Below are 144,179 nucleotides of genomic sequence, written 5' to 3' on the forward strand. Positions count from 1 at the left end.
CACATTCGCAAACACTTCTCGCTCCACTGCTGAATTGCTCAACAGCGAGATCTCCAAGGACCAAGCCATCAAACAACACCTCATCACGTCATACGATCAGCGAACCACTTCTGCTATTACTGATCAAGAAATCACAGTGTTATCAAAGCTCGCTGATACTGACTCCCCATTCTTGAGGCATTGGTACACTATTAGGCTACAATGGGAAGTCGAAGGGTGTTGCATAATGACCAACGCTGAGCAGCGCCGCGCTATCAAAACAGCGGAATAAGACCCCACATATGTTGCGCCATCCTCATATAGAGTGTTAACCACTCTTCGGGGCCGACCCATGGAAGAACATATCAAAGGACACCCCCACCTCAACCGCTTGTTGATTGAGGAAGAGTTACACATTTCTAGCTGTGTCAACTCTAGTGACTTCCTAACAGATGTTCTCACATACATCACGTAAGTGGAGATTCAACTCTCTGATCTGGATCGCAAAGCTCACTTAGAATACAACCCCCAGTTCTATGATTGGCTCCTTCACAAGTAACTCCTACGCCACCATGCCAAATGCCCTTGCCCTTCTGACCCTAAATCCTAGGAAGGATTCTTCTCAAGCTAGAAGGGGAGGGGGTGAGGTGAATCAAATAAGGCCAATCAAATCAAAATTAGTGAAATACATAAACATATATTATGAAAAACGGATGGGGTAGGAAAAAGGGCATGGAAACTTTGAAGGAAAGGGCAAAAAGTCAAAGGCTAAAAACGAAAATCTACAGTGGTTCTTAATGAATTCATTCAAAAAGCATAGAGTTTCTCTTTTTCAGCAATCATGAAATTACTATGTGGAAAGCACTAATGAAAATTTTGGTTTATGACAGGAACGAAAAATGTCGCAACAAGACCGTGCCCACCGGCTTCCATTCACGGAAGAGGAGAGAGCACAGTACAGCATCACCCTGAAGAGCCGCGCCTACAACCAACTAAAATTCCAAACTATTCATAATATAGAAGGATTAGTGGCCAAGGAAGAGGTGGCGAGGAGAGTCATTGAAAACTACAACTTCACCAAGTACCTGGAAACATTCGCACAAGAACCCGACCACACAAGCTGCATGGAATTTCTCAGGTCTTACGACCCCAACAACGAATGCGGCATCGTCACAATAGGAAGGGGATAGAATGCCAAGCAACTGTTGGTTCGCTTAACCCCCACCTTGGTGGAAAAGGCGCTGGGACTAGAACCGAAAATGGAAAAGAAGCAGAAGAGAGATGTGTACACCATGCTGGGGATGAGAAAGGAGGATGTGCTGACAAATGACAGCATCAGCAATCAAGATATCCCCAATGTACAAACCAGATTGCAGGCAAAACTGATACACACGCTCTTTTTCAGCCAGCGCTACAACGCATTGATGCACCAAATCAGTGTGCCGGTACTAGAGAATGTGGTGGCTCATACCCTGCATGAAGTCGATTGGAACGGCTATGTGTGCAAAACCATCGACCAAGCGACTAAAGCGCTGGCTTTAGGAAGCATGCTCGCAGGAGGAGAATCCCCAGCGTCTAAGGCCACAAAAAGAAAGAAGGCCTCCTCCAAAGCCTCATTCATCGCCTATGGAAGCATCTTAACAGCGCTCATCCAGGAGGCCGTGAAAGAGATGCAGGATGCAGAAGAGGGGGAAGGGAAAACGCCTGACAGGTCACCCCCTCATAAGTACTAGGAGAGGTCCAGTGACAGGACTGAGACCGATAAGGAAGGATAGGGGCAAGAAGAGCAATCAAGCAAAAAGCAGGTTGAGGAAACCAAGAAGAAGGCAACGCAAAAGAAAAAGTAACCGGATGAAGGCCGCAGGAAGGAGAATAAAGATTTGGAAAAAGCAAAAAGACAATCCCTCAGGGAGGCCGAGGAGAGAGAGAGGAAGAGGAAGCAGGAAGAAGAAGAAATAACATAGCAAAGTCAAGCGGGCTAAAAAGGCATCAAAGCAAGAGGCTGAAGGGAGAAGAAGAGAGGAGCAAGAAGAAAAAGAGAAACTAGAGGAAAAATACAAAAAGGCCGAAAAAGAAAGGCAAAGAAGAGCTGCGGAGGAAGAAGAGGAATTAAGAAGAAAGGAAGAGGAGGACTTGGCCGAGGCCACACACCGATCCATTGAGCAACAATGCAGGGCCGATGATCCAGGAGCCTGGAACCAGCTGAGGGAAGAAGGGCCTAGCTCTAGTGCGCAGGCACCAGAAGCTGCGCTCTTTGCAGTCCTGGAAGGCAAAGGCAAAGTACCCCTCCATCCTATCCCCACCCTCAGGACACCCTCCACTGAACCCACTATGCTCACCCCTAGCATCCCCACCAGCATGGAAGTTTCCAACTTTGTGGTCTGGATGCAATACTTCATTAGTAAAGAAATGGCCCAAGGGAAGAGCACAGAAACCATGACCACGGGGCCAAAAAGGCCAGCCACGGATGGAGAATCGAGGCAGGACCAGAAGCGTCCGCGTGTGGAGGCCTCAACCACCCCTACCCACGCAACAATGATGCCACCAACGAGTTACGATGAATACGTCACCGAGCTGCTCTCCCAATTGGAGAGGGTAAAGGAGGAAAAGAGAATGGCAGTGGCTGAGTTGGTGGTAGACAAAGAGTCAGTGGTGGCCGCCTTCCAACTAGAGAAAGCCCGCATCATAGCCATGCAACAACGTCAAATATTTGACCTCAAGCAAGAATTGAAAGCAAAAGAAGACATGGAAGAAAGCTACAAACAACGGCTTGAGGACGAAAATCAAGAACTTGTGCAAATGCAGCGGGAATACAAGCTCCTTTTGATGCAACATGGGGAACTGGAGGCAAAAACCGCCACCATTGAGCAAATGATGGAGGAACTAAATGCCAAAGAAGAGAAGACAAGACAAGAGAGGGAGCAACAACGAAAAGAGATCGAGTCCATGACTGATCAACTACACCTCGGAAGGAAAGAGCACGAGAATATGAGCAAAGAACTCAGAACCCAGGAGCAGAAGCTTGTAACCCTAGTACAAAAGCAGGGGGAGAGCAAGGAAGGAATGAACAAAAGGGCTGAGGAATGGGCCACACAGAACGAGAAACGGGTGAAGGCACTGGCGCGGCGTCTCACTTTGGTGGAAAAAGAAAAAATCTTGGCAGAAAGCAAAGTGGACGCCGCCTAGTAGCCTTTGCTACCTAGCAATAGGCCTTCCTCAACACATTACTAGACAGGACTCGGTCGGAGGGAAAGGAGTCATTGGAGGTGGTGTAGAAGAAACTGAGCATCACACGCGAGCCCTGCATGCGGGGCTACAGATGCCATCCCAACTTGCGGAGGTTAGGCTGGGCTTAGAAGAACAATGAAAGCACCTGCTATTGGCCGGCCTAACCCCCCAGGAGGCGGATGCACTTAGCTCTGAGGAAGGAACGCAGCTAGACAACCTGCAGGGTAAGGACACTGATATTGAATTTGTCATAAGAAGAACCAGCGAAGAAATAATCCCACAACCCCCCTCGCCGCACGATCAGGAACAACAACAACTCGACAAACCACGCTCAAGGAGCGACGTAGAGAATTAGTGGAAGAAAATAGAAGGCAGTTGCAAGCCAAACTAGTCGTGCGGCCATCCGCATCCCTCCCACCATGCCCTGATGACCTCCCAACGCAATTCCACGCGGAGCTGGTAATTTGGGAACAACAGGAAAACGAAAAGGACCCTTTTACTTTCAGTTTCCTGATGCCTAACAGCCTGAGAAGGGTCCTGCCAATTATGGTAATGGAGGAGGTGATCGTGGTTGGCAGTCGGTTGGGCCAAAAATGGCTGGAAGATAGGGCAAAGATCCCGACTTTGTGGGGCATGGAGGAATCAGAGTTTTGGCAAGACAAGGTGTTCGAGGTACCACACACTGTAAGGGGCTACAACTACCAACCTCTCTGGAGAAGGCGAGTATGCAATATTAACATGCTCGCCTGGATGGCGTTTTGCAACACCCTACCCTACGAGAGGAACGACCCCACATTCATGGCATATCCTCGCAGGGTAGGCGTGGATTTTGTTGCTACCCTCCATGGTCGGCATGACTTCCCCATCATCTACAACTCCAACACCACCTCCTTCGAGCATGCCCTCCTTTTTTATTTAGGAAGCCTAAGTGACTCCATGATGCGCTTTCTCGTAGACTTCTCCTCTTGTTCAGATCCCACCTTTATAGCTACATGTAATTACCTTAGGCTTCTTAAGCTATTACTCAAGCAAGATCCGACACCACAAGAGAATGGTTTGCCCCCCCTCTTTTTTGACCCCAATGCTATTGATAGCTGTGCTATGGCACGCCTAATGATGAGAGCTAGCCTACTCCTCTCCTTTTGCCTAGCCCTCCTAGAAGACATGAATTACAGTCAGTTTACTAGGTGCAATTACCCTTTCCTCTCCACCACCTCTCTCACGTTCGCATGAATCTGAAAGGATCCATCTGACCCCCTTTCCCTTCTCATTCAGATGAAGAGAATTAGGCCCTGGCTGTCATTCCACTACTGTAACTTATTATAATTTTTTTTAAAAAGAGAGAGAAGTAAAAGCAAAGAAAAGAATAGCACGAAAAACACTCTCCACTGACTGGACAACATAGTCCACTTGCAAAAGCACTTACCACCACATAAAGCACGATCACTGCACCTAGGGGTTCTCAAGTTAGGCGTGCCCGGTGGCTTCAGTCGGCCAGCTCCACTCCCAACTCCCTAGCCCTTTTGCTTCCCCACTTCACGTTTAGAGCATATTAAGGGCAGGACATACCTAGGGAGGTAACACTTGCCTATGGTTAGACCTGTCACCCTAAGTCACTTGCACCGCACCTCCCTTGGCACAAATGGGGTCCTCAAGTGTGGGATATCACCTAGGCGCCTGCGGTTAGACCCACCTCCCCATTCCACTAGCACGAGCACGAGCACAATGCACTAACACAATGAGGTAAGCACTCCCCTTAGGAACATCACTGCACCTTCTCCTTTCAAACATCACAAAAAGCAACAAACCACTGACTTCAGAGGCACCGTCAACCACACAATACCCATTTGGCTCCTCTGACAAAAAAATTTTCACAGCTTCCACAAGCACCTAAGTCTCCAAGTGGCCCTCACCATTGCACCACTTGGCCAATTGCCTGCCAACCTACAAAAACACAGAAGTGCCATGGGACCGGCACCCGTCTAGGAGGGGGGTAATGTTAACCCCAAGTCGAGATGGCAGAAAAAGGAAGGAAAAAGCAAAAAAACCATGGAAAAAGAGCAAAGACACGCATGCGACCTCCAAAGCTAAGTCGGGGCAAAAAGCGCAATTTTAAATTAAGGGCGCCTAAAAAAACTTGGAAAACTCTTGTAAAAGAGCACCAGGCTTCCTCCTGTGCCAATTGTAAAATACTAGACGGGTGTAGGCTAGAGGAAAACTCTTCTCTTCTTCTCTTCTCTTCTCTTTTCTTGCGTGCACGGCTATGGAGGATGGAGCTTGGAGATGGAGGAGGCTTGAGGATGCTTGAGCTCGCATCTAGGATCATGGAGCTACTGGGGTGTGTGAGAGAGGAGGCAACTTGTATCGGCATCAAGGTAAGCTCACTACACTCATAGGATCGACAACGCGTCGGCTAGGTGAGAGATAGCCATTAGAGCTCGCTTGAAACACTTGAAGCAATAAGTGATCCGTGGGTCTTGGCGGTTGAGCGAAAGCTCCCATACATATCCTGGCACCAACACATCATCTAGCATAAGAAATTTAGTAAACAAGTATAAAAGAGGAATAAACATTCAAATGATTGTTACCCCAAATTGTGAAGAACAACTTTATCTACAAATGATAGTCAATGGTTGATCATGTCTACATCGAATAGGGCCCAAGATGAAGTCACAAGTGCTAGGAACAATGCCCAATAGCTGAGCAAGGAGTGAGCGGAGTGCTTGAAGTAAGAGGCTGATGCAAACAATGCATGAAAGCTTCGTAAAAATGTGCCATAATTTTTGGTATGTTGTCCTAAGGCTTGCCCTTGTACTCGTGACCCCTTGAGGTCACTCGGCAATGGCTAGAAGTCTTCCTAGGGTTGAGAAAGAAGCTAGAAAAGATAGGGAGATGATGCTTACCTCAAATAAATAAAGGTTTGGTTGCCATGGAAACTCGATTTGGAGCTCTCTTTTCTAGACTGAAGCAGAATGGTTGAAGAGCTCCTCGAATGCCCACTTTTTGATACTAGTTGAAAGGGTGAGCATGAGTGAGAGTAAGAGGAGCACAAGCAAAAGCAAGAGCAATAGCGATGGAGGTTTGAACTCAAGAGAGCAAGACCAACGTGTGGGAAACTCCAATAGTAGCAATGTATGATCTGCCTTCCCTTTTTTATTTTATCATAGTAAAGAGTAAAGAATAAAGACAACAATGATGGGTAGCAACCATTTGTAGTGTATAAGTGTGTAGGCACTGAGTAGAAGGTAAATATAGGTGCTAGGCATAGGCGGATTTTAACCCCAATAGTTTGTAGAAACAACAAATTGATCCACAAGCCAATCAATTTGGTCACTTATGATTAGTTATTTGGGAACAATGTTGGACAAGAGTAGATAAAATATTGTTTCGAATAATTAGATTGTTTACTATAATCTTCATACTAGTACAATACTTATGAATTAAACAATGCATGATGACTATCAAAGAAGATGTGCTAACTACAACGATAAAGTGATGCTCATTCACCTCGGCTACACTAGTCCCCCCAACTAGCCATGTCAATAACCTTCAATATGCAAACAATTGAGTATGCACCCTTGCTCCATAGAAGAAGGGCAACCAAAACAAAGGAACAATTGAAGTACAACTAATGAATCAATTGTTTGTAAGGGGATCCAATTACTATGGGATGATCGATTAAGAGATTATCATCTCGCAATTCAACAATGCCCTCTATTGTTTGTTAATCAAAGCAATAGATTGAAGGGTTCCCTTTTGCAAGGTAAGCTTTTTATTGAGATGATATTGAATATGACAAAAATTTCATTAAGTGCATACATAGAATTCTTACATCACACATACAAATGTAGAGAATGAATCATCCTCCCATGTAAACATTTGAAAGTCTCTTAATAGGATCTCAAGGAGGAAGGGTAAGAAGCGAGTCGTTTTAGTAGGCTTTAGAGCAAGCTATTTCTGGCAAACCCTCTATTATTCTTCCATATAGTTCACTTATTCCACCCTCAGATGTACCCCCCTCCACTTTCACTTCCACCACCACCACCACTCTAGCTCCATCACCATCACTACCTTCACCACCACCTTCACACACACACACATTCTCTCTCTCTCTCTCTCTCTCTCTCTCTCTCTCTCTCTCTCTCTCTCTCTCTCTCTCTCTCTCTCTCTCTCTCTCTCTCTCTCTCTCTCTCTCTCTCTCTCACATTTGCAATATGAAAACATTTGTGCAAGCACTCCAGATTGATAGAACTTATATTACATTGGATTGTGACATGTGTTGCAACAAACAATGTTCTCTTTATTGGTATTTAGCTCTCTCTCTCTCTCTCTCTATATATATATATAAACATTCGTGCGAGTACTCTAGGTTTGACAAAACTTATATAATACATTGGAATATGACATGTGTTGTAACAAATTGTTCGCTCTTAACTTGTAAATAGTTCTCTCTCTCTCTCTCTCTCTCTCTCTCTCTCTCTCTCTCTCTCTCTCTATGTATGACATTGACCTTTGGCAAGTGTACTATTGTTTCACAAACTAAGAGATAGTGATAGTAAAATATTATTATAAATTTAATCATAGTGAACCAAGTGAGGTATGTCAATATTTTCTCAACAAAATAAAATGCATTTGCTTTAAGAGTTAATATAGTTTTTGCTTTGTTGGTGATAGTATGGGAGCAATGTTGGGAAAAATTTTGAGAGCAGGATTTTTAGCCCAAAAAAGAGCAAAAAATGTGCCAACTTTTGTTGATTTGAGGTGGAAATGGATGCTTACTAGAAGCGGATGCGAATCTGACAATTTTAAGTGGTTGTGGAAGGTGGGATTTGTAAGCGCTTCTGAAGATGGACCTTGCAATAGTCCCGAATTTTAGTAATGTTTTAAGGTGTCAAAATGAAGTGGGATGAGTTCCAAGTAGTGCGGGCGGGACTCTTAGACAATCATGAAAAAATTTTGAGACTTTGATTTGGATGCCAGTAGTTGGAGTTGCCAAAGCTCGAGTATGGAGGGTCCAAGAAGAAGTGTAAAAGTGACTTTAATAAGAAGGGTTGTGACCCTTGGGAGCCTAAGGCCTCAAAATTTTTTGCATTGGAAGAGGGGAGGGGGATTTGATGAAATGGCGTGAAAAAAGCATCAATACATCATCTAGCATTAAAATTTTAGTAAACAAGTATCAAAGAAGCATAAACATTCAAATGATTGTTACCCCACTTTGTGAACGACAAGTCTATCTACAACAAATGATAGTCAATGGTTGATCATCTCTACATCAAATAGTACCCAAGATGAAGTCACAAGTGCTAGGAATAATACCCAATAGCCAAGCAAGGAGTGAGAGGAGTGCTTGAGGTAAGAGGCTGATATAAACAATGCAAAAAAGCTCCCTAAAAATGTGCCAGAATTTTGGGCATGTTGTCCTAGGGCTTGCCCTGCTACTCGTGACCGTTTGAGGTTACTTTGCAATGGCTAGAAGTCTTCCTAGGGTTGATGAAGAAGCTAGAGAAGATAGGGAGTTGATGCTTATCTTAAATGAATGAAGGTTTGGTTGCCATGGAAACTCGATTTGGAGCTCTCTTTTCCAAGCTCAAGCAGAATAGTTGAAGAGCTCCTTGAATGCCCGCTTTGATACTAGTTGAAAGGGTGAGGATGAGTAAAGTAAGAGGAGTACGAGCGAAAGTAGGAGCACAAGCTATGGAGGTTTAAACTCAAGAGAGCAAGACGAGAGTGCGGAAACTCTAGTGTAAGGTTTTCACCAAGGGAATCTAGAAGCTTGTTAGAGAACACCCATTTCAACATCCAACAATTGAGCTAGAATGATACTTAATGTTTGCAATAAATATGTTCATTTGCTTTGCACATAGTAGTTTACTAACTTACGAATGTATTTGTGGATTTAGTTTTTTTTTTTGGTAGTAAGTTCATACAATACAATGTGAAATATGTTAGTATATTAAAATATTTGATTGTTGAAGTTTGGAGTATAAAATGAAGAATTATTGGAAGGAATAACAACTACATGCAATGAAGCAATATGACTCTATATTTTATGAAGATTGTGAAGCATTTGCTTGCAAGGGTCTATTGTAAATGGATGCATAACTTCAATTCATATGTAAGTCTAAACAAATGAAGTAGAGGCGGAGCAAGAGAAAGAGAGAGAGAGGAATGTGTAAGCATAAGTGGATGTGTTTGTGGTTTACTCATGTGTGCATAATTGAAGTGCTAACACGTCAAGATATAATTATAAAATACGTGCAAAGAAGGAAGAGAGGGGGGATGCAAATGCATATGTAGTGTGATATTGCTTATGTATGCATAGTTAAACCACTAACATTGTGATAATGTTATCAAAGATAAACACATAAGCTTAATCTAGTAATGTAAATAAGTTAAGGAGAGAGCTACTAATACATTATTAGAGAGAGAGAGAGAGAGAGAGAGAGAGAGAGAGAGAGAGAGAGAGAGAGAGAGAGAGAGAGAGAGAGAGAGAGAGAGAGAGAGTTGGGGGGGTAGTGTTAACCCTAGTGATCCTACTACAAGACAGAGAAAAAGGAAGCAAAATAAAATTTAAGAAAATTCAAAAATATAGAGCAAAGCAAAAAAAGGCAAGCCAACAGAAGGATAAGAGAAGAAAAGGCCAAAAGTGCAAGGACAACCTTAAAAGTCGAGGCAAAGGCAAATGCACATTTTAAAATGTGAAGGCACCCCCAAATTTTTGTAAAAGAGCACTAAGCTCCCTCCCGTGCAAGTTGTAAAGAGTAGACATGCATAAGTGAATGCATAATGTAAATAGAAGAAAATAGTAAAATAGGACCTTGACAAGATGGCTGATTATGCAGAAAAGGGGATGGGTGCCCAAAGGGATAAGGGCATGTATAAAAGAGGACCTTGGCAAGATGGTCGGTCATACAAAAAAGGGGATGGGTGCCCAAAGGGATAAGGCCATGTATAAAAGCCAAAAAAGTGAATAGAGAAGCTCATTCTTGGTATGTGGCAAAAGTGGCTATCTTCTTCTCTTCTTCTTCTTGCTTGCTTGTGCTCATGCTTGAGAGAGGGAGTGTGAGAGTGTGAGAGAGTAAGTGTGTGAGGGTGAGGGACCGTGGTGGAGAAGCTCTCCATCTTCTCCTCTCCTTCTCTTCTCTTCTCTTCTCTTCTCTTCTCTTCTCTTGCGCATGTGGCTATGGAGCATGGAGCTTGAAGTTGGAGGATTGAGGTTGCTTGAGCTCGCATTTTAGATCATGGAGCTGCCAGTGTGCTTGAGAGTGGAGGGTACTCAATCGGGCATTGAGGTAAGCTCATTACACTCGTAGGCTTGAGAGTGCGTATTGCTATGTGAGAGGTAGCCATTGGCATTCGGCTTGAAACGATTGAGCAATAAGTAATCAATGGGTCTTGGCGGTCAAGCAAAAGCTCCCACACACACACACACACACTCTCTCTCTCTCTCTCTCTCTCTCTCATATGTGTTTTTCAGAGGAGTGATATGTTGATTGTTGGTCCTCAACATATGTGAGAGAGAGAGATAGAGAGAGAGAGAGAGAGGAATGTGTAAGTATAAGTGTATTTGGTTTTTCTTATGTGTGTATAATTGAAATACTAATATATCATGATGTAATTATAACATATATGCGAGTCATTGAGAGAGAAAATATGTGAATGTATTTGTGAGTGTGATATCACTTATGTATGTATTATTCAACCACCACTACCATTGTGATAATATTATAAAAAATAAATATATAAGCTTAATGTAGTGATGTAAATAAGTTCAGGAGAGAGAACTACTAATGTATTGTTAGAGAGAGAAAGAGAGAGAGTTGAGGGTGGAAAAAGAAAGAGAGGGTGTTATTGAGGGGGAGAAGGAGAGGGAGTTACTGGTGCGCAGATCGGATGCTGTATGCTCACGTAGTGAATGCTGGAAGGTCCCCAAGAACAAAAGAATACTTTTTGCACAAAACTCAAGGTAGAAAGCATACACGATATGAACAAGAGACCAATTGGGTGCAATCTTCCCCCATGCCTTGTGTGAGCGCTCCACAAAGTATGTATTTTATATATTAATCATCTTCAAGCTCAAATAATAGCCCAAATTACAAAATAGCATGCTTTTGGCTTTTGAGTTTGCTTTAGCACAAAATAGAAATAAAGCTAATGGGCAGGCGCCCAAAGAGTCAGGCATACCCAATACAATGTCCAAATACAAATATCATAATCGTGCGTCCATGCGCATACAAAATAATAAATAAATATCCAATGCCTCAATAAATAGGCACGACAAAATATAGGCGCCATGCCTAAGGTATGCGCCCATCAAAATATAAATGATAACTCGAATACACACTATCCTCCAATGCTTTCCTCCGCCAATGCTGCTACCTCTACACATCAACTGAAGCATTCACAATGGTTAGTAAAACAATACAATTAAACCGACAAAAGTGAATACCTAGCAGTCTTCAGCTACATAAATAAATCAACTGGTTAGAAATCAATCCTAACCTTAATTTATTATGAGTGCGCACTCTAAACTCATAAACGTTTATTAATTTAATATGTATTTTGTGGAATCACCCATGTACACACTAAATTAATGAAATGCTCGAAAAGGATAGGCGTCCCCATCAACTTCTTGCACAAAGAATCCACTTTGTGTATGAGCCCCAGTCAACAAAGTTTACGGAATCCATCGTAAAACCTCACGGAATCCACCGTGAAATATGCCTCCTGGCATCATCCCCCCGGGGTGGGATAGCAATTGTCCTTAATCGCTATTAGCTCAATGTGGAACTAACATAGTGGGGAAAGCATTTAAGTCTCTAGCGTGCATCCATTGGGCTTCCTCAACAGGATGGTTTTTAAACTTGACCAAATATCTAGAATATCTACGTCTAGTTCTAATGGTCATGAAATCAGTATCTATGATAGCTTCAGGTTCAAGTATTTTAGTCTCTTCTTTTAACAAAGGTGGGTTTTCATAAACAGGGTGTATAGGTAATTGGCCTCTAAAGGGTCGTAATAAACTAATGTGAAATGTGTTGTGAATTTTCTAGTGAGGTGGTAGTTCTAACTTGAATGCATTGTCATTAATTTTGTGAATGATCTTAAATGGTCCATAGAATCTAGGTGCTAGTTTCACAACTGGGTGTTTATCTACACTTTGTAATCTACGTTTTTCTATTCTCAACCAAACATAGTCATCAAGTTTGAAATTCATGGCCTATCTTTTCTTATTGGCTTGTTTTGTATACGATTGATGGGCTTTGGCAATCATGTCTTTGACCTCATAAAAAATAGTAGCATGCATATTAGCGATCTCATCAGCACTCTGAATTCTATTTGATAAAGATGCAACAGGTGTAGACAATCTATAACCATAAATCACTTCAAACGGTGCTTTCTTTGTAGATGTGTGTGGTGTATTGCTATATGCAAATTGTAGTAAATGTAAATGTGTGTCCCATATCTGTGGTTTAGAAATAGTGTAAGCACGTAACAGATCTAAAATAGTATTATTAGTGGCTTCTGTTTGTCCATTAGTTTCAGGATGAAATGCAGATGAGAAATCAATCTTTGTTCCTAGGTTAGCAAACAAAGCAATCCAAAAGTTGTTACAAAATCTCGAATCACGGTCAGAAAGAATAACTTTTGGTAATCCATGATTAGTGAAAACAGTTTTCAAAAACAATTGTGCTGCCTGAGATGTTGTTAAAGCTTTCTTACATGGAATGAAATATGCTTGTTTACTAAACCTGTCTACTACAGTCCAAATCATATCATGGTTAGCTTTAGCATTAGGTAAACCAGTAATAAAATCCATAGAAATCTGTTCCCATGGTCTTGATGGAATAGATAAAGGCATAAGTAATCCATACTGTTTACCATGATGTCTCTTAACTCTTTGACAAACCAAACATTCAAAAACAAAGTTAGATACATCAGTGTCCATATGTGGCCAATAAAAATCTTCAGTCAATATACGTAAAGTAGATATACTATCTCTATGACCTTGATATGGAGGACAATGAATCTCATTCAAAACAAAAGATCTAAATGGAACTGTAACACACAATCTCTTTTCATAAAACATGAATCCATCATTGTAAGACAGTGAATCAATAGGAATCCAGTTATTTCCAACTAATTTATTCCAATCAGCGTGAAAAGTAATGTCCTGATGATATGTATCTTTCATAGGGGTTAGAGAATCAAATGATATAACAAAGATATTATGAATAGTCGGTCTTCTACTTAATGCATCGGCCACTACATTTTCTTTACCTGGTTGATATTGGATAAGGGGATGAAAACTCTGAATAAAAGCTGCCCATTTGATATGTCGGTTAGATATTTGAGGTTGACTAAGTAAATGTCTAATACTTTGTTGATCAGTCTTAATCATAAACTCAAAATCCATTAAGTAATGTTTCCATTGTCTTAAAGCTTGTACAACAGCTAATAATTCTTTATCATATGTGGAATATTTAAGTTTGGAGGGTTTCAGTTTACAACTAGAATAGGCTATGGGATGATTATCTTGCATAAGTACGGCTCCTATTCCAGATCCGCTAGCATAAGTAACTACTAAAAATAATGGTGTATTAAAATTAGGTAATTATAATACAGGAGCATGGGTTAATGCATGTTTCAATAAATCAAAAGATTTCTGTTGATTATCAGACTAATGATAAACAATACTTTTCTTTAAAAGTTTAGTCAAAGGTAAAGCAAGTAATGAAAAATTTTGCACAAATTTCCTGTAAAAACTAGCAAGACCTAGAAAAGAACGTAACTTATACATATTTTTAGGTATTGGTCAGTTCAATATTGCTTCTATCTTCTTAGGGTCAACTTTAATACCTTCTGATGACACAATATGACCTAAATATTCAATTTTTGTTTGAAAGAACTCACTCTTTTCCGGATTAGCATACAATTGATTATCTTTCAACAACTTGAAAACCAAAGACAGATGTTCATAATGTTCTTTCTCATTTTTACTGAATACCAAGATATCATCAAAGAATACTATAACACAATGTTGATATTTCAAAAATATGCGATTCATCATTCTACTAAATGTAGCATGTGTGTTAGTTAATCCAAAAGGCATCACTAAAAATTCATAATGACCAAATTGTATTCTAAATGCAGTCTTGAATATGTCAGATTTATCTAATCTCACCTGATGATAACCAGATTTAAGATCTATTTTACTAAATATGGCAGAACCTTGTAGTTTATCCATAAGATCATCGACGCTAGGAATTGGATATCTATTCTTTACAGTAATCTTATTTAGGGCACGATAATCAATGCACATACGATAAGCATTATTGTTCTTCTTTACCAACAAAACAGGTGCACCAAATGGAGAACTACTAGGTCTAATTAATCCTCTATTTAATAATTCCTCAAGTTGAGTTTGAATTTATTTCTGCTCTATCTGGTTATGCCTATATGGTGCTTTACAAGGTGGTTGTGTACCAGGAATTAAATCTATTTTGTAGTCTTCAGGACGTAAAGGAGGTAATCCAGGTGGTAGATCTTCAGCAAAACAATCTTTAAATTGTGCAAGGAATTCTTTATGCCTAGGGTGCATATGTTTTTCTTTAGCTTGCAGTTCATTTACCCAAATTAGATAAGATTTACTACTTTTGCGTAATGCACGTTTAGCTTGAGTATGAGTAAGCTGTGGAAAAGTATTAGATGCATGCATACCATACAATGTAATATTTTTTCCTTGAAAATGAATTTTAATTGAATGCGTGGAATAATCTATATCAGGATTATGCTGATGACGCCAAGGCATACCTAAAATAATATCACTGGACTGTAATGGTACAACTAGAAAATTCATTCTTTCAGTATATTCACCAATTTGAATTTCTAAATCATGCACCTCTTGTGTTCCATTATACCTTGTGCCTAAGAATGCTGCTTTAATACAATAATACGTAGGAACAGTTTGTAATTTCAATTCTTTCACTAACTTTGTAGAAATAAAATCATGTGTACTACCATCATCATGCAAAATAATCTTTTCTTTTCTATGCACCAAACATTTCATTGTCAACAAAGAATGTGGAGTTGGCATACCTAGTAAAGTATCCGAAGGAGTAGTAATGTCGTCATTATCTTCCGTAAAGTCACGCATTTCCTCATGTTCTTCATCTTCCATTGCTCCAAGATAGTTGATATGGACAGGTGGCTTCTTCGATTGGCAATTGGCTGCTAGATGTCTAGGTTGATGGCATTTGTAACACACTATAGGTTTGGCTTTAGATACATTGTTTGCAATGGCAAGAAGTCTAGGAATATTAGGATTTGGCTGTGAAGATGGCTTAGGGTTTTGATTGGTATTTGATGGCAAAGCAGGTGGTTTTGTCCAAGACTTACGGAAAGATGATAAAGGAAATCGACTTTGATTGAATCTTCAAAAATTTGAATTGAATTGCTTAGAACCATAGTTACCATTTGCTTGAAATTGTTGTGGACGCTTGTCTCTTCCTTGAATCTTGTCTTCAATGTCATGAGCTAAAGAAATTGCATCTTCAAGAGTTGCAGGCTTGAACATATTGATTTCAGCGTAGTAATGCCCAAGTAATCCAGACATATACTTGCGCTTGTGAGTCGCTTCAGGTACGTCTTCAAGCATGCATAGTTGGAGTAAGGCATTGCAAAAGCATTCGGTGTATTGAGAAATAGGCTCATGATCTCTTTGCTGAAGAAGGTCCCATCACTTTATGGCTTTTTCATGGAATTATGGAGGAAGGTAATTCTGCATAAATTTCTTCTTGAAATTCTCCCACATAGTGGGACAATCTATGCTCTTACGAACCACGGTCCACCAAAGAGATGCTCTATCTACTAAATGATTAGTGACACACTTGATTTTATCTTTTTCAGCGTATGTTTCCTCATGAAAGTAATCATCAAACTGACTGACGAATGCAAGAACAGTCTTTCCATCTTGAGTGCCATTGAAAGTACGGAATTTGAAATTTCTTTTACTTATCTTTGTTTCTTTGCGGATGGATTGAGCTTCGAGAGTCGCATCGATGGTACGTCGGATAAGATCTTCAGATTGTGGTTTCTCTTTGTCAGTAGTCGATCTTTGTAAATTGGCCAATTGAACTTGCAATGCTTGCGAGGCTCTTCGTTCTTCGTCCAACTGCATCATAATTAAATCCAACTTTTGTTCCACCGTAGGTTTAGGAAGATCGCCTTCAGCCATTAAATCATCCATATTTTGTTCCGTCATCCTGCAAAACTTCAAAAGACCTCACACTCTCAAAATCCAATTAGCGGGATGAGCATAGCTTAAGATCGGGTGTACAAGGCTTATATATTTTCATTTGGCTTTCACGGTCTTCGTCTTTGGTAATTGCGGGATTTGAAATCTTTGTAAAATCTGTGTATGTCCTTCTGCGTGTGCTGAAACTGGTTCAGCAAGTCTGCGTATGCGAACAGAGTCTTCCAAGGAACAACTTTGCAATTCGGTGCTTCTGCGTAGGAACAGTCCTTATGGGAGTTTTGGGCACAAGTCAGTTCTGACTTCTGGTGACTTGACTGACTTGCAGAGTTGCAAACTTACGAAACTTGATCAACTTGGAGTATTTGTGTGACTGATGACTTGGGTAACTTAGCTTATGGCTAGTGTGGCAGTAAATGACGATTTTTGAGGAGGGGCCGTTTTATGACGCCGAAAATCACGGATAGATGCCGCCCTGCCACCCATCGAATTAAAAATTTGAAGCTTATAAGCTTCTTATTAAGCTTTAAACTCAAGCTTTTAAGCTTTATGAAAAATATGGGCTTACATGTTGACTGTGAGAAAACGTCTTGGAGAAGAAGATATTGGAGTGGTCCTCCGCCGTTACAGGCCGGTCCTTCGCGATCAGAGGCTGTAAACAAAGGTTCTTGACCGCCAGGAATCCACCTGTATCAACCGTTCACGATGAGACTGACCGTAGAGCTCGATCGTTCTAGGAGCTCCGCCTTCGCACAAGATGGGTAGCGATTGGAAGCTCTCGATCTCAACTTTGCTCTGATACCATTGGTGCGCAGATCAGATGCTATATGCTCGCGTAGTGAATGTCGGAAGGTCCCCAAGAACAAAAGAACTCTACTTTTTGCACAAAACTCAAGGTAGAAAGCATGCACGTTATGAACAAGAGACCAATTGGGTGCAATCTTCCCCCATGCCTTGTGTGAGCGCTCCACAAAGTATGTATTTTATATATTAATCATCTTCAAGCTCAAATAATAGCCCAAATTACAAAATAGCACGCTTTTGGCTTTTGAGTTTGCTTTAGCACAAAATAGAAATAAAGCTAATGGGCGGGAGCCCAAAGAGTCAGGCATACCCAATACAATGTCCAAATACAAATATCATAATCGTGCGCCCATGCGCATACAAAATAATAAATAAATATCCAACGCCTCAATAAATAGGCACGACAAAATATAGGCGCCATGTCTAAGGTATGCGCCCATCAAAATATAAATGATAACTCGAATACACGCTATCCTCCAATGCTTTCCTCCGCGACTGCTGCTATCTCTACACATCAACTGAAGCATTCACAATCGTTAGTAAAACAATACAATTAAACCGTCAAAAGTAAATACCTAGCAGTCTTCAGCTACACAAATAAATCAACTGGTTAGAAATCAATCCTAACCTTAATTTATTACGAGTGCGCACTCTAAACTCATAAACGTTTATTAATTTAATATGTATTTTGCAGAATTACCCATGCACACACTAAATTAATGAAACGGCTGAAAAGGATAGGCGTCCCCATCAACTTCTCGCACAAAGGATCCACTTTGTGTATGAGCCCCGGTCAACAAAGTTTACGGAATCCACTGTAAAACCTCACGGAATCCACCGTGAAATATGCCTCCTGGCATCAGTTACATGTTGTGGATCACACAAAGAGAGAGAGAGAGAGAGAGAGAGAGAGAGAGAGAGAGAGAGAGAGAGAGAGAGAGATTAGTTGTGGTTCTAATGAGGATGGACAGAGTAAGATATAGTGGTAGTGCTAGTGGTAGTAATGTCATCGAGGGGAGTGTGATATCAATGGGATTGGTCCCCAACATTCGAAGAGAGAGAGAGAGAGAGAGAGAGAGAGAGAGAGAGAGAGAGAGAGAGAGAGAGAGAGAGAGAGAGAATTGTTTGTAGTTCTAATGAGGAGGGAGAGAGTAAGATGTGGTCGTGATAGTGGCGATGCTAGTGGTGGTGGTGGCAATGGAGGACCAGCAATGGTGCTTCTTAAATACCTAGAAGCAAAAGAGGACTAAGTGGACTACGTGGAATAAAACTAGAGGTTGCCAAAAGAAGCTTGCTCCAAAAGCTCGCTTCTTACATGCACTCAATCATAAGGCCATCACTATGATGGACACTAAAAAACCCAAAACTTTTAGAAATTATCTAGAGGATTGTATAAAGTTCGAGAATATTATAAGAAGGTTCTACAAGATTCTTTAGAAGGTTCTAAAACAATAGTTCGATTGGTGCTTACACCAGTATCGCTTAAGTCAGCAATACCTATGTCATCAATGATGTCATCATCTAGAAGTTTCTCTTTAACCTCTTCAACTTTGGTATAAATAGGGCTCTTGGGATACAAGCTATTTAGTCTTGTCAACCACTTGTGAGGCTCATGTGAGGTAGGTCCTCTCTAGTCCCAATTCTAGCTATGTACATTTGGTTCATGTTTTGGATTCATTCTAACCTTGTATCAAAATCTTGTCTTGTACCCAATATCTAGTCTTATTATAACCATCATTATCTCAATCTTGTATCAGGAAGTAGATTGTTGTAATTCCTTATTTTGTAATAAAGATACTGTACATATCACTTCAATTGCTTTCTTTATAGATACTTTAAACAAGGCATGACCTTCCAACTAGGACATTGTGGGTTTAGTAAAACAATAGAGCTAATCTCTCTCGACTATTGGTGGAATTAAATGTGGAAACTAGTCAAGGAATTTGTAAGCACATGTGATATGTGTAGTAGGGCCAAAGTCCTTTGCCATCAACTTCATGGGTTGCTCCATCCCTTGCCTATTCCTAATCACCCTTGATCATTTGTGTCAATGGACTTCATCACTGATCTACCTTCCTCAAAATGATTAGATTCCATTCTTTTGATGGTTGATAGATTTACTAAGATGCACACTTCATGCTCACCTATAAGATTGGCGAAGGGATGGCTCCATTTTTCCTTAAACATATCTATCATTGTCACAGGTTACCAGATGACATTGTTTCAAATTGAGGACCACAATTTATGTCAAGTTTTTGGAGAAGTCTCCTCAAGATTCTAGGCATCCAAACCAATCTCTTTTTGGCCAACCAACCTCAGAGTAATGGACAAATAGAGAGAATAAGTATTGAAACAACTAATTAGATGTATAATCAATTATCATTTGAATAATTGTGTGGATTTACTTTCCTTGGTTGAATTCGCCTACAACAATGCTAGTCATTTCTCTATTAGACAAATATTATTCTTTGTCAACTATGGAAGATACCCTAAAATGGACATTTATATAAGTCACTTGGTAAAGAATCTAGCAGCTCCTATAAATCTAGCTAAGCACTTTTCAAAGATCCATAAGGAGTCAAAGTCACAAATTCAACAAGCCTAAGAAAGATATAAAGACGACTCACATCGACAACAAATGCAATATCCAACTTATGGCATTAGAGATCGAGTTTGGATTTTATTATAAGTTTTATGTTCTTCTCACCCTTCTTAGAAGCTAGATTATCAAAGACTTGGGCCATTCAAGATCATTGACCATGTAAACCCAATCACTCATTGTCTCTGGTTACCACAATCTATAAGAATTCACCCAACATTCCATGTCTCAGTCTTGGAGCCTTGCTATACATCCTCAATAAGGGAGAGGAACTCACAACCACCACATGTTGAAATTGAAGGTCACCCAAAGTACAAAGTTAAGACTATTCTTGATACCATAATCTCTTGTGAAATGCATAAATACATTGTTCATTGGAAGGGCTATGATGCTAACGAACGAATGTGGGAACTAGCCTCACACCATCATTGAGCCCCTACTAAAGTTAAGGAGTTTCATCAATGACATCCATTGAAAACAAGAGACTTATTAAGAAACCCAACCACTCCTCATGGAATTGGTTGTTAAAGGAGGGGCTAATGGCCATGGATACCAAGAGAGTAATAGTTTCTAGAAACTTCTAAGGAGGTTTTAGAAGGTCCTTTGGAAGGTTCTCGAACAAATTTTGATGAACATTTGCATTAGTATTCTTTATACCATCACTTATATGAGGGATGCTTATGTCATCAATGATGTCAGCATTTAGAAGCTTCTCCTTAACCTCCTCAACTCTAGTATAAATAGGGGTCTTGAGCTACAAGCCCTTCAATCTTGCCAATGGTAGTTGTGAGACTCATGTGAGGTAAGTCCTCTCTCTAGTCGCAATTCAAGCCATGTATCTCTAGTTCTTGTCTTGTCTTATATCCATTCTAATATTGTATTGAGGTCTTGTCTTGTATCTAGAATTTGGTCTTATTGTAACCCATCATTATATCAATCTTGTATCAAGAAGTATATTGTTGTAATTCCTTATCTTTCAATTAAGAATCAACTTCATCATCATCATCATCATCAAGTTAGCTCATTGTAAATTGTGAGGCAACAATCCTTATGCTTGCCAAGTTCTTGTCACCCTCATAACACTCACACCTAGTGATTTGAGATAAAGAAAGTTACACGTTGCATTTAGTGTTCATGAAACGTTAAGGTTTAATGTAAAACTAATTACAAAAGATTTAAAAAATCTTCAAAATTGAAGTACAAATTTTAAAACCTTCAGCTTAAAAAAATTAAGTATAAAAATCAAAAGTGCATATAATTTGATTCAAAAATCCCTCCAAAATATCAAGCTAAAGTTTTTGTATTTGGTACCAAAAATATATTTCACAAACATTGGTTAACCTTGTATTTTTTGATGCAAAAATGATTTGTATATTACATAAAATTATAAGTTGAGTTACAAAATGTTGGCATATACTAGCCTATGAATCTAAGAATTGTGACCACATTTGTATTGTCAATGTTACCTAACATGCAAGACATACTAAGATACCACCTAGTTGCAGAGATTACGTTTTCATGTTACTTTTATGCTTGCACCGTCCAAAATCCTCCATATTGTAGCACCACATATGGCTTGCTAAGGTAAATATGTGAATAATCTGTATCCAAAAAGCACCAAGCCACTCACATAATTGTGTAGACCAAATATGCTAAATAACATGTTTTTTGCTCAATCTTACATTCCTAGGATACTAAAGGATGCCTAGCCAAGCGGGAGTAATAGTGCAACCATCCCGAAAAACATGTCAAAATGATTCCTCTTCATTGTAGTGACACTTTCTGGTGAGATCCCTTGCTTTTTGAGTTTTCCAACCGGTAAAAACACCCTTAAGCTGTTATTGGGATAGGACTGGGAGGGCATGGGAATGGAGACAAGATGGCATTGGGACTGATAGCTAGGAAATGTCTATTCAATGTTATTATGGTGAGTCATTTGTTGCAAAGTTGATACAAGGCAAGTTACCTTATTTGATAATTATGTTATGGGTTAGCTGTAGATAGACTCTCTCATGAAAAAGGCCACTCCTCTCTTTGGATAACCAAAGTGTACTTGTGATTGAGATGGTAGCTATGGTGAACTAAGGAATACTGGTGTGACCAATTGAGACCAATGTAAGAGATGAGAGCTTGGAAGTGAGACTGTTGCATGTAATCTTGTCTTTTGAGACTATATGCCCCTTAAAAAGCCCTTGGAAGTTTGAAAATCCATAGTATTAACTTGCTAAGCCCTCTTCACCCTAGACTCTAGGAATTTCCAATTCCTTAGCAGCCTAAACCTTGTATTTTTCTTTGCTAATTTGCTAAGCCCTCTTGACCCTAGACTAGTAAAATTTTTTCTTCCTTAGAACCTCAACTTTGTATTTTTACTTTGTCCGTTTTGTACGCTAAGTCAAAACGTCGCCAAGGCAGGCAAAATATCACGTAAAACGATGATCGTGGATAGAAATAGGCAAAACATAGCACACGAAGGCTCGGGGGTGGTGAAGAGAGAGGGCGCTTAAAGGAGACAGGCAGGGATGGCGAAGAGAGAGCTTTCGTGGTTTCCTCTTCTTCTGTGACGCCTGGCATGAAGCAGAGGAAAAAGCTGCAGCTGCGCACCCCTGGCTATGGAGAGAAGGCACCAACAGCTGGAGATTCTGGAAGATGGTAATCCTCTGATGTTTATTTGCCTCAAAGTTCCGTTCTGTTGGATATCCCCCGAATTCAGAGAACCAGGAACATAAATATCAGTCACTTTGCTTTAAAAAACAGTAGGCACCAGTACATTTTTGTATTGAAAACATGAGGAAATCGCTGCTGCCCATATTTAATGAAAATGGGCCAATCTGATCAGAATTGAACTGATCCCAACGACTTTAAAACAGTAGGCATTAGCACATTTTTGCATTGAACACATGGGGAAATTTTTTGCTGTTTATACTTAATGATATTTTTGTATTGAAAACATGGAGACATTGTCGCTGTCCATACTTAATGAAAATGGGCCAATCTGATCAGAATTGAACCGATTCCAATATCTTTAAAGCAGCAGGCGTTATCACATTTTTGCATTGAAAACATGGGGAAATTGCTGCTTTCCATACTTGAAAATGAAAATGGGGCAATCTGATTGGAATTGAACTGATCCCAATAAGATTAGCAGCTGTGTTAGGCTTTAACAAGCACCACTGGTCTGTAACCTGAGATCATCAGCCAAGATCCAACCAGCAATACACAATTCATGTGATTCACTGATATATAACTCAAGCAAGGACCTGGGCTTTTTTTTTAGGGGGGAGGGGGGGGGGGGGGGTTTGGTAGTGTGGAGATATGCCACAGTTTGCAAAAGAAAACATTGAGTGTTTGACCATGACTGACATAGAGAGAACTCAACACACAAATGTAAAAATGCAAAACACAAAAATGCAAAATCCAAAACACAAACACAAACTGAGAAGAAAGATAATCTTGAAGTAAATGAATGAATGATGTAAAAGAAGGAAAGAGCGTACAAGATGCTCAAGGGGAGAGTGGTCCACCAATAGCCGGTGGCTCTTGTAGGACTAGGTTGAGGGAAGTGTCAATGTATGTCGTCCATTGGAGATGGATCCCGAGTGCTGCAACAACCAATCGGAGCTGAGATAAGGCTAAAAGTGAAAGGCCAACAGGTTGGAAACCAAAACATAGCAGTCTCTAGAGCTAGAATTGCTAAACACAACAATGTAACCGCTCGAAGATGATGGCAGTTGATTATGGAAGGCTATAAGAAGTTGAGCAACAACATAGGAAGGTGAAGATGATGCTAATTGGGCCTACATTGTAGTAAACACAAGTTGCAGCATGCACTAGAAGTGGTTGTGGACAGTAGGGTGGTCACAATGGACAGGGTGTTAGGGGCTAGTGATGATGTGGTAGTAGTTGCTATGGGCTGGATAGCCAATGGAGGGAGAGTTGATGGCGGAAACTTGCAAGACAAGGGATGAGGTTGAATTGTGGGCAGTTTATCTATTTATAGATGAGTGGATCCTCCCAAATTTAGGGTTTGTTTTATGGGACATGCACTCTAGGATTGCACGCTGTTTAATGAAACTTTGAGAGAGAGAGAGAGAGAGAGAGAGAGAGAGAAAGAGAGAGAGAATGATATATTAACCTCTACAAAAGGCCAAAATGACCTATGAGACTATGAGTTACAATCATGTGTATGATGGTACAACTATCTGGGCAAAATATGTAGCACAAAGCAAAATAAGAAAGGAAACTAACCATGGCTATGTGTAAAACATAGAGCTCTATCTGGTAACAATGAGCTCCAAATGGTACAACCTCATGTGGGTATAGAGGGCCTAGCTCTAGTCCGAGCAATAATCCCCTGTATCTGCCTATGAAGGTGTTGTTGGTGTTTGTGTCAAGGTCTAGGATGTCTGGATTGGCTAAGCTGAACGGCTCGATCAATCAGTACTCCTTGTTTGTGTGTGGACTGTGGCTGTGAGAGAGGCTCTCGTGTGGACTGTGGCTATAACTGTATTGAAGTCTTTTGAGTCTTCTTTGCAAAGAAGTCTGTGAGTTGCCTTTGTTAAGGGTCTCAATGTCTTGGAGTAGCTGTACTCTTGAGGCGCATGTCACAAAGCTGCCGTATCTCAAGAAGAAAGAGGCCAAGACATCGTTGATCGGTAAAATCCATGATTCTAGATAGTGGTCCAAATCCGTCTCTAAAGAGACAGTGGAAACGACCACAGACCTTATAATACACTGGGCAGCGGCAGATATAATGCTCCTCTGTCTTTGGCTCTAATTGGCATATCTGGCATATGCGCTTCTTTGATGGGATGGATCTATATCTGCCAGTCTCAATCTCTAGCTGATGTGAGGAGGTGCGCAACTGGCCAATAGTACATCTAATCCCATGGGAAAGGTGGGTGTCCATGTATCTCGGGCGAGCATTAAATCCATCATCTGTAGTATGAAGGAAATGCTTGCGATAGAAAGCTATCTTTGTCCCTAGCTCCTGCCCTGGCATCAACCATGTCCACCTTAAATGCCCTAAATTGGCCGACTTGTAGCAATAAATGCTATAAATACTGGTTAGCTAGAGGCTCATTTAGAGCTAGTCTTACTTAGGTGCACGAGGTTTTTTGGACCACTAGATAGATATACTTCGTGTGCAACATTTACTTTAACCATGCGATTAAAAAATAATCCACATGTTAAGTGAGGTTTCAAAGATACATGTCCTCATGACAGCCCTCCCCCTTAAAATCTTTGCAATTGTCCTTGATTGCATTACAAGATGCATCAAAAGCAAAATAGTGGACCAGAGTTTCCACAAGGCATTATAGTTAACACAACATTGCACACTATTGCTAAACCATTCCATATGCCTAACTCATGTTGAAAATTACCAGTTAATCATAACATAACATGAGACTCACAAAGAATCTCAAAAACATTGCTAGATTATCATGTGACATGTCTATTTCTCATTAGCTCAACTCATCTAGCAAAACCAAACCATAGCAGAGCATAATTAAGCATAAACCATGGCTAAATCATCAATGGCATTATAACATATGTTGTTGTCCATGGAACTAGATATAAACCATTAAAAACTGAGCATAATCTGATCACTTCCTGATTTGAGAACTGATCAGAGACTGCTGCAAATGTGACCCGAAACTAATCATAAACTCATTGCAAAAACGGACCAGCAATCAATGCAAAAATTGATGCAAAATTGATCCCAAAAGTGACCATAAACGGTCCTTAAGTTGATCAAAAATTGAGCTGAAGCTAATCATAATTTATGTCTTAAAATTGAGACAAAATTCATGCCAAATTGATCATAAGCTGATGCAAAAGTATAGTTTTAGTGCCTGGGTGAAACTCATGCTCATCTACATACATCTAATAGTGACTAGTACACTAAGTAGTGACCTCATGGCAAACATACTGTCAGCATAGTACCTTGGATGTATGTTGAATACATCCGAGATCCACTACATACGAGATTTATCCATAATTGGAGGAGTTGAAGTGTTACCTTCCCCTTGAGGATTAAGCAATACTCCGGACCCTTGCTCTGTTGAACCTGACGGTACGTGAACTAAAGTTGGCTCTGATTGAAAGGCATCTAGGTAAAGTTGCAACAACTGAGGATGGTCTGCCAAGTCATTCTCTTCCATTCATTTAGTATCCATTGGTGAATAATTTTGAATTTTCACCAAGTATCGCCTAGAAACTTCACCTTTGATCTTTCTTTCCTTATGTGCCAAATTCTACGCGGGTACCAAAATCTCATTTAGCTCCTCAACCTCAAGTTGAATTTCAGCAAACATATCCTTTGGCACATCACCATGGAAAGGCCTCAACAAGCTGACATGAAACGCATTGTGTATCCGCCAATGTGGAGGTAATTTCAGCCGATATGCCACATCATTGATCTTCTCCAACAGCTAGAAGGGTCCATGGTATCTCATACTTAACTTTGGATGCAATCTTTCTCTTTCTTTCATCTTCTTTAGCCTTACCTTTTCAAAATGCAACAATACATAATCACCCTCTGCAAATTGCAAAAAACGTTTGTGGCGATTAGTTGCCCTCTTTTGCTTTTCTTGCAATCTCTGAAGTGCATATTTTATCTTTGCATAGGCTACATGCAAGTTCTCCACATAACAATCAACCTCAAATATCTTATCCTTAGTTTGTAGAATAGGTGGTACCTTCTTGCCACCCTCAACCACCTCAAATGGAGCTTTGCCGGTGGAACTATGTATTGTGTTGTTGTAAGTAAACTCAACTAAGGGCAAATATTGCTTCCACTGTGTCTCGCGGTCTGAAACGTAGCACCTCAAAAGATCTAATGCTGTGGAATTTACTTCCTCAAATTGACCATTTTTTTGCGGATGGAAGGATGATGAGAATTTCAGTGTCGTACCCATATTCTCAAACAACCCCTTCCAAAATAAAGTGGTCATTCAAGGGTCTCGATCACTAATGATTGACTCTGGCATACCATGATACTTAAAGATGTGTTACAAAAACAATCGTGCCATATGATGAGTCTTTATTTTCTTCCTCACAGGAATAAAATGGGCTTGTTTGCTAAACCTGTAAATGATAGTCTATACCCTATCATTCCTTGTAGGTACCTTAGGAAGCTAAAAACTAAAGTCTATTGCAATGCTCTCCCAAGGCCTACATATCGTCGGCATAGTACCTTGGATGCATGCCGAATACATCCGGGATCCACTACATACGAGAGCTCTTTATAACTGGAGGAGTGGAAGTATTACCTTCCCCTTGAGCATCAAGCAATACTCTGGACCCCTGCTCTGCTAAACTTGGCGGAGCTTGAACCAAAGTGGGCTCTAACCGAAAGGTATCTAGGTAAAGATGCAACAATTGAGGATGGTCTGCCATGTCATCCTCTTCTATCCATTTGATATCCATTGGTGAGAAATTTTGAAATTTCATCAAGTATCTCCTGGAAACTTTACCTTATACTCTTTTTTCTTTCTTATGTGCCAAAATCAGCTCGGGTATCAAAATCTCATTGAGCTCCTCAACCTCAAGCTGAAATTTAGCAGACATATGCTCTGGCACATCACCATGATAAGGCCTCAACAAATTGACATAAAAGGCATTGTGTATTTGCCAATGTGGAGGTAATTTCAGCTGATATACCGCATCATTGATCTTCTCCAACAGCTCGAAGGGCCCATAGTATCTCATACTTAACTTCGGATACAATCTCTCTCTTCCTTTCATCTTTTTCAGCCTTGCCTTTTCAAAACGCAGCAATATATAATCACCCTCTGCAAACTGCAAAGCATGTCTCTGGCGATTAGCTATCCTCTTTTGCTTTTCTTGCAATCTCTGAAGTGTATATTTTATCTTTGCATAGGCTACATCCAAGTTTTTCACATAATAATCAGCCTCAAAGATCTTATCCTTAGTTTGTAGAATAGGTGGTACCTTCTTGCCACCCTCAACCACCTCAAATGGAGATTTGCCCGTAGAACTATGCATTGTGTTGGTGTAAGCAAACTCAACCAAGGGCAAATACTGCTCCATTGTGTCTTGTGGTCTGAAACATAGCACCTCGAAAGATCTAACATTGTGGAATTTGCTTTCTCAGACTGACCATTAGTCTGCGAATGGAAGGATGATGGGAATTTCAGCGTGGTACCCATATTCTCAAACAACCCCTTCCAAAATAAACTGGTTATTCAAGGGTCTCGATCACTAATGATCGACTTTGGCATACCATCATACTTAAATATGTGTTGCAAAAACAATCGTGCCATATGATAAGCCTCTATTTTCTTCATCGTGGGAATGAAATGGGCTTGTTTGCTAAACTTGCAAATGATAGTCTATACCCTATCATTCCTTGTAGGTACCTTAGGAAGCTAAAAAATAAAGTCCATTGCAATGCTCTCCCAAGGCTTATGTGGAATAGGCAAGGGCTGCAACAAACCCGACATCTTTTGCCTATCATGCTTTACCTTCTGACATACGATGCATGTCTTAATAAATTGTTCTACATCATGCCTTAAAGCTGGTCAATAAAAGAAATGTTGCACTGCCTTGACTATGGTATCAATACCTCTGTGTCCTACATACGGAGGAGCATGACTTTCAGTGATAACTCTAGGCCTTAACTGCTTTGTGACACATAGTCATCCATGTATCATCAGAAATTCATCTCTTAGTACAAAGTGTTCATGCCTTGGTCATTGCAAAGCTGATCATAAACATTAGCAAAGTCCGAATCAGCAACATATTGCTCTTTCATGGCATCCAACTCAGTGTGGTAAATCATGTTGATGGTTGAAATTTGTGGCTTACGTGATAGTGCATCAGCCACAACATTCTTTTTACCATCAATATGTACAATCTGAAAATGAAACATAGAGAGAAAATTTGCCCATCTCATATATAATGTTTCCATGTAGATAGTACATGAATTACAGCCAAGAGCTTTTTCTCATAGACCTACAAATTCTTTTCTGCACTGTGGAGATTTCGGCTCTCATAAGCCACGACTGGGCCGTCTTGCATAAGAACAATCCCAATGTTGTTACCACCACATGCATCACATTGAACTATGAATGATTTCCTTAGATTGGCCAATACAAGCACAGGATGTGAAGTCATTTTTTCCTTCAACTTTTCAAAAGCTGAAATTTCCACTGCTGTCCATTTAAATGGCACATCTTTCTTTTGCAAGGCATGCAGTGGAGATGCAATTTCAGCAAACTCGCGTACATACTTCTTGTAGTAAGGACATCAATCCAAGAAGCTGCGGATCTCATGCACATTCCTCAAAGGTGGCCATGATCATATTGCCTCAACCTTTGCAGGGTCCATATGAATAGCATAAGCCGATACAATTATTCCCAAAAAGTGGATTTCATGCAAGAAGAATTTACTTTTCTTGTCATTGATAACGAGTCTATGCTCACGTAGTTCATTGAACACAATGTCCAAGTGTTTTCTATGCTCTGCCTCGTTCTTTGAATAGACAATAATGTCATCAAAGAAAGTGTATACAAATCCTCTATATGGCTTGAAGATACGATCCATTATCCGATTAAAAGTGGCAGGAGCATTTGTAAGTCCAAAAGGTACAACAAGAAACTCATACAATCCTGAAGATGCCCTAAAAGCTGTCTTAGGCACATCTTTCGGTCTAATGCGTATTTGATGGTATCCACTTTTCAAATCTATATGGTTAAATATGGCTGCCCCTTGCAATCTATCCATAACATCATTGATCCGAGGAATCGAAAAGTGATTCTTTATTGTGATCTTGTTCAGAGCTTGATAATCAATGCACATATGCCATGAACCATCCTTTTTTTGCATCAAAAGGATTGGAGAACAAAAAGGAGATGAGCTAGGCTGAATAAGCCCTTGGATAAGATCTATGTCATGATCTTTTGGCCTTTTAGACGCTAGCTGCTCTGGAAGTGACTGAGAGAAGCAATCAACATACATTTTTAAAAATGACATGCGATCCTTCTCTAACTTAGACATGGTCCCCAACATTCTCACCATCATCTTTATCCTTAGTAAAAACCAAGTATGTTAAAAGATGATTTTTCATGACTTTAGAAATGGGAGCTGCGAATACAACAAGGACAGATTCACCTTTTAACTTTACATCAAGTGTGAGTATCTTTTCCTTATGTTGAATAGTGATCTTTTTTGCATGAGAATCAACTACTGCATGCATGCAGTGACACCATGGCATACCAAGCAGTACATCACAGCCCTCAAGTGGAGCAATAAAGAACTCTTCGGTATGTGTATATCCTTGTATTCCAATGAGTGGTGTGACGAGCTCTGTATGGCCTTTACATGCCATTCCAACTTCCTCCATGGGTCCTATCTCATCCTCTCTGATGCCTAGACGAGCTGCCATGTCAACAAAGATGAAGTTGGATTGTGCACCATTATCAAAGAAAATCAATGCATGTTGATCTCTAATTTTGCCCCATACTCTGGACAACTCAGTAGCATCATCATTGGGCAGATCACTAACAATATCGAACATCAATTCCATTGATGTTTTGGGCTTCTTTCCTTTAGAATCTCCCTGATTTTCTGATTTTCCAGCTTGTTGCCTATTGGGACAGTCCCTTGCAATGTGACCCTCTTATTCACAAATAAAACATTTATTTGCTGTTATCAATTCCCTACATTATGCCCATGTTTTCGAGCCCTTTCTTTGCTGTTTTGGCCTCTTTTCAGGCTGATTTTCAGATCTGCCCCTTTTCTTAGCCTTAATAACTTTTTATTCGGCTTCTCCCCACTTCTAGGAAGCCTGAATCCGTCCTTTGCAGCAAAGCATTGACTGTAGCAGCAGTCTCTATGAGGTGAGACATGCTAGACATGGTGGAAAAATCCCTGATTTCTTTGGGCAACCCACAAACATATTTTTCCACTTGCTCATGAAGGGGTACGGGGCGATAAGAAGTAATAGGCAGCAATGCATTCCAAAACTTCTTATTATATTGCTCCAGATTCTTACATTCCTTAGCATGTAGCTTATTCCAAGCTGTCATGATGTCCACCTCAAAGGTACTTGTCAACCAATTTGATGCAAACATTTGCTTGAATTGTATCCACATTGACAGTGCTCTATCTTGTATCAAAAGAGTGGATCACCATTGTAATGCATTTCCTTTCAAGAAAGTGGCCACCTTTCGAATCTTCGAGGACTCGGTGAAGTCCCCCCTTGAAAGGGTGCATCAAACTAGTGAATGAAAGTCAAAGCTTTCAACCTATCTTGTGACCACTGAAGGACTCAAACTGCATTGCTTTTCCACCCTCATCATAGTCTTTTGTTACCCTTTGGGTGTCAAGTTGTCATACATTGGTTACTTCAAAAAGGGTGCATTTGCTGAATTTACATCAAAATCAATGCCAAATAGAGTATTTGCATGACCATCATTCATTCCTTGAGCCCCATAAGAATTTGGGGGTGTAGATGTAGTACCAAACATGCTACTTTATGCCCCAGGCATCAAGCCAATGTTGTCATACATAGGGTTTTGCATATCTCCATCCATACCCGAATACATTGCGCCTTGCACACCATGCATTGGTTGCTGCAAACCATAGGGATTTGTGCCATACATTCCCGTATGTGGTCCTTGTCCAACCATAGCATGAAAAATCGGGCTTCCACCAAAATATTGTGGCTGCTCCATCATAGCATGCATGCTTGGTTGTCCAAAATCCATTGGATTGGCACTTCTGTGATGGCCTTGCATTTGCATTCCATGCCCTGTAGGTACCAACTGCTTTGTTTCATTAGCATCTTTGGGAGCTTCAAATGAAGGGTGCATCTTGCTATCTCGAATGTGTAGAATAGGTCTTCTTTTTCTTGCCTTTGCTATTCTTCTTCAGAGTATTCAAGAATCGGGTAAATTGAGGATCCTTTGTCAATTCAGCAAAGAGATTTGCTACTGTCCTCATCCGATTCTTGAAGTGGTCATTAAATTCCTCCACTTTGCTGGTCATCAGCCTCCTTATTCCGTGAAGGCCGTGCATCTTGCCCAACAACATTTTCAGCTTGCTGTCCATGGTCTAAGCGTTGTCCAAGGTCAGGCATCACATTTTCTTCATTCCCATGTGAATGTTCATACTGAGAGGCATCATCACTGCTTGAGTCCATCTCATTGTATGAATATATATTGATGTGATTTCTCAGCTGAGAGTAAAAATCAGCACTAGCACAATGGCTTGCAATCAGGTGTCTCAGGTTACCAAATCAAGGGATTGAGTGGTATTCCAGCAATGGAACCATAAACTCAGCCTTCCTTCCGTGGATGGGTGGTAATTCCTTGATTATAACTTAGTTACAGCAGTAATATTTATTACAAAACTAAGAAATGCAAAATAATATACAATCTTGGACAATGGACATCCTGTTGGCCCTAAAACTAGTGCCCCTTTCGGTATTTCTTTAACTTAATCGAAGAAGAGATTGATGTACAATGGGATTCTCCCAATCCCTTTCGGTATTCCAACTCCCCTTACGGTCCAAAATGACCAACAAGTCTCCAATTTGATTTGCCCCTTGATTTGGGCAGTCAATTGGCTTTTACTTGCTTTGATGGAGATAGAAAATGCCCCAAATTCATTGATTTGTTGGTCCCTCCACTTAAATTTGACTGAAAACAGCTTCAGCCATGTTGAATCCAAGTCTTGGAGCTTCCAATTTTTGGCACACTTCCCAAGGTTGTTGCTAAACCCTAATTTCTCTTGTAGGTTAGGATTTACAGCAGAGAAATCTGAAATTTCTCAGTCTCTGGTGATCTGAATGTTGTAATCTTCGGAGCAAGGCTGGGAGATGAGGAAGAATGCTGAGGAGAGAGAAAATTCAGACTTTCTTTGTGAAAAATTGAAGAAAATCAGTCATTTACTACTGCTGCCTTATCTCAACAGCGTGTAGATGTTGTCACTTACTGTTGATTGGTCTTCTCCTGCCCTTGGCTGTCTCATAAGGTCCTCCAATGGCTACAAATCTTGGCCAATAATTAAATTGGCTAGATAACTTCCACTCGTGAGTGTCTCTGCACTATCTTTGACCATTAGATTGGGGTAATGTACTATTAAATGCCACTTCTCTAGTGTGACCAAAACTGACACTTATGGCCAAATTAATGACCTAGGCCAATAACTAGCACTAGATACCACCAAGTACATGTGCGACATAACTTATAGCAATTTTTGCCTTTGACATCTCGTGATTTCCTTGGGTCATGGGCTTGTAAATTTACTCTAACCCCAGTTACACCTCACATATGCAACATTTACTTTAACCTTGTGATTAAAAATCAATCGACATGTTAAGTGAGGTTTCAAAGATTCATGTCCTCATGACAGCTACGTTGTCGTGTCCAACGTGAATGGCTGCCACCCTGTAGTCTGCTGCCTGTCTCCTACAGCTCTCTTGCATGCCTTGTTTGCGGGCTTCTCAAACTGTGTCACCCGCAGCTTGCCTTGTCGCCACCTTGTCTGCTAGCTTCTCTGGTTGTGCCGCTTGTAGCTCGCTCGCCAGTCTTGCAGGTCATTGCTAGCGGTCTTGCCCGCTCCGTTGAACAATAGTTGCTCGGCTAGTTGCCACGTCAATATATATTTGGTTTGGCTCGTCTTTTGTTGCCACAGGTATATTTTATTGTTTTATTTAGAATATTAGAGCCAAAGTAAAGGGCTTTTGTAGGAAAATGTCAATAGCAAGTGCTTCAGTGCACAAATTGCAGAAATTTATAGGCAATTGAGTTAGTAAATTTAGGACTTGTATTTTTGGCAAACATTGGCATATGTATTGAAGTTTCAGTCTGAAATTGACCGAAATCTATCTTGCACATTGGACGATAAAATTTTGGGGCTTTTGTGCTTTTAGTGCTAGTGAGCACTCTTATTGCATTGGACAGCATGTTGCTCACTGAAATCTGAAAAATTTCAGCACATTGAGACAGTAGTGGTCAAGTGTGATATGATTTAGTTGATTACAGCTTGGTATTTGCTGTACTTTCTCAAAATTTGCAGATTTTGAGGTGAAACCAACTTTTGTTATGGCTTTTGTGCATTTAGAAGAGTGACATTTATCATGGCAAATCAAGGACAGAGTGATGTCTTCACTTATGTATCAAAAGAGGGTAGATTGGATGGCAACAACTATTGTTTGTGGTCCTTCATGATGAAGAATGTGCTTGTTGTAAAGAATATTTGGGATTATGTTAGTGGGGAAGAAGTCCGTCCTAGTGATATGGCTCCTGCAACTTCTCCACAAGGAGGTTGTGGTCAAAGGCAAGCTCCCATTGAGCCACCACCCCAAGGAACAACTACTTGGGACACTAGGGATGCCCAAGCATTGTCACTTATTACATCGGCAGTTTAGGGGTCTATAATCCGGTATATCCGGTCTGCTGCTACTTCACGAGTAGCATGGCTTACACTTGAGTATATTTTTGCTGAAACAAATGATACTTGCATTTCTTTTTTGAAGAAGGATCTTGAAAATGTGAAGATGGAAGAAGATGATGCTATGCAAGATCACCTTAATAAAATTTAGGACTTGCTCGAGTAATTGATGAATTTAGATGAGTATTATTCTAACGCGCATATGATTTTTACAACTTTAAATTCTTTGCCACCTTCTTATTTGGCCTTTCATATAGTATTGAATCTTAAAATGTGGATTTTTATACAGCCATTTACTTTTCTTCAGTTGGTTAGTTGATTGCTGGAAGAAGAGCAAACAAGGAAGAATAGTGGGATGGATGTTATAGCTTCTGAACAAGCTTTTATGACAAGACAAAAGGGCAAGGGCAATCAGTCCAAGAATGCTCTGCAGAGTTCTGGAAGTTTAGGAACTTCATAGAACAACAAGAAGCAGGGGGGCACACAAGCCAAGCAGGGCAAGTGCCATTACTGTAAAAAGCTAGGTCATTACATCACAGAATGCAAGAAACACATTGCCAAGGAGAAAGAGGAGTTTGGGATGTCAGTTTCAGATGCACCTTCTACTGTTGCTGCTATAGAGTCTGTGTTATTCGTCATTGATCATGACTATTGTTTTTATACTTGCAATTATGATTCTTCTTGGGCAGATAGAGCATTCATCTCTACAGAGGATGCTAGCACTTGGTTCTTTGATAGTGGTGCTTCTAAGCACTTTACATCATGCAGGGATTTGTTTACCTCTATTGTTGCAACTTCTATTTGCAAATCATTGCAATGTGCCAACAATGCATCGTATCCTGATAGAGGTATTGGAGAGATTGTCTTGAAAGCCATTGATGACTCTACTCTTCGTTTGCAAGATGCTTAATGTTGTCCATTTTTTCTTTAGCAAAATGTGGAACGCAAGTCATGCTTGATAATGATAAATGCATGGTCAGGGATAAGGAATTCTTGACTTTGGTACTCATTGGTACATAATGTCATGGACTTTATGAGTTAGATGCTCACTCGGTTGATTAGTCAATTTACTTGGTATCTACTCTTACTCCTACTATGCCATGGGTAGAGTTATGGCATGCTCATATGGGGCATGTGAATTGATGCTTATCTAGTGTACTCAGATGCTGGAAGGCTTACCCCTCTTGGAGCGACCTCTTGAGCACATTTGTGAGGGATGCATTTTGGGAAAAATGTATCTGTTTTCCTTTCCTTGTGATGTTGCTTTTAAAGTTACAGCCAGGTTACAGAGTGTGCATTTAGATATATGGACCCATGCAGACAAAGTCATTGGGTGGATGTTATTACTTTGGCACCTTCATTGATGACTTTGTTATCGTGGGCCATGAGAATCGGGACAAGTGAGGTTGAGATATGTATAGTGAGAGGGGGAGTGAGTGTAGAGTAGAGAGAGTGAGGAAGAGAGTGAGCATGACTCGATGTGGGAGTGAGTGCAGAGGAGAGAGAGTGAGGAAGAGAGTGATCATGAAGTGTACCACTTTAGGTTTTTGATAATATATATAAAGTACATGTGTAAGGGTACGTGTACACCCGAACATCGTAAAAGACACGGTTATCCTTTATTCCCAACCACCTCTCACCTAAAGGCAATGTGCCTAAAGGTAGAGGAAAGAATCAGCTAAGTCTATGTATGTACAAAGCTGAAATACACATACTATCCAATCCCCATCATCTGGCGGCAATGAGCAAACTGCTGTGCTAGAAGACCCTTCGTGAGAAGGTCCGTAGGGTTATCATCTTACGTATCTTGACAAGCTCGATGCTCTTGCTGTCAACTACATCCTTGATAAAAAGATACTTCACCTGTATGTGCTTTGTCTTTGTATGAAAGATAGGTTTCTATGCTAGCATGATAGCACTTTGACTATCACAGTGGAGGATAGGAACCTTTGTAATGCCAAGCTCTCTCACCAAATGTGAAAGCCATAAAGCGTCCTTGCATACCTCAGTGGCAACCACATACTTTGCCTTTGTAGTAGACAGTGCAACACACTTTTGCAGCCTAGATATCCAAGAGACTACTCCCTTTGTGAACGTGAACACATATCCTAAAGTAGACTTCTTGTAGTCAGGATGACCAGCATAGTCTACATCCGTGAAGCCAACAACAGATGACTTCTGCTTCCCAAAGTAGATGCACAAGTCCTTTGTGCCCTTAAGGTATCTCATGATACCCTTCATTGCTTCTCAATGCTTTTTGCCAGGATGTGCCATGTACCTGCTAATCACTCCCACCGCAAATGCAATGTCAAGACGTGTAGCAACCATAGCATATGTCAAGCTATCAACAGTTGAAGCATAAGAAATCTTGGCCATCTCAACCTCTCCATCATTAGATGTAGGGTTGCCATTTGGACTAAGTTTCAGATATGGAGGCAACAGTACACCAATGGCTTCTTCCCCCTCCATATTGAAATGCTGCAAAAACCTTAGTAACATACTCCTGCTATGACAGATAGAGAAGACCTTGTGATCCGTCCCTGAGTACACGCATGCCAATATTGAGCTAAAACACGCTTTTCAATTGATTAGTATTCTTAAACAGCCCCAAAACATACTAGCTCCTGGGTCGACTATGATGGGCATTCTCGTTACTATCCCCAACTTCACATCTCACATGACCACTCAAACACAGGGGTTTCCATTCTCAGCTTATGGTGTGTCTTCACACTCTCCTTGGGTTACACCTACGCAAGGATTTCCATCTTCTACTCCCCGTGTTCCCATCCCACCTTCTTGGGTTACTCATGTGGCTACCATGCCCATGCCTAGTCCGTCCATCCCTACCTATGGATCCACCTTGCACACTATCTGTATGCTTGGTGGGCACTCTGGGGCCCATTCCCAAGTGTACTCCACTCCCGCATCCTATCCACACTACACTTTTTCACACTATCCATCTTCGAGCACTACCACTCCTGTTGCAACGGCCAAGAATGCCTTCATGGATAAGACACGTTTTAACGGGTCAAATTTCACCACTTGGTCGAACTTCATGTAACAAGTGCTTGAGTCCTGAGTCTTTGGGACCTCGTCAGTGGTCTAGAGCCTATGCCCTAACTCACCTTGATTACATTCGTCAATGGAGAGCCCGCAATGCCACAGTCAATGTTGAGCTAATGCAAGGATTGCTTCCTGAGTTTCACTCTTAGTTGTAGCACTTCCCGCTTGCGTTAGAGCATTGGAGTCACCTTCTCGACTGCTATGCAGCTCGAGATCGTACTCGACGTATCAATCTCGCCTTTGAGCTTCAAGAACTGGAAGGGGATGATCTGAAAGTCAAGTTGGCTGAATATAGGCGGTTACTTGCCAAGTTCGCCACTACTAGCTCTCCAAAGTTAGATGACGATCAGGTTACATTCTTCTTGAATAAGTTGTCCGAAAACTACTTTAATTTCATTCAACACATCATCTTCCAACCTCGATTGCCAACCTTCTATGAGTTTGAGGCTGGTTACACACTGCCATTGCTTGTCCAGTCTGTGCCTAGTTTGTGGGCATAGGAAAAGTTGACTTGGGCGGTCACTTGTCCGCCACCTGCTTACACACTGGGCAGTGGACACTTTTTGTTATCAATAAGTGTCCGTCCATCTTCCGTCCGCAATCGTTTACACACCGGCCACCACCTACGCACCGGACACTTCCTGAATCGCATGTGAATGAAGGGATGCTACGGATGTTGATCATCATTCTCATAATAATTATTTTTAGTATACTTGATTAAACACTTTAAACTGACTAATAAAACTTTAAAAAAAGTCACCAATAAAACTAAAAGCATGAATCTAAGGTTTTTTCTACCAAAGAACTCCAAGAATATGACCTTATTGCCTCATTGCTCTCTGCATCAATATATTTGTTTCTATGGTGACTGCTATGCATGTTTTTGGAAGCTCATTCACTTCCAAGAGAGCAGGGGAGTTGAACCCCTTCACCATGTTGTTGAGGCATGGCTCTATCGAGCTCTCTGCGGAAAGGTGGAAAGAGGGAAATTTTTTTAGCACACCACCCTTCTTTCCACCTTTCCACCTGCGCTGCAGATGCAAGGATGACTGAAAACTTAGAAAAATCATGCAAGGATGACTGAAAATTACCTACTTGGGCCTGAGTTTGAGGCATCAAATCTGCCAATGAAGCTGATGTCTGGTGCTGCTGTTGCAGTTGTGATTGAGGTTGCTGCTGTTGTGCCAACTTCGCATGCAAGAGATTGCAAGTCAGATTGTTGTTACTGTGGTAAAATCACCTGCTGTTGAAGACCTGAGAGTGGCTGTTGTTGAAGGATTGCTTGATGCTGAAGCAATGATGGAGTCTGTTGTTGCAAACAAAGTTGCTGTTGTTGCAAAGAGAGTTGCTGCTGCTGCAATTTCTGTTTGAAAATACCCAAGTGCAATTTCTGTTTCAAATTAGCCAAATGCTACAACATAGTGTTGCATTACAGCTGTTTGCTGCTGCAGCAATTTCTACTTGAAAATAGCCAAATGCTGCAACATAGTGTTGCATTAGAGCTGTTTGTTGGAGCTGCAAGGGCTGCTGTTGCTGCTGCTGCAATTTCTGTTTGAAAATAGCCAAATGCTGCAACATAGTGCTGCATTAGAGCTATTTGTTGGAGCTGCAAGGGCTGCTGTTGTTGCTGTTGAAGTTGATGTGGCTGAAACTGTGTCTGCAGTTGTTGTTGAAGTTGTCACACCTGCGGTTGTTGTTGTGGTTGTGGCCACTTTGCTAATGTGTTCAAGGTATTGCTAGGGTGTATATCTTAGAAGATATGAATATTTCATGTTAGAAGACATGTTCCGATAACACCTTGTGGTGAATTCAACTTTCCCTTTTGCTGCTGCTTAGCAGCCATATGGCATGAAACTTTCCAATGCCAATATGGCAAATGACTGTCGTGAACTCAGAGTTGGAGCTTGTTGGGGCAAACCACCTGCAGTGCTTGCACTAGGGAGGCTTGAAGGCACTACAACATAAGTCTGCGTGGCCCCTACAGTGAACATAAAACTTTGAGCAGATTGAGAAACACGCTATGCTTGAGGTTGAGCAAGGCCTGCATTTATAGGCTGTCCTTGTGTTCGTGGAGGTTGCTGCACTGGAAGGCTTGATAATAGCAGACTAGGCCTTTCCACCTACACTGCAGATGCTACAGAAGTTTACTCACTGTTGTCTTCGTCGTCCATCTCCTCCACAGAGTCAGAATCACCAAAGACTGTTCTCACATTTGCATTCTCCCTCTCTCGAAACATGGCTCGAGCAATGTTGTCTCTTCGAGATGCCCCCCCAAGATGGCTTGCCTCTTGTGTTGGCTCCGCTGCTTGAGCTCTTTGTATTGCTTGCGTGGTACCTGTGTTAGTTAGTGTAGCAACCTCTGCTAATCCATTTCTCAAACTATTTTGTTGGTCCATGTCTTGATGAGCCGCATTACTTTCTCTATCAAGTTTTGCTGTCGCTTCATGTATCCATGCATCATCAAAACTATCTCCATGCACAATGCATATATTATGTAGAACAAGGCATGCTGCCACCATCTTTGGGACATTTTGTAAAAGCATGTCACATCTCTTTAACAATATACAGAATCGCGCTTTAAGGATGCCAAATGCCCTTTCAACTGGCATACGAGTACTTGATTGTATGTAATTCCAATAATAATGTTCCGGAGATAGGCCATCCTTACTACCCTTGAAAGGAGGAAGCATCCAAAAGCGTGCAGGATAAGCACAATCGCCTAGTAGACAGTATTGTCCTAGAGCTTTATTTGTGCATCGTTTTCCTAGGTCTGAATGTTGAAAAACATTCCAATCATGCATAGAACCTGTCCAACCAACGTCATAGTCCCAAACAACACAATTGGTTGCCACGCTTATCTGCAGAATAATAGAGTGGAAGCCCTTCCTATTAAAATAATCTTCGTGGTTCTCCCTTGGGGCAATGATGGGTATATGACTACCATCTATTGCACCAATAACATACGGTATGCCTCGAAGGGCTTGAAATGCATTTGCATATTTTTGCATTTGTTGTGGCATTGGTCACTTTACATACATGCCATGCAATCCAGAAGCAGCCAGTGCATCGCAAAAGTCCAGAACAGCCAACTGTGTAAACGAAGTTGAGACTCTGTACAAATCAGCTATTAGTCCCAAACTTGAGCCGCTCGCCAAGCGATGCAGAGCCACATTGACCCGCTTCTCCACAAGTACTGCCCTTCTATAGTTAGTGTTCTTGCGTTGCATTTGTGGTGCTAACTTCGCGACGAGATATTCAAATGTACTCCTGCTAACTCGTAACCTGCTTTTAAATATTCAGTTTGTATAACTCCCCAGAAGCCCCTACTCCATAAAAGTTTATGGTCTTGGATAGGCCCAACATGACCATCGATCGTGCCTTCACTGACCTATCCTGGCTCGACGTGCAAGGTAACCTTGAGCCATGCACTTCATCAAAGTATGCAATTGTATGCTGTCATTGTCCCCGTCATCCAAATCACTTAACAATAGTTGAAACATTGCCATGGCAGCGACTACAACACCGATGACACACATTATCAAAAGACTTTCGTCGTCCATTCACCTGTCAAAAGATTTGACGAAACTTTATGAGACAATTGAAGAGAGATGTAAAGGTAGAATAAAAAACATTAAAAAAAAAGTTTCAAAATCATCTATAGTTGAAATCATCATTTTTTTAAAAGACTTTTGATTACATCTAACAGACCAGATATTGAGGAGGCAAGTGTATCCATGATAACGAGCTTGCGCTCTTTAAATGTTTTTTTTTCCTCTAGGTTTGATTTTTGGTTGGCTAACATTGATTGAGCGGTGCTAGCCATGTCACTGAGAGACTCCTCTATTTTTCTACCCTTCTTATTGCGTGCTCCTTGGTTGGTCGTTTGATCATGCACGATCTTCGAAGGCTCATTGGAGCTAATGTCTTCTTGGGTGTGGCCACCTGGATCATTGGAGACTGATGTATTGTTGTCTTCTGATGAAGACAACCCACCAATAGATGAGACATGTGCATTGCTAACAACATTGGCACGATTCCACATATATTCATCCACAAGATCATACCACTGACAAATGATCCTGCGATCATTGCCTGATATGGCATTGTGGGCCTTATCCTTTCTATATGACTCATAAGTGCGTCCCCAACGTTTTCTGCATGTCTCACCATCTTTGTTGAACTCTGGAAATAGCGATGCTAGCTGGGTGGCCACCTTGGACCATATATCCACTCCTTGCTTCGGTGGCTTTGAGAACTCCACACTCATGGATCCTCGGACGTGAATGAGCTGTACTGTCCATCCATGCATCCTTCCATTGCGCAAATGGTTTTTTTGTGGCTATTGAATGATCTTGTGTCTCAGGATCGTCATTCTGATTCTTTCCTTTTCGCGCCCTCTTTGGTTTAGGAGGTTTAGGAGCATCAGACTCCGATGATGTTCGTCGTGGACGTTGTTTATTGGCATTCTCGGAAGATGGCACCATTGGTTCTTGAGCCTGAACCAAGTCAACCTCTTCACATGTGTCCTGTTTGGCATCACAGGAACTTATTGCTTGTGGTTCTTGTTGTCATGGTGCCGAGGGGCCATGTTGAGGACTATGTGCAATTGGACGAAGAATTACATTATTGTGTACTGTTGTGGGTCTGTCTACATCTAATTGTCTTGGTCATTGGAACGGTACGAATTGAGGACGGGGATTGATCAAAGGAGGGCGGTTTGGAAACACATTTACAGGGATATTGCCAATGGCACTATGGCTTGGAATGTGGTTTGGAACACCCACACTTTGGCTCAAAAAGTACATGAAGTCATTATTGCATATTGCATCTTGGCTCATTTGAGACATGAACCGATGAAACTCCTCCATGGGAGTGCTCTCTTGAGAATCCATCGAGCCCCACCTTACGCATGAAAATTGATCCATCATTTACAATACGTGAATGGACAAACAGGTTTATTGTTCTTTTCATAATTGATCCATTATTATTATTTATGTAACAATAATTATGACAGCTCAAACAGACAAGTCCCTACAAATAGGCATCACAATGGATACTATTTTGTGCATATGCCTTCCATGATTTATAGCAACATTTGATGGCACATTCGCATTGGTATTATGGTAATCAAGAGAGCTCAAACATGCTAAAATTTGAAGCCATGCACGAACCATCTGTGAATTTCATGATGAGAAATTTTGCCTACAAATATGCAGCAGTATGGACAAAGGACAGTCCATTTTATGGACAATGGACAGTTTCAGACAGATTCAAACAATGGACAGTTTCAAAAAGATAGGCAGCACTATGGGCAGTCTTTTCCAACACTTTCAACATAACAAAATTGATATTATGTAAAATCGATATGATGAGAAATTTTGCCTGCAAATATGCAGCAGTATGGACAAAGGACAGTTCCATTTTATGGACAATGGACAGTTTCAGACAGTTTCAAACAATAGACAGTTTCAAAAAGATAGGCAGCACTATGGACAGTCTTTTCCAACACTCTCAACATAAAAAAATTGATATTATGTAAAATCGATATGATGAGAAATTTTGCCTACAAATATGCATCGGTATGGACAAAGGACGGTTTCATTTTATAGACAATGGACAGTTTCAGACATGTTTCAAGCAATGGACAGTTTCAAAAAGATATGCAGCACTATGGACAGTCTTTTCCAACACTTTCAGCATAACAAAATCGATATTATGTAAAATCGATATGATGAGAAATTTTTCCTACAAATATGCAGCAGTATGGACAAAGGATAGTTCCATTTTATGGACAATGGACAGTTTCAGACAATGTTTCAAAAAGATAGGCAGTACTATGGACAGTCTTTTCCAACACTTTCAACATAATAAAATCGATATTATGTAAAATCGATATGATGAGAAATTTTGCCTACAAATATGCGGCAGTATGGACAAAGAACAGTTCCATTTTATGGACAGTGGAGAGTTTCAGACGGTTTCAACCAATGGACAGTTACAAAAAGATAGGCAGCAGTATGGATAGTCTTTTCCAACACTTTCAACATAACAAAATCAATATTATGTAAAATTGATGTGATGAGAAAATTTTCCTACAATATGTAGCACTATGGACAAAGTACAGTTTCATTTTATGGACAATGGACAGTTTTATGTTTCAAACAATGGACAATTTCAAAAATATAGGCAGCACTATGGACAATCTTTTCCAACACTTTCAACATAACAAAATCGATATTATGTAAAATCGATATGATGAGAAATTTTGCATGCAAAATCGATATTATGTAAAATCGATATTATGTAACAGTTCCATTTTATGGACAATGGACAATTTCATCCTTCTTTATCACATTTCCTCCCCAAACATTTCTGTCCTACGTATAGGCATTTTTAATTCCAAAGCTCATCATAGAAAGAGCCTCTATCAATAGAATGAACAGAGCAGTTTTAAATAACAGTAGTGCATTTCTATTGTGTATCTTCTATTTCCTGAGAGCATATTTGTGATAAGACCACCTGTGAAGCCTACGATTCAGCTGTGATAAAGACCACCATTGAAGCCTGCAAATCACCTGTGATAAGACCACCTGTGAAGCCTACAAATCACCTGCAACCAATTGGCCATGATTAACATACAACTGGTTTCTGGAACAGAGAGAGACATGGCTGGATGCATAATCATCAAAGATGCCTTCCCACCTTCAGGATGTGTATAGATTTGTGCGAAGAGAGGGATGAATCTAGACGAATATAGAGAGACGAACACACATGCATGGCAATCCTTGGCACGACGTTTATACCTGTAGACAAAATGGTGGACATGCATGGCAATCCTTGGCACGACGTTTATACCTGTGGAGAACCCGCTTCTTCATCACAACGGCTCCCTGTGTAGCAATGGGCAACAGAGGGAAGCATCCTGCTTGGAGCCCACTCGCCTTGTGCCTGTGGACAACACCAGACGGGGGAGCTCCCCCACCCTGCAGAACGCCGAAAGGGGGTGGGGGGAGCATTGAAGACCCCCTTTCGGTGGAGATGCCGGGTGCCCCCAGTGTGTAAGAGGGGGGTGCCCGTTTTCGAATTTCCGGTCTTCTTATTGGCCGGTTCTTGCACACTTGGGCGGCCGCCTCTTCGTGTGTAACCACCTTGAGTGCTAGTTCTTGTGCTATGCGAGGTTGCATGATCAGGTCCACAAGAAATTCTCATCGCAGCCTTATTCAGAGCAGAGGGAGTTGGCTGCCTCTTCTTCGGGAGGGAAAACTACTAGTGACAAGAACTCACAAGATGCGAAGGCAAGCCAATTAAAGGGCGACTCCTCTTTCTAAAATGGAACTAAAGAAGCTAGACCTATTTGGTAGCAACTCCCTAAGAAAAACCGGTTTTGCACACATTGCCAGGGAGTAGGCCATATGGAAGAGGAGTGTCGCTCCAAGGCCCAAGGTCTTCCACCTAAAAAGCCTCAACAGACCACTGCGACTGTAGGGCTACACCTTCCACTTCTGCTTTATCTGCTCCTTCAGCACCCATTGTTGCTACTGGACATGTGGCTCAAGTACAGCCTCAGCAACCCATCTTTTTCACTACCCCTGAGGGACCGACTGGTTGGTTTGTAGGTTCCGACCCTATTGCACTTCATGCATCCATCTCACCTTTCTCTCGACCTTGTCAGGCATTCCCTTGGCAAAGCCTTGCTACTGGACGTACCTGATAGTGGCCACCTTCTTAGACTAGCATGTCTCTAGGTCCTTTCGGATACCCTAGGTCAGTCTAGTATTCATTTTTCGCACTCTTAGAGTTAGGCCCATAGGATTCATTGTCCTTAGCTTTTCCATTCTTTTGTCTTTTGCTGCATTTACTCACACACATACACATTCATTGCATTTATTTTGAGTTAGATTTTCTTTTTGTTATGTTTTGCTTTGGAGCATCTCACCATTGATCTTTGTGTTTGTAGATTCTCATCTCTTTTGTAGGCTTTTGTCTTTTAGTGTAGGGCTAACTTGCAAATTGCTTTGGTCCTACCTGGCCTAGAGACGTGAGGATGCGCACTGTTCCTTTCATGGTTTCATTATCCTAGGAGTGCTTGCTCTTCTTCCAGCATGGCAGTTTTTCCTTTTGAGGCGGATCGTGCAACATCTCTTGATGCTATCATGGCGATGCCTTCTACCTCGCTCTTTCAGTGGGATGCCTCATCTACTTCATCTTCTTTCGTTCCTTATGGTTCTCAGCACCATAAAAAGACCAACATCCGGCTCCTCTTCCTTCTTCGGCATCTACATCCAGATTAAGAGGGGGTTTCTACCCTTCTTGGTATTCTACAGGCTTCAGCACTTTGTCTTCGATATCAGTTTCTTCCCCTGTTGTACCTTACCCTTTGCATTGCATGATTTCATCATCCTTGTACTAGGGTGCTTGGGCAAGTGAACAATTTCCCCACGAGAGATACTATCCAAGTGACACTTGTTGCATGAACATTCTTCAGCATATAGCATACTTCGCATCTCATTGTGCAGAGCACCACTTGAGCGGATCTTAAGCTATTTCCACCAGCGGTGGTTATTACCACACCACCATCCTCCTTCATCACATGTATATCTCATCACCCGTTTTTTCTTGTCCTGGACACCTCTGAGTGGATGGGTAAGCTTGTATTGTTTTGTGATGTGTTGGGTGTATCCTCCCTACTCTCGTCTTTTGGGTCACTGTTACTCAATCAAGAGCCTTCCATAAAATTTAACTTATTCATTTAAAAAAAAAGTAGTTCGATCCATCTTTGTAGGGCTTGGTAGGCCAGTGGGCAGCCGACGTGTATCCTTTTGTTCAATGCCTTGTCCTCTCTGGGGTGACTACTTGGATTTCCTTGGTATCCACTTATACTCACCTTTAAGAGGTAATAATGTTTCTAGTCAATGACGTTAAAATGTGCCCTGGTCACAGGTTTGTTTTAGTTGTGTGTTCATCTGCCACTACATAAATGCAGGCCATAGATTGCAGCAGTGAGGCCATCGATCGAGCTGAGGATGGTGAGCATTTGACATCACGACTCACTAATAGAAGCAAGTGGCAGTAGAAACATGGCTGGTGACATAACAAAATGACTGCCCTGGTTATCTTGCTTGTTATGTAGGTGGTCAGTCTTAGCTTTGTGGCTCCCTGTGCTAATGGCTATCTGTAAACATTAAGTACGGTGACTGTTGTTTTTGTTGAAGCAGAAACTATTTATTATTTAGTGTTTATTTTTTTCCTAGTCATTATTCAGATGGAAGAGTTCCAAGATCTGCTAATGACAATCTGTCTTTAGATGGCAAATTGTTTAGCAAGCAGCTGCTGAGACCTTCCTAAGTCATATTTGACAGGAAGTTATAAAGTATGTTGCAGGGTTCATTTACAGAGAGATCAATGTAGCTTGTTTCTTGTTTGACAAATTCTACAAGGTTTCATGCTTATGTTTGGTTGCAGTGCATGAAACATTGACAGAAGCACTAAAGCAGGTGGCAAATGAGCCTTCTGTGGGTCTTTACTTTGTGCAGCAACATGTTCATAAAGCTGTCCCAGCTTTGCTCTCAGTGAAGGTGCACATGCCTATCTTCTTTTCTGCTTCAAACATGTAGTTATCTACATCTTCTTTTACTTTCTTTAATGTTATACATTTCACTTTTTTTGTTGAGATTAAGTATAACAGTTCCTTATGAAGATAGTCATGTTAGTGCTTTGTTGTGGGTGAGTCATGCACCAGTTATTCAACAATGTTTTTTTTGTTGTCCAGAGAGCTAATAATTCTGTTAATAATGCCTTGGAAAGAATCATTGAGGTAAAAAAGTAAAGGGGGAAAATACTTTGCAAGGAGCTACCAAGGACATCACCTTTTTCTGAGCAAAAACTAAAGCATCCGAGCAAGTGTAAATGCCTTCATGATATTCTGACTATTAGAATGATGTAGTTTCTCAAAGAAAAACTGAAAAATACTTATAATTTTATTAATTAAGATGTTACCTATTATGGAGTCCTTTTATAGTTACATTAGTATAGTCATCTTAGAAGCATGTTTTGACTAACTTGAAGACAGCCCCCAAAATATTCTCTCTAGAGGAACTAGCTTGAGGACAATTTGCCAGGGTTATTTCAGTGAGAGTGTGCAATGGGTGAGAATCACAACATGGAGAGAGAAAGGAAGAGAGAGACAAGATGAACACAAAGAATAAAGGAATGGGGCTGGATTGATCTGAAAATGAATGCTGAATACAAGGTTGGCCTGATCAGCCCCTATATCCAGCTGGTATGTGTCAGTGAGGGTGTTGGAATGGGCAGACTGGTGATAGAAAGCAAGCTGAAGATGGAAAGAATGAAGGTGACTGCTGATGTGAGTATGCAGGCTGAAAAGGTGCTGAGTACAAATAGCTGCACAGAACAAACTGTCCAACCAGTTGCCAGGTAAGGCAAAAATGTTAGCTGACCAGCTCTGAGATGACCAAACTGCTGACCAGCCTTCCCATGTGTCAAAAACGAAATGTACTCAGCCTGGGAGGTGTGAATATACCTACAAATTGACCAAGAGAAACTGAAATGTAAATGCATGGAAGGTTGTTAGAGGTCCTTTGCCTCCATCAGATGGGAGCTCACAACTAGGAGATGACCAGCATGAATACAAGAAATGGCAAGACACCCTTTCAGATCTTGGGAGTGGCTGAGCCAGGGATGTGGATATGATGAAGCATGGAAGCTTGAGAGAGCAGCTTCTTTGAAGATGTCCCTTGCATTCTCGGATGTAGGATAGTCGACCACCTCCAACTTGGACTCTAAAATCTGCTCTTGAACATAATGGTATTGAACCTCAATGTGCTTTGTGCGGGCATGAAACACTGGGTTTTAGATAAGAGCAAGAGCATGCTAGTTGTCAAATAAGGTAGATCCTGCCCCAAAGAAAACTAATCTTTGCAAGTATGCAGTAGAGCTACACCATCTCTTGAGCATAGAACACAATGCCTGATAGTCTGCTTCCGTTGACAAAAGAGCAACAGCAGGTTGCTTCATTCTACTCCAAGAAATTGCAGTGGGATCCAAGGGAGAAGGCAAATCCATTAGTTGAATGTCAAGAATTGATGTTACCAGCACAGCTAGAGTCACCTCATCCTTTAAGAGTGGCCATCCAGGGTTGTGTAGGATGATGTTACCAGCACAGTTAGAGTGAATCCAAGGTTGTGTAGGATGATGTCCCTTGTAGATACTACAAGACAGGATAGCGGCTTTCCAGTGAGCTTGAAGACACGTCTTCATAAAAGAAGACAACAAAGCTACCACATAGGAAATGTCGGGTCAAGTGTGGATAAGCTAGATGAGGGATCCAATGAGGCATTGATTACAGTTACCATTTGGAAGGGATCAGTTGCTGAAGTAAGTTTGGATTTGGGGTCAGTGGGGCAAGAGATAGGCTTACAAGTAGCCATGCCAAACTCCATCAAAAGCTTGGAGATACACCTAACACCTACATTGTGAAATGAAGATGCCCTTAGGAAGATGATAGACCTTAAGATTGAGGACGTAGTGAAGGGGAGCAAGGTTGGTTGTGTCAAACTCGTGACTGAGTATCTTTCATATGCTCCACCTTGTGTATTGTTGTGCAACAAAACAAGGTCATCCACATAAAGAATGATGAGAATACCCTCCTGACCCTCCAATTGAAAGTAGAGGCTAGGGTCATGATCAGAACAATGAAAGCCATGCTTGTGAAAGAAGTAGTCTACTACTAATACCAAGTTCTAGGTCATGATCAGAACAATGAAAGCCATCCTTGTGAAAGAAGTAGTCTACTACTAATACCAAGTTCTAGGAGCTTGGTTCAAGCCGTAAAGGGCCTTACAAAAGTGATACACATGATCCTCCTTACCAGGCATGCTAAAACTTGGAGGTTGATCCTCATAGATCTCCTCTTGAACAACGTCGTTAAGGAATGCGAACTTCATGTCCATTTGATATACATGCCAATGGTGGATTGCAAGTGTGCAAACAATCCAAATAGTAGACATTCAAGTAGCAGGAGAAAAGGTCTTTGAGGAATGCCAGTGAAACCCTAGGCAACAAGTCTTGTGTTATGCTTGTCTAACGTACCATCAAACAAGTATTTTGTCCTATAGACTCACCTCACACCAATATCTTTTTGCCTTGGTGATGTGAAACTAACTCCCATGTCTCATTTCATTCAATAGAATCGAGCTCATCTTGCATAGCACAATGCCATGTCTCATGTGCAAGTCTCTCTTGAAGAGTGGTAGGTTCTTGGTTCTCCAAGATCTAGGTCATAAGGGCATAGTTTACAGTGTACACAATGTGAATGCCCAATCCTTCACTATAATTTGGCTAAATAATGAGGGCCCTCCAGTCTCTTGAGAAAAAAGATAACATCAAAATCTTGCATTAGTAGATGAAACCATCAAGGGATCATATAGAACCAATAGCTTTTCATCGTATAAGGGAGGCTAAGGGGACTCCAATACCTATGATATACTATCCAAAAGTAAATTTCTCTCATCATGAAAAAAAGACTTCCCTTTGGCGGTCAAGATCCCTTGAAGAAGATTGAGGGGTCGAAGTAGTTGTAGGAGAAGGGGGAGATAAGGGATGGGAAAGTGGGGTTATCAAAGAAAAGGAAGGGGTGTGAGAAGGTGACTTGAAAAAAAGGTGCAGTGACGGGGTAGGGGTGCTAAAGGGTGACTTGAAAGGAAGGCGCGATGCCAAGGGTAGGGGAGGGAGGGGAGTTGAAGAAGATCCACTTGCTAAAGCACCATAGAGGGAAATGTCTGAGGAAGAAGTAAGGTCCTTGTCAAAGACAACAGCGTGGCTCACCACCACTTAATCAATATTAGGAACGTAGTGTTTGTAACCTTTGGCTATGTGACTATAACGAATAAATACATTTTGCTCATCTTTCCCTAAAATGTCCCCCTTGGATCTAACTTGCACACAAGACACAACACTAGCCATATCCATAAATTAAAAGAACTAGACGTCAAACTTACCTCCCAACTGTAGAGCCAAGTGGAGAGGAGCTAGCAGTACTCTGAGTCGCGACCACATCCCAAGGGTTGGCATCCCCTACCACCAATCCACACCATCCTAGTGTATGGATGTGTTAGCCAACGGGCCAGGAGTCCAAGAGTGGTGGTCACACAATGAATGTGCACAATAGGGTCTTGAGACCTATAAATAGGATTCAACTTCTCTAACCCCTAAGTGTACTTAGTGCATACGCACTAATCACTTCATGATCATTGTGACCAATGCTACTAGCACCTGTTGGGATGTTTAGGGACGTAATACTTTTCCCCTTATGAATGATTGTTGTTCTCAGCAATATCCTTAGGGACGAAGCGAGGAAAACAACTCTTCAATGAATGTATTAACTCCTAAGTAGCCTCCACCTCGGAGTGGTTTTTCCACTTGATTAAATACTCGGGATAAATGGTCTGGCAGGATCGTTTAGTCCTATGGTTAAGAACCAATTTGGGCTTGACTAGAATATAATGAGTAGCATCTTCAAGCTGCTGACTTCCTCAATCGGAACAATCAATTCACCGCGTCCTGATAATTCTTTCAAACAATTGATGTGCAACACAAGGTGAAGTTGGATTTCTAAAGGTAAATCCAATTCCTAGGGTAAGCTACTTTTCTTCTTGGTAATCTAGAAAGAACTACAATACCTCGAAGACAATTTATAGCACTTGTTGGTAGTCATTGAATCGGAGTTCTTTCGGGCTTTAAGGTAAATCGACATGCCCTCTTGGAGCTCTTGAGGAGTGTGTGTTGGTTAGCATATGCCATAAAATGTGACATGATCTTGGGTGGTTTTAATGCTTTTCCTAGCAATCGTTAACATCTGCTGGGTATCATGCAAAAAGTCAACTATAGACTACATTTTCGCCACTCTGAGCTTTGTGGCAAATGGTGGTTTTGGCACATAACTATACGTAAGCATAAACGGGCTATAACTAGTAGTCAAATGCTAAGTATTGTTATAAGCAAATTCAATTTAAAGAAGATGAATGCTCCCAATAAGATTGTCGAAGGGAGACATATGCATGTAGCATATCCTCCATGGTTTGATTTGTCCTTTTGGTTTGTCCATCGATTTCAAGATGTTTCGAGGATGACATGGAATATCGAGTTTCTAGTTTTTGGAAAACTTGTTGCCGGAAATGGCCAGCGAACTTAGTATCCTAATCACCGACTATTTCATTGGGCAAACCGTAAAGTCTATAAAGATGTTCAACAAAGTGACCAGCCAACTTGTGGCTTTTCACAATCGTTTTTGTAGATATGAAACTAGCCATTTTTGTCAATTGATCGACTACAACCCAAATTATAAACTTCTTCATACAAGTCAAGTTGTTCCTCAACTATAATGTTTGGGTTAGTAAAAATAAATATAAGAAAATTCACCAAGCATATGAAAGTGTACACATGCATATGAATGCAAGCTCAATGATGACTCTACGAGGATTGTGTTTTGCCATGCTTCCAATCAGGTTCTAACTTTGTCCCATGGTTGGCGCAAGTAATCGTTCATGGACAGCCGTCATAGCTCACATAGAAGATAGCACACATGTTAGTAGTTCTTTGCTGCTAGTAAGCTATCATGTGACATGTGAAACTGTTAGCCTGCTCTTATTTAGTCTCAGTCTGTCATCTCCTGGTTGTGAGCTCCTGTCAGAGTCTGACAGGAGACAGAGGAGCTCTGTCAGTGTGTTTTTAGGCTGCTTTAGTCAGCATGCAGCCTTGGGCATTTTACAGCCCAGATCTGGGCTGTTTTTGGGGTGACTGCCCATTATTTTGGGCAGTCGGACCAGATCTGGCCATAGTCGGCCAGATCTGGCCAGGTCGGCCAGTTTAGCTGGTCGGCCAGTTTTCTGGCTGGGGGGCTATTTATAGCTGCCCCCCCAGTCAGTCCAGTATTCATGCTCTGCAGGTACAGCACTGCTCCCTCCGTCTCCGTCTCCGGCATTGGTGCTGCCTCTGCTTCCAGTCTGTCCTGGTTCCCTCACTGACGCTCCGGGCTGCGTGCAGGGACTGTTCTGTCCATTCCAGTGTATTCAGCATTCATCTCAGTCAGTGCAGACTTTCTTCCTTCATTCTTTGCTTCCTCTCTCCACTCCTCTGTGTTCGTGTTCTTCTTTCGCTGCGCACTCTCACATGGTATCATCGCCTGATTGAGAGCACGGAGGACGAGAGAAATACCTTACTGCTGCTGCCCACAGTTCCACAACAGCCAGGCGATTCCTTCAGGCGGCTGCCAACAGGTCCATCCCAGCCAGGCGACTGCATCAGAAGGCTGTACAGCCTGCGTTTGCTGTACACAGGGGCTGCCACGTCATCCAGTGACGCAGCAACCCTGCGTTTGCTGCCAGGCGACCTCTTCTGCTGCAGGGCGACCCTCCTCCAGCTTGCGTTTTGCTGTTTTGCAGGTCGCTTCTACCCCGGCTGCTTCTATCCTGCAGGCGACCTCTGTCTGGGCAAGTTCCCGGTGCTGGTGGTCTCGATTCTGGTGTTCGACATCAGATCTATTTGCGTTTTGCAGATCCAGATTGGAAGATGTCTTACCAGTTTTCAGGCTTTGAAGACTCAGAGGATGAGCTTCTTTCTCATCATTCCTCTGAGCGGAGGCGGGACTATTGTGAAGTTCGTCATCGGGAAGACCCTCCTCGCACTCGTCCTTCTTCAAGTTATGCATCTCAGAGGGTTCCATCTACTGCGAAGGTTTCTTCAGTGAAGACTGCATCAACTGTGCGGATGCCTTCCTTGATTCCCTCTATCCAGGTGCCGATTCTCCCTTCCTTTCCGAAGGAAGACAAGTTGGATGGTTCCAACTATTCCCTATGGTTATGCAAGGTGGCTTGCATCCTTGATACCTTTGATCTGTGGGATCTTGTTTCTTCGCCCATCGACCGACCCCCCGTGGATTCGTCCGATGGCACCTCTATGGACCGTGCAGCCTTATGGGATAGGCTCAACTCTCGAGCCCGTTCCTTTCTTTTTATGAGTCTCCATGATTCTGTTCTTGTACATGTTCACAGGTTAAAGACCGCGGCGGAAGTATGGACAAAGCTTGCGTCTTTGTATCAGCACAAGACATTTGTCCACAAGATTTCCCTGGAGAAGAAGTTGCGGATGCTCAGTCTTGATGGTTCTTCTTCCATGAAGGAGCACATCACGAAGATGGAGGATATGCGAGGCGAGCTCGCCTCTCTTGGTCGTCTGATATCGTCTGAGGATATGGCGATGATTCTGTTGACTCAGCTGCCATCACCCCGTTATGATGTCTTCTACACCAGCCTCATCACTACGAGAACTCGTGAGACTCTCCTATGGGAGGAGCTTTCCCCGCTTGTCTTGGAGCATGACGAGCGACTCAAAGAGGTGGGAGCCAGTGGCTCCACCAAGGCATTTACGGCTGCCACAGGTGGTGGCAAGAAGAAGAAACAAAAGAAGGAGAATTCCAAGGACAAGAAGGAGGAAGATAAGAAGGATGCGAAGGAGAAGAAGCCCAAGTGTCCCCATTGTGGGAAGGGCACTCATCCCGAGGAGAAGTGTTGGCAGAAGTATCCCCATTTGAAGCCAAAGGAGAAGGACTCGAAGGCGGCCCCAGCCACAACAGAATCTACGTTTGTGCATCTCTTTGTTGAGGAAGACACTGCCCTAGCTTCTACCACACAGGAGAAGCCTTGGCTTGTCGACAGTGGAGCATCTTCACATATGACCTTCCGTTAGGATTGGCTTCAGGATCTTCGTTCCAGAGGGGGTACAGTCACCATCGGTGACAATTCTACAGTTCCTGTTCATGGAGTGGGGACTTTACCTATGTTTTCTGACAGGCGGTCTTCCTCTGCCAAAGTTCTCTATGTGCCTGATTTGGGTTTTAACCTATTATCTGTGCATGGTCTTACTCAGTTAGGTACCCGAGTCATTTTTACTCAGGATGCAGTCACAGTGGAGGATGCTTCTACAGGTGATGCTCTTTGGACAGGTACACAGGAGGGTGGGCTTTATACGCTCACGGCCTTGGCTGCGCGGACTTCCCATGAGCTTGGGCTGCTCTGGCATGCTCGGTATGGTCATTTGAACCTCGATTCTCTTCGCCGGGCTTCTCGGAGGAAGATGGTGGAGGGACTTCTTGATTTCCCTCCTCTTCACACTTTGTGCCCTAGCTGCTTGAGGGGCAAGCAGCACAGGCAGCCTCACCCGCAGGTTGCTTCTAGGAGGGCTACTTCTCCGCTTGAGTTGGTTCATACTGACCTTTGCGGACCTATGGGCACGGCCTCCCTTGGGAAGGCCAAGTATTTGATGCTGATTGTGGACGACTTTAGTCGTTATGTGTGGCCTTATTTCTTGGAGTACAAGAGCGAGGCGTACTCCCGTTTCTGTGAGTGGCAGGTGTTTGTGGAGACCCAAACAACTTCCAAAGTCCGTGGTGTTCGAGCTGATCACGGTGGAGAGTTCACTTCTCACCTTTTCTCTCAGTTTTGCAGGGATCATGGTATTCGGGTGGAGTATTTCCATCCAAACACACCATCAGAGAATGGTGTGGTGGAGCGTGCGAATCGGACCATGATTGAGATGGCCCGATCTATGCTGGAGCATAGGAGTCTTCCTCATTTCCTTTGGGGTGAGGCGGTGGCGACAGCGGTGCATATACGCAACCGCTCTCCGACTTCGGCATTGCAGGACATGACTCCATATGAGGCTTTCTTTGGAAAGAAGCCTTCCGTGTCCCATTTTCGCATCTTTGGGTGCGATGCTTTTGTCCATGTGGACAAGAAGAAGAGGAAGACGAAGTTCGACTCTAAGTTGAGAAAGCTTATCTTCGTTGGTTATAGTACGACCACGAAGGGATATCGGCTCTACGACCCGACGACGCGGCAGGTTGAGGTGAGCAGGGATGTGATCTTTGATGAGGCTTCGGCCTCTGAGGATCCGATTGATGGTTCTATTTCCGATGTTTCTTCATCATCGACGGACCCCCCCCCACCTTCTCTCCCTTCACTTCCATCCAGGATCACCCTTAGCACCCCCCCTATTCCTCCTCCTTCGGCTTCCCTTTCCCCTTTGGTGGATGTGCCTTCGTCTTCTACGAGCTCTTCTACCGCCACTTCGGGATCTTCACAGGATATACAGCCTTCTTCAGATGCGGAGGATTTACCTTCACTCGGTGAGGGGGAGTCCCTCTCCGATTCGGGTGCTTTACAGGTTCCGGAGACCCCCCGGTCTCCCTCACAGAAGGAGTCTCTCAGGATTCCTTTATGGTATCGCCGGCTCATGCAGGATTCGGGTGTTACTCACTTTCCTGCTTCTTCTACAGGTCCTCGTCGATCAGCCCGTTTACAGGCCCAGCGGGACAGTTCACTATGTGTGAACTATGCTCTTATGTCACAGATTCTTTAGGATTCCGAGCCTTCCACTGTGGAGGAGGCTCTTGCACAGGATATTTGGAGACAGGCTATGCAGGCCGAGCTCGACTCCATCGAGCGAAACCATACGTGGGAGCTTGTACCGCGTCCCGCGAAACGAAAGGTGATTGGTGTGAAATGGGTCTTTAAGACCAAATATCTTGCAGATGGCTCCTTGGACAAGCATAAAGCTAGGCTTGTTGCCAAGGGTTTTGCCCAGCGTGCAGGGTTGGATTACTTTGAGACTTTTGCTCCTACAGCTAGGATGTCCACCATCCGAGTGCTTTTGGCTCTTGCTGCTCACCACCGTTGGCCTGTCTATCAGATGGACGTCAAGTCTGCTTTTCTGAATGGCGTTCTTGAGGAGGAGATGTATGTTTCACAGCCTCCTGGTTTTCTTGTGCAGGGGAAGGAGGATCATGTCTACAGGCTGCGGAAGGCTCTTTATGGCCTAAAGCAGGCTCCTCGTGCTTGGTACCAACGGATTGACCGCTTCTTTCTACAGAGTGGCTTTGCGCGCTCCGCTTATGATTCCAACCTCTACTTACGGGTTGTGGATTCTCTTTCGGTGTTCCTCATCTTGTATGTGGATGATCTTATCATTACAGGAAGTGACACTCAGCAGGTGGAGCATACACGGTCCATTCTACAGCAGGAGTTTGACATGACGGATCTAGGGATCCTTCACTTCTTTCTAGGTCTGGAGATCTATCAGATGGCACAGGGCATTTTTATCTCGCAGCACAGGTACATCTCCGAGCTTCTTTCGGAGTTTGATATGGCTGAGTGTCGGCCTATCTCATGCCCTATGGACCCTGAGTCCAAGCTTTTGACAGCTGGAGTTCCTCTTACCGATCCCACCCGTTACAGGTGCCTTGTCGGCTCTCTTATCTGGCTGCTTCACACTCGGCCGGATATCTCCTTTGTGGTGGCTTTATTGTCTTCCTTTATGCAGACTCCTACCCAGGATCACTGGCAGGCGGCCTTGCGGGTTCTTCGCTATTTGCAGGGGACTCGATCCTTTGGGATCATGTATGGAGATGGGATTACCCTTTCTGGATGGAGTAATTCTGATTGGGCAGGTGATGTGGATTCGCGACGATCCACTACAGGTTATGCTTTCACCCTTGGATCTGGTGCTGTCTCTTGGAGCAGCAAGAAGCAGCCTACTGTGGCACTTTCTTCTACAGAGGCTGAGTATCGGGCCCTATGTTCGACCGCTATGGAGGCAGTTTGGCTCTGTCGCTTACTCGCGGAGATTGGCTTTTCCCAGACCGGACCTACGGAGCTGCGCGTGGATAACCAGAGTGCTCTTGCTCTGGCCAAGAACCCAGTGTTTCATGCTCGTACGAAGCACATTGAGGTTCAGTATCACTATGTTCGAGAGCGGATCGTGGATTCGGAGCTGGTGGTGGTCTATTGTCCTACGGCGGCCAATGCAACTGATCTCTTTACGAAGCCTTTGCCTCAGGCTTCTTTGCTTCATCACATGCGGTTCTTGGGTCTTTAGACTCTCCCAGGAGTTGAGAGGGGGTGTTAGCCTGCTCTTATTTAGTCTCAGTCTGTCATCTCCTGGTTGTGAGCTCCTGTCAGAGTCTGACAGGAGACAGAGGAGCTCTGTCAGTGTGTTTTTAGGCTGCTTTAGTCAGCATGCAGCCTTGGGCATTTTACAGCCCAGATCTGGGCTGTTTTTGGGGTGACTGCCCATTATTTTGGGCAGTCGGACCAGTTCTGGTCAGTCGGACCAGATCTGGCCATAGTCGGCCAGATCTGGCCAGGTCGGCCAGTTTTCTGGCTGGGGGGCTATTTATAGCTGCCCCCCTAGTCAGTCCAGTATTCATGCTCTGCAGGTACAGCACTGCTCCCTCCGTCTCCGTCTCCGGCATTGGTGCTGCCTCTGCTTCCAGTCTGTCCTGGTTCCCTCACTGACGCTCCGGGCTGCGTGCAGGGACTGTTCTGTCCATTCCAGTGTATTCAGCATTCATCTCAGTCAGTGCAGCTTTCTTCCTTCATTCTCTGCTTCCTCTCTCCACTCCTCTGTGTTCATGTTCTTCTTTCGCTGCGCACTCTCACAGAAACTATGTCGATTCACTTTCTGAGCATGTGTTATAAGATTTAGGTCAATCATACTCATGACATCTACAAAGAAACCTCTTGGTATGGCATGTCATATGTGACATCATTATGCATTTCATTTTATATCACATCATTCTTTGTATCACTACACAAATAGGGTTAGGGATTTCAAATTGATACCAAGGGTAGGGCTTTTGATTAATGTCCTAAACGCACGACAAGCCCTAGTCCATGCGTAGTAAACCCCAAAGCATCCATGGTGTTCACAAATTATCCTTTACACGTGTCACAAAATTAGGACATTGGAACATTGGCAGCCATACCATGCGGCACACACAATCATATTTAAGGCATCCACACATATGCAATGCTTGTCATTGTTGCATATGTCATCACCTTTGTGTGTCACCATCCATTGTCATTTACCTTTTGCTTTATTGTTGTTTGTCTATTGCTTGTTCCAACCGTCTTTCCTTGTTGCCCAACTAGATAGCGTCATAGTTTGATAGTCACTATGCGTCCATTTTTTAGTTTGTTTGTCTAGTCAATTTCTAGCACATGGATTGTTAGAAGCATAAGCATCAAGTTAGATTGCTTGAGCACTCCAATATCTTTAGGAAGTAGAGGTAGTCTCTCTGCGGTGCAACCTTTGTGCAAGAATATTTGAGCTATACACACATTATGCAAAGACTGTAGGACATTGGAGTACTAGAGGATATGCGATGGGGTATCTATGCATTATATGAGACAATGGCAGGTCATGTACGGGCAGTTGGGGGGCTATCTAAGAGGATTGATAGTACCATAGGAGTGAAACAAGGATATCCGCTTTCACCCACATTGTTTGGTTTATATATAGATAAAGTATTTAATTACATTGATCGAGGAGAAGCTGGAGCCGACCTAGGAGGGGTACTGATATCGATATTATTGTATGCAGATGATATTGTTTTCATTTCGGATTCATCGGAGGGATTGCATCACTATCTAGAGGCTTTGCACATCTTTTGTAGAGACAGAGACCTCACAATAAACCTTGGGAAGACCAAAACCATGGTCTTTAATACTTATAGTAGCATGAGTGACTAGATCTATGTACCAATTCACATTGGGGGGGACATTGTGGAGCATGTAAAGGAATATGTCTATTTGGGAGTCACCTTCTCTGGCCCATGATTTTCATTGAGAGGGGCATCAAAGGCACATTTGACATGAGGTTATGCAGCACTAGGGGCACTTGAGAGTCAATGTACTCACATACAGTTCCATGAGCTTTGTACCAAACTATGGTTGTTTGACATCCTAGTCACACCTACACTAGTGTATGGAGCAAAGGTATGGGCTGCAGCTTGTATCACAAGCGTCTTAGCCCACTCACTGATCAAAATGAAATAGAGAGAGAGTATTATGATGGTTGGGATAGCATGGAAAGGCCATTGATCATGATGATAGCATGAATAATTAGGAGTAAGCCCTCTACCCCCACATTCCATTGTCAGAGCAGAGTTGGGGGCAACACCTATAGTCATGGAGTCACTCTTCAAGGTAGTGACCTTTTGGCACAGATTATGGGAGCTTCCACGTCATAGATACTCTAGATCGGCACTAACTTCATATAGATAACTAGCAGCAAAGGGCAAGAAGAACCATTGGTTTTCATAGAAGACTATTTTGATGAGCCTACACGGTTTGGATATTGATTACCTTCCACCTTTGGAGTACAGCCTTGATTGCCCTACACTTTCTCTCAGCCAATTAGAGCTGAACCAGGTGATTAGAGTTGATATCTTTAGGATTGAGATAGCAAGGACATGGACCCATCCACCACTCCCCCTTGGACTGAGGATGGAGTTCTATCGAAGTCACTTCTTGTATCTCACTGATGATGGATTCACTATTTGGCCAGTATACATGGACATCCATTTCTCCTACAACATATGGGCTACTATTGGACAGATTTGCACCTCCTCTCATAGAGAACAGATGGAGACAGGTAGATGGATAGATACTCTGGTAGAGGATAGGACTTACCAGCTTTGTGGCCAAGAGCTTGAGATAGAGAAGCACTGCATATGTAGATGTACAGTGTACTATGACATATGAGAATGGAACCGTTGCCTCTTCCGTAATGGTTTTGGATCTCTTCATTGTGTCATGGAGTATGAGGACTAGAGATGACTAGGTCTTTTCCTCTTGGAGATCCAGCAGTGTTGTACAACACTAATGCAAGACAAGAGGCCATCTCACCTAGAGGAACCCACACACAGAGCAGATCAGATCCTATTGATACTACTAGCCTAGTAGAGATAGAGTGTAACCGGTCTATGACTCACATAAAGCGGTAGTCCTTTCAATTAATACCTGGTCTTTTCACATACACACACAAATAGATACTTCACTTCCTTGCTCAACACCCGATTGGCCCCAAAGACCGGCGTCTCTCTCGGTATTTCTTTATCAATTAAAAGATGGAAGGTTACAAAAAAAAAAGAAATGTTCCAAAGTACAAACCTGTGAATAGTTGGCTTTCATATTTTCTGAGTAAGTCTCAGCTGCATAAGGACAATACAATATATCCAGAAAAACATCCCTTTCGGAGTAAATTTCAGTTGCATAAGGACAGTACAACATATCTAGAATAACATCCCAAGTAGGAAAACACTTTCTGTGAGCATAACTCAATAATTCAAGTGCAGAATTGCAATCTGCAGAACTCTGTATTTATTGTTTTTCACCTGTTTCTTGACCTGTTTTTAGCCTTATTCCATTCCAATTCTGTTCCATACTAGTTGGACTACAAACCCTTTAACCCTGGCATCATTTCAGTAGTAAAACAGTCCCACAGACAGCACTAAATCAGAGCTGAAAACCGTGTTTTTGTGTGGCTCGGTCAACACTTTCTTTAGTTCCTGCATTGGAGGAGCAATCAGTTGCTCCTGAACCTGAACAGTGAGACTTTTGTCTCAACGGAAGAGCAAAGAAAACACAAAACTGTACATTCGATTGAATCAGCCCATCATGCAGAGCATTTCCTCTAAGAATCAAGAGAGGGTTGACTAGAGGGAGCAAGCTCTACCTCCGTACATGAGTCAGAGACGACGAAGTACTCTCCATAGCTGATGTACTTGAAGCAATCTGCCCTCAACCCTTGAAAACTTCATGCTTAGATCTGTCCCTCCTGCCTATTACATTTTTTTAAATGCTCTCTCTCTCTTTTGGGAATTTGTGCCCAAATTGTGACACATGGCATACATGTAACAATTTTCCCATTTAAACCTTCCGGTCTAAAATTCTCCATGATTGATGTAAAATTTGATCTCGGCACAGACCATAGTATTAATCCTCGTGCAAAAACGAAGATAATGACGCGAATAGACTTTGGGGTCCAAAAATAGTAACTTCATAAATTTTAGGGATGGTGACCCTTGTATTTCTCAAGTTGTTCTGAGCAACTTTTATCATTGCAACCACATCAAAAAGTGTAATGTGGCTCAGTTATGGTGACTTTTATTCCATGGGTATTCTCACATGTGCATCTTCTGTCTTGGCCAAGCTCATTATCGTGCACCATCTCCAGTCGCTAAGCACACAATCCCAACCCACTGGCATTCTATTCTTAAGTGCCCATTCAATCCGGTCCCAAGGCTCAGACAAACCATTAGTCCAATTTATCCCAATGGCTGCCTCTTCTGGCTATGCAAAGATCCTGGCTTAATCCAAGAGAACTCTGGGGGTAAAAAGCAACAGCAACTAAAGAAAAGAAAAATAAAATATCTATATAAGTAAATAAAGAAAGCAATTGCAAAAAGTATCACCACTTGGTGACACAGAGCCACCCCACTGGACACCCCCCATTCCACGCTGTGGAGTCACATTGGATAGAGCCATTTCACTTCGTCAAGAACGATGACTCCATCTACCAGGACCACATCCCAGGAGGCCACATCATAGCCGTGGATCAAAGCCATTATCACAAGTTATCGAAGACTCACTACTAGATATATTAGTGGAGCAGTTAGGGACCGCATCATGGCTGAGATCATGTGCAGATCTTGAGATCAGCTGTAACATATAGTCTCCACCACAATTTCTATGAATAGTTCCACTAGATTTAAGTTCTTTTTTTTTCCTTTTCTTTCTACCAACGAGACAACACTAGACACGGTTCTACTCTAGCATAGTCCCATTGTATAGTCATTCTTAGCAATATTTCATAGGCCACTTACTTATTTTAATGTTATCTTCACCTTACTGATGAGAGGACATTAGACATGGATGTACTCCTGACTTTGTCTCATAGGCCACATTGGCCTTATGTAGATGTTAATATATCTTTCTTTCTTTCTTTCTTTCTCTAATGCAGCATTTAGGCAAGCTTAGTTGCTCTCTTTTTAGCGAACTGTTATATAAGTTTGTACCTCTTGTAATGAAGATACCTAGGACTATCCTTGGGAGTCTTTGTCATTGATGGGGGCCCAAATGCAACGTTCCTATGCAGTTTCATCACTTCTATGTGCTAAAAAACTGTTTATCATCTTGGTGGTTTTACTTTTACTTATCATTAACACACTATCAACTTTGAGGTATGTTAATTTTTACCTATAAAATGCTGGAGTATAAAGGTAGCAGGTCTTTAGTGGGGTTCTTCAACTCATTGACTGTGGTTCAAGTCCCTTCCATTTATCACAAACAAGTTATATGTCTGCTCAAAGAGAGAGTAGTTTTTTGCAATATTTCATAGAAAGAAGTATTATATTTTTCTTGAATTAGTAGTTGTTAAGTTTGTGGAACATAATTCAGACACATTCAAGATGGAAATTGTCAGTTGACCTGGTGGAATTTGTTACAGGCATTTAATGTGCTATTGACATTGTTGTTTCAAATGGTTTTAGGATCAACTTGTTGATGCAACTGGTGATGCGGAACTGGCCATTGAGAATGCAAAGGATGCATTGAGCTGCATAAAGACCATGAAGGACTGTGGCCCTTCTATTATTGAGCATATGATTAAAACACTCAAGTCTGCGAGTCAAATGGTTCCTAGTCTCCGCCAGTCCAGGGGGTATAAAAATCCTATGATCCAAGCTACTCTCTTGTGGTAAGATTGCCAGCCCATATTAACAATACTTTGATTAACTGATGCAGGAGTGTCTCACAACTTCTCCCAAGGCCGGTACGTCCACCAGGATTAACTAAAGGTCCATTGAGGTCTTCATCATTTCTTGGGGATTGGCATAGTGATACATCCACTAAGAAGGTGTGGGCAGCTTCCAAAAACCGTCCAAGGGATTCCCTCCCTAAAACATCAAATAATAAAGTTGCGTCCTCAAATTCTTATTCCCATAGAGGGACAGAACCGCGGGAGAAACCTCTCTCTCCTGTTTCTGTTGATGTGACCAACACAGAGTCAGTGCAAGGAAAATCACCCAATTCAGCTCTACCAAATGAGTCTGTCTCTGCAAGCCAGGATAATTCAGGTAAGACCTCAGATAGCTAAACTGTTCATTAGAGTACTATTACGAACGAGTGTTGTAACTATTGAGGAAGGCTAGAATAAATAATAGAAATTAATTACCAGTATCACCTATTCAATACAACAAATCCCAGGAGTTGGCTTGACAACCTGGTTAAAAGTGGCTTGGTCTTTGGCCAGTCAGCCCTTTATCGTTTTACCCAGACTTACGGCCATTATATTTACTTTTGAAAGCTAGAACTGTAGCTATTTAACTCAATCAACAAGGCTAAGAATGCAGTTGGATTTAGCAATGTCAAAAGTTTGAATCTCTTAGTGTGAGGGGGTGAGACTTGTTAGAAGAGACTCAGAAAACCAATCAGACCTTGTCAAATTGGCAGAGCAGAAAAATTGGATCTCCAGAACAAGTCTGCTCGAATTCGGTAAAAGGGCCCTCAACATGCCTGACAAGTTGGAAAGAGATTCACAGCCTGTGAAAATTGACGTTGATCAAGTGGATCTTACTGAGGCAGAACAGAGCTTTAAACAGTTCCAATCAGAGCATGCAGCAAAGCTAGAGGCATGGTTAACTGAGCATAATTAATGCTCGCATCAGAATCTTCACAACTCTATGGATTGACTCCAATGGTGTAAAAAATTCTTTTCATTACTTGATATTTGTATAACTACAATTGAAAACACTCTCATGTACATGTTTAGGGCAAGGAAATTTGTGTATGTGTATGCCATTGTTGTACTAAATCTGAAGTATATGATGTGCATGTCTATACATGCAAGGTTTGCCATGTTAACTGAAGGAGCAACCACTTCAATTTGCTGCTTGCAGACATCAGCAAACAATATCCATACTAACTAGGCTATTTTAAGGTCGTAATTGCAGCTGTGTAAATGGCACCTATTAAGGAACTGCTACGACACCATTCATGGAAAGCTTTTTGGAAATCTATGCAGACCTTCAGGTGTTGAAAGTGTAGTAATTTTTTTTGTCTTAATCATGGTCGGGATCTACAGGGGATTTGAATGGTAAGTTTGAAAGTTGAAGGTGTTTATTCTAATTTTGACCGGACACATGTGACTAAACCTTCTAAGCATGGAGCAAAATGTATCGGAAAGCGAAGGAACGCTCGAAGTTTTGCATGTCAGTCTTGGCATTAAAATGGCAAGAATCTGTTGTAAACATCTATGCTTAGTAAATCTCTGTATCTACAGCATGTATATTATCTACCAGCATGCTTCACTATCCCTCTATTTGAAAGATTGCATACTGATGTCCTTTTGTATTGTGACAAAGGCATCCAAACAGACCCTAAGGCAAGCCTCCCAACAGCCTGATAATGCAGCAGCAGAAGGCAGACTGAAGCAGCAGCATTAAAATATCACTAGGAGCATACAAAACACTTTTAATGATGTTCAGGGTCAGAGCCTCTTTAGGATCTTGAAGGTGCCCACCATTAGTGTCGTATAGCAGCAAATCCCTGATGTTGTTGCCCCTTGATGGGACTCAAGGGTGTCAGGATGGAGCACAGCATCAAGGTCATTCCAAGATCAGAATCCCATTGCAATGTTGCAATAATATTGAAGAGCTTTAGGCGAATAAGAACAAGGACATTAGTTCATTTGTTAAATATGCGCCTTGTCTAGTTTGGTATACTTCATGTTAGCTCTTGACCCACCAGGGCTCTCATACTGTGTGTGAGGTGAGTGTATGTGTTTTGTGTGACATTATTAGCCCTTGAACAAGCTAACTGCTGAGAACACTGCACCTTTTCCTCGTTTTCTCCATACTTATCCAAGTGCTCAAAAGCTCAAGAACAGGGAAATGTCTTTGTTGTTATCTTCTAGGATGAATATTTGGTTTATAGTGCTCCTAACCAAAATTTGTTCTCTTAACTCTTCTAGTATTTACAATCTCTACATGAATGTGGAAAAGGTGAAGATTTTCATGACTTGTTTGACATTTTCCATAAAGGTTGCATCCTCTTTGTGGGTTTATTTACATGTGCCCCACGAAGGTAGAAGTAGTTGTGAAGTGGTCTCTTTCTTGAGCTATACTAATGAGATCCTTAGTCATATGTTGCTGTCTCTGTTCATGCAGGACTATGCCTAGGTGCCTTTCAATATTATAGTGTGCTATTAGCTATTGTGAACTTCTATTCAACAAAAAATTCCTAGATATCACCTTGAAAAATTGGATAGTAAGGGGTGTGCAAAATGTAGAAACATGCTATGAATATTGAACAACACACTAGTGATCATGTGGAAGCCAATTTTTAAACCAAGTTTTCCTTTTGTTTTTAGAGAAACATGATATTCTATTAATAAATCCCCTTGGGATTAGGCAAGTTGAAAGATTGGCCCTACAAGGGACTTCCAAGATAATCAAAGAGATCAAAAGGGGAAGTTTGTTACAAGGCTTGAATAAATAACCAATTGAAAGGTCTATGATGTTGGACCATGCACGACTCAAAGAAAATGCTAGAATTCAAAACCTTGAGAGAAAGATCTCTCCCTTCATATTGTGCATTGAGTCATCATGTATCCTCTCCCATCTCCCAAGGATAGGGTGAAATCTTTGTGCAAGTCTTGGAGAAAGTCTTTGTAGTGGATATATCTAGCAAGTCTATCGTGTAAAGAAATGGCATGACAAACATAGCAAGCTTAAAGTGGATGATAATATTATAACACTATCTACAGAATGCTTAATGAATAAGGTCTAACAAGGACTTTGCTAATATAATTAGAAGGCTTGAAAACTTCTCCAAGGACTAGGGCAAAGGTGTAAGATGGTGCTATAGTGTCCAAACATATCTTGAAATGCAACAACTACAATTTACTAGGCAATGATGATGATGTGAGATGATGATGGTAGCAAAAAAACATGTCTAGTACCTATCTAGTGTAGGTATGGTATGTTGTTGATGAAATCAACACAAATGATGGCTCAAGGTAAGGTGATTGTTGGACAATCTTTTGATCATGAAAATATAGCTTGAATGAGGTTGTTAGCTCTACAAGGCAGCTTTAAAAAAGTAAAATACAGTTATGGGAGAGCCTCCAAACACATTAGTTGCATGAAGAGTGATGTTGCTAGGTTGTGGATGGTGTCACCAAGTGGAGGCAACCTCTGGATGAGCTTGTGGCAGTTGGGATAGAATGTAGGCAACAAGGGATTGAGTGGCAATAACTATGCATGATCCTCCACTAATGGTGATGTCCTCCATGCAAGCAATAATAAGCTAAAGGCCATGATTAGCTAATGAACGAGTGATAGCTCCACCTAGTGGGATAAGGGCAATGGGTGTGAGGGAACTAGACTGCTAATGGTTGAAGGCTAGATGTAAGAATGGTCTTGGATGGATGCATAGATCATTGACTATTTTTAGAGAAGTTTAGTGCATTTGAATGATCTTGGATGGATGCATAGAAAATTGACTATTTTTAGAGAAGTTTAGTGCATTTTTTCTATTGTTCAAAGCATAAAGCCATTTATTTTATAAGTAATAAGTTCTTTTTGGGGTTGTTTTTAGATGAATTAATTAGGGTGGGTGCACTTAAATTTAAGATTAGTGCAAGTCTTAATAGTTGTGGCTCAACACCCCCTTTGAGCCCAAAAATATGTGTAGCCCAAAGATTGTGAATAACTCACAACTTGTAAGTTCCCACCTAAGAGAATCCAAGGCATTAGACAAACGATGCCTCGATGGGCTACCCAAGGGCCTACGATGATTATAGAGGCAATGCATATATCTTTTTTCAAGTATCCTAACATAATGGGGCTTATATTCTATTTTCTTTTCTTCCATGTCTAGAAATGAACAATTTAGACTAGGCACTAAAGAGTGGAACTTGTCCTTGCATGTTAACCTATTCACTCTTCAAACTTTACAACAATGCACTCAAGTCAATTTATGTGGCTAAAATTTTCAAAAGAAATTTTAGCATCCTAGAGGATATCATGTTTTTGCAGAGGCTTTTCCACTACCACATGGGATTTCTCTAATGATGTTTGGGTCAAGTAGAGTTTTTTTGTACTGGTTGAGACAAATATATCTAGAAGTTATTGTGTGCCCTCTTCCTTCTATAAATGGGGGGAAATGCAACACTGTACAAAGTAAAGTCAGTGTGGCTCTTTTGTTCCAAGTGTTTCTCTTCACACACACACACACACACACACACACACACACACACACACACACACACACACACACTCTCTCTCTCTCTCTCTCTCTCTCTCTCTCTCTCTCTCTCTCTCTCTCTCTCTCTCTCTCTCTCTCTCTCTCTCTCTCTCTCGTATGCCACTCTATCCACCCTCACTCCACTTCACTCTACCAACCTTGGCAACATTGCTCTTGGCTTCTTTCCAAACTTCTCTATTACACTTCTCCACATGCTATTTGACTTATTTTGGACTTCTCTTGCTTTGCTTCTCTCTAGAACATCACTTTTCCAATTTGACTTTTGTCAAATATCAATTTTGTAAAGCCTATTGTTTGTGAAAATTTAAGGATTGCATTATCTAAGAGCTTAAGACATGGTCCCCAACTCTGTATCTATGCCATGATAATAGTAGCTTGCTTCCCTACCTATTCGCAAGACTTCATAGTTCAACAATGATTCACCCATGCACTTCCATTGAGCACCCAACAAAAGATTTAAGAGAATTTAGAGACATTGGTTGCCCCCAACACATTTTGACAACTAATAGTAGAAATTAAAAACATTCACAAACCTTCATTGCAACCAAGTACCTCTTGTCTTTCTCTTCTAGTACTTCTAATTATCTGGTGTACAAGAAGTAAGGGAATTGCAAGATTTAAAACTTGAGAGAACCTAAATTAAAGAGAAATTGGTAATAGAGATCTTAAGAGACAAATCAAGGAGCTTAAGAGCAAGGCTACCTCACTCCACTACTACCACTTGGTGTACCATTGTAAAGAGCAAGGGCATGTGCCAAGAGAGTACATTGAGTCAAAATATTGTAGTCTTTACCACAAAGTGGACCATGAGGATTGTGAATGGTATTATCTCCAAGATCCCAGACCACTCCCACATGTATATTCCATTTCACCCTCTCTTGAGAGGGTCTCCTTGTTATAGCTCGTGAAGACGATTGGGGTCAACATGACCAACATACCATATTATTATTCTTCCTTAGTCAGCCAAGAAGTATTCTAAGGAAAATTCCCTTTACTGTTACCACTTAATCCCTACAAGGGAGCCACTAGCCCCTTGGGACCAAAAATAGGGACCCCTAATAACCCCCACACCCTATAACTTAATACCATGTGCCTCAAGTTGCTAAACTTAATTGCTATATGTAATGCCTGCTCCTCTAATATGAGCTTGCAAAATGATCCATTACCTTCACAAGAGGATGTCCTTCCCAATATCTATACATTTGCCCCATAAGAAAATTTCAACCTCCTCCATGAGCTAACATCAAGAGACCAGAATAATGTTGATAACTCAAACTGGCTCAGGACTTGTTGATACTCACCAAAATGCCAATTGTAGATTTCTTTGTGCAACTTGACTCAACATTTGGCACCTTTGTCAAACTCTTCGCACTCATGGACTTAGCATTGACCAACCCTAACATGCTTTTGCTTCCTCAATGGCATCCTACATGGGAAGAACATCAACACATGATATTCCACAAAAGCAATTAGAAATGTGCTGAATACTTCCTTCATATGTGGAAAATACAATCCTCTAAGACTCTTGCACTGTTAAGAACTTACACCAACTATCTAGTTCTATGGCTCACTTCTTGAACAAATGGTACACACTTCACCATGAAGCTACGACCCTCAGATGCAAAATCATCACCATAGTCAAACACTAAACAATCAACAACATCTTGAAGTGTGGCCTAACCCACTATGAGACCACATCCCCCCCATGCAGTCATTGAGTCTCAGGTGCTAACTCTGCTAAAAGAGCTACTCTACCACCTACTCATCGACAAGCTACTAATCAAGGAAGAGCTCTATGTTACAAGACAATCTCAACTCTCTTGCGGAATTGGAGTACAACCTAGACTTCTACAATTGAATGTTGGGCCCTTTTCCTACTAAACATAAATAACACCACCCATTCTTTTGTATAAACAAAATGACATTGTAACAACTATTTTTTTAAAAAAAAATTCATGCTGCACATACTTGACCACTCACTCGTCAAAGATTTTATGAAGTAACTCACGAATACTTTTATTCCTTTGCAAGGATTAGAAGAGCTAAGAATTGGAAATAAGCCCATCCTTGTTAAAGACCCTCTTAACATAGATAATAATATATTCTCGATCTTGTAGTGAACCAACTTTGGCATTAAAGTGAGCATGTATGAAGTGGGATACATTCAATTCTGGAGTACAAGCAATCTAGACAACGTAATAACACATCACCAAGCATTGTGGGGATTGATAGTAAAATTTGAATTAGGCACCTATTTTAGAGCCTTATCTAGCCCCCTCCATTTGACAACATGTGAAGCCATAATCTACTGCTACTATCCAGAAAAGAAAGCCTTCAAGATGAAATTTAACATAAGAACAAAGACCGTTGGTAAACCTAGGTGAAGTAGAGTTGGTTGCATGTTCACTTTAGATGTTAGAATTCATGCTATGAATGTTGCTATGTATGCTAAAAGAAAAGGAGTGGTTGCAAATATTGAAATATGGCACAAACGTATTGGACATGCAAATGTACAAAGGTTGAAATTAATGCAATCCAAAGGGTTGGTAACAGGGTTGTCTGCTTTTAGAGTTTCAAAATTATATAAAGTGTAGGCACTAAGTACAAGCTAAATATAGGTGGCTAGCTTTGGTGCCAACAAGTCTAAGTGTAGCCATACTCAAGCAAAACAATGGCTTGCATATCTCATGAGAGGGCATGTTGAATAGAGGATCATGCCGGCCTCTTCTCAAGCTCATGCAAAAGCTATATAATATCATGTATTTTATTTCCTAAAAAGTAGTCCTATCATAGAGACTCAAAGCCCAAGGCTAAGGAAATGATGGTATGCAAGGAGAATGAGATGTGTGATTGACTATGATGAATGCTTGGCCATGGAGGCATAGCTCTTACATGGTTCTTTGTGACACTCCCATGCTTTGGTTCAAGTGTCCTCCTACACTCTCTCACTCTCCCCTCATACTTTTGATAACCCTTTTACCTATGGTCTCCTTATCTCCCTTCATGTATGTACAAGAAACCCTCGTTCCATGCTCAGCTTGCTTTTCATGCACTTACTTGATTAAGAATGGGTAGCACTAGCTCTAAATTTCCCTCTCATACGATCATGCTTGATATTCCTTTTTAGTGAGTTATTTGAGTCTCGATCACTCAAGTGTAGGCTTAAAGTGCAGCCATGCATAGACCTTCCAAACATTTCAAATGTTGAATAAGTCAAGTTTCCATCAAGTGGTATGCCCTTTTTCTCTCTTACTTACTCAAGTTATAGTCACATTTACTGTCAAATGCAAGTAGTGACTAAATGTGTGGTAGGACTCTCAAGAGCACATGTAAAGTGGTGGCTGTGGGGGCATTAATTGACCTTCAATGACTTGGGAGGCATGGGCCTTATTGGTGGTGGTCATCCATTACCATTCAATCATTGTCGTATACATAAAATTTTAAATGTTTTCTAAATGTAATCTCACAAAACAAATCCCCTATACTTTCTAATTCCCAATGTATTATCCTCCTTTATTCCTTCATTAAATCTTCCCCTACTCCTCTTTACTCATGCTCAAACTCAAGTGCTAGGGTAAAAGGACCAATAGAGTGTCGTCTAATAGTCTCCTATTCTATATATTTTTTTCCAAGTGAGTTACTGAAAAAAGTTTTAAGGACTAAATTTTATATATTTTATGGCACTCAAATCAATAAATTTAGGGTATTTTGATATTTTTATCAAGTAGACTCAGTTAAAAATGAAGAGTTCACAAAAGAGTGACAGTTAAGAATGTATTGTTTTAAGGTTTTACAAAATCCAAAATATAAAACATTTTACATAATTCAATTGTTTGGTTCACCTTATGCTTATATGCACTATACAATAATTTATTATCATAACTTTAAATAGCTAAAATAGATGCATCTATATGCAAAAGTGACACACAATTTGGGTGGGGTGCATTTTGCTTTTGGAGGGTGTCAACTTATTGGCCCCTTTACCCTAGTCACCTTGAGTTGTCTCTCCTTTCTTCCTCTTGCTTAAGTGCTCGAGCGCTACTCAACTTGAGTGGAACACTTGAGTGCACCCACAATGAGATATCCAAAGAACGATTTCTCATTCCTCCCCTCATAGATACAACTCAATCCCCTTATATCTTGCCAAATCACAAGTCTAAGTACCTCACACAATGCCTTGATACTTAATAGATTATTAAGGCCTTCGCTTTTACTATTTTATTCTTTAGTAAGACCATCTACAACTAAATCAATATTCCAATGATTCATTACATAATCATTATCCAACAATTACCTCCTTTCTATCCTAACCATGCTTGTATCAAGGCCAAGAAACAAGTACATAAGGATCGGTTTCTCACTGCCTCCCACTTGCATATCCTTGCATGCCTCCTAATTCTAAGCACGGTCAAGAAGTGAGCACCTTGGTTGGTTGACTCTGCTTAGTCCCAAGAATGGAACAAAAAATCTTGAGGCTACTAGGTGCTTAATATCAAGACATGATTGAAATTCTTATGCTTTCAGGAGTCCAACCTTCTTTGGCTAACTAACTCTTACCTAGTCACTTGTCTCTCCTCTCCAAACCATTGAGTTCACTCCCAAAAGCGTGCAAGTAAACCAATGATTTTGGGAACTTAATAGATACACATTGTGTTTCCTCTTGATGTCATCATTCCGATCTAGAGAGATGAAGATGATCTCATGATCCTTGTGCAATCTTCTTGCTTCAAGCACTCAATTTATGCTTTCAAACCACTTCAAGCACAAGCCATCATTGCAAAAAGAAGAAGAAGAAGATGGACATGGACACGGTATAGCCAACGAGTGCTTTACCGCTAGTCCCTCATAGCCTCACCTCTCTGTCTCTCTGTCTCTCTCTCTCTCTCATGAAATAGCAAGAAGTACGTATGTAGGAAACATGAGCAAGAGAAAGCTTGATACAAATTGGTACTGAAAGCTTCTATTCCTCTTCTTTAGCCTTATTTTGGGGACACCCCTCTCTATTTGCCACCCTTTTTCTACTTAAGCCTTTGAGTTAGTCCTATTGGTTTAAACATTTGACGATGGAAACTTCTCTTGATAGACCATAGATTGTCAACTACATTGTGAAGACTAACACTATATGTTCTCTAAGAGTAGCCAAGTTGGATCAACTATATTGTGAAGACTAATAATCTATGTTCTGTAAGAGTAGCCACTTTCTTACATGCATCAATGCCAAACCTTTTCAACAAGTTCTCAATGGACTTTCATTGCTATATAACAATGGACTTTGATTGCTTTATATCAATGCCTTCATTTTGCTTCCATAAGTCAAATACTTGAGTGCTAAAATTTTAAGAGTGAAATTGTAGCCTCATGTAGACCAGATGTGAGTAGCACATCATCTGTGTAATGATTGATTATGGAAGGAGAGTCTTTATCTTTTCTCACATAGAGTGTAGTCTCAATTGAACTATTACAAAACTAAGCCAACAAGTAAGCATCAACCTTTTCCTACCAAGCTCATGGTGTAGGTTTAAATACATAAGGAGTCTTTCTCAATCTAATTTCACCTCATGTCATTTGTGATGGAGCTACACAAGTCACCAAATACTGCACTAGATGATGGTATTTTTGAGAAAGGCTTGGACAAGAAAGAAAGCTTCATATGATCATTTAAGAGTGTTTAGTTTTGAACCTTATGTGAATGTGCCAAAAGAAGAGCACAATAAGTTGGAGCCTAAGTCAAGAAAATATATCTTTATAAGCTATGGATTGAGTGGTGAAATGGGTTATCGGCTATGGGATCTAGAAGAGCTAGGAAGATCATACATAGTAATGATGTGATTTTCAATGAGAAAAAGATACGTAAACAACCCCTCAAGGAAGTGAAAATAAGGAGGATTACTTTCCAAGATGTATTGCTATCTATTATATTGCCAAAAAGGGCAAATGCTAGTGCACCAAGTGTGCACAAAAAGGGTTCAAGGGAACTAGCTATGCAATTAGAGATGGATTCTATCATGAATAATCAAACTTGAGAATTATTTTCTTTGCCAAAGCATAAGAATGCTTTGCTATGTAAGTTTTTTTACAAATTGAGGATTACAACCGATAATGCTAGGCCAAAGTATAAGATATGTTTGGTAGCCAAAGTCTTCAAGTAGCAAAAAGGTGTAGGCTTTGATGAGATCTTTTCACATGTATTGAAAATGACTACTCTTCGCACTGTGCTTGAATTAGTGGCTAAAGAAGATATGGACCTTATGTAGTTGGATGCCAAGACGACATTTTTACATGGTGACATTTATGATGAGATGTACATGCAACAACCATCCTAAGGGCTTTGTGGAAACTGGCTAAGAAAATCTTGTTTACAAGCTAAAGAAGATCTTCATGGCTTGAACTAGGCCCCACAAGAATGGTACAATAAGTTTTATGCCTTTATGTAGTCTCATGGTTATAAGAGAAGTGAAATAGACCATTGTTTATACACTAGAAAGGCTAAGAATAACACCTTGATAGTCTTACTTCTTTGTACAAATGATATGTTGATAGGTAGTTAAAATAGGTATGAGGTTTATGTCCTAAAGAAAAGGTTAATGGAAACCTTTGAAATAAAGGATGTGGGACATGCAAATCACATTCTTGGTATGCATATAATTAGGGATAGAACAAATACATTTCTTTATGTATCCTAAAAAGATTATGTTAACAAAATATTGCAACATTTCAATATGGAGGGGGGGAAGGCAATTAGTACTTCGTTGCCTCCATATGTGAAGATAAGGACTGTTCTGTAGTCACCATGTGTAGATAGTCTCATGTATGCAAAGATTGCCATTCACTTGCACATTGCTTTTGTAGTGGGAATAGTGAGCAAGTATATGTTAGATCCTAGTAAGAAGCATTGGGAAGCAATGAAAGGCATCTTGAGAAACTTGAGTAGTAGAAGGGATATGTGCATATGCTTTAGAAGTAGTAGTAGTGGTGTACTTGGGTACACAAATGCAAACTAAGCATGAAATGTTGACAACATAAAATCAACCACAAGATATATCTTTACCTTGTATGATGGTGCAATCTCATGGATGTCTTGTTTGCAAAAATGTATGGCTTAATCTACCATTGAGCTAGAGTATGTAGTAGCCACCTGAGAGGCATGCAAAGAAGCTATATGTCTTACTTGTCTAGTGGGAGATTGGGGTCTTGTAGAATACATACCATTATTTCAGAGTGATAAACAAAGTGCCATTACCATTACGTTGGCAAAGAATCATGTATTTCATGCAAAGACCAAGCACATAGAAGTAAATAATCACTTCATTGGTCAATTGCTTGAGGACAAGCACATTGGGCTTGTCAAATATCATAATGATGATAACCATGTAGACTTTCTCACTATGAGTTTGCCCTTTGAAAAGTGTGCACATTGTAGAGAGTTGATGGGCATTGGGTGAGGGTATCTCACCTATATTTACCTCATATGTTTTTCTATTATTTTATCTCCCTTAAAGGCACATTGTCTTGTAAGTGGAAGGTTATTGGGGTAAAGGCCAATGTGGCTAGCCACCTATCTTACTCACTAACCCTAACTATACATGTACACTCTCATTCATTATTCTTTGTGTGATAAGGCAATAAGGTACTACTCAACAAGAGAGCTATTGGGTCACCAAGAGAGTGGCGTGTGTTTGTGTGCACACACACTCTGTGTGTGTGTTCTTCACACAACAAATGTATAGTCATCACCATAGCTTCAGCCCAAAAACCTTGACTAAGATTGACATTTGAAAGTATACTTAACACCCTTTCACTAATTGTCCTATTCATGCATTCTACCACACCATTTTGTGTTGGATTACTAGGTGTAGTGAGCTCCCTTTTGATGCCACACACTTCACAAAAGTTTATGAATTTGTAAGATATATACTTTCCACTATTATTATTCCTAAGATACATTAGTCTCTTTTTGGATTGATTTTCTGTGAATGCCAAAAATTTCTAGAAGCAAGACAATGCACTATCTTTCCTAGCCATAGGAAAATCCCACACTTTTCTACTTGCATTATCAATAAACTTGATAAAATAGGACACCCTAAAGACCTTGTAGGCATAGGCCCACATATATAACTATATGCTAAGTTAACTGGCTCACTCTTTTTTATGTTTTAAAGTTATTTTTATGGGTTGAATGAGAATATTTACTATGTATGCAATGCTTACATATAGAAAGATCAGCAAAATAAAAATTCGGCAAGTAACCCAAAAGAGAGAGCATTTCCATTCCTTTCTTAGACTTGTGACCTAACCAACAATGCCACAAAGATACACTTGTCTACTTGGTTTTTGCAATTTCATGATCTTTTAGAGTGGATGCATGAAGAGGGTACAAGGTTCCACATTTGGCTCCTCTAGCTACAATCATCGAGCCCTTCTGGACTTTCCATGAACGACTATCAAAGATAGTGGAATACCCCAAGTCATTGAGCTGACTCAAGCTCTTTATGAGCCTCAGAACATGGTGTACATTCTTATGAGTGAAGCCAGAGACATTATGAAATGAAAATTATGCATCTCTTGCATCATTTTGCCTTGATCCATGGATTCCTTGCCTATTTTTCAGTCAATAAAATACCCACAACATCATTGAGCATTGCAGTCCTAAAGGTATCCCCCATGATGTAGAAGTTACTACATAGAGAAACTGTATAGATACTACATAGAAGTTACCAAGTTACTATATATGTAGTCTTAAAGGTATCCCCGATGACATAGACAAGGAACACAATAGAAAGATTGCCTTAACCTCATCTTCAAAATTCATTTTTTGCAGTGGCATTCGTTGAGGCAGTCTCCTTCTGCACAATGGTTTCATTCACAACAATAAAATACACTGATTCTACTAGGTGTATTTGATAGTGAATTTAGCTCAATCACTTCTTTTATATTAGGACATCATGAATTTACTTTTTTCATAACTTAAGTTTGTGTCATCAAATTTCCTGATGTTATAGAGTTCCCTATCCATAGAGGATGATGAAGCCATTTTCGAAAATTGCAATTGTCAAGGAGAAGCAACCAACGAGTTAAAAATTGCACCAAAAAACTACCACAGTTGGTGCATAGTAGAACCCGCTTAGTATAACTAAAGCTAAGAACAAGCCAAATGAACCATTGATGAGCAATGAGGCATATAATATTGTCCAAAATCTATGAAAATCATAAATTGTATATCACAGCTAATAGTATATGCAAATCATATGTTGTAATAGTATATAGATCACAATGTTTGCTCCAACAAACACTTGTTGCATACAATAGCAATTAACAACAAACCCCAAAACTGCAAATATTGTAATTTGCAACCTCTGTAAAATAGTCTACAATCAATACAACCTATATCCAACAATATGTAATCCGTTACCTTAACTTGGTAACTTCTATCTAGTATCTATACAATGGGCTTTGTAACCCGTAATGTTATTTATAGGTTTTGAAGAATATGTGAAAATTTGTAGAAAAAGACGAAACAACTTGTGTAGCACTTACAAGTCAAAAAGCGAGCCTCAAACATCCTCATATCAAATAATGGACTAGACTAAGCATTTATAGGCTCTCCTTGGGTATTTTTCTATCTCTTTGTGCACATCAAATCAAACATAAATTGCGAAGATTTTTGTTGGCTGCACTCCTTGGAGGCTCCCAACCACACACTAGTTGATGGAGCTACATGGAGTGTGGTGTGTGTGTAGAGAGAGAGAGAGAGAGAGAGAGAGAGAGAGAGAGAGAGAGAGAGAGAGAGAGAGAGAGAGAGAGAGAGAGAGAGAGAGAGAGAGAGAGAGAGAGAGAGAGAGAGAGAGAGAGAGAGAGAGAGAGAGAGAGAGAGAGAGAGAGAGAGAGAGAGAGAGAGAGAGAGAGATGGTTTTTTTTGGTGTCTCAGTAGCTCTCTTTTGAGCAACACCTTATTACCTTATCACACAAAGAATAATGAATGAGTTTGTACATGTATAGTTAGGGTTAGTGATGAATAAGTTAGCGATCGGCCACAATGGTCTTATTGGGCTACACACTCTCAATGTATTTGGGATGTTTGGATGCACTCCTATTATTTCAAGAGCCTAAACTACTTAATTGGTGACTATCCCTCACGTAGCCTTTTGCATACAATCACAAGGTCCATTTGTACTGAGTGCACAAAGCATGCCTTCAATGATGAAGGATGCTCGTAGCACACTCCATGATCCAAGATGTACTTCCTTAATTCTCAAATCTTCTACATCCTCTGTGGAGAGCATCATAAGGCATGAGAGAGCACAAGAAAAGGTAGAGGTGTCACCTTCTTGGTCCCTCATCCTCACTCTTATTGTCTTCCTCTCAACTCATCTCTATCTCTCTCTACAAAAGTAAGAAGGAAAGAACCAAAAGTTATCATATGTATGAATAACCTTTTCCATTGTTTTTCAACTGTTTTATACAAAAAGGTAGGATTAGAGTTTTCTGTATGCCCTTGGACATCTAGCCCATGTTTTTGGCCAAAGGTGGTATTTTCCCTTTGCATGCATGTTAATTCACATTCCTATGCTAAGTGCTATTGATTTTGATTATAACTTGCACAGGATGGATCCGGAATCATGTTTGCAAGAATGATTTCTTTTCTCAAGACATAATAATTTCAAAAAAATTAAGGCTTCCATATTCTTCTCTTTCTTTAGGTCTTCATATTTTCAAACTAGTAAAAATTTCCCCCCCTCCTCATCATGAAGTGCAAATCCCATGGCACTTACACTAAAGAAGCATGATGTGGTTGGTGAGAAGTGTTGGGTTAGTTGATGAAGAGATCGTGGAGGGCCTAGTTTCTCTGATAGTATGAGGGAAAGATTCAAAGTGTGATAAAGAGGAAGACAATGGTTGTTTTTGGAGGTGGAGAAAGTTGTAGGCAGTAGGAAGCATGGGCCACTAATATCGATGTTTCTTAAGGAGCTCTATATGCCTATCATTGTGCTCTCCTCGAGGATGTGTCTACCTATTCTGGTGATGTGAGGTACTTATATAGTGGAACTAGGAGATCATTCGAGTTCTAAGGAACATTATGCCATGCTTGAGGACCCAGTTTGTGAAAGGTTAGTGTATTGTGCCATCCTCAGGGTGACAAGATTACCAAGTAAGCTTGGGATGTCTTTCCCTTGATGGGCCTTGAGGTTGTGATGTGGGGGAGCAGGCTAGGTTGGCATCTAGGTGTTGTGAGAGTGTCATGTGTCTCTCTTTTTTTTAGTAATTTATTTTTTTCTCTGATTTTTTCTTCCTTTTTTTGGAAAATAATTTTGATAGGTATTTCCACTACTCAGGATTGATATGAGTGCATGCTGGAGGCATCCTTTATTGAGCATGTATTGTCTTAGTGAGGTGCATTTTTGTAGGCGTAATTTCAGACAGAGCAAATGTCTGCATAGAGAAAATCTATTGTCTACCATATTTGTTAAGAGTTTAGTACAGTAGTAGGTAGTAGTAGGGCCAAAAGGTGGAGCCATATCATAGCCACTCCATCAATTTCAATGTTTACATCAAACAACAATGGTGACAACCTTTCCTCATAGGTTGTGGTGGGCTATTGGAGTAGAATGACGAGGGGGCAAAGGTAATCACATATCTTGATGAAGGAAGGGTCTAGGCAATTGGTGAATTTCTTCACAAAGTATATGAAAGAAGGAATGAGATCAAAGGGCTAGAACATGTAGAACTTCTTCTTCTCAAGGACCCTTATATTTAGAATCTTTGAAAAGTTGTACCTTCCATGCTCTTTTTTTTCATACTCCTTGCCATGTTAATGGGGATAAGGACATAGAAGCAGATTTGCTCGTTCAATCTCATTGGAGTAGATAAAAGCATTCCATGTTGTCATGGTCCAAGAGTGTGTACTTCCATTTTGGCTATCCTGACTAAGCTTCCTAAGGATTAATGGTGAGACATTTGCTTATCCCACCCATGATTTGATAGGATGCTTTGAAGGTCTCAATGTCCACTTGGTGGGCCCATTTCTCTACTATGTTGCTAGCTACTCAAATAAGGACTTTGATTGTTTGTGAGAGTAGGGGCTCCTTAAACTTATCAACCTCATTGATCTTGAAATGAAAAACTACTACCTCACTTGATTCTTCCTACGCACTGTACCTTTGCAATTTCTCCTCTAGTTTTTCTTCTATCTACGCTCCGTTTCATTTCCCATGATCTCAAATAGAATGGGGTAATCTGATAGCTTGGGATCTGCCTTAAGCTCTTCTACAATAGCATCGTAGACCTCTTTTTGTGTGGCAATCTATTCTTCAATGGACCCTGTTGTGAAATCATCAAAGGGTGGTAAATCTAGATTGGTTGGCACTCAGTGATTCCAAAGCAATAGGGGACCTAGGAGGAGAAGACTCATCTTCTAGAAGCCCCATTGCTTCTAACTCATGATCCTCATACCCTTTTTGATATAGGTGTTGTATGAGGTCTTGCTTGGCTAGCTCAGTTGTCATTAAATAAAATTTCTTGATTTGTTCCATGCTATCTAGGATGTTATGTGTAGTTCCAATTTGTGCCTTGAGCTCATTTAGGATCATTTGTTTGAGGTGCGTAGGCTATGAGGGCTGTTTTCCTATACATTTCTTGCTGCTTTGGTGAGGATATACTTGTAAGTATCACTTAGATCTTGTACTAAGAGTCCCCATACAAGGCAAATACTAGATTGTTGGACAACTATAAGAACATCTCCCTATGTGGTTATTGTGCTTCCCCTTCCATAGAGTTCATAGCTTGGAACATTTGCTCAATTAATGTATGTTGCAGGGTATCAAAAGTGATCTTCCATTGTTCTCTTTCTTGTGGGTGTTGCTCATATTCTCTTTTCTTATATTTCCCTTTAGACCTCTCGTGAGAAAGCTCAAGGCTGCTCTGTGTCAATAGGTGCTTTAATTGGAATGTTTGCTTGCTTAAGGTATCATTGTCTTTTCTATAATCATTTAGCTCTAACATTGCTTCTTGAATCTCAATGATAGTATCTTGTAGGGCATTCTCCTTTGCATAATCTAATTCCTCATGTAGATTTTTTATCTGTACTCCATCTCTTCATCTAGTCTGCTCACTTTCTTCCCATAAAGATTTCTCCTTTTCTTATAGTTCTTTTTGAAGTTCCTCCCTTAAGACACTCCCTTTTCCTTGTAATGCCCTTTGAAATTCTACATGTAGAGAGTTCTTCTTGTCTTGTAATGTCTTTTGAAACTCTTCTAGAAACAATGATTCCTTCTCATCAAGTTCTTGAGAGTTTGCATGAAGTGCAAGGTCCTTTTCTTCCATCTTCATCTAGAACTCTAGAGCATGCTTCTCTACTTGGAAGATGAAATTTTTACACTCCTCTTGGGTCTTTTCTATCTTTTCCTGCAACTTTGCTATTCTCTAAGTACCACAACTTTGTCTCTTTTTATCACACATCTTCTCCAAGGCCACGACTACTTTGGATGGTAGCATGTGCTCTTGATGGACTCAACTTAATGTTCTTTTTCTTTTTGATGGTTAGTGGTAGTCTCTTGTGAAGTTTGCTTTACAAGCTTAGAAACTTGAGCTAGCAATAACTACTCCATTTACTTCTACATTTGATGCATTTGCTTTTGGATGTTAAGGAGGAGAGTTGGAGTAATATGCACATCTTCTATTTTTCTTTCATTTCTCATAGCTGCTCTCCCCTCTTTCATCCAAGATAGCACTTATCTACTGATGCATTGAGGATTCAATGGATTCCTTAACAACCTTCACATAGTCTTTTTTTTAAATATCTTGAGAGTTGCTCGTTTTTAGCTTCCCATTTATCAAACTCCATCTTAGATAGCTTCAAGATTTTCTCTACTAGTATTTTGTCTTCTTTGTCCTCACCTCCTCCTCTATGGCATTTTCATCCTTTTTTGGTTGATCTTGTAATTTCTTTTCTTATTCTTTTAAGGTGGATGGTAGGTGAGGTACTATGTTTGCTCAAGATGGGGGAAGGTGAGGGGGAGAAGAGAGGGGGAACCCTACATCTTAGTAGGAGTGTGGTGCAAGGGTTCTATGTAAAGTGGATTAGATGATTCAATAGATAGGACCAAGCTAGAGGAGGCTATGAAGGGTGATAGAGCTATCGCTCTTGGGATGCACATGTGAAATTTACGTAGGCAAAGCTTGTTGCAACCCTCATAATAGCCTTGTACCTCAAGAAAGGTTTTAGGAACCCAACATTGCATGATGTGTGGGTTGTAGTGTGGTGGGTGGCATCAATGGGGTTGTCTTTGCTTAGGAGCATGCAGAGAAGCTTTCGGCCCCCATTGCCATTGTGACAATACATTGATCATGGGTTTTTGGTGGGTGTGATCCTTCAAGAGTTGGGTCACAAGCATGGTTGTCATGAGGAGGGGGCTAGGCTATGGGATATGGGTGGTTTGTAGTAGACGGTGCCTCCTTGGAGCAAAAGGTTTTTGTCACATGTGTGTCTACAAATTGGAGGTGTATGTGCTTACCCTAGGTGCTTGTCAACATAGTTGACATTGCAATTGGTGATAAACTTGAACATTCAGCCTATGAGGATTTCGGTGACAATGCCCTTGAAGTTCCAAAGAATGTAGAAGAGGAGAAAAATTCACTTAGTCTCAATAGTGACCATAAATTTGCACTTACCTAGAAAGGAATAAGGCATCCTCCATATGGGTTCAACTTTGCATTGATTTGTTGTAATTGGGGTTTCCCGGATTGCTCTAGTAGCAATAAGGAAGGATATTGTAATTAGAGCTCTCATCTATCAGTGCATCAACCATAGGGGTCCTAGCTACATTGAGGCAAAGATGAAGATATGCAACTAGGATAACATGTCCATTATCCATTTTGAGGCAACTAATAGTAACAACTCTAACATGGATGGTGATAGGGGAAGTTTTGGATGATGTTAGAGAGGGCCAATGTTGCTATTTCTCAAAATACTCGTAGAAAGTTTTTTCTATTCATAGCAAGGGGCTGTCTAGATTCACCATGGGTGGTTCATGTAAGGGATGTCCAAGTGGATAGTGTTTCTTAATCCTACTACCATTGAAATGGCGAATGGGTTGGCTGTTCAAAGTTTCTAGCTCAACATTCCTTATCTTGCTTATGGATGAGGCCTCCTAATTTCAATTTTTACTTATGACCTTTAATTAAATAGAGCAGAACAAGATCCCCCTGATCGAAGGATCCTTGTTTCTCATACTTGTCAAACTAGTCCTTTTAGCGAGCTTTCTCTGCAAGTAGGACATGGGTAGTTAGTAAACGAGTTTCCATCAAACACTCTAGCTCTTTAAGGCAATATGGCCATCCCTTAGTGCCTTCCCACCATTTCTAGGAGGTGATGTGAAGACTAGGAATAAAAAATTCTACAAACATGATGGCATTAGTGGCATAGATAAGGTGAAACAGATTTTGGCCTATAGTAGTCTTATAAATTGTGTGATAGGCCCAAACAACTGCCATAAGTTTGTGATCCCAATCTAAGTGTGACACTGAGATGATTTTTATCAAAAATCTAACAAGAAATTTTTTTGTAACCTCTGCTTGACCATTTGTCTAAGGATAGCATAGGCTAGACTTTCTATGGATGACCAAGAATGTGGATAGGAGGTGCTAAATCACTTTGTTAATGAAGTGGCTCCCTTGGTCTCACTGATGATCTTGATGGGGCATCCAAAGCATGAAATGACTTGCTCCTAGAGAAATCAATTAGTGGTTCTTGAGTCATTTTTTAAATTAGCCCTAGCCTCTACTCATTTAGTCATATTGTTGGTGGCTATGATAATGTATCAAGCATGTGAGTATTTAGCAGTTGAACTAATAGGTCCCATGAAGTCTATACCCCACTTCTCAAAGGATTGGTAGGAAATCATTGGTGTGAGTTTCATTTTATTATTTTTGATAGAAAACGTTGTCCATTAGCACTCATCATAGTGTTTGATGAGTTGGGTGGCATCTTTAAATAGCTTAAGCCACCATAACTGTGATTAAAGTACTTTTCTAGTTGTGTTGATTGCATCGAAGTGTCCTCCAACAATGCCACCATGTGCCTCTTGTAACACAATCTCAACCTCATGCTCACAGATGCATCTCCTAAGAAGACAATCCTATCCTAGATAATATAATTGACCAACGATCAATTGGTATGGCCAGGTTTTAATTAAGAGGTGTGCGAGTCATGCTTTTTTGATTGGTTGTTCTAATAGACCTTTCTCAAGGACATGGACTATGTTGTCTACCCATTGATACATCAAGTCAGCTTTGCAAAGCTAAGATTCCTAATGAATGCGGAAGATGTGAGCATCGCAGCGTTGGTCATGTGAGCATTTGAGCGTTGGTCATCAACTCCTATGGCCTTTTCACCACTAGTCAGTTGTGACAAGTGATCTACAATGAAGTGCTATTTTCCCTTGTGCACAACAATAGAAAAATCAAATTCTAATAATAAGAGAACCCAACAAGCAATGTGTCCAATAGCACATGGCTTGTTCATAAGATAAAGCAACGCTTAATGGTCCACAAAGAAAGTAAAAGGTGTAGCAAGAAGATAATGGCCAAACTTCTTTACAACGTTAACCATTACTAACCCTTCATATTATATGGGGGTTGAATAAATCATTTTAGTCCTAATGAGTTGTCTACTAGTGAAAATCATTAGGAAAAGACCATGTTATGTTCATTGGGTTGACACAACACGGCTCCAATCAAGCGTCGATGTGCACGTGGAATATAATTTTCCAATCCGGGGCTCTCAAAGTGGGTGCAGTCATTAGGGCTGATTTCAATGCTTTGTACGAGGCTTGATCCATGACTAGGTGAATAGTAGCTTATAATATAGCCAAGAAGACATTGTACCCCCTTTGGGTTGGTGGGTGGAGAGAGATTCATTATAAACTTGAACTTGGATGTGTTGCTAGCAATTCCATTTTTGGATACAACATGAAGATGATATCGTGCTTCATCTAAAATTGGCATTTTAGAGGATTTAGAGACAAGTGATATTGCCAACATCTCACAAAGATAAGTTAGAGTTTCTTAAGGTGCTTCTCCTAATTAGAATGGATGCATAGCTTGTCTATGAACACCTCGAGCCACTTCCTAAGCATACACTTAAAGATACTACACATGAGCCTTTGGAAAGTTGTAGGTGCATTAGTCAACCCAAATGGCATGACAATGTTTGCAAAGACTCCCCATTTCGTGGCAAAATAAATTTTTGGTTTGCCATCTAGGTTAACTTGTACTTAATTGTACCCTTAAAAATTCATCTAAGAAGCTTATAAGCTTTCTTCCTTACCACTCGCTCAATCATATGATCTATAGAGGGCAAATAATAATGGTCTCTTAGGGTTGCAACTTTTTTTTGTGTGTAGTTGATCCATATATAGATCTTGCCATTCTTCTTAACCACCACAACAATTGATGATGCCTAGTTAGTATGTTCAATCTCATAAATGAATCCTACCTTTTGGAGTTTCTCAATACCTTCCTTGACATGATGGGCATATCGAGGATTCATGGGATAGAGTCATTGCTTCATGGACTGGGTGTTAGGCTTGAGGGGAATTGTGTGTGTAAGGACTGGTGCAAGTACATCCTCAAAGTAGTTCCACACAAATACATCTCGATACTCCTTTAGCAATTTGACAAGCTATGTGTCATTCTCTTCAATGAGATCCTCATCAATATACACCTGCTTACGGGATTCCTTGGCTTTGTGATAATTTTTTTCTTTGACCTTTGCTAGTCCCTCAATGGGTTCATTAGATGGGTCCTCACATTTAGCACTAAGAAATATGACTCCTCGATCACTTTCCTTAAACTTTGTGAAGCAAGGTGCTAGATCACGTGGCTTCTTTTGAGTTCAAGGTTTTGACTCAATAATGCATGCCTTTTTCAAGTATTTTCTCCTTAAATGGATTGGAAATTTAGTTTTGGACTTTATAGATTGAGACGGTTAGGGAATGTTTGGGTCAGAATCATGATCTTCTTCTATATCGGAGTTGGAACTTGTCATAGTGTCCTCCTTGACATTGCCTTGGTCATGCTTGGCTAAGAATACCCTTGGGTCAAGACATAGATCATTGGTGTGATGCCTAGTTACTAGTGATCAAGAACCTTGCAATACTCAAGCCAATCCAATGTAGATGTGACTTCGAGAAGTCTAGCATCAATGAGTAGTCTCTTAGATTGTGAGGGTTTTGGGTGCAATCACATTTGCTCAATGGCATGGCCGTCAGTATCATAGTCCACTAAGTTTAAATAAGATTCCTATGTGTCCTAAATTGACAAATAGTCCTCAAAGTCACTTGTCTTCTCAGCATCTATGCCTTACTCTTGTATCAGTGAGCAAAGAGATTATTACCTAGATATGCAAGGCGAAAATAAATTGCAATGTGTCAAAGATGCATTGAATTTATGAGATGATTTTTTTGGATGCTCATATGTGCACTCGGAGTACACATAAGTTTGTTCACGTATGCATAGATGTTCACAAGGATACATGAATGCACATGTGTAACTCCACATTTACACCAATGCTCACTTGTATTCACATGTGCTTGTGAATGCACCCAAATGCTTGTGCATGTTGAATTGTCCTAAGTGTACGTGTATGTGCTAAAGACTATAGTACTGCAAGGTGAATGCATCGTGCTCGTGGATACTTCATGAATTATTTGTGTGCATTATGGTATCTTTATGTGCAAAATCTACCTTGACATCCATCTCAAAAACTATCAACATCCTCATAAGGATATATCATCCAAAAACTCCAAGCCTCATTAATGCATATAGTTCTTCAATGACAACACTTGCTACACGACAAGGCTCACGCTTCAATAATTTTTGGTTCAAGATTCACTTTGCATGTACTATAATGTAGTAATAGTGTGAAGAGAAAATATTATTCTTATGCTCACCCTCTCAATCTTTAATACTTTGATGTTATTTTTGTAAGGCTGAAGCCTCATTGTATGGCACAAATGTGTAGTGTGTGTGACATAGTAATAGTGTGAAGAGAAAATATTATTCTCATGCTCACCCTCTCAATCTTTAATACTTTGATGTTATTTTTGTAAGGTTGAAGCCTCATTGTATGGCACAAATGTGTAGTGTGTGTGTCACACATTCATTCATTCATTCATTCATTCATATGCACACATATCCCAACAAAGAAATAAATATGCACGCATGATTATGGCATTGCACCTAGGTGTGACCTAGGGGGGCATGGGAGCCCCTTCACTTATTTTAAAAAATGTTTTTTAAATATGGCAAGGGGGCATAGGCACTCCCTCCCATTTATAGTGGGAGGACACGAGCACTCCTTCCTATTCATGGTGGCGGGGGGAGGGGGGACACGAGCACTCCTACCTATTGACCTCATCACCTATAATAGAAAGCAGAAGAAGGGGCTACCAAGTCCCTACTCTCGGACTAAAGAAGCTAGAGCCTAAGGAAGAGGATGACTCAACAGAAGAGTCTAGATCCTACTACTACTTCTTCTCCTTCTTCTTCCTCAAAGCTGCCGACTATTTACAATTGTTGCACAAATGTCCCTTCTTACCATAGTGATAACACTAGACCTTCAACTTCTTCTTCCTATCATCCCTCTTTGAAGATTTAAAGGCCTCCCTTCATACATTGTAGGCAAGATATGGTGAGCGGGAGATTCTTGGGCTCTACTCTCTTCTATTATTTCTTAGTGTGTTCTCACTCTATCTACTAAAAATGACTTAGTGTGCCTTATATATGGGCCACACACAGAGGAAAATGTGTGCATTACAACTTATAGTTGTAGAGTAGAATAGTGCTATGTGTCTTGCTTATTTACCATATACATTACTCCACCTTATAATGTATAAGTGGATGGATATAGCTTGGCATTTTTTGTGACATATATGTCAAAATAATCATGGCTATAATAAATTCTCCTTCACCATCTAGCTATTGGAGGATTGGCTTTCAAGTATTTATTAATTAGCATCAAGTTTCCTCCCTTTCTCATAATCCCCAAGTCCTAGAAGTAAATGTAGCCTTTAATTGCACACCATTTATAACATTTCCTTCCAGCATAGTTTCATATAATTCAATGATAGCAAGCCTTATAAGCCCAATTTCCATGTTACATCTTCCTTGTGCTTGGCAGAGCAAAGCCATGTATGGTCCAAGTAAGTGTTTTGAGCTTTAAGAGGTAGGACATAGTTTTTTATCTCCAAGATTGACTTTATAGCAAGCTTTTGACACTAACCATTTTCTTTATAGCAAGCTTTTGACACTAACCATTTTCTTCATGTACCAATAATATTTTCTTATTGCCTTTGTCTTTCTATTGATTCTCATACCTTGACCAATACCATTTGTACCTAATGATTTTATCTTTTAAATGAATGAGCCAAAATCTGTACTAAAAAGATATATTTACATCAAAGCTAATAAGGAGATCTATGCTAAAATCACATGTTGGCATTTTCATAAGGCAATCTTCAATATTGGTTCATCACTTCTAAGAGCTTTAACCAAAGCAAAACTCTCATTTTTACACTTACTTTCAACGTTATCTATGGCTTTGTTTACCTCTTTTTTTATAAGGATCTTATTCATATTAGATCAAAGATGTTTCAAAACATAATATGCACAATATTCCATGAGTTTATGACTCTCTCATCCATCGAACCTCTATATCCAAATAGTGCTACGCACATCTTGACAACATCAAAGAAACCAACAATATAAAACATATTGGAGTAAAGATGAATGTGACTAGCTACCCATCTTACTCACTAACCCTAACTATATATGTATACACTTATTCTTTATTCTTTGAGTGATCAAACAATAAGGTATTTCTCACAAGAGAGTTATTGGAGGGATCAGAAATGTAACACACACGCACACATGCGCACATGCACACATGCACACACACACACCTTCATTCTCCTCGCAACTCCAACAACTTCAATAACTAGTATCAAAGTGGGAGAGGGAGTCTCCACGTAATGTTGCTAACATGAATCCTCACAGTCTCTATTTTGGACAAGATTCAATGTGCATAAAGAGGTCCAAAAATTCTCAAGGATGGCCTATAAGGTCTTAATTTACTTTGTTTTTTAATCTAAGATTGTCTTGAGCTCCATTTTGACCTATAAGCACTGCACATGTTGTTTTGTCTTCTTCCAATTTTGCACAGGTTATTCAAAAACTACAAAATAGATCAAGGTTTACAATGTCCACTATAGAGACATCATATATAGATTATGAGGCACTTCTAACCTATGGTAGTAGATTATCTAGAAACAAGTAGTTTCAGGTTACACACAAGTCAGATATTACAAATTTCATTGTTTGGGAGTTTGCTATTGCCTGCTTTGCATACATGAACATTTGAGTTGAGAAATTGATGCATATATTATAGTAATTCTTGAGTTACATATGTTGTCATACCGTTTATGCATATTTGATTGTGAATGAGTAAGAACATTGTTCTTTGATATATTGCATTGGTTTAAGGAAGATCAACTGTTTTGATACACTTCTAAATAGTTTGATATTGTTATATTACTATATGTATGAGGAAACATTGATATTGTAATATCATGTTTTAATTATATGTAGTGATTTTCACTGTATTTGAATAGTGATATATGCATTATTCTTGAGCAGTGGTTCATTTTTCTATCTTCTCTTAGTTCTGATTTGAGCAACTGCTAGAGAAAGCATGCCAATTTTATGGTATAGTTTGTTGATTTTTTGGTGGTTGTCACTTGACACTTAGTTGTCACTTTGCACAAATGGCATCATCATTTGCCATGGATAAGGAACTACATAACATTGGAAAGTTTGATGGAGTTTGTGGAAGAAGTAGATCTCATATGTCCTTGTTTAGAAGGAGCAATTGAGGCCCATAATGTCAAGAATCGCACAGTGAGGGAACTTGCTTGAGTTGTTGCGCCACAAACACATACCATATACACAAGAGGAAGCTCACTCAAGAACACAAGAGGAAGCTCACTCAAGAACACAAGAAGAGAGATGGAAGCCAAAATGTTTTCTTTCTACTTTCTTCTTCTTCTTTCATCCACAATACAATATACACAAAGTATAGATAAGATGCAACATAAAGGAAAGTAGCCTAGAAAGCCTCATTTGGATAACATAGTGTTCCCTACTATCCTCCTGAACATAGTAGGGTGTTCTACCTCATCCCCAACATTAGCACTTCACATTTTTCTCCAATGGCTCTGAAAGAGACTTATACGCTATCATGCCATACTTGGATAACATATTCAAGCCATAATATTGCCTTCGGGACAGCCATAAACCATCATCACATTTGATCACCTCAATACCAAGAAAGTACCTTAGCTCACCCAAATCCTTCATCTCAAACTTCTTCTTCAAAAAGTCAACTTCAGCAATCGCACTGTCACTATCACCTATAATAATCAAGTCATCCACACATAGATGACTATGATGACCAAGCATGCATCTCCCTTTCTCACATAAAGTGAGTGGTCATCATTAAAAACATAAAAGCCAATGTTGATAAGATACTTTGTGATCTTGTTAGACGATGCTCTAAGTGCTTGCTTCAGCCCATAGAGCACTTTCTTTAACTTGCACACATATGTGGGATGCTCTAAATCCTCATAATCTGCTAGATGCTCCATATATACCTCTTCTTGCGATTCACCATGCAAGAATGCATTCTTAATATCCATTTGCTATAAATTCCAACCTTTGGATACTGCCAAAGTAATCACACATCTAACAATTACCATTCTAGCGATTGGACTGAATGTCTCTTCATAATCTATGCCATATGTTTGAGCCTAGCCTTTTGCAACCAACCTAGCCTTATACATGCTTAATTAAACCATTTGCAATATGCTCGATTTTGTAAATGCACTTACAACCAATAGCTTTCTTGCCCTTAGGCAAGGGCACTAAATCCCAAGTCTTATTATCTTCTAATGCAACCATCTCTTTATCCATTGATATATCCCAATGAGCATGAACAATAGCATCCTCAAAACAAGTGGGCTCAACATTCTCGATCACCTTTACCATATAGGCATAATGGTGAGCTACATAACCTTATAAACTAAAAATTTTTAATAGGGTATCTAAACATGCTAGACTTGCATATCACTGGAGCACTCAATGGACCCTTTACATTACCATGTGCTCTCTATACACCTGGTGTCCTAATTGAAGGAATACCAAGCTCATCATCCAAACTCTCTGAACCATTGGAATCTTCATCAAATCTCACATGACTAGTAGATGTATCATTACCATTCAATAGTTTCTCCTTCCCTTTGTCTTTACATGCAAAACTTATAGATGCACCTAAAGATGTGGGGCTGCTCCTTAGTCTCCTAGACAAGAGCTAATTGTAGATGTAGTATCAAATAATGTTTTTGGTCCACTAAATCTCTGTGATTTTTACTTTTCTTTCTGCACATAACTATCATGATCATCAACATCATCTAATGCACCACCACTAGATGCATACTAACTGCTCATCTCATAAAAAATAACATCCTTGCTTACTCTAAACTCACGTGTGTCAGGGTTATAATAATGATATCATTTTTTATCTAAAGAGTATCCAATAAAAATACATTTTTTAGCATTTGGATCAAGCTTCTTTCACAACTCATCTAGCACATGAACATATGTGATACAGTCAAACACTTTCAAGTGTGGCACATTGGGCTTCTTTCCTGTAAAGCATTCTTCAAGGGTCATCTCATGAGCTACAGCTGTGGGAGTTATGTTTATAATATAGACATCAGTATGAACAACTTCATGCCAAAATATTGTGGCATATTCTTTTCAATCATTAATGCCCATGCAACTTCTGCAATATGTCTATTTTTTCTTTTTCTGCAACCCCATTTTTGTGTGGGATATACTTGAAAGTAAATTGTCTCTTTATCTCATGAGATCTCAAGAAGCCGCTAAACTCATTAGAGAGGTGCTCTCCCCCTCCATCCGATCTCAAGTACCTAACTTTCAAGCCTATTTCTATTTCAATAGTAGCCTTGAAAGTTTTAAAGTGCTCAAATACATCACTCTTTTTCTTCATGAAATATACCCACAACTTCCTTGAACAATTATCAATAAATGTGACAAAGTATTTGCTCTGCCACCAAGAGATATGTTTTTTGTAGGCTCCCAAATATTTGTATGCAGAATATTAAGTATATTTTTTCTCACAGCTCTATGATGCAAAAAATGTTATCTTGCTTGCTTACCAAATTGACATGCTTCACATACTTTGTCAAATTGTGCAACTCTAAAAGTAGGAAACCTTATAACTAATCCTTTCGAATGCATTAATTTTAGTGTTTGCACATTTGATGCCCAATATGTTTGTGCCATATTTCAATATCTATAACTACTCCTTTGCTTTTAGCATACATAGCAGCATTTACATCTCTGTCATGCGAAAAAGGTTGTCTTACTTGCTTACCAAACTAACATGCTTCATACATTTTGTGAAATTTTGCAACTCTAAAAGCAAGCAACCCTGTAACTAATCCTTTGGAATGCATTAATTTCCATTTTTGCACATTTGCATGTCCAATATGTTTGTGCCATATTTCAATATCTACAACTATCCCTTTGCCTTTAGCATACATACCATTATTCATTGCAAGAATTCCAGCATCTAAAGTGAACATACAGCCAAATCTACTTCCTTTTACAACCAACTTGCACTTATCATTAAAGTCTTCTATAAAACAACCTTTTATATTAAATCGAACCTACAACCCTTGCTCTACCATTTGGATGATAGACACTAAATTCTTTGTGATTTATGGGACATGCAATATATCAGATAGACTCTTTGTTTGGCGATCATTCAAGGACAAGGGAACCTTTCCAATGTGTTAGATTGGGTGGTATGAATCATCACCCGTCTGCACATAACTTGGATTTTGTAAATCTTGCACCTCTTCAACATAAATCTTGTACTTGAATCGACATACTATACATCATCATGTATTCCATTTCTTGTAACAACATTCATCATAAATGTTGCATAACAAACAGACACTCATTTTGGTCTTTATTTTGTCATGAAGATGATGCATAGTTCCCTTGTTGCAATTTACCACTACTGATATCATCCTTCTTAGCATAGAAATGGGTTGTAATATGATCAGTTTTTCCACAATAATGATAAATAATACTGGAATTTCTAGAACATCTGTTCTGGCATGCACCTCTTCCTCTAGAGCTCCCCCTACCTTTAAAGTTTCACAGCATCTTAAAACCTGCATTTTACCAAATTGCTGATTAACCTATTTTTTTGGTTATCACTGGCACATCCTATACCATGGTCTCTCAAAGGGATCTACCATGTTCCCTTCCTAAACTTGAGTAAAATGCTTGGACCTATTCACTATTTTTTTAGATGCATCACCCTATATATTGATCTCTTTAGTAATCATGAGAGAGACCAACTCATCAAAATTTGGAAATGGCTTCCGTATATATGCAGAAGTGACAAATGATTTCCAAGCCTTCTCATTATTAATGCCACCCAAAGTAGATAAAACTAAATCATTATCATCAGGCATTGCATCAATTGCTACCAAAGCATTACAATGCACCTTACCTTCAGAACATACTCATTGACAAACATTTTCCCTTTCTTCAAAGTATTCAACTCTTGCTTGAGTTTAATCTTCCGTGTCTTTGTATTTTTTGAAAACATGTTGTCAAAAATTGTCTAGGCTCCATGTGAAGTTTCGGTATTCTTGTTATGTCCCAGCATAACATTATCAATGACTACAGATAGCTAATACATCACCTTTTTGTCCTTTGCATTCCATTCTTTCCACGTTTTTAATCCATCCACAATCAAAAGGTTACTCAGCTTTGGCTCTTTTTCTTCACCTGAAACAAACTCATAAAAGGCTTTTTCCAATAAGGAATTTTGTCACATGGAACTTTTGTGATGGGTGGTTATTCTTGTCTAGCTTCTCAATGATGGGGTTTCCACTATTCTCTTCCATTATCACAAAAATTATACCAAACAATAAGCATGTTTTCTGCAACCTTTCACAATAAGTGCACATCAATATACAAAGCAACCTTTTTTACTAATTGCTCAACAGTACGTGTAATTTGTAACTTGTTTGCTAATAAAAATTATATTTTCTTCCTGGAAGACACCTCAAAACTTACAGATTTGAAATTTGTAACCTTTGCACCTACTTTCAAAATTGTAGTATGCCCTAAAATTGTTGTCTGCAACCTTGTGTGTCTAAAGAAAGGCCTGAAATGGTCTCAGATGCCTAAAAAAGCAATAGAAAAGCACCAAAGGGCTTATCTCCAAAATATAGAGTGCTAGACTCATACACCAAATCTCACAACAATCCGAGACTTTTGCTCCATCTTGCTTTTAGTGCCTCCATAGGCACTATCCAAGAGAAAGAGTGGAAGAATGGGAGAGCTTCTTACCCATTGCTTGCTTGCTCAAATCCTTGCTTCTTCTCCTTTACTTTAGCCTTCAAAACCAACCTCTCTCAGTGGCGCTGCTCTAATACCATGTCAAGAATCACATAGTGGGGGGGCTTGCTTGAGCTGTTGCACCAAACACACACCCTACACACAAGAGGAAGCTAACTCAAGAACACAAGAAGAGAGTTGGAGGCCAAAATTTTTTTTTGTTGGTTTCTTCTTCTTCTTTCATTCACAATACAATGTACACAAAGTATAGATAAGATACAACATAAAGAAAAGCGACCTACTAAGTTAAATAGTGCATAATTGATTGTACTAAATCAACTGGTGATATAACTATGCTAGATGTAGGTAGATGTAATAAACTAAATAGAATAAGTGATAAGTTAGTGGCCATGTGAGGATCATAATGACCACCAATGTGCTAAATATAGTATGCAAACCCATCTAGCCAAGTGATCCCTCACATCAATATTCGCACATGTTGAGCTTGCCATCTCAACTCATAAGAGACATAGGTATAAAACCAAAAACATGTTTGTAGATGATTGGCTGAAGCTAGATGCATTACTTAAGGCCACTATTAGGTTGCACTTGAGTAGAATTTGTGTAGTAGACGGTTGTAAAAAAGACTACTACACATGACTAATAGAAAAATCTATGTGACACTTATGAGAAAGAAGTTGCCTCTAATAATGCATATCTCATGAAGAAGTTGTTTGAGATGTAGATGAATGAGGGATCTACTATCACCTTACATCTTAATGAATTCAATATCATATTGAGTCCCCATTGAGTTAGATACATGCTCAAAAGTTGAAGTTTGAAGATGAGATGAAGGCAATCTTTTTATTTTGCTTCTTACCTACATCATGCGATATCGTTAGAAAAATCATTAGTAATTCAAGTCCAAATGAGAAGTTAAAGTTCAATGATATTGTGGGTACTTTATTAGCTGAATAGATATTACATGGAAAATCCATGGACCAATACAAAAATGGTCAGATATTGGCAACACAAGAAGAAAGAAGTATAAAATAGTATAATGGCAAGAACTAAGATTAACACATTAAGTTGAGGTCCAAGAAAAACATTGAATGCTTGCATTGTATGAATGGATCTACTATTACTCTTTCGAATGTATGCCATGTACTTAAGCTTACTAAGAGTTTGATATTTAGTGTTAGTTGGATGGGATGACTTGGGATACTCTAATACTTTTAGGAGTCAATCATGGAAAGTCTATAAGGGATCATTTATTGTTGCTAAAGGAGCCAAATCTAGCATTTTGTATCCCCTTCATGTAACTTTTGTAAAAAATCATGTAATTATAGGAATCAAGCAGCCAAACATATTTTTATGGCATCATTGGTGTTTAGAAAATGGATGAAAATGCTATCTCATTTGGGTTACTTGCCTTCTCTTGATTTTTCTATTTGTGAGTATTGTATATATGAAAAGCATACTTGTTTAGCACATAAGAAAAGTTTAAACAAAAAAATAAAGTGAGCCACTTGACTTAATGCATAGCAATATATATACCCTATGCCAACAAAGTCCATAGGGAGGGCATCTTATTTTATCACATTCATTGATTATGCAACTAGAAAAGTGTGGGATTTTGCTATGGTTAGAAAATATGAGGCTTTGTCTTATTTTCAAAATTTCTAGCACTTGCTAAGAATTAGTTTGGAAAGATACTTAAGTATCTCATAATTGATAATAGTGGATACTATATCTCTTATGAGTTTAGAAATTTTTGTGAAGCATGTGGGGTAAAAATGAAACTCACTACGCTTAGTAATCTTGCCCAAAATGGTGTTGCGGAGTATATGAATAGGATGATAAATGAAATCATGGTAAGTATGCTATCTAATGTTGGTTTTACTTAGGGAATTTAGGTTGCAGATATGGCAATTGCCACACACTTGATAAACTTATTGCCTAATACTACTTTGGATGGTGGCATTCCGAAAGAGGCATGGTTGGGCAAGAAGCCCTCTTATGATTACTTAAGAGCATTTTATTGTGAAGATTATGTACATGTACCAAAGGAAAACTGCAGGAAGTTAGAGCCAAATTCGATTAAATGTATATTTTTGGACTATGGACATAGCGCTTAGATGGGTTATTACCTTTGAGAACTAGAAGGTAGAATGATTTTTCATAGTAATCATGTGATCTTAATGAGAAGAAGATGCATAAGCAAACTCTTAAGGAAGTGGAAATAAGAAAGATTACTTTTCAAGTTGTAGTGCCGTTTATTATTCTACTATGTAGAGTGAATACTAGTGCCCCAAGTGTAAATAGAGAGTACAAGTGATGTTTTAACTGAGCAAAAAACATGGAGATTTATTGAGCAACAAGTTGAGAGCCCTATGGTACTTCATGAAGAAAGAGTGAAGGGTAAAATTCCCACTCCAAGTCAACCATTATGCTACATAGATACTTACTTGTATCTTTCATCCTCCCGAGAGATTTTAGCATGGGGTTGACTATGTGATGTTGATAGATTGTGGGAAGGCATCTTGTTATAAAGAGGCCATGACTCATGATAAGCTTAAGTGGGAGCTTGTTATGCAATCTAAAATGGATTCCATTATGAAGAATCAAGCTTGGGAGTTAGTTCCTCTAGCAAAGGGAAAAAATGCATTCCCATCTAAGTGGATCTATAAGTTGAAGGCTACAAGTGATGCTAAACCAAAGTACAAGGCAAGATTTGTGGCTAAAGGTTTTAATCAAGAAAAATGTGTAGAATTTGATTAGACATTTTCACATGTGGTGAAATCAAGTATTCTTCACATTATGCTTGCCTTGGTGGCTAAGGATGATATGGACCTTGTACAATTGGATGCCAAGACAACATTTCTACATGGACCTTCATGACGAGATTTACATGTAGCAACCTGAGGGTTTTGTGGAACATGGCAAAGAAAAACTTATTTGCAAGCTTAAAAAGAGCCTTTATGAATTTAAAAAACCCCAAAATATTGGTACAATAAGTTTGATGCTTTACGAAGTCTCATGGTTATAAGATAAGTGATGCAGACCATTACGTATGCACTAGAAAGGCTAAAGAGGGGAGCCTGATAGTGTTGATCATTTATGTGGATAATATGTTGATAACATGGAAAAACAAGTATGAGATTGTTTTTCCCAAAAAAGGTTAATTTTTAAAACCTTTGAAATGAAGGATTTGGGACATGCAAATCACATTCTTGACATGTGCATAATTAGGGATAAGACAAAGAGATTAGTCTATCTATCCCAAAAAGATTACGTTAGAAAATTGTTGTAGCATTTCAATATGGAGTGGAAAAGACAATCAGTTGTCCATTGTCTCCATATATAAAACTCAATATAACTATGATTGTCCCAAATTCGATGAGGAGAGGGATGAAATGGCCAAGATTCCATCACATGTGGGTAGTCTCATGTATGCTATGATTGCCACTTGCTTGGACATTGCCTTTGCAGTGTGAGAAGGGAATAGATACATGTCAAATCCTAGCAAGAATCATTGGAAATAAGTGAAAGGCAACTTTAGATACTTGAGTGGTATAAGAGATATATGCATATGGTTTGGGAGGAGTAATAGTGGTGTAATTGGGTACATTGATGTAGAGTCTATAAGGAATATTGAAAAACAAAAAGGCAACAACATGATATGTTTTTGTATATTTATGGTGGTGCAATCTCACGAATGTTTCACTTGTAGAAATCTATGGCATTATCTACCATTGAAGTTGAGTATATTGTAGCCATATAGGAATGCAAAGAAGCCACATGTGTTTAGTGTGAAACTTGGGTCTCAGTGAAGACATGCCATTGTTGCATAGTGATAGCCAAAGGGCCATCACATTGGCAAAGAATCCTATGTTTCATGTGAAAACCAAGCACACAGAGGTGAGAAATCGCTTCATTTGCTTAAGGATAGGTAAGTTGGGCTTGTTAGAGTTCATACTAATGATAATCTTGGAAACTTTCTTACCAAGAGCCTACCCTAAAAAAGGATTCATACATTGCAGGGAGTTGATAGGCATTAGGTGAGCGTAACTGATATTTATTTACCTCACTCATTCTATTATTCTTTTGTCTCCATTAAAGACATATTGGCCTTTAACTAGGATGTTGTCGGGTTAAAGGCCAATGTGGCTAGCTCTTTGTGTGTGTGTGCGCGTGTGCGTGTGCGCAATCCCATTATCCTTGTAGTTTAACCAACCTTTTATGTAGTTTCACATAAATGTCATATCTCTTCAGTTTCAACAAAGATTATCAAATATTTCTATGTTAGACATTACACACAATTTGGATTAATTATTTTGAAATTGCATATTGTAATATTTCCATGCAATAAAAGTTAGTTGGTTAGTTCGAAAGTTAGTTAGTCAATTAATAAGTTAGTAAGATTACTAACTAAAGACTAACTAAGGCAAAAATTGACTAGCATTAATAGTTAATAATTTTCATTCAATTAAAAATATATTTAAAAAAATTGAGAATCATAAATATGACATTTTTCTCGGATTGATAAGGATCGTAGCCACCCTTCACGAAAAGTACAATGTGAACGGGACTTATGAGCCATATTAATCACTAGTATTAATGTGTATAGTTTGAATGGTCCAAAAATATTAGATTCTTAGGGGGAAAAATATATATATATATATATTATATTTTAGATATTATCCTAAAAAGATAGAACTAAAAGTCATTTAAAAGAAAAGACAAGTGATATTTTAGTTAGTTTTGGAGATTTTATAAAAAGAGAAATAAAGAAAAGTGATTGGCAAAATCGTGCGTGCCGCGATCGCAGTCTACATGTAGTAGACAACACTTCGAACAGAGAAAAGAAGAAGTAATGAACTAAGAGCTTTCTAATCAAGTGTCTTGGGGTTTTACCCCCCTTTTGGAGCCAATGCAACCATCAGATTTATGATTTGAGCATCAGATCACTGAGTCTTCTAAGAGCCCCTCCACTTTTGTCCTCAGACTTATTCCTTCCTCTCTAATTCATTATAAATATGAGGCATGGGGAGGCATAAGGAAGCATAAGGAGACCCCGAAAGGCTGCAAGAGAGAGGGAGAGAGAGAGTATATACCTCCAAGAGAGAGAGAGAGAGAGAGAGAGAGAGAGAGAGAGAGAGAGAGAGAGAGAGAGAGAGAGAGAGAGAGAGAGAGAGAAGTTACCCTGGAGGCTGCACAATTTTCCTCTATCTCAATCCTCAATTTAACCATCTTCTCTTTCGCTCTCCCATCTCGAATCTATTCCACTTTCTTAATCTCTTGAGTCTACTTGCAGACGATGGCCTCCAAGCGAAGAATGTCGCGTGCGGATGACAATCCTACAATCAGCAACAGAGCTTCGGGCAAAGACATCACTATCAATCCAATTGTGGTACTGGTCATAAGTAATGTAATTTTCAAATTGATAGATGTTTGTTTTAATTCTCGCAAGAGATACATTAGGCTCCGTACCTTGTGGTGCTAGAATAGGTCATTGAAAATGATAAATCACATCTCAAATACTCAAAGATGAAGTTTGTGAAGTGCTTGTATCAAAGGGAGTTAAATTGCACCTAGTTGCTATGTGATGAATCCATGCATAGCATAAGCAACATATGGGACACTAAAGTATTGAGCATCGATGAGTCTTTGATGAATCTTTATCGAGGATAATATTGTTTAAAGTTTGCAAATGCATATACACGGTACATACATGGGAGAGATTATGTAAACTTTACATCGATGACATGCGACTCCTTGCCTTAGGAGAAAAGAAGATAAAGCCAAGAAAAAAATGTTGCATAGTAGGAAAATGCTAAAAGATAATTGTCACTTAGAGAAGAGGCATAAATGCTCTTGCTAGATTGATTAATTTGCATTGGAATGATAGGACTTACGTCATGTATAGTATTGGAACCTTTAGCATATGCCTTAGGCTAAAGGAGGGAATATTAAGTAAATTCTACTCTTTGGCCCCAAGGGGGAGAGTGAATATGCGATGGAATTATTGTTGCATCTATTATTGTATTGTTTGGAAAAAATACAATTAGTTTTGTTGGTTGATTGAACAACACCCTAAATGTTTTTCTTTCAATCAAGGGATTGTTGCATTGTAATTTGGATAAATATTCCAAGGCTTGTGTTGATGGCAAATGCCTGGCAGGGGTTTGTAATGACAAGTTGCCATGGGAATAAAGGAATGTCTTTCTAGAATATGATGTTAGGGCTGATTGCTTTGATTGTGCTTGAATTTTAATTGGATTAATTAAGGAAGGATATTTTGCATGCGTGGATCATCTCCAAGATCACATTGCGGATTATCCCGAGAGGGCACTGCTCGATTCACAGGTCGATGGTCTAGTGGTGAAAAGGCCAACCACGAAAATGACATCTCACTCCTAGACTGTTTGTGGGTCAGGTGGAGCTCTGGACACCCCTTGCCTGTCCATAATGGAGTTGGAGATCCTCGTGAGCCCAACGTCTGGGATGTTGGAAGATCCTATTCTAGATAAAGGATGGAAATTTCGGTGCCATGAGATTTGGACCGGGTACTTTGGTTGGAGAGAAGGGATACATAATTCTCCTGTATGGGCAGGAGACAAAGATTAACTTAAAGATAAGTTAAGGAACTTGTTTGATAAAAGGACTGCTTGTTTTGTTTTTGTGTATGTATTGTAAATTACGTGAACGAACTTTGTGTCCTAAAAGGCTTAATTAATGAAGCCGATTTTAAATGTCGCACATAAATGTAGTAGAACCTAATTAGACAACTAAAGCTATCGAGGAAAGTGCAGTGGACGTGACTTGGGTCTGACGTCCTACGGAAGGGTGATCCCTGTTAGCTAAGAACTTTTCTCAAAAGATGTAATAACGAAACTGTGAAGACCTAGAGTCAGTAGAGTTAGAATCCCGATTTATGCTATTTTAGGGGAGTGGAATGGGACTATGCCTTATGGGCAGAGAGGTTGAGCTTCGCATCCCTCTCGTTTCCCATTCTCCATGAACCAAGTGCAGCATAAATTTGCTTCAACTTAGTTGTTCCTATGCAATGCGGTTCATCTGGAGCTCGACACTAGCTACTTCATAGAGACTTGGCTGATAGGAAAGAAACCCTGACTTCAGGTCAGTCCTAAGTGGGAACGGCCAGATACTTCTGCTTCGGGGCAGACTCGGGAAGACCTAGATCGCAAACCCTGTGACATTCCTTGCGAGTGTGAGGTGGTGCTTTCTAGACTCCCCTCCTAATGGGCTGCTAAGACGTCTCCCACAAGTGGACAAGCGGACATGTTATACATATTTGATCCTTAGTTGGCAACTTCTTTCTCACAAGCTTTCCTAGATTAGGTTGAGATGTTTGCTAGGAGTTGCCTACCAAGCCTTGACTATTCTCCTTTTCCAAGTGTCCTTTGAGGTTTGTGCATAAAGGTTCCTCCACTCTTGCCTAGTTGTGGCAAACAATATCCTCTAAAGTCTTCGAAAATCTATTCTCTTTTCATCTTCACAACTAGGGCGTCTTTATGATTAAATAGACACTTTCAAACCCGTTTAAGTCATATTAGATTAGCTGGTGGCCGATTGTCTTTCTTCTTTTGTTGGGTCAAGGAAACCAGCATTTCTCTTTCTAATTGAGGTCAAATAGGTGGGATATGGCCTCCATCTCCATTATCTCCATTTTTGTTATCATAATTGACCATCTTACTGCTCCTTTCTCAGCCAACCTCTTTGCCATTTTGGGATTATTAGCTATCAATGCTATTTTTCTATGTATGTTATGTCATGGGAAAGGTCCGCACACATTGGAACAATGCTACATCACCCCTTCTTGACTTAGCATCCTTCCACTTAAGTTCCTTTAAAACTTATTTCCATAGCTAAACATATACATTCATAATGGGGAGTCCCATAAATTTGACTTTGCACCCATAGGAAGGATTCTTCTTCCCAAGTAAGCATTTGCATAAATAAGTGTCGAGCTCATTGCATGCATGGCTATGATGGTTTAGGCTCCATTCTCATACAAGTACACAAGTTGTTTGAATATAATTATAGAAGCTTTCTTAGTTAGCTTTTGTAGCCTCATGCCACCACACTTTTTGGCTATTGTGACCACTTTCAAGAAGAGCCTATGCCATCTCTCATTAACCTCAAATCTCTAAAGAAATTTCCTCATCAACTTTTCTCTTCTCTCTCTCAGTGAGTTTTAGAAAAGGGGGTAATTGCCACCAAAAACATAGTTGTGGGGGATAAGATCCTATCCAATATGATCTACCTCTCTCCAAACCTAAGCAAGAGGATTCGAAGCTTTAAGGCCTTCTATTATATCTTTGTTAAAATACATTATTGTGAGCTATCTGCCAGTCTCAATCCACAGCACACCTTTTCCATTAGTAGGTTTTCCAAAAATGATGCCGCCTGACGCTCCCTTGGAATGCCATGGGATTTGTCACTTAGGCCCTATTGAGTCTACTTCACAACGGGAGAGTTTCAACTGAACCCACTAGGGTCGACCTAAATTTTTGGGTTCCTAAAATCATATGAGTCTCCTAATAGCCAGCTAGTGTCAGTAATTCGAGTGCCCACTTCTACAGGACTACTCAATCTGAAGCGGACTTGCCATTGCACTTGGTTCTAAGAGAATGGGAGACGGAGGGGAGTGTAGTATGTCAACCCTCCTGCCCATAAGGCAAAATCCTATTCTGCCCCCCTAAAACAATGCAAGTCAGTTCTACCTAACCACTAGTTGGTCAATTTATCGTCTTCTTATTTCTATTACCGATTTAGAAAAACTCTCAGCTAACCGGGACCACCCTACAGTTGAACAGACCCATCGGGGGTTATGCCCACCCACTTTTCTTTGATGACAGAATCATATTTAGTTTTTTGATTACCTACAACACATTTATTGGAACATATACAACTAGCTTCCTTAATTAGTCTGTTAAATCACATGTTTCTTCACGTAATTTATCTCATGGACATGCATACAATTCAAAAAATCCTCAAATAAAACAAACTTCATTATTATATTGGAAGTTATTACAATTTCATTCTTTTCGACCCTGTGAAAGATACACAGAATTTCACGAGGGCATTTTGCCAACCAAGATTCCACCCTTATAACTAGTATTTAGGGTTCCAGAATCCCATCTTGGGTCACAAAGGGCTCATCAAATTCAAGGAACAATGCAGGATTTACAACCAGAGCCCCCCCTAGCACCCACATTTCCTATTGCCCGAGACTATCCCTAGGGACAGACCTTTCGCTAATGGAGCCGGTCTACCCCCTTGGAGTAGGGTCTCATAGCTAGCTTGGGGGTAGCCTAGTGTGATCCTTCCTTTTATCCTATTTGTTAACATTTTCAATTAGAGATCTAGATTCTAGCAAATAGAAACAGTCCTTTCAAATGTATATCAAATGATGCAATGACAATTACACCATTGTGCAATTCACAGCTTCCATAGCAAATAGAAACAGTCCTTTCAAATGTATATCAAATGATGCAATGACAATTACACCATTGTGCAATTCACAGCCTCCATAGTCAAGGTAGACCTTATCCTAAGGTAACCTTACATTCTAATGAGGATTCTCCTCCCCATAAGGAAGTGTTGAGTACATCTCTTACAACATGTTAAGAAAGGCATGAATTTCCCGTTTGGGCTATCTTACCCAACATATACGAAATTCCTTAAAGAAATATATTGTGTCAATAACTTAACGAGATGACTTACAGATCCTTTAAATAGAGTTTCACTTTTTAAGTGTTAGTCAACACTTAACCTTGTCGCACTTGATAATAATTATATCAAGCTATTTTACTAATCTCGAGTGCGCATAAAGTCATATGTGCAATAACCTCTTGCAACTAGCTAGAATCCACCCCACACTTGAGGTAGGACGAGTATCATCCCAGGGGCCATCCCTCTACAGCAAATACTACATGCCTCGCCTCACCCCTCCTCGTCATATGCGCATGTTAACCCGCTATTTAATCCCTCTCATGCAAGAAACTCTATCCTACCTCAGGGTCTAACTCGTGGTTCACATTTTGCAAGTCCCTCAACTATCACTAGTCATGGAGTACCCCATCCTGCTAACGTGCAAGGAAGCTCTCCTCCATAGAAGGGAGCACATGGTGCAAGCTCCATCACTGGAACACTACATGCCCACCCTCAATAGATATTTGCCGAGATGAGGCCCAAAGCAAAAACGCTCAGGACACAAGCCGAACGCAAGAACTCCTTGGAAGGTTCAAAGGAATGCCTAGAGACTAGCAACCCGCGATGTGCAGACCTTCCATAGACGCTTGGGAACCAGATGCTGAAGAGAAGAAAAAGAAACAAAAATTAAGAATGAAATTTTTGAACTATTCCAGAGCTTTCTTAATATGGCAACAACCAGGGACTACACCATTTTGATCTTGGCCGACACCTCCACTGCCCTTAGCCCAAATCAAGATGTGCAACTCTCCTCGAGTGCTCAAACTCTAACCCCTCACATGATGGATCAGGATGAGGGTTCACATGCAGTACTTCAGTCATTTGGTCACCCCCTAGACTCACCCCACTTCATACAAATAGAATAGCCCCTATTTTGTAAAAGATGCTTACCAAGTGCTATCTTGCCATGACTTTTAGTCTTTAGGTGGTTAAAAGGGGTAGGTTCCCCAACTGTACAAACTTTTCATACCTACTTCTAATACATTTCACGTCTTTAACAAAAAAAAAAGATAATCAAGTCCATGTGATATGCATCAAAGTCAACACCATAGGATTTCGATAAGTGATGTCTTTTTGCATTGCACTTGTTCATTATAGTTGAAGCATATGACTTGCATGTACTCTCACGAGTTGTCAAATGGATACAGGATGACACATGTCTCAGTACAAAAGCATTCAAATGTCCAAGTTATAGGAATACCAAGAACAAAGAGCCATGATGGAAGCCTCAGTGCTAGAAGAGAAAATCACCCTTGCAGAACGCCCACATTGCATTTGAGCATGGCCCAAAGCATAGTCATTGGCTATTCTCTCTTTCTTGGCCAAACTCTACATTTGGCTCACTGCAGTTTGCTACCTCAATTGTATCGATATCTCACATATTACAAAGCGGTTTTCAAAATCTCAAGTGTATCTCTCCATCTCAACAACTGTTCTTCTAACATCGAGGCTAGTAACACAATCATCGTTGTAATATCCATTTTCACAGCCTTTGGATCTCGACATTTCCCAATCCAAATGAAAGGTTGATAGCCTCAACATATTGCAATGGTTGTATTCATGTTATCCAAAAAAAAAGGCAAAAGAAAAAAAAAGAGAGAGAAAACAAAAATAAAATAAAATAAAACAAAAGAAGAAAGGCACTCATGATCGACACTTAAGGGTCCTCAAATTAGGTATATCCAGTGACCTTGGTCAGCTGGCACATCAAGGGCAAGACATACCTAGGGAGCTTGTCTCACCTATGGTAATACATCCACAGATGGAGTCCAATGAATATCAATAGATTCATGTGCATGGAGCCACATTGACTCCACTTGTGGGGCTGATTAGTCCCATGGAGAAGATCCCTTGCTTTTCAAAGAATTGGTGGGATAAAATAGGTGCTAGATCCATCTTATCCTTTCTGATGGGCACTTCGGTGCCTTGGCCCTTATCATAGTGTTTAATGAAACATGTTATATCCTTGAATAGGTCAGTCTCACAATTGCAACACTTTTGGAGTTGTGATTGTGACATCAAAGAGACCTCCCATTTGTACAGTTGTCATGCAATCAACTCATATGGTCTAGTTTTGATGAGTAATCGTGTAAAGTGAGCTTTCTCTATTGGGTATCCTAGCAATTCATGCTCGAATATGTCCATGACATCATCAACCCACTAGGGTGTCATGTTGACCTTGAAGAGGTGAGTCTCTTCTTGCATCATAAATGAGTGGGAATATAGCAAATTGTAATAATTCCTAATCAGTTGTCAAAACTCTCACAATAGTCCATCTTATGCTCACCAAGTTGGTTGAGCACAACTCCATCTACACTCTTAAATGTGTCAGCATGAACAAGTGCATTGATGATAGCCTTCTTAATGGCTTTGTATGCATGTTGGAACTCCTCCATCCACTCTTAATTTGCTAAGAGCTTATATGTGAATTTGGCAATGTCCACACAGTTCAACAAAAAACATCCACATTAGTCAATGTGACCAGGGAAGCACTATATGCCCTTAGGATTAGGTGGTGGCAACAACCCCAAAATGACTTGAAACTTGGCCATATTTGTGGCACTTCCATTCTCAAATATTGCGTGGTTCAGATGATCCTATGCTTTATCCAAAATTGACATTTTAGGGGTTTTAGAGAGAGCTGATATTTCTTGCATCATTCAAAGACTGCCCTAAGGTTAAGTAGATATTTTATCAAACTAGAGTTGATACTTCTTGCACTAATCAAAGACCCCTAAGCTTAACTAGATATTTTCTCAAACTAGATTTGACATAAAGGTCATCCACAAATGCCTTGAGGTACTTATATGATATATCTTTGAATATAGTGCATATCAATAATCAGAAGTGGATAAATCCATTAACCTAAAGGGTATAACTATGTATGTGAACACTCCCCATTCTGTTGTGAAGGTGTTGTTTTGTGCTAGTCAACATACGCTTGATTATAGCTTGAGAATAAATCAACAAAGCTATATGCCTCCTTGCATGCCACTCACTTGTTCATGCACTTGGTGTATGCAATGGATAGTGGTCCCTTTTGGTAACTACATTCACCTTTTTACAGTTGATACATACTCTAATTTTTTGTCCTTCTTGAACACCGCTAGTATGGGTGACACCTAGTCCATATACTATATCTCATAGATGAACCCTACCTTGAGAAGCAACCATCTCAACTTATTGTTGAGGGTTCAATCCACCCATGAATCAACTAGAGTTGAGAAAAATCATCACTCAATGGTGATGGTGTCTCAAGGACAACTTTGAGTCCAATTTTCTCATTTTCAAGGAGATGCTACAATAACAAGAGTGGAAATGGAGTGAGCTACACCTAGTAGTATTTAACTATCATAATAGCCTAGTGGTGTCACTCATGGAATCAAAAGATCTTAAGAATGAAGAGAATAGTGATGCTTGAGAGGAAATTTGTGAGAATGAAAGTGAAAATGAGAAAGATATTAAATCTCAAAGACAACTCCCATGGCAAAGGATGGAATAGTTTTTAACATATTCCAAGTATAGAAAGGTCAAAGGATTGCTAATAGACACTAGAGTGGTGAGGGTGAGATGATGGTCCAACATGATGAGGCATTAGGGTATAAGCCTATGGAACTTGTCCTCACTCTTGAATTCCTTGTGAGACAGAGGGTGCCAAGGACTATTATGAGGACTTAGCAAAAGAGCCAAATGTAACAAGTTCACAGTTAGATGATAACACAAACACCAATCATAAGATCCCACAAAATCGAGTCTAGCTAAATAAACTAAGAGAAATATAACCATATACCTAAGAAGGATAAAGATAAAGGATGTTTAAAACAGCTAAGAATCTGATGATTCCAACCAAAAGAAACCCCAAAATCTCCCCAAGTGATTCACTTGACTCAAAAAGGAAGATCACATTGTTACGATGCTTGGCACCAAGGAGGAAAGAAAATCCAACGAGTCCATCGAGGGACTTGTGAGGATCAAATATTTCCAAGGAAGGGGAGCCTCTAAGCCCATGTACATCAATGATGACCTTTTGGAAGAGAATGAGAAAAGGTCATTGAGCTATTTACAAAGTTTTAAGATGTGCTCACTTGAAAATACATTGACCTTAAAGGGGTATTTTCTTGCATGCTCACACACACAACATCAATGAACCTCAGCATCAAGCCCATAAAATAAATAACTTAGCTAATGAACCCCAAATATGTTAATTTTCTATTTGAAGAATTAGAGGTCTCAAGCATTCAAATGTCAAAGGTGATCTCCTCCACAATGCATGCATTTTTAGATGTCAAGGTGATCTCCTCCACAATGCATGCACTAGATGCCTTGATAGTAAGTTTATGGTTGATTTAGGGCCTTAGGGAGCTTAGTTACACTAATTGTTGGTATTTGAAAGAAACAAGTCCTGAGTCATACGTAAGCCCTAAGCCACTTCTTGTGGATACATCATTACTTCCTAACCTATCTCTTTTTTCATGTTCCTCTCTTGGTGTTTGTCATGGATGCATATGGCCTTGTCTAAGACTTCATTCAATTAGGTATGCCTAATGTTGACTTGCTAGCTATGGTTGTATAAGCTCTGGACCTTGGAGACATAGTCTCACATGTCCTCTCTCTCTCTTGTTGTTCTAAGTTCATGAGCCGTATAATGAGGTTGTCCCCATATGTGAGCAAAGTGCCTTATCTTGTCTAGCCTAGAGAACCAAGTTCTTGTGTGTAGGCTTAGATCTTTAACTTTGAGTTGAGATTATTAACATTGAAATTTTGTTTGAATTGCTCTATAAATATGTAAGGGTCATCCTCCCCTCTATACTCTTTTTGCTTGGCTATTAATGGGATTTTTGCTAGATCCTTGGTACCATGTCTATTCCTATGAGAAACAAGTTAGCTACATGGTTCCTATTTGTAGGGCATTAACATTGTCGAGTAGTTTCCTCTATGCTAAATCAACGATTGAGGTTCTTGAAGATCATGTGAGCCCTAGGTATCACCCATTGTCATGGTACTAAAAGAGAACAAAAAAATACAAGACTACAAAAAACTAAATACTACAACAAAGAAAGACTATTATCTACTATTGTACACTAATCACATGATCGAAAGAATGGCTAGGGTAAATAAGCTTATAGCTTCATGAATTGTCTTTGGTTATAATCAAGTATAGTTCCACTTGGCAAAAATTGCATTTGGCACTAAATGGGGACTGCTTGTCTATATTGTCATGCATTAGGCTTGACTAATGCACCGACACTTTCCAATATCTAATGTGCACCATTTTCAAATATATGTTGAGATGATGGCTTGAGATGCTTGTTGATGACCTCTCTCTCCACTCTAGTTTGGACAAGCACGTTGAGAAACTTTGCTTAGTCTTTGAGAGGTGTCAACAATATCAACTCTCCTTAAATACTTTGAAATGCTAATTTTGGGTTAATCACAACATCATTTTAGACATGGTATTCAAAAATAGCATCACAATCAACACTACCAAGGTCAAAATTAAGTTATATGGATCTTCCACCACTCATCAATCAAAAAGGTATACAAGGCTTCTTTAGACATATTGGGTATTACAGGCACTTCATATTGATGCTACGATAGTAAGATCTCTTTACAAGCTCCTAGTTACCTAGGAATGGACCGAATACTAAACTTATTTTATGAAGCCCTTATAAAGGATCTAATAATTGCACCTATCTTATATGCACTAAATTGGACAATGACTTTCCATACACACACATTAACACCTCAAAAATAGCAATTGAAGTAATGTTGTGTCAACCCAGTGTGAATACGACATGGACTTTCTTTTGAGTTGCACTAATAGAGAATTCATTAAGGTGGAAATGAATTATTCAAGAATGGAAAGGGAGGGTTAGCAATGGTCTATGCTACTAATAATTTTTACTACTATTTGTTGGACATACCTTTTACATTTTTTATGGTGAATAAATCATGTGCTATAGGCAAAATCACTCCATGGCTTCTACTCCTATTGAAGTTTGACTTCTCTTGTGGTCATGTAGAAAAGAAAGCAACACTTCATCGCCAATAATATGTCATGCATAACAAGTTGAGAGAAATCATCTAGGATTGATGATGATTTTTTTAATGCTCATTTATTCAAAATAGAATAAGAAGTCCAAGTGTTTAATGTAAACTTAACACCACATGGAACTAATAATATTGTACATATATTAGAAAATCGATTTCTAGAATAAGTAATCAACAAGGCAAGCCTCACCCATTTGTTGATCACGTCTTAACCCTAAGCAAACTTAATCTAATCTAATGATCATAGGTCAATTATTAAGGTTAGGGTAGGATGATCTTCTTAAGGATGTGCTACACTAAATAGATGGAGGGATTGCAGGTGGTCATTTCGATCCGAAAACCATGATTAGGAAGGTTTTGCACTATACCTATGGTGGCTAACTCTATTCAAGGATATGTCCCATTTTCTCAAAATTTGTGATGAGTGGCAAACAACTATGCTACCAATTCATAAAGACAAAATGAAACTCTTCCCAATAATCACTTACCAACTCTTTAAAAAGTGGGGTATAGACTTTTTGGGACCATAAGTCCTATATTCTTGCATCTGAAAATTTGGCTATCCTATTGAGACAGTTAGTGACTCAAGGAACCCATTTTCTCAATGAATTAATCGATTATCTATTGTCTACATTCACGATCTTGCATAGAAAGTCTAGCATGTACTATCCCCAAGCACCTAGCCAAGTAGAATCAACCAACAAGGTACTCATTAGTGTGCTAACCAATACTGCCTCAATCTTGAGATTGGACTAGGATCATAATGGCAATATTATAGGCCTATCAAACAGCTTACAAGATAGCCACAGAGAGAAACCCACTTTAGGCTAACCTATGGCATTGATGTAGTCATGCCAGTTGAATTTTTAAACTCTAGTCCTTAAATCATGATGCAATAATGATGGGAAGGTACTAATATTTGGGCCAATCACATCAGAAAACTAGAATGTCTGAGCGATTGGTAACTCATGCTCTACTTGTTAACAAGGTTGAATGTAACACTTGGTTTGATAGGCATCTCAAACATCAATCCTTTGATAAAGGTAACCTAGTGCTTCTATGTTTCATTAAAGACCATATATAGAATCTCAAAATCTAAGGTCTTGGACACAATCAAATCCATATAATCAAGAGGATAGGTAACATGGAGTTAGAAATCTTGGATGGGTAGAGTATCATACATTTCAATTATGGTCCCATCAAAAGATATTATTCTCTAGGGTATTATTTGCATGAGCTACTCATGAAGAAGTCCGACAAACCAATCAAGTCCATTCATGGTTACAACACAAAATTGGTATGAATAAATGGAGCAACAAGCTCAACTTCACAATCAATCTTTGCTCAAACTTCTTCTCGCACCTACAAGCCTTCAATCACAGAGCAATGATTATTAGTAGCTGGATTGGAGGATAACCTCATAATACCACTAGCATACCTTTGCATGTAGGAAAATTTTTGGCTATTGATACACTCAATAGATGAGGGAGATTATGTAACACCCTCATTTATTATTAGTAGAAAGAGTTACCTCTACTACAATCAATCAATGCCAAACTCAATGTGTATAGAGGCAATCCCTACTCATTTTGCTAGAAAAATGTAAGTTATTTTTTACTATGGAGACTGAAGGCATTCATCTCCTCTTTTGCATTCTACCAAATAGGAAAGAGGTTGGGACAAAAATACTCTTGAGATGACCATTCAAATATCTCATGAATTTCAATGTCTACTATATTGATAAGCAAATTCACTTTATGTTCACCTCTACAAGAGTCACATCAGCTTTTAGTTCTAAGGATTTAAAAATGGGATACAACAAACCACTACTCCTACTACACCATCTAAGTAGCTTTTAAATATGATTGATACTAATCTTTTTTAGTATTTTCTAGAGGCTTAGGCTCAAAATCCGCAACCTATAAGTATGTATCTATATATGAACAACATTGCACCTCAAAGCCTAGCTAACTTGTCAACATAAGACGTTTTTAATATGCCTCCCTTCTTTCTTAGTGAATATAAGTCCCTACCCCTATCCAAATTAAAGATGAAATGCAATTGCTACTCAATTTATGAAATACTGGAGTATATAATGCAACAAACCAAACATTCCATGATAGAATGATTTTTACAACTTGACTTGACCTTCAACACTTTTTCAAAACTATTTGCAATGATTTATCTAGATCTAGTATATGATGACATGCCCTCATTTTCCTTCTAATGGCATCCCATTTGGAAATAGCAACAAGAACACTTATATCGTAAGAACATCCTAGTCTAGGAGCAATTCTCATGTGAGCTTCCTGAAAAATAATTGTAGGCACGACGAATACTTCCATCTATGTGCCTACAACCAAACTCAAGGAGCAATCCCTAAGCTACTTCTTAAGGAAACGGTATGCATTGAGGTATGATTGCACCACTACCGAAAAATATCTCATAGCTGAGGCTAAGTAGTGTTATAATTTAAGTTTGATGCAATATGATCTCGTGTATTGTGAGACCACATTTTTGAATTCAATTATCAAATTGTGCAAAGTAGAATCACCTAAGGAGCTGCTACATTACCCACTACTGTACAAAGTATTGATCAAATAGGAAGTGCACATTGCTAATCGCTTTACAAATACTCATTGCATAGTGATATCACATGTCACCTATGCTTGCTTATGGTCCAACCTTCTAATTTAGATGCTCTCACCAAGCTATATAGTCTTCATTATTACAACTAGTGGCTCCCAAAATATCCTCAACCAATACTCAATCAATGTACATAAATAAATAGCCCACCTTTTGTAAGAACATAGCACAAAAGCAGCTTGATCAATAAGTTCTCAAGGCTTACCATAGATCTTGTGATTCCTATAGAAAGAGAAGTAGTTGCTTTGAAAAGAAACCTAGGGATGCATGACTAGGGTAGTTGGAGTGGCATTATCCTATTCTCAAGTCCAATAAGAAAGCATGGTATACCTACTACTACTTACATTAGGATGAGTAGGCAAAATCAAAATATCACCCCTACCCACAAACTTCCCTAGGATTCCAAAGGTAATGGTCGCTCATATAGACAATACTTATTTATTTCAATCCTTGGATCTAGTGCCTTCATTTAGCCATAGTCTACAAATTTTGTAACTACCTAAATTCTTCTTTTATCACTACTTGCAACTATCTCAAGCTCATGATCAAGCTCCTGCAAACCAATCACACCTTATAAAGATGGGATCCCATTGTTGTTCTTTGATATGAATAAAAGAATCGATATAGTGTAATGGTATGATGCCATCTTCGAGCTTTTCTATTTTCTATTATTGAGTGCTAGACAGCACCAGACCAAAGGCTCATGATGTATCCACAATAATTATGTATCAAAGAATGGGATTTGCTGACTAAGCAATGTGGCTATACCTACATATGTACTTGTATTTACTCACAATTGTCATGTGGCATGCATGCAATGCTAAGCAATGCATTCTAAGTCTTAATGAAAGTGACAATTCTTGTTTTGTCATTTTTCAGTATTTAGATCTCTATACTTGTTTTATATTATATCATGAATGTCTATAATATTTCCTATGTTATGTTTGGATATGTGGTATTGTGATGTTTGATGGTTATATCTACATAAGATTATACTTAGTGACCATGACAAATGGTTGTGAGTCTACATATGCACATGCTCTCAAGATACAATGACACCTCTAGTTACTCTTGTGTTGTATGATTGCATTCTTGATGTTGTGAGTCAAGGAAAATTATAACTTCGAAGGTTTTGGGGTTATTCACTTCCCTCAGTGACAAAATGACCCAAATGAAAATGGCACTGCAAAGTGCTCCCAATCACTACTTCTTCTTCGTGAATCTTCTTCATCTTTGGTGATCACTTTTGAGACACTATTAAGACTTGCAAGCCAATTCTTTTCCTCGCCAATTTTGGTGGCGATTCCCTCTATCCCACCTATTGTCAAGTCTATGGTAGCTCCAATTTGGGTCCCTTTTCCAAAATTTATGTAGTCTTCCACCTAAGACCCCAATGCTTTTCTTTGGCCATTTGAGGTGGCCTATCATAGTAATTTTCTAATGCAAATGGATGTAGCACATAGGCCTAAAATGTTTGAATCTTCAATGTAGAAGAAGGCTATCGCATGCTTGGTAGAGGAGCAAGGGTACACTGATTTTGATGATGCAAAGGTGGCTTTCTCCAAACAAATTTGGCGGGATTGGACATATTTCCAAAAAGTGGAATACCTTGAAACCTCAAACATCAAGATTATGATGTCCAAACTTATATGGCCAGCAAACTTTGGGTGGTTCTGCAGAGAATCAATGATGATGTCAATAATCCTAAGGGAAATATGTTGCAATTCATTTATGTTAGGTGTTTGAATCACGAGGTTAAGGGAAAGAAAATAAGCTTGGAAAATTGATTGAGAAGAGTGGCAATTCTAAAGATAGTGACTTGGATGCAAATTGGAACCTAGAGGAAGGAAGTAGCGGTAAGGAGAAGGACTCCAAGGAGGAAGGATGGCTACAAGCCTAAAAAGTCCCAGAAGAAGGACAAGGATCACAAATCCTAATATGGCACTCAAAATGCTCCAATTAGAGCCCTATGATGTAGCAAAAATAATAATCCAAGGCATTTGGTGGCAGATTGTGGCCTCAATGAGCAATGGTGTGGTATCTATAAAATAATAACTCGTACTACAAAGGTCTACCATTATAATGCATGCAATTTGATGGCTAGATTATGGGGATGGCAGGGCGTCAAAATGAGTTCTCCCGCCAATTGGGGAGCTTTGGTGCCATTTGTTGTGGCTGCATGGGTAGTCTGTTATACTTATAGCAAGATTATCTATATCTTAAGATGGGTCAAGGAGGATGTGGGCATGGATGAGTAGACTAGGGTGATGCCCCTCAACTCTCAAGAAAATAGTGTTTCTTTGAAATTCAAGAAGGGCATTGGGGGGAAAAATTTCCAGAGGCCTAGGCTTATGATGGTAAAAAATAGTAAGGGATGGATAGGGTGCCAATATATTTGGAGAAGGGAGAGTCCTCGACACCTATTATGAATGTAGTGACTACTTCAAGGAAGTGAGTCAACAAGCTAGCATTGGATAAACCTACATGGGTATCCTAAGTGGAGCAAGAGGAAGTAGGTTATTAGGTTGTAGGATGATTTGTACTAGACCCCACAATAATGGAAAAATTGCATCCAATTCTTGTTCTAGTGAGATCGAGAGACAATAGGGCATGAGGAGTATGCATATGCAAGGGCATGTAGTGGCTCCACCTGTGGAGTTCATTCTGAAGCCTCAATCATTGGAATCTACTTATTTGTCATACTCAATTTCTATCCTCTTGGGTCATCTCTAAATTCCAAATTGTTCAATCAAATTGACTTGATTGACTTGCATCTGAAGCGGTAGCTATGACTACAACAATCCTATCAAAGAAAGTGCAGAAGGTGAAGAGTAAGCTAGCGCCATCAAAACCTCTATCAAATCCTATCATTTTGATCACTTTGGTCCAATGCCAAGTCTAAGTAATCAATGATGTGCACCTTGACAATGGGTTTGGGGTCAACATCATCACATTGGCTATATGCAAGTGGTTTGGGTTGATGGTGTTAACTACATAAAGGTAGGGGCCATGAAGGAGAGAAGAAGACCTAAAGACCCACAATTTTTTTGCAGACAAATTGTTGTGTTTTTAAAGCAACCATTGTATAGAATGTTATAAAGGAGAATTGGTTCCCTCCCATACAAGTTGTACTTATTATCATAGACACCAAAGGCCAAGCATGCACAAATTATTTGTAATCAACTAATCCAAGTTCATACAAGACAAATGACCGGGTCGAAAGGCCCAAAATAGGGGTTGGATGCCTAAGGGGGATGGGGAAACCCTAACCCTAAAAAAGTGTATTTGAAGGATGATATTGAATAGAACAAGGTATTCTTACTTCTTGTTCTTGCCTTCTTTCTTTTGCCATTGAGAGGAAGAGTGAGGGAGAGTGTGAGATTGAGAGTAAGGATGTGAGAGTGTAAGGATGAGGGACTGAGAAGTGAAACCTCCTTTCTTCTCTATAGTGCTTTCTCATGCCTATACACATGCGCATCTCTTGCATGGGAAGGCCATAGAGGGTTTGAGAAACAAGGGAGTGCATTATGGATCGTGGAGAGCTTACAGTGTGAGTCTTTCATGCTCAAAGGAAGGCCATGCATGCTCACTACAAATGGATCGTAGCACTCAAGACATGCGAGGGGCTTGGTGAGAGATAGCCATTGTCCTTTGTGATTGAAGCTCCTAAAACAATAGGAGTGTATCCAATGTCCTATTACTGAGCACATGTTGCCCAATAGATGCATTGGGAACTAACATTGTTTATTAGAATGGCTAATCGAAAAAGGGTTTTCCCACTTGTGATCCTTTTATTAGTGTTGATCAAAGTGCTAGGTATCCATTTTTTGGTGTCACTAGCATTCCTCAATATGGACCAAGAAGGGGAGGATTATCACCTCTTCATAGGAAGGTCATGGCTTTGGCTAGTTGCATTTGGGATCAAGATTGACTAACATTGTACCAAGGGCATAACAAAGTTTGATTCTCCCTAAATAATATCCCTTTGCCATTTATTGCATTTCAATTAGTGGTAGCAAACATGGTCAACATGATGGAACGGTTGGATAGTAATGAAAAAGCTAAATTATTGGTAGCCAACTTGAATTTGACACCATTGTGTCTAGTGGTAGCGAAAATGATCAACATGATGGAACGGTTGAATAATAATGAAAAAGCTAAATTATTGGTAGCCAACTCAAATTTGACACCCTTGTGTCCAATGGATGTTACATGAATTAGTCAACAATACCTTAGCCTGTAGTCTCATAGGTATATCCTTCTCTTGAGAAGGAAAGCACCGATTCTACAATTGTTTTGGTCTAGGAGAATTATAATTTTAGCCATTTGAAGCCAAGGGAAGAGGAGGTGGAAGTTATGGTTATTGTGGCTTCAAATGTCGTTAAAGTGTTGAGACACAAGTAAGAGGTTAAGGTTCAACTTTAGAAAGTCTACAGCCTATTTACTACTCACTTGGATTTGGCATTCTATGAGCAACTCATTTCTTTGTTGATAGAATTTTAAAATGTCTTTACATGGGATTACTAAGATATGAAGGGTCTTGATCCCAAGTTTTATTAGCACCAAATTCACTTAAAGTTGGATGCAATACCACTACAAATGTAAAGATACCTGATGAATCCTCATATGGCTAAATGACCACTAGCAATGCAAATCATCTTACTCGCTTAAAGGTGGATGTAGTACCATTGTTGATGCAAAGATATAGGATGAATTTGCATATGGCTGAACTAGTAAAGGAGGAATTGGATAGCTTCCCTAGGGTTGGATTGATTGCTCTAGTGGATTATGATGATGGATTTTTCCAATTGTTATTATGCCTAAGAAAAATAATGAACTTTAGATTTGTGTCAATTACTGAAAGTTGAATGAGATGACTATTGTAGATCCTTTTTCCTTGCCTTGTTTAGACAATATTCTAGGATGAAGTAGCAAACTATGAGATATATTCATTCTTGGATGGTTTTAGTGGATATAACCAACTCTAACTTGCTCTAGAAGATCAATCAAAGACAATATTCATAATAGCATGGGGATTTGTGCACCATAATGTGGTTTGACCTTAATGCTCTTATTTCCTTTTAGTAGGATATGCAAGAAATTTTTGGTCCCTATTTGACACAATTCACAAGAGTCTTCTTGGATGATTTTAGTGTTTTCAAAGCTATGCTCCTTCACATGTTATCATCTCCAATCGTGTTTACAAAGATGTCAGGATGTTAGCTTAAGCCTTGATCCTATGAAGAGTGTCTTTGTGGTTAAAGGTGGCATGTTGCTTAGACAAGTGATTTCAAGAGATGGGATCATAGTTGATCCATAGAAAGTGATTGCGACCATGCAAGTGCAAATTCCCACCTCTGTGTTTTGAGTGCTGAGATTTCTAGGATAAGTTCATTGGCATGATCGCCATCTATGATTTATGGTCCATGTGACCATACCCTCCTTAAATAAGCTCACTTATGTTCCAAAGCTTGCCTTTCAATGGGATATGGATATAAATCTCTCATTTTTCCAACTTAGGTTGATGTTGTTAAAGACCCCTATCTCGATCCCTCTTGACTAAGATAAAGAGTTTCATGCCTTTATGGATGCATCACACAGTACAGATGGAAGCATCTTGATGAGAAATGACCGTAAAGACTAGTTTCACCCCATTTATTGTGCTAGTATAGGTGATTATCGTTGATCAAAAAGAATTCTTCAATCATGGAAAGGGAGTACTTGGGTATAATCCATTCAATGATGAAATTTTGGTACTAGTTGTTGGGGCATCACTTTGTTTTCCATGTGGATCATTTAGCTTTGATTTATCTAGTAAAGTAGTAAAATGTGATGGGATGGCTAGCCCACTAGATCTTGTTACCACAAGAGTTCGAGTTCTAGGTAGTTCATTGGGTTGGAGTCTAGCATGTGGTTGTGGACTTTCTTTCTCAACTAGAATTCAACGAAGTGTTGGGGGGTGTTGATGATGAATTCCCTAATGCACAACTGTTTGTGGCGATTTTTTTTTTTGACCCATTCCCTTCTCTGTAGAAAGATTATGAGTAGATGATAACTTTTTTTAAGATAATGGAAATTTCAAATCATTTCCCCATGGAGGAACAAAAGTGCTTCAAAGCCATTGATTTGAAGTTATTTTGGGACAATTGTATTGTAGGATTCTATCTAAAATATTGGAAAGAGTAGTGCTTCGCATGGAGTAAGAAGTGGTTATGGAAGAGGCTCATCAAGGTTTGTTGGGTGGAAATTTCTCTATTGAGGTCATAGCTTTGAAGATTCAACAAGTATGTCAATGGCGGCCCACCATGTATGGCGATGTGTAGAAGTGCGTCCACAAATGTGATTCCTGGAGCTAACCTTTTACATGGGATCATTTACCTCTCCACTCAATTATTCCCTTGGAACCATTTCACAGGTGGGGATTAGATTTTGTGGGGCCATTCAAGCCTAATGTGGCCTACATTCAACATAAATGTATCCCGATAGCAACAACCAATTATTGTACCAAATTGGTCGAGGCATGGGCCTGAAATATAAGTTTGCACAGTCAATAGGCTTGTGTCTTGTTAAATATATTTTTACATGGTATGCTTGTTTGCTAGAATTGGTTAGTGATCAAAAAGGGCATATGTTGAATAAGATCACCTTATGGTCTTCTTATTAATCGTTCATAAGAAGTCTTCATCATACTATCCTAAAGCCAATGGATTGGCCGATTCCACTAATAAAACATTCTGCAAAGTCCTAACAAAGTTGGTGGAGCACCATCACAAGGATTGGGGTAGCAAGCTTTCACTTTCTCTGCGGGCCTATTGTAGATATTTTAGAGTCACTATCAAGCTTTCTCCTTACAAGCTAGCTTTGGGTCTAGAAGCTATCACACCACCAGAATCTTAGGTGTTCAGTAAGTAGATAGTAGTTATGGATTGTCTCCTTCTAGAGAATTCTTTAGTGTTCTGATTTAAAGCCATTGCTAAACTAAATGAAGATCAGATCTGGAGTGCTTATATTTTGTCAGAACTTTGGTGGAGATAGAAATACTAGATGAATTACCTTTCTAAGAAATGCTTATTTAAGTGCGGACAAGAATTATTGGTTTTCAACATTGAGATGAGCAAGCTTCTGGGAAAATTAATCTTTCGATAGAGTATTCCATTTTAGGCATTTTGTAGTTTTGGATCCAATGCATCTTATTTAATGGATCTATAGGGGAATCTCCTTATGCATATAGTGAATGGCTGCAGCATTACCATGTGATGGATTGACATGTCCATTCTTGATTTTTGACAAGTCTAAATTCTACTACTCTCCGAGTGCCCATTCTCCTTTTGACTTCAGGTTTTGGTGGCAATCCAAATTGTTGTCCAATGCTCTTTTGGTCTAGCCAAACTGGCTATCATGGCATGCTTTTAATGTATTTAATCATTGTATAATGTGGGTGGTTGCATCAATAATGGTATGATGTTTTGAGATGCAGGCAATGTTTATGAGTCATCATGCATTTTTGAGCTGACATGGTGTACATGCACCTTCTTCATTATTCCATTGACATATAAAAGCCCAATTCTTTCTTTTTGGTGGTCATTTTCAACTCTTTGTATCATACTCTTGCTCTTGCCTTCTTCTTGCCTTCCATGTTGCCATGCTCTCTTTCCTTCTTGCTTCTTTGCAACAATCATGGGTTGAGCAATTACATATGCTTCCATGGTTCCATTATTGCTCGAGAAATCAGAGCCTAGGGAGGATTGTGTGGAATCACTTATCTGCTAGCTTTCACTAGACTACCTTGAACATCTACAAGCATGCACCCTAAAACTTCTACAATTGTGGAGCAACTCACTGAAGGGACTATGGTGCAATTGGGATAGGCAATCTTTGCGCCCCAGTCTAGTGGGAATATTGATTGAGTACCATACATGATGCCCACAAAGAGAAGCATGATGATGTGCTCAAATTCTTCATGTAAGACCTATATCTACAATTGAAGCCCAACATTTCAACCACATGGCTTCCCTCTTTTTCTTGGAGAATAGTCCATACCCAATTGGACAAGTTTCCTACTCAAGCACTTGCGATCAGAGATTGAGTCACAACCTCTACCATAAACCTGTGCACCATGTTTGGCTAGCATTTTACATTTTTATCTCTCCTTCTAGTGCAAAAGTGCTACAATGTGCTTTAACAACACTTGTTCTCGAGGGCTAGGAAACTTTGTTGGTGGTGGTGGTGGTTGCTAAGGAACAATAAGCTCCACATGATCCTCCCATAATCCAACTGTCATTGTTGCAAGTGGGGTGTAGATGAAAGCAAGTGTAAAGGCTATTGCAAAGTTGAAGAGCAACTTGTTGGGTAGGATGCTACTCTTTCAGCTCTTTACTCCACTCAAGAGGATCAATCCCATCCATCTAGCACTCCATGTGGTTTGGATAATAGCAAAATAAACTTCAAGTCCTAGCTAGCTTTACAAAAGAGCTCTAGTCAAGGTATCAAATACACTAGGATTGGGTCCCCATCCACTTTTGAAGTCCTTACTATCAGCAGTATTTTGGGTGCAATAGCTTCTACTACCTTGGTCGCCCTAGCTTGATTAGCTTCTACTTTTGGTCCATATGTTACATTTCCAAAGGAGTTCAACCTAGACCATGCCCAAGATGCTAGCTCACATCACCAAAGGCCTTGGATGTTAGACTACGATGCAGTTGGTTGCTTGACATTGTACATTAATAGCTAGAAATAGTGGAGCAAAAGAATGTAAAACTCTAGGAGTAGTGGCAAAGGCTTTTTCCATGCCATCCAATCTATGAAACTTGACTTTGTTGACTAGATATGCCACCATTTGAATGTTGTGTAGACTCAAGCCATTTAGTTGTAGGCCAAAGTGGTTGGATGGAGGATGTGGATAAATTGGTCCCAATTTGGCCAAAGGATTTGGAAGTCCTCCAAAAATAATTTTTGCAAGTCATGCAGGAGGAGTGGGATAAAGTTGCTCGATGATTCTATTTAGGTTTGCATGATCCATGTTTATAATTTCCTACTCTTCTATTGAATGACAAGGATGCAAATGCTCGTGCTTAATTCTCAATGTGTCAAGCCCCTATATTATCAAGTTCGATAGTTCTTTTGGCTTTTGCTTCCACTATATTGGTGCCTCTACCTGGGCTAAGTCTGCATCCATTAGTTCTTATCCATGGTCCAGACTGATGTTGCTCTAAATGGGTCTAGAAGACACATTCCATTGGTAGATCTAGCTTCTTATTCTAGTAGCCTCCGAATTCAACCCCATCTCCACACTCCTACCCTACTACTCAAAAACTTGTTTGTTGATGAGAAGGCCAAAGGGAAAGCTTTGGTGCGATAGGAGCCCCTTCCACCTAATGATGACAATGATTGGCTACCTCCCTCAACCTTTTTGGATGCTCCAATGGTGGCTACATGTGGCAATTTAGACGATCCATAGCTGGAACTTCTAATGGAACATTGAAAAGTCCTTAAAGCATAAAATGCTGACCTTTAGGAGTGTGTCAAAGCTCTAGAGATTGAAGCACTACAATTCCATGGTTGATACTAATGTAAAGGTGCATATCTTCTATAACATATTTTGCATGCATGTCCAAGCGACATTGGCACCTCGCATATAAGAAGCTATCTTGGATCTTCCTCCTTCAAGTTCTTCTAGCACAATCCTAGATCCTATGGTTATCAAAGGCTAGGCTATTCACCATGGTAAATATTTGGGCAAGATGTCTAGGAAGGCCCAACAAGGGCAAGGGGACACTCAACAAAAGAATGTTGGGCCTAGGATGAGTAACATGATGAAGTGGAGCAAAAGAGCCCTAAGGCCACACCAAATATCATAAAGATATCTTAATTGGTGTACCTCTAGGGTTGGTTAACTGCTACTAAAGCCCTATCTTCAAAGCGCATGATGCAAATACACAATCTGGAGGAGTAACATGAGGGGTTATTGTAATGTCTTGGTTATGCAAAGAATATGGCTACTATGGTTCGAGTGGAGTGAAGCCATCTGTATCACAATGTACATTATCCATCATGCTTGATTGAGGCTCTAGATTCTAAGCTTGTTTTCTACAACATCACATGGCCACCTCTATGCAATTAGATTGATTTGTTGATGTAGCATCATCATCTAAACTATCATCCATTTCCATTGCTTCTTCATCATCCTCTTGGTCCTCCTCTAGCCCAAAATTGTATATGGAGATTTTGGGAATTAGAAAGTGTTTAATGGGAAGAATTCTCTAACCTCCATGAGAAAAGAATGGTTGAAACTATCTAATAATAAGAATGCTCTAACCTTTGGAGAAAAGAATGGCCCAAGGAAGAAAGTCTTTTTATCTTTAGTGTGCAAGGAATCTGTCTAGTACCTTTGAGGTAGATTCGAGGTAGCTATCAAACACCTAATCAAGTTTTAGCATGAAGATTTTTAGATTCAATTCTAGCTCTAGATTGACCCTGCTTAATGGTGTACATATTTCTCAATCATCAATACATATTCACATTACATTATAAAAGACCCTATAATATCACAAGGATATGATTACCTCTCCCTACAATCTTGTCAATCTAAAAGCCTATGTAAGATATGAAAAAAGTGAAGGCATGCAATGTGTTTTGCAAAAGCATAATAGTACAATCATAAATGCCACCCAAAATAAGCTATCACTTTCCAACAAGGTTTCTACATTATTGTAACCATGGATTAGAGCTATTCAAGCATATGGCTATACCTTTATAGTTCATACTAAGCTCATACCTTAGTGTTAACTCATTTTAACTCTTTAGCATGCCCTTAAGGTCATGCTATTGAGAGAGAGAGAGAGAGAGAGAGAGAGAGAGAGAGAGAGAGAGAGAGAGAGAGAGAGAGAGAGAGAGAGAGAGAGAGAGAGAGAGAGAGAGAGAGAGAGAGAGAGAGAGAGAGAGAGAGAGAGAGAGAGAGAGAGAGAGAGTGTGTGTGTGTGTGTGTGTGTGTGTGCACGTGCACATGCGCACATGTACATGATGGATGAGAGAGTGTGTATGTGATGGAAGACACATAGAGAGAGAGAGAGAGAGAGAGAGAGAGAGAGAGAGAGAGAGAGAGAGAGAGAGAGAGAGAGAGAGTGTGTGTGTGTGTGTGTGTGTGTGTGTGTGTACATGCACACACATGCACATGTGCATCATGGATGCAAGAGTGTGTGAGTGTATGTGATGGAAGAGAGAGAGAGAAGTGTGTGTGTGTGTGTACATGCACACACATGCACATGTGCATCATGGATGCAAGAGTGTGTGAGTGTATGTGATGGAAGAGAGAGAGAGAAGTGTGTGTGTGCGTGTGTGTGTGTGTGTGTGCGTGCATGCATGCATGCATGTGTGTGTGCGCGTGTGTGCATGCGTGCACTCTTGCATGCATGTGGTAACCCTAAATGGACAATGCTAAAACAAAAAAAAGTCAAAGTAGTTAGAGTTGAAGTCAACACTAGTTAAAGGAAATAAAAAAGTGATCAAAGGACGATAGTAAAAGAAATCGAAAGCTTAAAAGCAAAAAATACATAATAATTTAAATGGTAGTTGTTAAAAAAGGATGGCTATCAAAAGTAGTGGCTAGTCACAATGATCTTGGAAAGGCAAAAAAGAAATGAATAAGGATTTAAAGAAAGAGTGGAATAGATTTTGGAATTATTTTAGGGCCATTCCTCTCAAAATATCAAGTTGCTAATTAATTTTGTAGTCTCCTAGAATGCATGAAGTGCATTTTGTAAAGTTTGGGCACAATGTTTACTCCCATGCAAATTGTGATTAAATTATCGGTAAATTTAAGTATATTGCACATGCATGAAAAACTTGCTCAAATATTTAAAACCATTGGTGTGCATGATTAGTCCACTAGTTAGTGAAAAGTATTTTAAATCCCATTAGCAAGTTGCAAAGTCCTACAAGCACTGTCAATGGGTTAATAAGCTAGAGAAAAGGGAGGAGCATACCCCCTTTTGCTACCTTACATGCACAAAAGTTCAAAGAGTAATAGAACTCTCATTCTTGTGTGTGCCAAACTAGGGGAGCTCTCTTATTGAGAGGGAGAGAGATAGAGAGACAGAGAGACACACAAAGAGAGAGAGAGAGAGAGAGAGAGAGAGAGAGAGAGAGAGAGAGAGAGAGAGAGAGAGAGAGAGAGAGAGAGAGAGAGAGAGAGAGAGAGAGAGAGAGAGAGAGAGAGAGAGAGAGAGAGAGAGAGAGAGAGAGAGAGAGAGAGAGAGAGAGAGAGAGAGAGAGAGAGAGAGAGAGAGAGATTTCCTCTCTCCAAGAAACACCAATATTTTAACGCTTTGTAGAAGGGCTCATGCACTCAAGAAGAGCAAATCATGGGGACCCAACTTAGAGAATAATTGAGATCCATAGGGTGCAACATAAGGAAGATCAATAGATCAAGTATTCACAAGGTATTGGCTAATGTAGAAGCCTCTTATGCATCAAATAGAAGTCTAATAGAAAGGATGATTGAGTGGGGCTTGTACTACTAGATAAGGGCATGGAAGAGGAAGATGATTAACCTACCTAGAGGTGTTGGAACCTCCACCAATCTCATGACAAGCATCTTACTTGTGGAGTTACAGTGAGAATCCAAAATGTAGTGTGGCATTGGCAAATACCTTACTAAGTTTCTTAGGACTAGGTCAAAGAATAGAACAATAATCAAAGGTTTTGATTGCCAAGTAGCTTAAGAGGTTTAGGGATAAATATTATCTTATAGATTCATGGAGCAATCTATGCATGTATATGCATCTAAAAACCTCAAGGCAAGCAAGAAGAAAGCAAAGTGTTTGGGCTATGCTTGAAAGAAAAAGGAGGGACTTGGTTCACAAGTTGGATGGAGCTGAGAAGAATAATATCACCACCTTGAAAGACATGTGCATTTGAAGATCCTTTGAAGTGGTCCATGTGGATAACCTCATAATCAGGGTTATGAATGTAAGCCAAAAGCAAAACAAGCCACCATGGACTATGTGACCAATATTTGTGGTCTGTATAGAAGAATTCCTAATCAAAAGGCCAATACAAAAAGAAATAGCAGTTATTTTTATTAATAGTATCTAAAATGAGGAGTTGTACAAAGCATTGGTCAAAAACTTGAGCTTAGACCACATTGACCTAAATAGAGTGTGCAACAAAGCCATAAAGAGGGGATGTTCTGTTTAAAGAGAGAAACAAGGGAAGAATTAGACCTCAAGGACAATGATCTTTTCAAAATGATAGTTGAAAATGTACACTTTGATTTGATTATCACCAATAGATATAGCATAAAGATTGTTGTAACTCTTAAGGTCTCAATGTTTGTTGGGATACTTAGGGAGTGGTTTTTGGTGAAGGTTGGAGGTGTATGATTCTAAATAAACTTGGCTATGATGAAAGGTATAGATTATGACCTCCTAGATTCTTTGAAAGTCATATGCATGTAATTCAAGTGGAGATATAAACTTGGAAAGCTAGAAAATTTCATCTAGATTCCATCTCCATCATGTTTAAAGGATATTCTACAATAGGCTACTAAACAAGCATATCCACTAGGATGAGAGAGATAGATGCATATGCTTGCAACCCTAGATGCACCCTTTACAGACAACAATGAGAATGGGCGAAGCTAGTGAGAAAATAAGAATCAAGGAAGAGAAAGTGTATTCTACACTTGAGATTAAAGCAAGATAGAAGCCATGCCTTCATTTCAAGGAGGCTCTTATAACATTATCCATTTTATAAGTCCCAAACCGAAGAATAGCCTTTCATACACATCTATGCTTCAAAGATTGCTATTGGAGCAATTTTGTGCTAACTTAATGAGAACAACATGGATGTTCTTGTGAGCTTTGCAAGTAAATAGCTCATTCAAGCACATATAAATTATTTGACCATAGGAAAGGAAGGATTAGGAATGTGTTTGCAATAAAGAAATTATGGTATTATTTACTTGGAACTCCACCTTTTCTTTATTCTACAACCATATGTGTTAATAGATGGCTACTACTCTTGCTTGAGTTTGATTCCTTTATGATCATGTATAGAGACAAACAACACTCCAAGGGAGATCACTTGTCCAATCTTATTATTGGGGAATCAACAATTGGAACAAATCATGGATGATCTCCCAAATGCCCACTTTTTTACTTTAGTCAAGAGGAAGAACTATAAATAGTAGAACTTGGTCCATATTGGATTGATGACATTTTATAAATTCTAGAAAAAGAAATTTCCCATCATCCAATAGGGAAAGCTAGACCCACATGGCTTGGATAGGCCCATCCTTTATGTGAAAGTTCATCAATTAATGTGACAAAGTATTTAGTACCACCCAAGGACTAACAGGGCATGGATCCACAAACATCCAAATGAACGAGAGGGGCTCACCCATGTGTGTAGAACCAAAGTTGTTATGCATGTTACATGTCTACCTAGCATGTAAACAATGATCACAAGAATTAAAACATGAGTAATCCAAGGGGGTAGGAGATACTCAAAATGGGTGAAAACTTTCATTCCTTTGCCAAGCTGGTGATGCCATAGAGATACACAAGGAAAGTTAGTAGAACAACCAATACATGCTCAATACAGCCAAAGATAAGCAAAGGATAGTCTTCCAATACCTAAGGGAGGTTAATAAAACAACCAATACATGATTAATAGAGCCAAAGACAAGCAAAGAATAGTCTTCCAAATTTAACACCTCTAACCAAAATGAGGTTTCCACGAGGGATTTAGAAATATGATACCCATTATCATCCAATTATCTTATAGAGATAAGGTTTTTAGTCAAAGACAACACATGTTGTACATCATGGAGAACAAAGCAAGTACTCGTGGAAAATTACAAACATAGATCACCAATGCCAACAATATCATAGACATGGTCCCCAAGGCATACTAACTAGAAATAGTACAATAAGTATAGAACCAACTATGATGCAGGGTCAAATGAAAAGAAGCATTTGAATCAAGTAACAAGGAAAGAAATAACACTACTAACCATCAGTTAATTGTGTGGCACCAAGTGAAGAAGGAGCTAGAAATATACTCATCTAAACTACACTCCAATGCACTTAACTTCTCAATCTTGATAGTGGAATTTGTGATATGCTGATCATAAGATCTCTTAACATTATCTTGTGCCTTTCTCATGCCTATCCTAGAAAATATTATGGCATTGTGGCTATATATGTCCCTATTCCCCACAATAATGACAACTAAGAGATGACTTAGGACCGTGGAATTTACTGTGGACATGTTGACAAGGTCAAGAATGTGAGGTGCCTTCCCATTGGCTGTCTAGGCATGCATTTAGCAATCTGTCGAGAAATGAATCTAAGCATCGCTGCCCGACACTCCCATGGAATATTCCAGGTTTTGTTGCCTAGGGTTTCCCGAATCCGCCTTGCAACGGAACGTTTACGATCAAACCCACTAGGATTGACCTGAAATTGGGCTCCTAGTGGCCAAGGTCTCCTAACAGCATTCTGACGTCGAATCTTGGACATCCTACTTTATGCAGAGATACCTAAGCCGAAGCAGGCTCATGCCGCACTTGGTTCAAAGAGAATGGGAAATGAGAGGGATGCGCCGCTCAACCTCTCTGCCCGTAGGGCATAGTCCCATTTTGGTCCCCTAAAACGGCATGAATCGGGTTCTAACCTAACAATACCTAAAGGTCAAATGACGATAAAATCTTGTGAGAAGCCTTCCACTTCTCTGGGACCACCCTGCCACTATAAGACATGCCCGTCGGGGATTCCACCCACCCGCTTTCCTTAATAGCTTTAGTTTTGTAATTAGGCCATACCACATTTATGTGTAACACTTAAAATCAGCTTCATTAATTAAGCCTTTTAGGGAACAGGGTTCATTCGCATAACTTATAGCACAGATACAAAAAAAGAGCAAAGCAATCTATTGACAAACAAGTTTCAAATAAGTTCCTTAACTTATCTTCAAGTAACTCTTTGTCTCCAGCCTATACAAAAGAAATTATGTATCCTTTCTGTCCAACAGAAGTATCTCTTCTGCCTTGCAAAAGTAACTGTTCCAAATCTCATGGCACCACAAACTCAATCCTTTATCTAGAATAGGATCTCCCAACATGCCCAGCTGTTGGGGCCATAGACGTCTTCAACTCCATTCTAGACCTAGCAAGGGGTGTCCAGAACTCCAACTGACCCGCAAGCTGTCTAGGAGCTGTCTAGGAGCAAAATATCATTCCCGTGGTTGGCCTTTTCACCACTCGACCTTCGGCCCATGAATCGAGCAATGCCCTCTTTGGATTAATCTGCCATCCCATCATGGAGGTGATCCACCCGTGTAAAATATCCTTCCCTAATTAAATTCTTTAAGAATCAAGCACAAACAAGGCATTCATCCCTAATATCATTTTCCAAGAAAACATTCATTTATTCCCATGGCGACTTGTGATCACAGACCCTTGCCATGCATTTACCGTAAATCACAAGCAATTGAAACAATCATCCAAACAACTACTAACAACCAGTTGAATGTAAAAGCATTTAGGATGTTGTTCGATCAACCAACAAAAAAAACCAATTGTATTCTTGTCAAACAATGCAAGAGTAGTCGCAATAACATTTCCATCGCATATCTAGTCTCCCCCTTGGGATCAATGAGTGATTCTATATAAATATTACTTAACACTTGTATGTACAATTTTTAATGTCATGATTATACCATTCATAACCCTTGACCAATTCTTCCTTGTAATTGCTCTATCAACGAACAAGTCATCTGTAAACTAGGTGCAATTAGCTTTCCTTAATACATGCACTTTGCAAGCTCAATCTTATGAATACATGAGATAAAATTTATCCCTTCCGATGACCTATACTCGTGCATCATAGTATGGGGCCTAACATATCTCATACGAGAATCAAAACAAGCATCTATCAATTTGCAAATACATTACTTATGACCGGTACCGCAATTGGATTGATGCTGATGCCTTCGTCTGAAGCTTCGTTCTTAGTTATGGGATTGCCATCCGTACGTGACATTCTTTGCTTGGGGGCCATTGTCCACAAGTAGACTCAAGAGATTAAGAAGGCAGAATAGATTCGAGATGGGAGAGTCTAGGAGAAGATGGCTAAGTTGAGAATCAAGATAGAGGGAATTGTGCAGCCTCTGAGGGTATAAATAAATAAATAAATAAATATATAGCTCTCTCTCTCTCTCTCTCTCTCTCAAGCTCTCTCTCACAATCTCTTGGAGGGGTATCCTTCTCTCCACCTCTCTCTCACAGCCTCTCGGGGTCTCCTTATGCCCCCTTGTGCCTCCCCATGCCTCATATTTATAGTGAATTACAGGAGAGGGCTTGTGGCTGAGAAGTGGAGCTCTTTGTGGAGGGGGATCTTGGAAAGATCAGTGATTTGATGCTCAAATCATAAATCTAATGGTTCCATTGGCTCCAAAACGGGGGGGTAAAACTCCAAGACACTTGGTTAGAAAGCTCTTAGTTCACTCCTTCTTCTTTTCTCTCTTCGAAGTGCTATTTTTTTGTCTGTGGACAGCGATCGCGGCACGCGTGATCTCGCAAATCCTCCCTTTATTTTTTCCTTTTTATAAAATCTCCAAAACTAACTAAAACATCACTTGTCTTTTCTTTTAAATGACATCCAGTTCTAGAAATCTCCATATCTTTTTTTTGGATAATATCTAAAATATCTAAAATAAACTAGTTTTACCCAAAATCTAATATTTTTGGACCATCCAAACTATACAAATTAATACTAGTGATTAATATAGCTCATAAGTCTCGTTCACGTTGTAACTTACGTGAAGGGTGGCTATGGTCCTTGTCAATCGAAAAAAAAATATCAGATTTATGACTCAATTTTTCTAAATAAAATATTTTAATTAAATAAAATTATTAGTTATTAATGTTAGTTAGTTTTTACCTTAGTTAGTAATCTTATTAACTTATTAATTGACTAACTAACTTTCAAATTAACCAACTAACTTTTATTGTGTGGAAATATTACATCCTCCTCCTCTTAGAGAAATCAAGATGTCCTCATCTCGAGAGAAACAAGGGGTATCATTTTGGAACCTGTGGGTTATGGACCCACCATGCTTTCGCTGTGCTACTCTGATCCCTCACATAGATGCGGTCTTTTGAAAAAAAACAACCTATTGTATTTGATATATCTGAGTCTTGATTACAATAGAAAATTTATTGTAGTTACATCTCATGGATATCTTCTAGGTTTTCCTAAGCACTTGGTATATTCTAGATCACTGGAGCTTGTACAACTTTAGTTCTTGTAAGCTCAAGTCCTCTTTGAGTTCCATTGGGACAATTGATATAGTTATGTCCAATGTTGTGGCATTTGGAGCATCGGTATTTAGGGTGCTTTGGACATTCCCTTTTGAAATGATGTAACTCCCTACAATAGAACTTTATCTCTTGTGGTCACAAGATTCTTGGTTGTCCTTGGTAGAATTTCCTTGTTTAGACCAAATTGTCCTAGGATCCTTTTTGCAAATTGGAGTGGTACTTTATCTCGGAAACTATGTTCCCAAATTGTCCTCTTCTTAGTTCCGGACTGAGCTCCATGGACAATTGGCTTTGCTTGTAATACTAAAGAATACTTCCAAGCTTCGACATTCCGGTAAGACCCAATCTATATTAGTTGAGAAGAAATGACTTAAGAGAAATTCATTACACGTTATAACTGTCATTCCTTGCCAGAGTATCTCTAATCATTTACAAGTTCTAGGCTCAAAATAGATGCAACTCATATTACTTAAGTTAACTGTAGTTACAAGAGTAAAATTTATTCCAATACAAGTTGTATTTCATGTCGACAAAATTTCTACAATTTCTAGTCATCCTGAAGAGGTATTGTTGGTTCTAGGTCTTCGTCTTCATCTAATTCCTCTATATATCCATAGACTGCACTTGTGTAGTTTCATTTTGTTGAAGGCTCAATGTCTTCTAGACTTAGATCATGGTAGTGTGGTTGGATATGTCCTAGCTCATTACAATGGAAGCATTGACGGTAGGGACATCTCCTACAGATGTGCCCTATCTCTCCACATGTATGACATCTCTTACCCAGATCTCGGGACTCATCTTTGCTATAATTTTTTGATTTAAGTTCTTGGACAATTGGATTCGCTCGGAGTAATGCATCTTGCAAGTCCGTTGGACGCATTGCTTCAAGACGATGGTTCACAGGAGTGTTTAGGCCATGGAAAAACTTGGATACTTGCAGCGCAATATCTATAGGTGGTGCGTATTTTGGTAGGGTTACAAACTTTGAGTAGTAAGCTTCCAGGGTTAATTCTAGCTGCTTAAGCTTGAAAAATGCATTCATCCTCAAATTCTGGTAGGTTGGCTGAACGTATTGTCCGCGTAAAGCATCTTTCAGTTGAGCCCAAGTGACAGTGGCTCCAAAAATACCTTGATCCTTGCACCATTGCTTCCACCATAACTAAGCGTGGTCAACTAGCATAAGTTTGGCTATCATCGCTTGATTGGTAGAAGTAGTTTTTGAAGTAGAGAAATAATCATGCATCAACTCAATCCATATCTCTGCCTCAGCTTGCGACGTCTATTCCTTCTCCATCAAACTCAGGTGTCTTAAATTGCTTCAGAAGAAATTTCTTCTCTTGCATGTCATCATTTGTGGGTGCAACAGGTGCCTAACAATCAAGCCATACCATTTAGGTTATTCTATTTAGGATGTGTCTATGAACCAAACATTAATCAACCACGCATCATTACGAAGTTTTGCTCTAATACCAACAATGAGGTTCCCACACATCGGCTGTCTAGGCATGCATTTAGCAGTCTATCAAGAAACAAATCTAAACGTTGGTGCCCGTCACTCCCATAGAATATTTTGGGTTCTGTTGCCTAGGGTTTTCCGAATCCGCCTCGCAATGGAACGTTTACGGCCGAACCCAGTAGGATCGACTTGAAATTTGGGCTCCTAGTAGCCAAGGTCTCCTAACAGCATTCTAACGTCGGATCTTGGATATCCTACTTTACGTAGAGATACCCAAGCCGAAGCAGACTCATGCCGCACTTGGTTCAAAGAGAATGGGAAATGAGAGGGATGCGCCGCTCAACCTCTTTGCCCGTAGGGCATAGTCCCATTCTGGTCCCCTAAAAGGGCATGAATCGGGTTCTAACCTAACAATACCTAAAGGTCGAATGACGATAAAATCTTGTGAGAAGCCTCCCACTTCTCTAGGACCACCCTGCCACCGTAGGACAGACCCGTCAGGGATTCTGCTCACTCACTTGTCTTAATAGCTTTAGTTTAATAATTAGGTCCTACCACATTTATGTGTGACACTTAAAATCATATTCATTAATTAAGCCTTTTAGGGAACAGGGTTGGTTCGCATAACTTATAGCACAGACACAAAAATAGAGCAAAGCAATCTATTGACAAACAAGTTTCAAACAAGTTTCTTAACGTATCTTCAAGTTACTCTTTGTCTCCCGCCTAAACATGAGAAATTATATATCCCTTCTGTCCATCAGAAGTATCTCTTCTGCCCTGCAGAAGTAACTGGTCCAAATCTCATGGCACCACAAACTCAATCCTTTATTTAGAATAGAATCTCCCAACATGCCCAGACGTTGGGCCCACGAAGCTCTTCAACTCCATTCTAGACCTAGCAAGGAGTGTCTAGAGCTCCAACTGACCTGCAAGCTGTCTAGGAGCTGTCTCAGAGCGAAACATCATTCCCGTGGTTGGCCTTTTCACCACTCGACCTTCAGCCCATGAATGGAGCAGTATCCTCTTTGGGTTCATCCGTCGTGCCATCATGGAGGTGATCCAGCCATGCAAAATATCATTCCTTAATTAAATCCTTTAAGAATCAAGCACAAACAAGGCATTCAGCCCTAATATCATTTTCCAAGAAAACATTCTTTTATTCCCATGGTAACTTGTCATCACAGACCCTTGCCATGCAAATCACAAGCAATTGGAACAATCATCCAAACAACAACTAACAACCAGTTGAATGTAAAAGCATTTAGGATGTTGTTCAATCAACCAACAAAAAAAACCAATTGTATTCTTTTCAAACAATGCAAGAGTAGTCACGATAACATTTCCATCACATATCTGCTCTCCCCCTTGGGATCAACAAGCAATCCTATATAAAATTTATTTAACACTTATATGCACAATTTTTAATGTCATGATTATACCATTCATAACCCTTGACCAATTCTTCCTTATAATTGCTCTATCAACGAACAAGTCATCTGCAAACTAGGTGCAATTAGCTTTCCTTAATACATGCACTTTGCAAGCTCAATCTTTTGAATATGTGAGATAAAATTTATCCCTTTCGATGACCTATACTCGTGCATCATAGTATGGGGCCTAATGTATCTCATATGAGAATCAAAACAAGCATCTATCAATTTGCAAATACATAACTTACAACCGGTACCGCAATTGGATTGACGGTGATGCCTTCGTCTAAAGCTTCGTTGTTGGTCATGGGATTGCCATCTGTGCGTGACATTCTTCGCTTGGGGCCATCATCCGCAAGTAGACTCAAGAGATTAAGAAGGCGAAATAGATTCGAGATGGGAGAGTGTAGGGCAAGATGGCTAAGTTGAGAATCAAGATAGAGGGAATTGTGCAGCCTCTCGGGGTAACTCGTCTCTCTCTCTTTCTCTCTCTCTCTCTCTCTCTCTCTCTCTCTCTCAAGCCCTCTCTCACAATCTCTTGGAGGGGTATCCTTCTCTCTACCTCTCTCTCGCAGCCTCTCAGTGTCTCCTTATGCCCCCTTGTGCCTCCCCATACCTCATATTTATAGTAAACTAGAGGAGAGGGCTTGTGGCTAAGAAGTGGAGCTCTTTGTGGAGGGGGATCTTTGAAAGATCAGTGATCTAATGCTCAGATCATAAATCTGATTGTTCCATTGGCTCCGAAAGGGGGGTAAAACCTTAAGACACTTGGTTAAAAAGCTCTTAGTTCACTCCTTCTTCTTTTCTCTGTTTGAAGTGCTGTTTTTTGTCTGTGGACTGCGATCGCAGCGCGCGATCTCGCAAATCCTCTCTTTATTTTTTCATTTTTATAAAATCTCCAAAACTAACTAAAACATCACTTGTCTTTTCTTTTAAATGACATCCAATTCTAGAAATCTCCATATCTTTTTTTGGATAATATCTAAAAGATCTAAAATAAACTAGTTTGGCCCAAAATCTAATATTTTTGGACCATCCAAACTATACGCATTAATACTATTGATTAATATAGCTCATAAGTCTCGTTGACGTTGTAACTTACATGAAGGTTGGCCACGGTCCTTTCAATCCGAGAAAAAATATCAGATTTACGACTCTCGATTTTTCTAAATAAATATTTTTAATTAAATAAAATTATTAGTTGTTAATGTGAGTTAAGTTTTACCTTAGTTAGTCTTTAGTTAGTAATCTTACTAACTTATTAATTGACTAACTAACTTTCAAACTAACCAACTAACTTTTATTGTGTGGAAATATTACATCCTCCTCCTCTTAGAGAAATCAAGATGTCCTCATCTTGAGAGAAACAGGGGATATCATTTTGGAACCTGTGGGTTATGGGCCCACCATGCTTTCGTTGTGCTACTCTGATCCCTCACATACATGCGGTCTTTTGAAAAAAAAACAACCTATTGTATTTGATATATCCGAGTCTTGATTACAATATAAAATTTATTGTAGTTACATCTCATGGATATCTTCTAGGTTTTCCTAAGCACTTGGTATATTCTAGATCATTGGAGCTTGTACAACTTCATTTCTTGTAAGCTCAAGTCCTCTTCGAGTTCCATTGGGACAATTGATATAGTTATGTCCAATGCTGTGGCACTTGGAGCATCGGTGTTTAGGGTGCTTTGGACATTCCCTTTTGAAATGACCTAACTCCCTACAATAGAAACATCGCGGAACTTTATCACTTGCGATCACAAGATTCTTGGTTGTCCTTGGTAGAATTTCCTTGTTTAGACCAAATTGTCCTAGGATCCTTTTTGCAAATTGGAGTGGTACTTTATCTTGGAAACTATGTTCCCAAATTGTCCTCTTCTTAGTTCCGGACTGAGCTCCATGGACAATTGGCTTTGCTTGTAATACTAAAGAATACTTCCAAGCTTCGACATTCCGGTAAGACCCAATCTATATTAGTTGAGAAGAAATGACTTAAGAGAAATTCATTGCACGTTATAACTGTCATTCCTTGCCAGAGTATCTCTAATCATTTACAAGTTCTAGGCTCAAAATAGATGCAACTCATATTACTTAAGTTAACTGTAGTTACAAGAGTAAAATTTATTCCAATACAAGTTGTATTTCATGTCGACAAAATTTCTACAATTTCTAGTCATCCTGAAGAGGTATTGTTGGTTCTAGGTCTTCGTCTTCATCTAATTCCTCTATATATCCATAGACTGCACTTGTGTAGTTTCGTTTTGTTGGAGGCTCAATGTCTTCTAGACTTAGATCAGGGTAGTGTGGTTGGATATGTCCTAGCTCATTACAATGGAAGCATTGATGGTAGGAACATCTCCTACGGATGTGCCCTATCTCTCCACATGTATGACATCTCTTACCCAGATCTCGGGACTCATCTTTGCTATAATTTTTCGATTTAAGTTCTTGGACAATTGGATTTGCTTGGAGTAATGCATCTTGCAAGTCCGTTGGACGCATTGCTTCAAGACGATGGTTCACAGGAGTGTTTAGGCCATGGCAAAACTTGGATACTTACTGTGCAATATCCATAGGTGGTGGGTATTTTGGTAGGGTTATAAACTTTGAGTAGTAAGCTTCCAGGGTTAATTCTAGCTGCTTGAGCTTGAAAAATTCATTCATCCTCAAATTCTAGTAGATTGGCGAAAGGTGCCGTCCACGTACAACATCTTTCAGCTGATCCCAAGTGACAGTGGCTTCAAAAATATCTTGATCCTTGCACCATTGCTTCCACCATAACCAAGCATGGCCGACTAGCTTAAGTTTGTCTATCATAGCTTAATTGGTAGAAGCAGTTTCCGAAGCAGAGAAATAATCATCCATCCACTCAATCCATATCTCCGTCTCAATTGCGACGTCTATTCCTTGTCCATCAAACTCGGGTGCCTTAAATTGCTTGACAAGAAATTTCTTCTCTGGCATATAATCATTTGTGGGTGCAAGAGGTGCCTAGCAATCAAGCCATACCATTTAGGTTATTCTATTTAGGATATGTCTATGAATCAAACATTAATCAATCACGCATCATTACGAAGTTTCGTTCTAATACCAACTGTCAGGTGCCTGCACATCGGCTGTCTAGGCATGCATTTGGTGGTCTATCGAGAAACAAATCTTTGCGTCACTGCCCGGCACTCCCATGGAATATTTCGAGTTTTTTTGCCTAGGGTTTCCCGAATGCGCCTCGCAACGGAACGTTTACAGCGGCCGAACCCACTAGGATCAACCTGAAATTTGGGCTCCTAGTGGCCAAGATCTCCTAACAACATTCTAACATCGGATCTTGGACATCCTACTTTACGCAGAGATACCCAAGCTAAAGCAGACTCATGCCACACTTGGTTCAAAGAGAATGGGAAACGAGAGGGATGAGCCGCTCAATCTCTCTGCCCGTAGGGCATAGTCCCATTCCGGTCCCCTAAAATGGCATGAATCGGGTTCTAACCTACATTACCTAAAGGTCGAATGACGATAAAATCTTGTGAGAAGCCTCCTAGTTCTTTGGAACCACCTTGCCGTAGCACAGACACATCGGGGATTCCGCCCACCTGCTTCCCTTAATAACTTTAGTTTTATAATTAGGTCCTACCACATTTATGTGTGACACTTAAAATCAGCTTTATTAATTAAGCCTTTTAGGGAACAGGGTTCGTTCGGATAACTTATAGCACAGACACAAAAACAGGGCAAAGCAATCTATTGACAAACAAGTTTCAAACAAGTTCCTTAACTTATCTTCAAGTTTCTCTTTGTCTCCCGCCTATACAAAAGAAATTATGTATCCCTTCTGTCCAACAGAAGTGTCTCTTCTGCCCTGCAAAAGTAACTGGCCCAAATCTCATGGCACCACAAACTCAATCCTTTATCTAGAATAGGATCTCCCAACATGCCCAAACGTTGGGCCCACGGAGGTCTTCAACTCCATTCTAGCAAGGGGTATCCAGAGCTCCAACTGACCCGCAAGCTATCTAGGAGCGAAATATCATTCCCATGGTTGGCCTTTTAACCACTCCACCTTCAACCCATGAATCGAGCAGTGCCCTCTTTGGGTTAATCCGTCATGCCATCATGGAGGTGATCCACCTGTGCAAAATATCCTTCCTTAATTAAATCCTTTAAGAATCAAGCACAAACAAGGCATTCAGCCCTAATATCATTTTTCAAGAAAACATTCCTTTATTCCCATGGCGACTTGTCATCACAGACCCTTGCCATGCAAATCACAAGCAATTGGAACAATCATCCAAACAACAACTAACAACCAGTTGAATGTAAAAGAATTTAGGATGTTGTTCAATCAACCAACAAAAAAAACCAATTGTATTCTTGTCAAAGAATGCAAGAGTAATCGCGATAACATTTCCATCACATATCTGCTCTTTTCCTTGGGATCAACGAGAGATTCTATATAAAATTTACTTAACACTTGTATGCACAATTTTTAATATCATGATGAGATAAAATTTATCCCTTTCGATGACCTATACTCCTGCATCATAGTATGCGGCCTAACATATCTCATACAAGAATCAAAACAAGCATCTATCAATTTGGAAATACATTACTTACGACCGGTACTGCAATTGGATTGACGGTGATGCCTTCATCTAAAGCTTCGTTGTTGGTTATGGGATTGCCATCTATACGTGACATTGTTTGCTTGGGGGCCATCGTCCGCAAGTAGACTCAAGAGATTAAGAAGGCGGAATAGATTTGAGATGGGGGAGTGTAGGAGAAGATGGCTAAGTTGAGAATCAAGATAGAGGGAATTGTGCCGCCTCTCGGGGTAACTCTTCTCTCTCTCTCTCTCTCTCTCTCTCTCTCTCAACATCTCTCTCACAATCTCTTGGAGGGGTATCCTTCTCTCTACCTCTCTCTCGCAGCCTCTCAGGTCTCCTTATGCCCCCTTGTGCCTCCCCATGCCTCATGTTTATAGTGAATTTGAGGAGAGGGCTTGTGGCTGAGAAGTGGAGCTCTTTCTGGAGGCAAATCTTGGAAAGATCAGTGATCTGATGCTTAGATCATAAATCTGATGGTTCCATTGGCTCCGAAAGGGGGATCAAACCCCAAGAAACTTGGTTAAAAAGCTCTTAGTTCACTCCTTCTTTTCTCTCTTTGAAGTGCTATTTTTTTGTTTGTGGACAGCGATCGCGGCAGTGCGATCTTGCAAATCCTCTCTTTATTTTTTCCTTTTTATAAAACCTCCAAAACTAACTAAAACATCACTTGTCTTTTCTTTTAAATGACATCCAATTCTAGAAATCTCCATATCTTTTTTTGGATAATATCTAAAATAAACTAGTTTTGCCCAAAATCTAATATTTTTGGACCATCCAAACTATACACATTAATATTAGTGATTAATATAGCTCATAAGTCTCATTCACGTTGTAACTTACGTGAATGGTGGCTACAGTCCTTTTCAATCCAAGAAAATATATCAGATTTACGACTCTCGATTTTTCTAAATAAAATATTTTAATTAAATAAAATTATTAGTTATTAATATTAGTTAGTTTTTACCTTAGTTAGTCTTTAGTTAGTAATCTTACTAACTTATTAATTGACTAACTAACTTTCAAACTAACCAACTAACATTTATTGTGTGGAAATATTATATAGAATTAGACCTATTCTATTATGGATCTCTACAACAACAATCATAACTACCTCTAATTGTAAGAGCATAAGAGGTAGAGGTTGCATCAACATTTTTCCTATTCACTTCCTCAATAAGCAAGGTTCCCTCTAGATCTAAGCATTTAAAACTATTCTTAGGGGCATTAGTGCTACTAACAGTATGAAAGGTATCCTAAGAATTTGGAAGAGTGACAAGCAAAAACATAGACTTTATGTTATTATCATATGAAGGTCCACAACTTCTTTTAGCAAGAACAACTATAAAGAAGGGCTTTGATTATCATAAAGATTGCATATTTTTCCCCATAACTACCATGCACCACCCTCAATCTCAATGATATTAATGTATAGATGAAATGATAGTAGACTTGCATAGCTCATCAAGGTCATCCCAAGTGCCAATACCCATATCTTTGGGATTTATGCATTTGCACTTCAATGGTCTAACCAACTTCTTTTACACCAAAATTTTCCATATCTGGGTCTTCTAATAAGTGAAGTTATTGCCATCCAACTTATCAATATTAAAGGTGGCGCTATCCCTAGAGGCACTAGAAGCACTTACCATTGTGATTGCAAAGTAACGAGAGAATGGGCTGCTATAATAATAGTAAACCATCCCCTATATTGATCTAAAAATGAATGCCAGATGGGGAGAACAACCCAATGTATTGTTGCCCATAAAGTAAAAGCATTAGACTACCTAATAAAAGTGATTGCTCTCAATAAAGTAGCTCAAAATTGAATATCAGCAATGCTGCCCATAAACTACAATAATTAATGAGATAATTGTGGGAAAGATTCCAAAATCAAATGTTGCTACTATCAAGGAAGTCTAGATAGCAATGAGACTTTCAATGCAACTAGTAGTGTCTAAGAAAAAGCATCCAACTTTGAGTACCAAATACTATAAAATAATCCAAAAGTGTCAGATACATATGTACCCAACTATAGGTAACCATGTACATAAGCCAATTGTGCATAAGACATCTCTAAACACCTGTGAGATCTACCACACTGCAACCAACTCATTGCTTATGAGCAGTGAAGCTCAGTACATAATGAGGCATGTATGACTGATAATTTGTCTCACAAGAGGAAGTGTTGGAGAACTAAATTTCAAATAGAGATTAGCCCATAGAGCTCAATGACTATAAGGATAAGCTCTACATAAACCAATGAGCATAAACAAATATCCCATCAGCTCCAAATGCCAAACTCAAAAATAGAAAATTGAAAATACTCCCATTGGATGCAAAATGGAATAGTCTCAAGAGCAAGGTAACCTCAATGCATATATATCAGAGCATTTGAAAGCCCAATAATGCAAACTAATACATCTAAGAGCATCCAAATGACATAAATATCTAATCTTATAAGTGGCAAAGCAGTGACTAATGCAATCTCTACCAACTATGAATGTAATGGAGCTTAAAATCAAAGCTCAAAGCTCAAGCAAGAGCATATTTGGCATAAGTAGCAACGGTAAGCATGCATTTGATCCAAGAGCATTCTTGAGTAGTGTAAAAGCATCTATTTCATTGATATTCAATACATACACTTGTTTTCTGCACTATTTATGGTAGTAAGAGATCTTCCAATGGTTGAGCAAAGCAAGCCAAGAGCCTCCGCAAGCATCAATACACCATCGCATCATTAAACCTTCAGTGCATAAGCTTAAAAGAAGCATAAAGCTTCAAGATTTTTCCACTCCAAAAGTGTAAGTAGTAGCCATGTCCACAATAGTGAATTAATGGTTGATCACCTTTGCCCAAAATGATGCCCAGAATGGAGTCCAAGCTGCTTGAAAGAACCTCCTAAGGTTGAGCAAAGCATAGGAGAGAGTGGCTGGAGAAAATGTCAAGGGAAGGAGCAGAAGAGGAAAGCCCCTAAAAATGCTTCAAAAAATGTGGGGCTGCTCTTGGGGCTTTAATTTCTATGCATGGCCTCAATGATCACTAGGCACTGCTTAAAATGCCCCCATGGAGTTGGGCAAGAAGTTGGAGAAGGTGGTTGCAACGGAAGCTTAGTTGAAGCTCTCTTTTCTATGTTGAAGTAGAATTATTGAAGCTCCTCGAACTTCCACTCTGATACTAGTTGAAAGGGTGAGCAAGAATGAGAATGAAAGAGGAGTACAATCAGAAGCAAAAGAGTAATGACTAGGCAGGTTTGAACCCAAGAAAGCAAGATCAGTATGTGGAAACTCCAATAGTCACAATGTGTGACTTGCCTTTCCTTTATTATTCCATCGTAAGGAATAAAGAATAAACATGGCAATGATGGGTGGCCATCACATGTAGGCACATGTAGCCTTTGACTCCTAACACATGCTTACTTGGAAAATGTGTCACCCTAGAATTCACAATAGAACATTGTCACCCCTCCACTTATTGGTTCTCAACTATGGGATATACCTAGGAAGCATCAAACTACCTCATGCCCACCAACCTACCTTGCCTACACAATAAGATTTACCCCTATGAGCACCATTTTTCTTGCATGTATTGCTTGGATGGTCTCAAGGTTTGTCAACAATCTCACATTTGAATTCCTCATGTGTCACATGTTTGCCGACACACTACTTTTTATAGAGAGTGTCATAGAGCTAACAATCCAATAATGAGGGGAGTAATGGTCACCCTAAATAAAGGATGCTATAAAGAAAAAGTTAAAGCAAGTTAATTGTGGTCAATAGTGTTTAAACGTTAAGAGAAAAAGCATCCTAGAGCTAAAGAGCAAAAAATTTCTAAAAGTAGAAGTTTTCAAAAATGGTAGCTAATAAAATAAGAAACACTACTAAAAGACACATGTTACTATTGCAAAAGCAATAAAAAATGGAGCTAGAGTTGAAAATAGAGTATAGTAAATTTTGAAAGCATTTTACGCCATGATGTCTCTCAAAATATTAAGTTAGTAATTATTCTAAGGGTCCCATAGCATGAGGAGAGTACATTTTGCAGAATCCAAGCAACCTTCTCACTCCAAAGCAAATGTGATAGTTATATGTAACTCTAAGATCTCTTATTTGCATGCAAAAGTCTTAGTATGATCTTTAAATTTGTATGTCAAACTATGGGAGCTCTCTTATCTTCTTGTTCTCCACCTTGCATGCAACATAGCCACAATGAGAGAATCTTCCTCCATTTAGTTACTTACTTACATCGATGGAGTATGGGAGAGAGAGCATGAGGTGAGAAGTAGGAGTCAGCAATGGAGACCTACCTTGAGAGGAAGTAGCGGCTTGAGATAGTGCTTGAACCGTTGAAGGGATATGAATACATCTATTCTGTCTTATGGGTTGAGGTCTTTGTCCACACATGCGCGCATGCGCACACACACACACATAGGGTGTGTGTGTGTGTGTGGTAGAATAGAGGGTTAACAAAGAAACTAAGAAAGAGTGAGATAGAATGACAGATGACATGATGTGAAAGAGAGGGAGATGGAGACTTGATTATGATGGCAATGGTGGTGGTGATAGCGAGGTTGGGACAAATTACCAATAAAATCTCACCGTAAAAGCTCACTCCTCATTGCAAACACTAAGGAACTACTACTTGAGCATCTATGATGATATGAGAATTCCCTTATAAGTACTCCAAATTTCTTATGAGATTTCCATGTAGAAACTCAATCTCATCCAAGATGTTACTTGTTTCTTTATCAAAGATGACTAAACATTAATACTTTCAAATATATCACCAAGTTGCACGGCTACCAATGATCTTCTAAACCTCTCACCATTAGTTAGTGCCCACAAACATCGTTATTGAGAAGTGATTTAAAACCCTTGAACTGAAATCTTATAAGTTTATTCCAAGATCTCAATGCCATTGCACACAAAGGGTGCTCATCTTCTCATATTTTAGTACCTGGTTTTGAAAAAACTAGTGGTTCTTCTCTGGTTTTGACAATCTATTGAATGGAAACTTGGATTTCAAGAACACTACTAGAGAACTTGTTTGCATAAGAGGGGCCTCAAGGCCAACCACATATACAAGCCACTTTTTATGTTCAAAACTATACCTCCATCTCATAACAATATAGGAAGTACCCTAAGTGATGTGTTTCAAGCTTGATTCATCAAACTCTAGAATTAGAATACATTATCCACAACTATCATTGTATAATTGGCACTAAAGGAGAACATTTTATTTCAAAAAATTGGACAAGTTCTTGATTATATTTTTAATCATCTGAGGGATATTTAGCAACATATATATACCAAATAGAATACTTGTGGCTCTCTCTCTCTCTCTCTCTCTCTCTCTCTCTCTCTCTCTCTCTCTCTCTCTCTCTCTCTCTCTCTCTCTCTCTCTCTCTCTCTCTCTCTCTCTCTCTCTCTGTGTGTGCGTGTGCGTGTGCATGCGTGCGTGCGCATGCGCGTGGGCGTGTGCGTGTGCGTGTGCGTGCGTGCGTGCTTGCGTGTGCGTGTGCGTGTGCGTGTGCGTGTGCGTGTGCGTGTGCGTGTGCGTGTGCGTGTGCGTGTGCGTGTGCGTGTGCGTGTGCGTGTGCCTGTGTGTGTGTGTGTGTGTGTGTGTGTGTGTGTGTCCCCCCCCCCCCCCCAATAGAGAAAATTCTAGTTGCTCTCATCTAATTTTGTTTTTTACTTCAAATTTAATAATGTAAAATGAGAGAGTAGGAGAGAGCCTATACATTCTAATATTACCAGCATAAATACATGAGAGGTACAAATTTGGAATGTTATATTGTATTGATTATGCTAGAATTATGGGCTTCTACATCCTTACTTGACCATTAGAAGAGGACCAATAGAAGCTATTGGAGATATTTTTTCAATGGTAAAAATCAAAGTTA

At 39.8% G+C, this 144,179-nt stretch overlaps 1 protein-coding gene across 2 annotated transcripts; it reads left to right on the forward strand.

Annotated features, from left to right (window-relative positions):
* Positions 1-22,283: 22,283 nt before the first annotated feature.
* Positions 22,284-64,278, forward strand: LOC148016308 (MEF2BNB-like protein). 2 transcript variants are annotated; one of them, XM_087664110.1, is made up of 5 exons: positions 22,284-22,514; positions 46,812-46,924; positions 62,755-62,924; positions 63,008-63,339; positions 63,721-63,907. In XM_087664110.1, exons 1-5 carry the CDS (start codon positions 22,475-22,477, stop codon positions 63,759-63,761), a joined length of 696 nt encoding a protein of 231 aa, XP_087520236.1. In that variant the 5' UTR covers positions 22,284-22,474; the 3' UTR covers positions 63,762-63,907. The 2 variants fall into 2 exon arrangements, with proteins under 2 accessions (XP_087520236.1, XP_087520235.1); XM_087664109.1 differs by having other exon boundaries at positions 22,286-22,514; positions 63,716-64,278.
* The last annotated feature ends 79,901 nt before the right edge of the window (positions 64,279-144,179 follow it).

Source organism: Lygodium microphyllum, chromosome 23, assembly GCF_053477565.2.
Source record: "Lygodium microphyllum isolate KBCC chromosome 23, Lygodium_microphyllum_v1.1.10, whole genome shotgun sequence".
Taxonomy (NCBI): Eukaryota; Viridiplantae; Streptophyta; class Polypodiopsida; order Schizaeales; family Lygodiaceae; genus Lygodium; species Lygodium microphyllum.

What these genes read in the sequence shown, in the direction of transcription:
- LOC148016308 (XM_087664109.1), top strand. Translation starts at nt 22,475, where the DNA reads ATGGAGAGAAGGCACCAACAGCTGGAGATTCTGGAAGATG. An exon ending in GCTGGAGATTCTGGAAGATG is followed by an intron (nt 22,515 to 46,811) that starts GTAATCCTCTGA and finishes GTTTGGTTGCAG; the next exon opens with TGCATGAAACATTGACAGAA. An exon ending in TGCAAGCCAGGATAATTCAG is followed by an intron (nt 63,340 to 63,715) that starts GTAAGACCTCAG and finishes TCAAATTGGCAG; the next exon opens with AGCAGAAAAATTGGATCTCC.